This window comes from Bos taurus, chromosome 8 (assembly GCF_002263795.3).
Source record: "Bos taurus isolate L1 Dominette 01449 registration number 42190680 breed Hereford chromosome 8, ARS-UCD2.0, whole genome shotgun sequence".
Classification (NCBI taxonomy): Eukaryota; Metazoa; Chordata; class Mammalia; order Artiodactyla; family Bovidae; genus Bos; species Bos taurus.
In genome coordinates, this window is record NC_037335.1 from 8,474,138 (window position 1) to 8,586,215 (window position 112,078).

A 112,078-nucleotide genomic window follows, 5' to 3' on the forward strand; every position below is an offset into this window, starting at 1 on the left:
CTGGTGGGCTGCAGTCTATGGGGTCGCTAAGAGTCGGACACGACTGAGCGACTTCACTTTCACTTTCATGCATTGGAGAAAGAAATGGCAACCCACTCCAGTGTTCTTGCCTGGAGAATCCCAGGGACGGCGGAGCCTGGTGGGCTGCCGTCTATGGGGTCGCACAGAGTTGGACACGACTGAAGCGACTTAGCAGCAGCAGCAGCATCGCCATCATCTAAAGTGTTCTTCATAAAGTATTTTTCTTGAACAGGTAAAAAAGAAAAAAGTATACCTTAACCCTGAGTTCCTTCCTGCCTTTGGTTGTTCCATGGCCTGCTATACAAAGTAAGGCCATCATCAGCCACATCCTTGGAAGCTTGTTAGAAATACAGAATCTCTGGCCCCATTCAACCTGCTGAGCCAGAAACTGCATTTCAACAAGATTCCCAGGTGATTTACTCGCACTTTAAAGTTTGGGAAGCCCTGCTCTAAGCAAGTCTGCAATGAGACTAAAGAATAGAATGGAATGTCTCACACTGTCACCTTCTTTTTACTTATTTATTTATATTTTTTAGTATAAATTTATTTATTTTAATTGGAGGTTAATTACTTTACAATATTGTATTGGTTTTGCCATACATTGACATGAATCCGCCACGGGTGTACACGTGTTCCCCATCCTGAACCCCCCTCCCGCCTCCCTCCCCATCCCATCCCTCTGGGTCATCCCAGTGCACCAGCCCCAAGCATCCTGTGTCATGCAACAAACCTGGACTGGCGATTCGTTTCACATATGATAATATACATATTTCAATGCCATTCCTCCAAATCATCCCCCCTCTCCCTCTCCCACAGAGTCCAAAAGACTGTTCTATACATCTGTGTCTCTTTTGCTGTCTCGCATACAGGGTTATCTTTACCATCTTTCTAAATTCCATATATATGTGTTAGTATACTGTATTGGTGTTTTTCTTTCTGGCTTACTACACTCTGTATAATAGGCTCCAGTTTCATCCACCTCATTAGAACTGATTCAAATGTATTCTTTTTATTGGCTGAGTAATACTCCATTGTGTATATGTACCACAGCTTTCTTATCCATTCATCTGCTGGTGGACAGCTAGGTTGCTTCCATGTCCTGGCTATTACAAACAGTGCTGCAATGAACATTGGGGTACATGTGTCTCTTTAAATTCTGGTTTCCTCAGTGTGTATGCCCAGCAACAAGTGGTGCTGGGAAAACTGGTCAACCACTTGTAAAAGAATAAAACTAGAGCACTTTCTGACACCATACACAAAAATAAACTCAAAACGGATTAAAGATCTAAACCTAAGACCAGAAACTATAAAACTCCTAGAGGAAAACATAGGCAAAACACTCTCCGACATAAATCACAGCAGGATCCTCTATGACTCACCTCCCAGAATATTGGAAATAAAAGGAAAAATAAACAAATGGGACCTAATTAAAATTAAAAGCTTCTGCACAACAAAGGAAACTATAAGCAAGGTGAAAAGACAGCCTTCGGAATGGGAGAAAATAATAGCAAATGAAGCAACAAAGAATTAAGCTCAAAAATATACAAGCAACTCCTGCAGCTCAATTCCAGAAAAATAAACGACCCAATCAAAAAATGGGCCAAAGAACTAAACAGATATTTCTCCAAAGAAGACATACAGATGGCTAACAAACACATGAAAAGATGCTCAACATCACTCATTATCAGAGAAATGCAAATCAAAACCACAATGAGGTACCATTTCTCACCAAAATGGCTGCGATCCAAAAGTCTACAAGAAATAAATGCTGGAGAGGGTGTGGAGAAAATCGAACCCTCTTATACTGTTGGTGGAAATGCAAACTAGTACAGCCACTATGGGGAACAGTATAGAGATTTCTTAAAAAACTGGAACTAGAACTGTCACCTTCTTTTTAAAAGTGCAGTATCTACTGAAAAATAGTTAAAGTGTTACTTTCTCAGTCGAGTCCAACTCTTCGCGACTCCATGCCCTGACTATAGCCCACCTCTGTTCATGGAATTCTCTAGGCAAGAATATTGGAGTGGGTAGCCATTCCCTTCTCCAGAGGATCTTCCCCACAGAGGGATGAAGTCGAGTCTTCTGCCTTGTAGGCATTTTCTTTACCGTCTGAACCACCAGAACTTCCAGCTGACAATTTAAAAATATCAAGGTTCTGTAATTAAAAAAAAAAAACACACCCAAACTTATAACGGTTCTTTTTAGTGGATGTTCCTCATAGATATACACAGACACACGGAACGCTGAAGTTGAAACAAGCCTTGGAAACCATTAGCCTACCCAGTATCCTCCCAAAGGCAGAGTGCTATGCTGCCCGCACCCCGCCCACTCGCCGCCGCGCGGTTCAGGAGCCAGTCGCGCCTCGCTTACGTCATCAGAGTGCGCCCCCCGCCGCTGCCGTTTCCCCGGCGTGCGAGTCCGGTAGTTTCAGCTTCTCCTCTTATCTGCCCTGCGGTAATTGCTGTCGTTCAGGTCCCGAGATCCGCAGCGTCACAGGCTCGGCGACATGTCGATGCTGGCTGAGCGTGAGTGTTGGGCGCGGAGGTTTGATCGGGCCCGAGGGTGAAGGTTCCGGGTGACCCGGTGGCCGGCGGCGCGCAGTGGGCTGGAGGGGGCCGGGGGACGGCGTCCTGGAAACCCATCCTCGGCTCTTCCTGGCTGCCGCGGAGATTTCCCAGCTCAGCCTTCCTCCAAAGTTAGCTACAGGTGTGCTGATGAGACCGAGTGTCCACTTGGGACGCTTGTCTTCGCTCTCAAACCTGCACACGTGGGCGGTGGGTTCCAGTGAGGGGTCAGGACTCTGGTTTTGGGAACCTGAACTCTTACTTCCCCAGGCCTCAGCGTCCTCTGGCTAAAAAGAAGTTGTTGGGCCAGCAGTGAAACCCCGTCTTTGAAGATGTATTGAATCAAGAAAAAGAAAAGCCAAGAGCTTAGAAGCAGTAAACACTGGAAGTTCGTGTTTTTTAGGGGAGGCAGGGCTAATGAGTGATTCTAAATGTTATCGTGGTGGTTGTGACTTTGGTAGTTGGAATTAGTAACAGCCTTTTTTGAGAGGTGGGTTGGCCGCAACGCCCGCGGTGCTTGGGTTTGCCTTTGACATTCACTATTATTTTGTGAAGTTCGTCAATTTCCTTCCTTTGGACCGGCTTTTTAACTTTTGAATGGGACCTGTAGTTAAGGCTACCGGCCACCAGAGGGCAGTCATGGTTTGGTCCTGAAAAGCCGGCCGGTCCCTTTGAAAGTGTTTAGTGAACAAGAACCAGAAACAGCTTAACAGACCAACAGCAACTACACAGGGACTCCATGAAATAAATGCTGTCGGCATCCTCTCATCTAAAGAGGTGGAGGAATGGGAGCACGAAACTAAGTGGGTAAGACACCATTCAAATTTTACAGGGGCAGAAGTTGAGATTCAGAGGAAAATAATTCACCCCAAGTCATTGAGGTAGAAAGTGACAAAATCGATCTAGTTGTCGCTGTTTCTTTACATTCTTGTCACTAGGGTCAGCAGACTACTATTGTTTTTTAAATAAGGACTTACGGAACGGAGTATGTATGTGTTCGTGTGACCCTGTGGGCCCTGTTTCTTCATCTGTATAACCAGCGTGGCTAAATCTCTTCTGGTTTTAATATTCTCTGATGTACACTTAGTTCAGCATGTACGTGGAAACATTAGTACTAGTTCTGCTGTTCATTTATGTCTCTTTCCGTGATCAGTTTCTCTGTGGCTATTAAAAACATCTTTGATTACGGTCATCACTAGGTTGTCTTAAAAAAGTCAATGAGAATGCTGAATGTGAAATAGTTCAAAGTATGGATGCGTGGTGCCATCTGTGGACATCAGAAATTCAGACTGCAGGATTTCAAGAGAGTATTTTCAGTTCTCCCCCCAACCCCGTGTCTCCAGATTTTCAAATCTTTGGCATAATAATAGATAACAGGGGGTTGGCCCAAAAGTTCACTCAAGTGTTTTCCACACCCTATACTTTGGCCAACCCAATATTTTGTGTTGCCTTTTAATATGATTTAGTAAATTAGTAGCATCCCCTGTGATTAGACACTTAGGACTGGTGTTCTTGTTTTAGAAGTGAGAAAGCAGAAGCTTAGAGAAATCCCAGCCCGCCATTTCACTACCCAGCAATTATTTTCTCTGATCGTTTATACAATTGTAATAATTCTGTAGATACAGTTTTGTAACCTACTTTTTTCCGCTGATTAACCTTAATATTTTCACTTCAGTAAGTATGCTGTTTCCTTTGTTTTCCCTTGCCATATGGACTAGATTGTGTTCTCTTTTATCTTCCCAGGCATCTATTCCTGTTTTAAAAATCTAGTAGTTTTCTTTATGTTTCTCAAAAACATCCTTTATCCTGCATTTCTCTAATTGTCAAATATATTTTATTGATTTTCCCCTATTTAAGGTAAGAAATCTAGCCTACCGAAACATAAGAGAAAAATTTCATTTATCATGCTCACTTCTCAGTCTTTAATTTGGAGTCTTAGACCCACGTTTTATTAGGACCAGTTTTTGACACTTGCAATTATTACATTTTCTAATCAAATGACAGTGCTATCATTAACAGATTTTAATGGTCATCGCATTACAATTTTATACTGCTGTTTCCTTAATCTTGACTCTATGTCAAGATTAATCTATGCCTTAATCTATGTCTCAAAAAATGTTTTAATAAGAATACATGGATGGAGGATATATTTTTTGAGGTCTTGAATATCTGCAAGTGTCTTTGGGCGAAAAAAAAAAAAAAGACAAAACTTTGCCCCTGGCTCTTGGCTCTCAACACACTTCTCAGGGTAAGCTGAATCCTGGCATAAACTTTGTGGTCCTGGGCGTGGAGTGATTAGACCTGGCACCTCTTGTGTGCAGGGTTGTTTGTTGGGGTTACCCTGAAAATGTCTGGCTAGATCTCCATGTAGGAGGAGTCCCTGCCAGAGGATGGTTACCCCCTTCACCCCAAAGAGTGATTCTGCAGATTCAGGACACTCTGTCCTGAGTCCTCCCCTGCATTTAACATCCTTACTTGGGAAACACTACCCTACTCCATTGCTTTCCAGGTGGTACACTGGTAAAGAATCTGCCTGCAGTGCAGGAGACACAAGAGATGCAGGTTTGATCCTTGGGTTGGGAAGATCGCCTGGAGAGGAAAATGGCAACCTACCCCAGTATTCTTGCCTGGGAAATCCACTGGACAGAGGAGCCTGGCGGGCTACAGTCCATGGGGTTGCACAGAATTGGACACGACTGAGCGCATATGTGTGCACTCTGTTGGTTGGAGATACCTGCCATTTCCCTGGGGAAGAAAAGCTGACCTCAGCCGACTCTCCAGTCTCTTGTGCCAGCATTATAGTATATGCGTTTGTGACATAAACTGTATGCCGTCTTTATTGCAGAGGGTGGGCACAGTCATTCTCAAAAATGTCTCTTTCACACAAGCCCCAGTCAGAGACCCCTGGCCGACGCTAGTTTGGAGACATGCGCTCCAACATGCACCCAGAAGCAGCCTTGCAGAGAGAGCCCTAGTTAGCCAGGCTCATCTCATATGCTGTTCACTAGCAGAGGCGACATGAGGCTGTGTATTTACTAAGATAAGTAAAGTGGTAACTAGTCACCTTAGTAGCATTTTGGGGTCCCCCTTTCCCTGTGAAACATGATACATCTGAGCCTAGCTCATTTTCCTTTTTAAGTGCTCTTTTTCTGCCTGCGTGCCTGTAAAGGTTTACCTGTTTTTGCTACAGTGTGGATGGTTAAGGATCTCTGTATTGGTTTTACCTGCAGTGAATCAATTAGGACACTGCTGAGGCATGAGCCGCTGTTGGTACTCTGCTTCCAGTGGTGCACCAGGTACATGATGATGACATTTGACCTCCAGATTTCCCACTTGGCCACCGTTTACTTTTGGGTTTCATATGCTTGTGTAGGAAACTTCTGGAGTCCTTTTTCTCTGCTGTAATTTTCCTTAAAAGTGTAGTGGTAAGTTTGAGTTTCTAATGGTCAGTTAGCTATATACATTAAAAAACAAAAACAACTTGTAGGGACTCAAAGCAGTTTCCTCAATTCAGTTATCTTCCTTGTTTCCTTTCCCCCTTTTCTTGTTGCCTTTCTTTTTCCTTCCCTCCTTTTTTTTTTGTTTCTCAGTCATTCATATATTCATTATGTTTTTCCTGAATGCCTGCTATGGGCAAATGCAGTGAAGCATAAGAAAGAATAAGAACATGGGTGTGAGCATTAAAGAGCTTATGGCATAGCAGCATACATGAGAGAGGGATATAAACAACTGTAATACAGAGGAGTGTTAAATAAATGCCAAAGAAAAGAAACAGGGAATTTATCGTGTGAGTTCCGAGAAGGGGTCACATATGGCTGTAGGGAGTTTCAGTGAGATTAGTTATCTGTAGGTCTCGATTAGTATCTGTAGGTTGATTCTCCCCAAGGTCATGACAGTTGTGTGCTATGGATTAAGAATGTGAGCTTTGGAGTTGGTAGGACCTTGGTTTGTATAAAGACTCTGGTCCTTGCTTGGGGGTATTAGGCACATGCCTCCTGAAGGCCTCAGATTTTCTCATCTGAAAAGTAGAGATCAGACTGCCTCCCCTCATTGGGTTACTGTGGAAGCTGAGAGTACATGGATGCATTTGGCACTTAGCGTGTGTGTGATGACTGCTGATGGTGACCTTGGTGTCACGGGTGCCTTACATCGCTGCCAATTGCTGAATGGAAGGCCCAATTGATGGTACGTCATGTATTTCGATTTGTCACATTTGAAACATTTTTATTTCACTTTTCCAAGATCAATTTGTATGTTCAGATTATAGAATGTTTGGGGAAGCCAGGATAAATGATCCAAGCTGATACTGTGTTCCAGTGGATGACGAATCTGATGCTATGCTATGCTAAGTCACTTCAGTCGTGTCCGACTCTGTGTAACCCCATAGACGGCAGCTACCAGGCTCCCCCGTCCCTGGGATTCTCCAGGCAAGAACACTGGAGTGGGTTGCCATTTCCTTCTCCAATGCAGGAAAGTGAAAAGTGAAAGCGAAGTAGCTCAGTCGTGTCCGACTCTTAGCGACCCCATGGACTGCAGCCTACCAGGCTCCTCCATCCATGGGATTTTCCAGGCAAGAGTACTGGAGTGGGGTGCCATTGCCTTCTCTGGCCGAATCTGATATCTATATCTAATAAAACAGTGTATGTTGCATCTATAGAAGTATCGTGTGTATGCCATAGGTATGTGTGTGTTTGTGAGGTGTTTTCTGGGTTTGAAAGATAAGCTGCTGATGCGATACTTTGTCATTGACAGGTCGGCGGAAGCAGAAGTGGGCTGTGGATCCAAGAAACACTGCGTGGAGTAATGATGACTCCAAGTTTGGCCAGAGGATGCTAGAGAAGATGGGGTGGTCTAAAGGAAAGGTATCTTGAAGAAGAGCAAAGGAATTGGAGCCATGCAGAGAGATTATAGATCAGGAAAATATATCTTTCTTAGGAGGCTGGGAGAAATTTGTTTTGGATCAATAAGTGATTTTGGAAAAATAACTAACTTTTAAAGACATTGCGATAGTAAAATTAGAATTGAACATAAATGCCAGCTGTCTTTGTTTATTGTTTAACCTGCTCTGATTTTCGTAGATGGTGCCTTTTAGTTGGTTGCATTTGGAATCACACTTAATCATCAGAGTTTTATGTTGCTTAAAGTTTTATTCACCCTTATAACTGGACTACACATTTTCTCCTTTTCCTCACATTTCATTTATTCCTTACTCAAATAGGGCTTCTGCTGACATCTCTATACTTAAACAATTATTGCTAAGGTCTTTAAAGATCTTGTTTCCAAACCCAATGGATCCTTTTTTGGTTCTCACATCACTTTATCCCTTAGCAGCATTGAATGTCATCGACTACCCCTGCTTGGCTTCCACAATACTGCCCTCTGTCCTGGTTTTCCCCTCTGCTTTACCAACCACCCTGAGATGTGTTGCTGGCTTTTCCTCCTCTAGACTCTTGAGCTTTGGAATTCCTTGGGGTTCAGCCCCAGGCCCTTTTCTGTCCTCAGCTTGGGTGAGCTCATTCATTCCATGCCATGCTTTGAATTACCTAAATTCTGAGAGTTGTCACTTTTCTATATCTAGTCCAGATTCAGGTCTGTCCTTTGAGCTCCAAAGTTATAAATTCATCAGCCTGCTTGGCATTTTTACTTGAGTTAGCATCTTAAGTCGATTATTTTTATTGTAAAACTTTTTGATCGCTCCCAAATCTTTTTCTTCTCAAGTTTTCCTCATTTTTGCCAATATGCCCCGTCAAGGGTTTATTTAGTTAAGCCAGAAACCTGGCAGTGGTGCTTGGTTCCACCACCTCACTCACTTCCTGCCCCTCCGGTCATCGTTCCTCTCTACAGGCCCTGTCCTGGACCAGCCACCACCACTGCCTGTCCTGATCAGCACAGCAGCCTCTCAGCTGCTTCCCTGCCTCCCTTCTTTTCCTTCTCTGGGCCATTTGCCTTACAGCAGCCATTGTGAGCTTTTAGAATATAGAAATTAGATCATGTCATTCCTTTGCTTAAAAGCTCAGTGATTTCCCGTTGTTCTAAAGAAATAAAATCTGGAAATCCCATGGCAGTCCTTGATTAGGACTCGCACTTTCACTGTCAGGGGGCACGGGTTCAATCCCGGTCTGGGGAACTAAGATCCTGCAAGCCATGGGGCATGGCCAAAAAAACAACAACAGTAGAATCCAAATTCCTCCTATAATGTCCAAGATCCTTGAGATGTGGTCCCTTTATATCTCTTTTTTTTTTCTCCATCCACTGTATTAGAGCCACCTTGGGTGACTTTTAGTACACTAAGTGCTCAGGGACAAATGAGTGTTAATGATGCGGGGGACTTGGGATCCCCTTCTTCAGGGTTGTTTTGTAGAATTATTTAATGGCAAGTGCCACGGACTTGTAATGCCTCTGATGGGCTTCTGTTAGTTTGGTAGTAGCATTCTGCTTTTGCGCATCAAGAAAAGGCATGTTCTTTTTAGTTTTTCCATGGTCTTTAAAGTGAGCCTCAGGTTGAAGAATTGGCATTCCCTGGTGGCTCAGATGGTAAAGTGTCTGCTTGCAATGCAGGAGACCCGGGTTCAATCCCTGGGTTGGGAAGATCCCCTGGAGAAGGAAATGGCAACCCACTTCAGTACTCTTGCCTGGAAAATCCCATGGACAGAGGAGCCTGGTAGGCTGCAGTCCATGGGGTCGCAGAGAGTCAGACACAACTGAGCGACTTCACTTTCACTGTGAGTGCAGGGCTTCCCAGGTGGCGCTAGTGGGAAAGAACTCGCCTGCCCATGCCGGTGACATAAGAGACACAGATCTGATATCTGGGTCAAAAGATCCCCTGGAGGAGGTCATGGCAACCCACTCCAGGATTCTCGCCTGGAGAATCCCACGGACAGAGGAGCCTGGGGGGCTACAGCCTACAGGTTCTCAAAGAGTTGGATGCGACTGAAGCGACTTAGCCCAGCACAACACTGTAAGTGCCTCCTTGGTGTTACAGACATATCTTGAAAGACTCCACCAGACTATCCTCTTTGAGCACAAAGGTAAAGCCTCCTAATGTGAGTGATGAATCAGTTAATGAAGGAAGAGAGAGGTAATTTCTTTTTCTACCTGATGAAAATGCTAACTCTGTTTATGTTTAATCTCCACAGGGTTTAGGGGCTCAGGAGCAAGGAGCCACTGATCATATTAAAGTTCAAGTCAAAAATAACCACCTGGGACTAGGAGCTACTATCAATAACGAAGTGAGCAACAGTGTGTCTGCTGGGGGGTTTCCTTGCATCGTTGTTATTTTTGTCAGTGTAAAAAAAAAAAAATTAATCCAGTCAAATTGATTGATCAGTTTTAAGCTATTCAAGAATGTACAGTCCATGTTTTGGATAACAAGCCAGTGACTAAGCTTCTGTGCATCATGTAACATGCAGTCATTTTGCCTTGTTGCTTATGCATAAAAGATTCCAAGTAGCCTTATTGCTGAACTTTGCAAAAAGTGTTGTGTGTTTTTTTTGCACTTCAGGACAGAGAGGAATTTTCTTCTTGACCTCTGTTGGAATATTAGATTATGTTGCTAAAATTGGTGGCATTTTGTTTCAGAAATACTGCAAGAGAATACCGTTCTTTTCTTGTCCCATTGTCTGTTTCTGACTGTTGGTGTATAGCAGTTGAGATAAGTTACATTTCCTAGTAAACACTAACACTTTGCAAATATGACTCTGTAATTAAAAGTTCATGGCTTGCCCTGCCTTTCATTTTTAGTATCGTTGCTCACTTTAGAAAGCATCTGAACTGAAAGCCTTGTTCATACATTTTTGCAGCCAACAGAATCTGGTAGAAAATCTGAGGAATGACTTTAGGTGAACTGGATTACTTTGCTTTGTTCAGGTGCTCTGAGTGGTGGGCTGAGCAGCTAAGATTGTTTGGGCTAACAGCTGAAAGCTTAAACCAAAAGGAAGAGTTTATACATTCATCAAATCATCATGTTGTACACCTAAAACTAATACAATGTTTTTTGTCAGTTGTATCTCAATAAAACTGAAACAATTGCTGTAACCATCTGACAAAATCCAAGACCAGTACTTCAGAAGGTTCACAATGCACACACTTAGTAGTTGGAGTGCGTAGCAATATCTTCTGTATTTTCATCAATTAATAAACATACTGTGGACAATTTTTTAAAAAGAGTTTACATAATGTTGATTTTTGCAGGTAGCTTTTTAGAGGTGGATATACAGATATACTTAATTTTTTAGGAGAAGCATTGCCTATTCAATAGGCTTGAACATTTTCAAAGGTAAACATATTTAAGCATTCTTTGAAAAGTACCTATGAGGCAAATTCCTAAAGGGAAACCCTGCAAGTTGATATTATTCTGGAGATGCTCATTCTGTTTTAAAGTCAGATTCTCTTTATTATGATGAAGTTACTAACTGAGCACCTTATCAGTGGGTGCTAATTGATTTGGGGGACTTGGAGCCCTTCCCCCACCCTTCCCCAGTGGTGTTTTCTCAAATTGGGATGGGTGTAAGCAAATAGAATTGGCATATAGGCTCAAAAAAGCAAAGCAAAGAGCTCTCAAATCTATCCCTGTTTTTTTCCTTTAACCTACATAGTTTTCCCTTAGTGTGAAAAAAATCTTTGTTTTGCTTTATTTTAATATTTAACACAAAGGTTGCCTGCTGTTTATTTGACTATAAGTTGACTTGATAAGTTACCCACATTTGAAATCAGGGCTTAAGCTTCCAAGATGCTCAGGGGCTCAGTAGTAAGGGCAGGAGACTGAGATTTGATCCCTGGGCCGAGAAGATCGCCTGGAGAAGGAGATGGCAACCCACTCCAGTATGCTAGCCTGGGAAACCCCATGGACAGGGGAGCCTGGTGGTCTGCAGTCCATGGGGTCGAAAAAGAGTCGGACACAACAACAAATAGATAAATTACAGTTCAAGTTTATACTATTTCTTCTTCATTCAAATTTATAAAGTAATATTTTGGTGAAACATTTAAAAATTCACAGATTTCCTTGATTCCAATATATATCTTATCTCAGCATAGGTAGATAACAGGTTTGCCTCTAATTGATTTTTTGCTATTTTTCAGGATAACTGGATTGCTCATCAAGATGATTTTAACCAGCTTCTGGCCCAGTTGAACACTTGCCATGGGCAGGAAACAGCAGGTGGGGAAACCTTTGCTTTTTATCCATTAGACGCAACTGAGTGACTGAACTGAACTGAATCTCAATATAAAATATTTTTATCAACATTTTTTTTTTTTTACTGTTAGTGTCATATCTGAAAGTTAACTGCTTGTAGCTATCACAGATAGTCACTTCTGTTTACATTTCTGGGTACTCGCATTGAATTAACATTAGTCGTAAGCGGAGGCTTTTTCTCCCCGTTAAGAGTTACTTGGTTTGCATTTCTCTGCTGCAGTTCCCTTACCCGGCCTTACAGTGTCCGGGGTCCTGCAATTCAGGCCTTTTGCATCTTCCATCTGCACTCTCTTATTACGCCATCCGGTCTCCCAGGGCAATGTGGTGACCATTGCCACACTTCTCTCTACTGCTTCACCCTCTCTCCTGAACCCCAGACTTGTATTGAGCCCGCTGCTCAGTATCTTCATCAGTTTCCTCAACTTCCAGACTTCAATTCTGCACCTCCCCAACTCCCGCCCTGTAAACTGCTGGACCCGCATACCCCACAACCTGTTTTATCCACCATCTTCCCCAGCTCAGTTGATGTCAGCTTCATGCTTCTGGTTGTTCCAGCGAAAGAACTGCTGTCGGTTCTGCCTCTAAAATATACGCAGACCCTGACTTCCTCTTGTCACCTACACTGTACCCAGCATGGTCTGAGCAGCTGGTATTTCCTGTGGATTATTGCAAGAGCCTGTAAAGCCTTTCTCAGGCATGGCACTGCTGATGTTTTGGGCCAGATCATTCTTTGCTGTGAGGCACGTCCTCTGCATTTAGGATGATTAGCAGCATCCTTGACTGCTATCCACTGGACACCATTTGCACCCTCTCCCTAGTTGTGACAAAAATATCTCCTGATATCACCAAATGTCCCCTGGGCACAATGCCCCAACTCTAAACTCCGTCCCCCCGTGGACTTACCTCAAGACCACTAGAGGGTGCTGTCTCCCTGTGATAGTTCAGTCGCTCAGTCGTGTCCGACTCTGTGACCCCATGAACTGCAGCACGCCAGGCCTCCCTGTCCATCACCAACTCCAGGAGCTCACTCAGACTCACGTCCATCGAGTCAGTGATGCCATCCAGCCATCTCATCCTCTGTCGTCCCCTTTTCCTCCTGCCCCCAATCCCTCCCAGCATCAGAGTCTTTTCCAATGAGTCAATTCTTCGCATGAGGTGGCCAAAGTACTGGAGTTTCAGCTTTAGCATCATTCCTTCCAAAGAAATCCCAGGGCTGATCTCCTTCAGAATGGACCGGTTGGATCTCCTTGCAGTCCAAGGGACTCTCAAGAGTCTTCTCCAACACCACAGTTCAAAAGCATCAATTCTTCGGCGCTCAGACTTCTTCACAGTCCAACTCTCACATCCATACATGACCACAGGAAAAACCATAGCCTTGACTAGACGAACCTTTGTTGGCAAAGTAAAGTTTCTGCTTTTAAATATGCTATCTAGGTTGGTCATAACTTTTCTTCCAAGGAGTAAGTGTCTTTTAATTTCATGGCTGCAATCACCATCTGCACTGATTTTGGAGCCCAAAAAGATAAAGTCTGACACTGTTTCCACTGTTTCCCCATCTATTTCCCATGAAGTGATGGGACCAGATGCCATGATCTTTGTTTTCTGAATGTTGAGCTTTAAGCCAACATTTTCAGTCTCCACTTTCACCTTCATCAAGAGGCTTTTTAGTTCCTCTTCACTTTCTGCCATAAGGGTGGTGTCATCTGCATATCTGAGATTATTGATATTTCTCCCGGCAATCTTGATTCCAGCTTGTGCTTCTTCCAGCCCAGCGTTTCTCATGAGTACTCTGCATTTAAGTTAAATAAGCAGGGTGACAATACACAGCCTTGAAGTACTCCTTTTCCTATTTGGAACCAGTCTGTTGTTCCATGTCCAGTTCTAACTGTGGCTTCCTGACCTGCATATAGGTTTCTCAAGAGGCAGGTCAGGTGGTCTGGTATTCCCATCTCTTTCAGAATTTTCCACAGTTTATTGTGATCCATACAGTCAAAGGCTTTGGCATAGTCAATAAAGCAGAAATAGATGTTTTTCTGGCACTCTCTTGCTTTTTCCATGATCCAGTAGAAAATTGCCATTGGCAATTTTATCTCTCGTTCCTCTGCCTTTTCTAAAACCAGCTTGAACATCTGCAAGTTCACGGTTCACATACTGCTGAAGCCTGGCTTGGAGAATTTTCAGTGTTACTTTAGTAGCGTGTGAGATGAGTGCAATTGTGCAGTAGTTTGAGCATTCTTTGGCGTTGCCTTTCTTTGGGATTGGAATGAAAACTGACCTTTTCCAGTCCTGTGGCCACTGCTGAGTTTTCCAAATTTGCTGACATATTGAGTGCAGCACTTTCACAGCATCATCTTCCAGAATTTGAAATAGCTCAACTGGAATTCCATCACCTCCACTAGCTTTGCTCGTAGTGATGCTTTCTAAGGCCCACTTGACTTCACATTCCAGGATGTCTGGCTCTAGGTCAGTGATCACACCATCGTGATTATCTGGGTATGAAGATCTTTTTTGTACAGTTCTTCTGTGTATTATTGCCACCTCTTAATATCTTCTTCTTCTGTTAGGTCCATACCATTTCTGTCCTTTATCGAGCCCATCTTTGCATGAAATGTTCCCTTGGTATCTCTAATTTTCTTGAAGAGATCTCTAGTCTTTCCCATTCTGTTCTTTTCCTCTATTTCTTTGCATTGATCCCTGAGGAAAGCTTTCTTATCTCTCCTTGCTATTCTTTGGAACTCTGCATTCAGATGCTTATATCTTTCCTTTTCTCCTTTGCTTTTTGCTTCTCTTCTTTTCACAGGTATTTGTAAGGCCTCCCCAGACAGCCATTTTGCTTTTTTGCATTTCTTTTCCATGAGGATGGTCTTGATCCCTGTCTCCTGTACAATGTCACGAACCTCTGTCCATAGTTCATCAGGCACTCTGTCTATCAGATCTAGTCCCTTAAATCTATTTCTCACTTCCACTGTCTAATCATAAGGGATTTGATTTAGTTCATACCTGAATGGTCTAGTGGTTTTCCCTATTTTCTTCAATTTAAGTCTGAATTTGGCAATAAGGAACTCATGATCTGAGCCACAGTCAGGTCCTGGTCTTGTTTTTGCTGACTGTATAGAGCTTCTCTATCTTTGGCTGCAAAGAATATAATCAGTCTGATTTTGGTGTTGACCATCTGGTGATGTCCATGTGTAGAGTCTTCTCTTGCGTTGTTGGAAGAGGGTGTTTGCTATGACCAGTGCGTTCTCTTGGCAAAATTCTATTAGCCTTTGCCCTGCTTCATTCCATATCCTAAGGCCAAATATGCCTGTTACTCTAGGTGTTTCTTGACTTCCTACTTTTGCATTCCAGTCCCCTATAATGAAAAGGACATCTTTTTTGGGTGTTAGTTCTAAAAGGTCTTGTAGGTCTTCATAGAACCGTTCAACTTCAGCTTCTTCAGCGTTACTGGTTGGGGTATAGACTTGGATTAATGTGATATTGAATGGTTTGCCTTGGAAACGAACAGAGATCATTCTTTCATTTTTGAGATTGCATCCAAGTACTGCATTTTGGACTCTTTTGTTGACCATGATGGCTACTCCATTTCTTCTAAGGGATTCCTGCCCGCAGTAGTAGATACAATGGTCATCTGAGTTAAATTCACCTTTCCAGTCCATTTGAGTTCGCTGATACCTGTCACACCGTATCCTGTGATAGGTACAGTGCTATTAGCTCTGTCTCCACGTTAGCTCAGTACAATTCAAACCAGGCCTTGCTAACTGCTAGTCCGAGTACTGAAAAGCCTTTAGAATATTCCTTTAAGGGAAAACTTGGCCAGGGCCCTGGAGAGCTGAGATCATTTTTCTGCCAAATCATCTTTGGTAAATACAGTATCTTCATCCAGATGAATTTTTGGTCATATTACTTGAATTAAAGCTGACAGGATAACCTGGTAACCTATTTTTCTGCTATAATATTTTTAGTTCTTTAAGATTGCTTACCTAATTACAGTTTGCCTTTCAACTAAACAGATTCCAAACTATTTTCTTCACAGAATCTTGCAAAAATTTTAGAAATAACCCTTACTTCTTTGTGGGACACAAGAAAACTCCATAGTCTTTACATTTTTATTTTTAAAAATTATCCTATCTCAAGTAGTTAACATATGACTCAGCTTGGCTTTTTGGTGGACTTACCTCATGGTTTTAAGAAATGCTTTTTACTTCTATCAGATATTTTGTTCCTTGTGATTTTAAATATTTTTGGAAATACATTGGGATGCTGATAGCCTGTCATCCACAAAGGTGGTTTAGGACAAGGATCTTCAAATTTTTTTGCTTCCAGAGCCTCTGAGGCAATTTGAAAAACAGTAAAAGACACTTACTCCTCGGAAGGAAAGTTATGACCAACCTAGATAGCATATTAAAAAGCAGAGACATTACTTTGCCAACAAAGGTCCGTCTAGTCAAGGCTATGGTTTTTCCAGTGGTCATGTATGGATGTGAGAGTTGGACTGTGAAGAAAGCTGAGCACCAGAGAATTGATGCTTTTGAACTGTGGTGTTGGAGAAGACTCTTGAGAGTCCCTTGGACTGCAAGGAGATCCAACCAGTGCATCCTAAAGGAAATCAGTCCTGGGTGTTCATTGGAAGGAGTGATGTTGAAGCTGAAACTCCAATACATTGGCCACCTGATGCGAAGAACTGACTCATTTGAAAAGACCCTGATGTTGGGAAAGATTGAGGGCAGGAGGAGAAAGGGACAACAGAGGATGAGATGGTTGGATGGCACCACTGACTCAATGGATGTGAGTTTGAGTGAACTCTGGGAGTTGGTGATGGACAGGGAGGCCTGGTGTGCTGTGATTCATGGGGTTGCCAAGAGTCAGACACGACTGAGCGATTGAACTGAACTGAACTGATACTGTCTCACATTTTTAGATTGATGTCTATAATGTTTTTCATCGTAGTTTTAAATAGTTGCAAAGAATGTGTATCTGGCCTATTTGGGAAATATCGACTTTTGAAAATAAGAGCTTTTCATCAGTCCCAAATGTGTTCAGTAGGTATTTAATACTAGAGCAATTTGATATCCATGGTCTTCTGTTTAGACATAGAAAAGCAAGTTCTTTAATACTCAGCAATATTATATTTTCTAGTTTCTTTTCCTCTGAAATAATTCCATTGTATATACCCCATGATATTTTGTATTAATATATTTTTTGCTTGAATTTTTAAAAACTCATCATCTTGTCTTGTTTTTCTGCTACAAAACAAATACATGTAAATTTTTGGTTTATTTCTAGTAACCTCAAGGCCTATGTGTAAATATTTTTCCTTTGGATTCAGTTGTCATTACTAATTAGTAGGTTATAACTAGCAAACTAGTATTTTTGTCATCTGATGCAAACGGACACCTCATTGGAAAAGACCCTGATGCTAGGAAAGATTGAGGGCAGAAAGGAAAGAAGGCATCAGAGGATGAGACAGCTGGACAGTATCACCGATGCAATGAACTTGAACTTGGGTAAACTCCGGGAGATGGTGAGGGAGAAAGGCCCAGCGTGCTGTCGTCCATGGGGTCGCAAAGAGTTGGACACGACTGGGTAACTGCACAACAATTAACAAAACCAGGAAATGCAAGTTTTGATAAATAGTTGTTAGAATGGTAAAACCTTTTTGGAACTGCCTCTCTTGATGAGATAGATAGGGTGGGGAGGGGACTGGCTTTGATGAAAGGACCCCTCCCTGACACCAGCTCTGCAGCTTGTTCCTTACTGATCCTGGTGCAAGGAGACCTGTGCTCCTCTGGTGTCAAGTGGGAGGAGGACCAGAGTGATGTATCTGCACAGGACAGAGCAGCTTTAGGTAAGCGTGCGTGTGGACAGGCAGGTAGAAACTGGTGCCCTAGGACGCGTCAGGGCTCAGGTTTGCTCTGGGAAGGTGGTGAGGCTCCCAGGAGGTTCTCCCCTCCCCTGAGTGTGAGCACAGCTCTGCGGCAACACAGTGCACAGGTTAAGGATGTGCACTGTCACATGTATCTGCCTGGCTCCCAGTTCCCTCATAGCCACCTCCTCAGTGGGTCTTACTTTACCCTCCATGCTTCAGTGTCCTGTGAGGTTGGTTTAATAATCATAGCAGCTATCTTCCAGGGTGGTTGTGAGATGAAATGCAGGAATGCATAGAAAGCTTAGCCCAACAGCTAGTACTTAAGAAGCTTTCCATTGGTAAAAACTACTTCAATCTGGTATGCTGCTTGGTGATTTGTGTTTGGAACATCCAAATTGAGAATGTAATGTGCTATATGAAGTTTTTTGCCTGCAAAAAGAGCAGGAGAAATTTACAGGTAGGATGTCTTTGAAAGAAGGTGCAAGTTGTTCTTGGAAAGTGATCATGGAGAATGTTTCAGGCTGTTGATGTGATTAAGCCGTGCTTAATCTGAAAGCTTGAAGCATCTACCTTTATGTTCGGAAACTTACTGTGTAATTTCCTGGGAAGAATTACAGTTAGTTAACATGTTTAATCATGTTAAACAAGCATGTGCTTGTTTTGCTTCAGTATTAAGGTGAAAATTTCTTTTTTTCTCCTTTCTCTAATCTCATCTTTATATATTTCCTTATGACATAACCATAGGAAAATTCAGTGTCTTTTCTACCTATGACATTCTCTTTCTGCTACTTGAATTTGACAAATAGATAAAGATAAGGGCATACAGGCAGCTCGTTAGAATCCTGTCACTGACTCTTACCCCAGATCTACTTGCTTTGATATTTCAGGTGAGGGACTACATTCTCCCCCACATTTTCCTCTTTCGTCAAAGGAATATAACCACATGATTTCATTCCTCAGCGATTTGTTTTTATTGTTGTTTTTACCCTGAAAGGTGAGCCTCCAGCTAAATCTGGAGTTTGAGGTGGTGGCTCAGACTCAGAGCATAGTGCCAGCTCTGCTCCTCATCTCATCTCTGACCTGTTTTTGGATTATCAATCTGTCTTACCTTTACTCACTTTCTAAAAGAAGTTTTTATTTTGAAACAATTTTAGGCTTACAGGAAATTGCAAAAATAGTTGTAGAAAGAGTCCTGAATACCTTTCATCCAGTTTCTCCAACGATGACATCTAATAGAGCCATAGCATGATATCAAAACTAGGAAACTGACACTGGTGTTGACTGTTAACTAGACCACAGTTCTTATTCAGTTTTCACCGGTATTTTGGGGTTTTTAGCCTTCATTTACTTGTGTGTGTGTAGTTCCAGTGCAGTTTTATCATATGTATGGATTCGTGTAGCTACCACCACATTCAAGATACGGAACCGCTTTGTCACCACAAAAGAGCTGCCTCACGCTGCCTTTCTGTATTTATACCCACCTTACCCCTCCAGCTTCCAAACTCCGCTTTCATCTTTGTCCCCGTTAAACCTTTCACTGTTCTCCATCTCTGTAGTTTTTCCTTTCCAGAATGTCTGAGTGGATCATTTAGTATGTAGATTGACTTTTTTCACTTAAGCATAACGCCCGTCAGTCGCCCGCCAGTGAAGTACATCCAGGTTGTCACACAGTATCAATATCTCCTTCCTCTTTATTGTGGAGTAATGTTCCCATAAAAGGGAGTACCAGAATTTGCTTAGCCATTCACCCATTGAAGGAATTTTGGTTTATTTCCAGTAACTTATTATCACAAATAAGACTGTCATGAACATTCATGCAGAGGTTTTGTGTGAACACAAATTTTCATTTCTCTTCCTCCAGGATGTTACAGATTTCTGGAGAATAGCCCTGCCTGATGGGTAGTACACAATTTAAGAATATTTCTAATCTTTGGTTACAGTTCAATAATAAATGATAAAGCTCCTAAGGATTTTATTTAGACAAGACCGTGTCACTGTAGGGGATTGAGAATGGAATGTGGAGAGTTTAATGAAATACTTTTCATCCTTTTTTTTTTTATAAGACTCCCCAGACAACAAGGAAAAGAAGTCTTTCAGTCTTGAAGAGAAGTCCAAAATCTCCAAAAACCGTGTTCACTATATGAAATTCACAAAAGGTAAAATCACACGTTTCTTTGTTTTAAATCTCTGTGTTCACATCTGGATTTCTTAGAGTATTTTTAGCTCTTCACCAGCATCACTTGTCTTATGTACAAAATGGAAAAGGAGGGACTCACTGACCGGCTTGATCCACAGCAGTGCTGAGGTGTCCGCACTTGTGAGTCACCGGGGGTCTTGTTAGAGTGAGGCAGACACAGCCTCACTCATGCCGAGGTGGGCCCCAGCTTTGCCCTTAGACTGCGTGCAAGTCCTCTGGCAAAGCTGAGCGTGGAAGTTAACATGCTATTAATATTTAGAGGAGAAGACAGACTTTTATGTGGCTAAATTTATCACTCAGTACTTTTAGTTACATTTCTCTTAGTTGCATTAAGCTTTTTTTAGAGTTTAATTTTGGTGTTGAAAAGCTTTTAAAATGGACCCATTTAGAGAATCACATAGAATCTATATGAGATTCATAAACATTCATGAAGTGGCCTCTATATTGAGTTCTCCAGTATGAAAGATCTCACTCCCGAGTTAACTCTTCTACTGTTCCACACCGTTTCTCTGTTTCATGGAGTGCGGACTTAACTGTTCCACGGTCACTGCAAAGGTAGTGTTAGAAAACTTGTCTTCCCCCATCGTCTCCTCCCGACTCCGGTTCCAGGGCTGTACGTGGTCAGTCGTGGGTGCAGCTGTCCTCTATAACCAGGAGGTGGCAGTCTTGTATTGGAAAGAAACCATTTAACTTGACCTCATCAACTCCCCAGATATTTTCCCATTGTCATGTATTAAGCATACTTCCCAGGTATAAACCCCTGTTTATCATATTAATATACTTAAAGTATAAGTATGATGATAATTATGTTATCTAGTCACCTTGTGATGGTTCATCTATGGAAGACTGGATGTATATTTCTACCTCTATATGGCAGGAAAAGCATATCTTTGCTTTAGTCTTGTTGACGTGATTGGGAATTCCCTGATTCCTAGAACCCCCTGAACGGCAGTAGGGAGCTGGAGTTCCCACTGCTCTAAACTCTTCATGGTGGTTCTCATTTGGAGCAGGACCCCACAAGGTAGACTGGGCTCGGTGTGACGGAGGGCTCATGGCAGAGCTGATTAGTTTTGGGGACATGTGCAGAGAGAGACTGGGGCTTCCCCCTTCCGTCTCCTAGCAGGCATGGTCATCTGGCTCATCATGTTAGCCCCTCGTCTTTCTCCCAGGGTAGAACCTTCTCTGTCATTCTCCGGTATGGCCCTAAGCAGAGCTTCTCTCCACTCCTGACCTGCTGCAGGACAGAAAACAGTCCTTGGTTGCCCATCAGTCCTTTCCAGGAGGGGCTAAATGGTCACTTCACCCCCATCCCTGAAATATCCTTCCTTTTCATTAGACCCTATAGGGGAAAAAAATAGATACAGGAGCAGGGTGCTTAGCAAACTAATGAAATTAAAAGTGCCCTGTGACTTTTGGATAGCATGGCAGCCTTTTAAGCTTTCACTTTTGCAACAGAATCTTCTTCTTATGGCAGCCTGCATGTGTGATTTCACCTGAAGCATTTGCTGAAGCCAGAATAAACCTCTTCGATCTACTTTAATCTGTGGATGCCGGGAGCGTCTTCTTTCTGTTTCTAGTTAAGCCATCCCCTTGCCAGTTCACCCTGTCAGCCTGCTTGGTGTGTTATTCCTTCTTTTTCTCTGTTTTGAAATGAAGTTTGTGGGACTTCCCTGGTGGTCCAGTGGTTAAGACTTCACTTTCCAATGCAGGGAGTGCAGGTTCATTCCCTGGTCAGGGAGTTAGGATCCCACATGCCTCAGGACCAAAAAACATAAAACCGAAGCAATATTGTAATGAGTTCAATTGAAGACTTAAAAAAAAATCTTAAAAATAAAATAATATGAGGTTTGCTTATTAATTAGCTTTGTTTGGGGAGAAGGGGGGCAATGGAATGCAGGGAAGATAATTCAAGATATATTACAAAGATAGAGAATGAGTGGGAAAACAGGGGAAAAGCAGAGTGGAAATCAGTAGAGAACACAGGAGGAGGCAGGAATCCAGGTAGTGAGGAAATAATCAGTTGCCATCTATTTTAACAGTCCACAGTGTAAATTTATTTTAAAGTGCTTTAATTTATTGAAAGAAGTCTCCCTTGTAGAGCAACTGTTGTCATTGAATGTGAATGATAAACTGTGTCTCCTCCACGGCAGACTATCTTAGGCCACAGGAACCTGGCTTCTGGCTGTGACTCTCAGACAAATCACTTAACCTCTTGCCTTCTGTCAGCCTCAGTCTCCTTTTTTTGTGAAATGAAAGATCTTTTTAAGTCATTGTTGAGTTCTAAAATAGGTTCTTTTTCAGAATTTATCAGAAATGATGCCATTATATGGAAATCATGGGTGTTCAGCATAATGGATGATAAGGATTTTAGCTCAGGGATCTGCTTTTACAGTAACTCACTCATTGGATGAGGAGGGTTCATATTATAGCTCCATCAATGGTCCAGAAACCCCAAACACGAGAAGGCAGCATTTTATTTAGCTCGGTGAGAAAAATGAAGATAAAAATTTCACTGCAGAGAGATTACAGCAGCGAACAGTATTGTAAAATTTGTTACTGCTTAAATATTGGCTGTAGCATTTTAGTTCTGATACATAATTATTCCTTTCTCTCATCCTAAGTTTATCATTTAAAGTCGACGTAATTTATTACATAATTTCAAGATGTTAATTTCATCCATATTTGTTTAAGGGCCTAAACTCAGTGGTGGTTTCTTTTAATCTAAAAAATGTTTGGTGAGGCTGTACCCACAGAGAAAAGAAAATTAGGGAAGATGGCAATTTCTCCAAAGCCACTTTTGATGTTTTTAATATTTAACAGGGCGAGGTTGTCCAGAAAGCCTGGCTTTTTGCTCCCAGTCGTGCGGTGGCTAAGTGGGTGGAAGGTTGTGTAGACAGCACTTGTGCAGCTTCGTTGTGTTTAGACTTCTTTTTCCTGTAACAATCTGTGATACTTCACTCCTTAAATAAGGAAAGTACTCGTACTCGTCTCGCGTGTCCTGGTGGTCAGCTGCTCGTCTGACACCGACTTTAGTGTCCTGGCAAGGCTGGCTCCCTGCAGCCAGACTCTGCTAGAGGTGGGTGTTCTCCTTCTTCTGGCTCTTTTGACATTTAAGTGTAAAGGAGCACCATTGCAGGCTTTAAAAAAATATTCCAACTGTCTTATCATCAGGTGTGAAGATCTCATTTCACCCCGTTTCGATTCTTTCAGGTTTCCTGATTTTCTCACATTATTACCCTTTCAGAGAAGTTTCCTCATCTTCCATTCCTCGGCTTATTATCCATTCTATATGTTTTCATTAAAAAACAAAGTCAAAATATAATATCGTCTGTTTTATCCTTCTTGATTGGGGTATGCAAATAAATTTTTGAAGCAAGTGAAGCTAGCTACCTATGTAACACTTCAGTGTTTTTTATTTAACTGGTGTATTTTTCAACCTGCATTTCCTTTCCCTTGTACCTTTACTATGAGTTAAAAAACTCAGTGTTTTGAGCTCTGGTTATAACACAGTGCTCCCTTGTTGGGCTCTGTGTGACTTTTGCCCTTGAACTGAGAGAGGCTCTACATCTCCATGATTCTTAAGTTCTTGTGTTGGTTTTTTACAGTTTTACTTGCTTCCCATGTGGGCTTCTTGGTGTTGTAAGTGAGTCTGGCTGTAGGGGTCATGTTCTTCTCTCCAAATCGCTACACTGATTGAAGGGAACACCTGAAAGTCCTCATTATTAGAAAAACAGCTAAAATGATCATAAGTAAAGTGCTGTTCTCTGAAAGAATCAGGTCATCCTTTCATGACTTTGTTACATCAGCTTGGCTACTGGAATCTTTTTATCCTTGGTTCTTGGAGTATTGTGGCCAGTTGAAGACTAGTGAGTACAGAAACCAAATCCAGGCAGATGTCATATATTTCCTATTCTGTTCAATGATTTGATGTCCTTTTCTCTAAGAGAAGTTCATCAACAGTGTTTGCTTTGAGTTGACCATGATTGAGAATGGAGACCAGTAACTTTCAAACTCATTTTTAATATACATATTGTATTCAAAACTGGCCATAATTTTATAACATTTATAAACTAGTCAACCAGGACCATTAACTAATGACTATTTCAATACCACTTCCATCTTCACAGTTTCATCTCCTTTAAGTTCCTTTCCTTTGGTCTCTGACTCTTAATTCTTCTCCGTGTTTTGTTTTCCAGATCAAATCCAGAGCAAGGCCTGTAACAGTCCTGGTTTCCACATTTGCTTAAGTGAACTTTGCTAAAGGATAAGCATTTCTGATACAAGAACCCGTCACCAAAACTTTAGAAACACTTGCACTTTCATTGGTACATTCTCTTATTAGCTTGACAGCTTCCCTTTGATTTTTAGCTTCATTTTTCATCTCCGTGTGTTCATGTTTTGACATCCTGTTTTAGAATTGTGATCTTGCATGTCCGTCCCCCCGCTTTCTAATCCCTCCAGCATTCTTTTTAGTTGAGTTGTTGTAAAAGTGATTGTCATTTGCATTTCTTTTAGGGTGTCTGTTCCATTTCAGAAGCTAGCTTAGGGGTGGGTGGCCAGTACGTATTTTGATCCCAGTACAACTCCTTTTTCTGAAATAGAAGCTGCCACCCTGAATGTTCTCTGCAGTGTGGAACGGGTTACACTGAGGACTAAGCTCAGAACAGACCTCAGGCCTCCTGAGGGTTGCCCACGTCTCCCCTCAGTGGCCAGCTTTATCCTCCACTATTCCGGTTCATTGTCTGCGTTTCCATCTGGGAGGCTTCATTTTGCTCATGAGTAGGCTTCCTCTGGGATCATCTGTCTGGGCTCTATGGACTAAGCAGCTAGAACCAGGAAGCTTTCTTTATTTCCAGCTCAGGCAGAGGGGTGAGAGCAATGCAGAGCCTGCCCTCCAGGTGGGAACAGGTCACGCCGACTGGACTTAGGAGTCTGGTACGGCAGCCTCAGAGACTGGTTTGGGCACCTGGTTTTGCATTACATTGCAGGGTGTTTTTTTTTTTTTTTTAATTTCATGGAGTCACTGAGCAATATCATATTTGAATGCCCCAGCGGTAGCCAGTGAACTGGAACCCTTCTGGGTCACGACAGTGCTGTGCCAAGTCAGGTTGCTGCAGGAAGCCAAGAAGATAACTGAATCCGTGACAGTGGAACTCAGCCTTCCAACTCAAAACAGATTCCTGTGTCTAAGCCAGAGCCTCACTCCCCCGGAGCTTCCAGACTTTATATATACATCTACCATGAAGTTGACAAATGGGACTAGATTTGGTTGGCTGCTCACACAGTATTGTCGGTAGAAGTGGAAATTCCATAGAAGTGAGTTTTAAATTAGTTGGTTTGTGGGTTTGAAATTAAGTTAAAGAGTTTAGTGTTTTTAATAAGAATCAAGGGTCCTTTGGATACCAGTTTGCCAGAAGCCATTTAATTTCCTACTTATTACTTATCCTTTTATTTAAAATGATAACACTATTACAGTGAAAAAAACAAACAGAAAAAGTCTGAAATCTTTTCACCCTAATGCAGCAATTTTAATTTGTATTTATAAAAAAATTTCATACATTCAATTAATTACTGAGCTTGTATGTGTCAATACAGAATGTTCTCTTTCCTGTGCACAGGTGGGGTTTTGGAGCTATGTATCTTAGCAGCATATTTTTATTCTGCATTTTGTAACCCTCATTGAGTATAACTCCTGTCTCCTTGAAGTAACAGAATTTTACTGTTTACTAAGGGAACCCAGAGGCCCAGAAATTATACCTTGAAAGTGTACCAGTAGTAGAGCTAGCTTGAGAATTTAGTTTTCCTCTCCACCTGCATGCTCAGGCTTGTTTGTCCCATTAAGAGGAAGTCAGGGGTTCTGGTTCACTTGTTTAATTTTTAAGTTTAATTAATTGTATTTAGTGATTAAACAGTGTGACCCTGATGCTGGAAAAGATTGAAGGCAAAAGGAGAAGGGGGCAGCAGAGGATGAGATGGTTGGAGGGCATCACTGACTCAATGGACATGAGTTTGAGCAAACTCTGGGAGATGGTGAGGGACAGGGAGGCCCAGCCTGCTACAGTCCATGGAGCTGCAAGGAGACAGGCAAGACTTGGCAACTGAAAAACAGCAAAAGTCAGTGAAAGGGAAAGAGAAAGTTGGTCATTTACAAAATTGTTTATTTATTTCCCAAACCCAGTTTTATAGTTTATATTTGTGCTTCTTATTCTAGAATGTATTACTGAAGGCATCATGTATTTCTAGGGAAGGATCTCTCATCTCGGAGCCAAACAGATCTTGACTGCATTTTTGGAAAAAGACAGAAGAGGACCCCTGAGGTATGAAACCACCTACGATTGATACGTTGTGTCTCAACACTGATTTTCAACTGTGTATAGAGCTATTTATGTTTATTACTAACAGTACTTTCCAGACAAAGTTACCAAAAAAAAAACTTTTAGAGGCTTCACACAAAGGCTAAATGTGATCCTCTTAGTAATGATTGATAGATGATAATAACAGTTGATAGATTACAAGGAGCCTTAAAAACAGTGTGTATTATCTGGGTTTTTTTTCCTCCTGGTGTGTGGACTAGACTAACCTCAGGGAAGAATACCCTTTGCCAAAAGCCTGAGCCAGAGGCGTGTTGTTTAGAGAAACAGAGCAGGAATGCTGGGGCACACTCTCGATCCTCTATGTGGTTTAGGAGTATTTTCTGTAGTGATAAGGCTGAAACAGGAAACAAGCTGGATAGCGGAAGGAAACTGGGAATGTGGGGGAGGGAAAAATTGAGAGAAGGAAAAAAAAAAAAAAAGGAGTATCAGGAAGTTCAACCAGATAGGAACTAATGGAAATAGTTTTTTAGTGTCTCCCATTTCTTGCTGATTGTGAAATCTGAAAACTAACTTCCAAGCAGACTTTTCTTTTTTGGTTGGTTAAATTTTAAAAAAAAGAATTATTGATTGATTAGTTGATTGATTTCACATGAGATCTTTAGTTGCAGCATGTGGGAGCTAGTTCCCTGACCAGGGATGGAAACCCGGGCCCCTGCATTGGAAGCCCAGAGTCTTAGCCACTGGACAACCACGGAAGTCCCTGGTTGGTTGGTTGTTTCTCATTAGTTTTGAATTTTCATGTTCTTTTTTGTGAATTGGGTTGAGTTTTGTAAGTGGTTTGCTAGATGTGCACTCTTGAATTTGAATTTCGCTTCCTCCTACATGTCTCTGTCACTCTGCCTCCCTCTTCTCACCTGGACCTGGCATCACCATTCATGAATTGAGTTGCTTTCCCAGCCTAGAGTTTGCTAAGGTCATTTTACAAGGAAGCACCTTTTGGTTAGCAGTAAAATTAAACTAAGCCCACAAACAAGCTCATTATCACATTTTAGGTCTGTATTTTTTTGCCAGCAGTGATGACTTCAGTAATTTTTATCAGCGTGTTGACCATTGATTTTGAATCAAGATTCACAATACTCTCTCTGAGCTGGGACATTTGACCAAAGCCAGATAGATCAAATTTTGTGAAGATGTGTAAAATCTCATTGAATCTTTGAAAAGAACTCATCTGAATGAGAATTAACTTAGAGGCTGGGAACATGTAAACTGACCACAAGTTTGACCTAAGTCAAAATAAGAAATGCAGTATGGTAACTGTCCTGAGTTCAGGCTTGGGGTGCTTTAAGAGCAGCTGGAAGCAACAGATGTTGGGGGTGTTTTCTGCACTGGTGACTGTATTTGAACTGGGTGCTGTGTTTTATAAGAATGTGTTCAGAGCGTGGCACTTGGGCCGAAGTGATCTGGAAAGCAAGTTTTGCACGGGGAATTAGCAGATGAGCAGTTAGGAAATTCTGCCTGGACTACAGAGAGACCCTGACTTTGAAGGTGTGAATGGTTTCAGGGGTCCTCTAGGAAAGGAACAGATTGGTTTGGTAAACTTCAGAGGACAGACTGGAACTGGTGGATGAAATTCATAGAAAGATTCCTCCTCAGAGAAAGGAAACAGCGTGGGCTGGCAGAGCGGGCCAGCCGTGCAGGATGTACTGCGTGGCCAGCTTCCTGGAGGCCGTCTTGTAATAGGGGAGCGTGAACGCCGTGCATGTGAGCACTTCCGGGTCGAAGGTTCTCTGATTCTGGAGGAAAGCGAACACATGAAATACTCACATTTGAAACGGTACTTGACTTGAAGGTTTACATTTTCCTAGACTACAAAGGAGAGACCGTTACTGCGATTGCTCTTCCTTATCTTCAGGTATGTGGGCAATTTTGACTTTATCTACTTATGTCCTTTTTCCAGGAGATGAGTCTGAATTGTTTGATGTGTTTAAATAAGAAATCAAATAATGTTGAGGTGAAATAGCAGGTTTCCCTCCCAGGGGCCTGAAGTCCTGCGTGACGACACCTCCCAGCTCTCACACACTCATGGTCACTGCCATCCTCGGCTGGTTCTCCCTGCAGCTCTGCCCTTGTCGCTCTGGCCTCCAGTTCCTCCAGTACTTCAGGAGGGCTCCTGCCTTGACTCTCAGCACTTGGTGGCTCCTCTGCATGGAGTGCTTGTCCCCAACTCACATTTTTGTGCAAATGTCGCCTCAGCTGGCCTTCCTTGACACCCTAATTTATAGCAGAAAATACAAACAATAGCAACAAAAATCCCTGATACTCTTGTCCCCTCTCCTTTGCTTTATTTTTCTCCATAGCAGTTGTCACTATCTGAGGTACTAAATAGTTTGCTTGTACCGTCTGTCTTTCCTTAGTAGACTGGAACCTCCTAGAGGGCAGGAGTTTTGTACTCCATACCACCTAGAACCAGGCCTGCCATGGAGTAGGTTCTCAACGAAGGTTTTGTTGAATTGAACTCAGCTGTTGATATATACTTTAATCCTTGGGGGAACAACACAGACTAGGGCATCGTTAACACGACTACTGGAGAAGTTAGAAACAGCTGCAGAGAAAATTGATGCGCCCAAACCTAGAACCAAAGGGCAGGAGTCCCTGAATAGACAAAGCACAAAAAAGAATATGTACCGTGAGTAACAGCTCTTCCCAGGCCTCACACTCAAATGCCAGTGGATCCAGGCACGTGACTGGAAATGTGTGCGTAGTCTGACTTTAAGATGACAGGGAACCAGGGAAACTCATAGCCTGGTCTGAAAGTGTGCAAGATTCACAAAATAATAACCATGATGATGGAGTCAGTGATCTCACCGGACGCAGACTGCTAGTTTGTAATCCTTCACTTACCATCAAGTGAGAAAGCTGGGCAGTGTTATGTACGCAAGAGTGGAATTGCATAGCGGAGACTAGCTGCTTGGACTGTCTTGTTGAGTGTTTTGGCAGTATATACTGAGCGTGTCTAAGATGTGCTTCCTGTCTCCTGGATATGTGAATACTCATATCTGTCTTCTGTAGGAGCTTGTATTCCTCTGATACTCCAAGTTCTCCTTCTCCACGCTTTGCCTGTCAAGGGCACAGAGAAGGGTAAGAAGCTTAGAGCACGTGTAGCACAGTGGGTAGCTGCCTCTCTTCAGGTGTATAAATAGTGCCTTCAATCAGGTTCCTCGCTGGCCGTGTCTAATTCAGAGTGCGGGTGAAACCGTTCCAAGTGAGGAAGAAGCATTGCAGAGCGGGATTTTCTATTGAGCACAGCTTTTGATAAAAGCAAGAAGAGCTAGGTATTGACTTTTTGGTGCCTGTTCTATCAGTGGTCTGGTAATCAACAGAGGATAAATTATTGCTCTTCAGAAGCAGGAAAGGATCCCCCTGGCTTGAAGGCATTTCCACCCTTCTTTTCTTTGTTTTTTCTCTTTATTGGTAGAGGATCTTTCCCCCAGCCATTTGCTCCTTGGGGGTTTTGTTAAGGACTGAAGGGAAACTGAAGGGAGCTCTTTTGATTTATCTTCTATCCTTTCCTTTTGGTCACTCCACGGGGCTAAAATAGCCGAGTTGGCTTTAATATGTTGCCATTAGAGACCAAACATTAGCTGGAATAAACCATCATGCCTCACAATGAAAAATGTCCCCTGATTGGCTAATTAATCAGTCAAAGGGGAATGACATGGCTCTCGGCTTGAGGGACTCTGCTGGAGAGAAACAGGCTGTTGATAAATGGTTTTCCAACAAATTCATATATCAAAGAAACTTAGTCATTTTTTAACTATAGTTTGTGTGACTGCAGTTTTTTCCAACTTTTCCTTTTCTGCTGCTCTTGCTGTTTAGGCTGTGTTTTCTGTTGTTGTTGATAGAAAAATATAGGATTTTAGATACGAGAAAATAAATGCTTTCTCCTTACTCGTGTCTGTTAGTCTGATTGCTTTTGATTGCCTAGGCTTATCAGGAGGTGAAAGACAATCAGATAGCTGTCTCCAAAATAATTGATGGATTATAAATTTTCCTGCCTTCTTTCAAAGTTAAGAGCTCCAGATTTGGGTCCACACTGTCTGAATTTGAATCCTGGTTCCATAGTAATATATGCACATAGATTTAAAAAATTAAGCTGCACTGAACAGCACAAAAAACAACATTCCTCCGTCATACCCCCTCGCCTCTTTATCTCCTATGCCTGTTTCTTACAGCACCTTCATTTTTCACGTGGTATCTTATACGGTATTTATCTTTACATTTAAAGCACAGATCTTACATTGACTTTCTTCATGTGTTAGTTCCTGACGTTATCTGGATTTTTATTTTGGTAGGTTAGAATTTAGGCCTTTTACCACTCAAAATACTGATGCATTATTCTTATTATTTATTATAGTGTTATTTTAGTGTTTGGTGTTTATATTTTTATGACTAAATAGTGTTCCCTGCTAAGCCAAGTAGTGTACTCTAACACGTTTGTGATGTTTTCTGGTGGGGGATCGAGGTGTAACTGTAATTTTCCCCATACTCTCTACTAGGCACAGCGTACAACACTTTCTGCTGTGTCATTCATGTCTGATGGTCTGTCAGCTCGGTGTTTTCCCCAGGACACCGCCCTCCTCAGGCCCTCCCGGCCCGTTCACTCTGGACTGGCTGTTGGATTTGCCTTGTTCCTATCCCTGTCGATGGTCCGCTCCACCTGGCTCCTGTTACCTGCTCTGGCCTGCATCCCGTGTCTGTCTCCTCACTCATCTTCCAGCAGCTTTTTAAGAAGGCCTGCAGTTCTGAAAATCTCTATCAGAATGTCATGGCAGATTGTGTGGGTATAGAATTCTGGACTGAATTTGCTTTCAGAATTTAGATGGTGTTGCTCTACTGTCTTCTGATATCCACTGGTACTCTTCTTATTTCTCTCCATGACACATATTTATTTTCTTTATTTTGTCTTCAAGAGTTTTTAGAATCTTCTTATCCTTGGATTTCGAAAATCTTGTGGAAATGTCAATTGTTGCATATTTTTATTCATCAGACACTTGCTAGGCCTCCCAGTGTGAAGATTCATATTATTCTGTCAGTTCTGAAAAATTACTTTTTATTCTTTGTTTTTTTTTTTTTTTTCTCTTTTGTTTTATCTGGAATCATTAGGTAAGTGGTGGACATCGGGTTGTTCCTCAGATTTTTCTTATCTTTTGTCTCCTATTTTGTTCTTCTTTTGGGGAGATTTTCTTGATTTTTATCTTCCAATTTTTCTATTAAAATTTTGAGTTTTGCTCTCATATTTTTAATTTCCCTGAGCTATTTTTCATCACCTGATTGTCCTTTTTTATTTATTTATCTTTATCTTTAAATAGCATCTTGTTCTTATTTCATGGATTCCGTACATACTCCCTTGTCTCTGAATGCATGATGTTATGAGATGTACAGGTTGTTTTTCTGTCTTTGTCCCCCGGGCTCCTTTTTTCTCTTAGTTTTGCCTTGTTTCTTTCGTGTTGGAGGAGTTCCCGACTGTCTGATGTTCCTTTGCTCAGTGGTCTAAGAGTTAGTCAGTGAGCAGCAGATTGAGAGCTGTTTGCCTAGGCAGCACTTCTCAGCGGCTGAGTTGTGCTGTGGAGTGGTCATGGCGAGTTGGCATTTTCCTTAGGGAACCCCCAGAGGTCAGAATTCTTGCAGGTCTTTTCTTCGGTGGGTTCAGCTTCTCCAGAAAGGCGCTCTTGCCCCAGGGGAACGTGGGGCAGGAGGTCACTGCGCCATGCTCTGTCTTCTCCGTGGCTGTCTCACCCTGCCCTCCAGCTGCGGCCTGGCGGAGCTTTTGTGTAGCTGAGCCACTCAAGCTCAGTCTCCCTGAAAGAGTAAGCCTGGTGTCTCCTCACACATTTTTATTTTAAGGGGAAAAAATGTCTGTTCCTCATTCTGTAAGTGGATAGGGACATTCAGCTAATAGTTACTAAAGGAAAGAAGGTTAGAAACTGAGAGAAAGCCCTTTTGCATCAAAAGAAAACCTTTGTTCAAAATTTAACAACCCTTTTCTTCATTTATCAGTTCCAAATTGTAAGCTGTTCTATCTCAAAAGATTTGGGTAGAGGTGTTGTTTTCATATCCTGGCCCCAGCATTTTTCCAATTCTAAAACAAAAAACCAAAAGCTTGCTTTATTTGCTACTCAGATTTTCTTCCTCATATGAAGTGTCTTTAAACAGGGTTGGTCTAGAAATAATCTGAACTACAGGTTGTCCCTGGCCTCTCCTGTGGACTTCCTCTTCCTGCTCCCCATCCTCTTGAGTATCTCCCACTCCTACCTTCAGAACATGAATCTGGTAAGACTGAAAAGCCCCCACTTCGAAGTGAAGGAGTTTGTGTATTTTTTGTTACTCTTCTCTCCCTCGGCTCTAATGAAAAGTGAAAATGAAAGTTGCTCAGTGTGTCCGACTCTTTGCAACCCCATGGACTGTAATTCTCTAGTCCAGAATACTGGAGTGGGTAGCCTTTCCCTTCTCCAGGGGATCTTCCAAACCCAGGGATCGAACCCAGGTCTCCCGCATTACTCAGTTGGTAAAGAACCCGCCTGCAATGCGGGAGACCCCGGTTGGATTCCTGGGTTGGGAAGATCCCCTGGAGAAGGGATAGGCTACCCACTCCAGTATTCTTGTGCTTCCCTCGTGGCTCTGCTGGTAAATAATCGGCTCTAATATTCACCTTTGTTATGAATTTTAGCACAACTCATTCGCCGAGCTCCTCGGTTGTCTACAGTGTGTCGTGGAAATGTGCAGTTCCCAACTCAGCCCGTAGCGGTGTGTGAGTAGATGGCAGAAAGCACTCTGAGCGGTCAGAAGTACACTGTTGTTGCTGTGAGCCCGGCGCGGAAGACTCTTAGGCTGAGTCCTGGGGCTGGCCAGCCGCCTCTTGTGTGTTCTCCTTGCACATGTGGGAGGTCGTGGGTCATGTGTCTGCCCCTGGCTCCGGTTTCCTCTCCGGCAGAAAGAATGCACGGCGTTCTGCTGGAAGACAGGGGCCTCGCCTGCTGCAGGCGTGCCTTTCTCAGAATTATAATCGCTCTGTTGGGAAAGATGCGTGGACACTAGTCATGCTGAAGTGGAAAGGGTCATGAACTCAGTGACAAGAGTGTCTCCTCTTTAGTCTCAGGTCACTCTTATGACCCCAAGCCAAGCTTTTAACTTCTCTGGTCCTGAGTTTTAGATGGAGGCATTGGCGGGGTCACTCCGGGTGAGAACGACTATGAGTAGATGAAACAGGTACCCCAAGTTATAGGGGGCAAACCTAAGAGCACGAAGCATCTCTTTCATCATTGTGGATCTTATTTACCCTGCATAGTTGGATCATGAACTTGAGGATAATATTTGATTTGTTTCTTTCCTTTAACCTTCATATCCTGTCAGACATCACCAACTCTGTTGATTTTGTATGTTTAACATAGCTATTGCATTATTCCTGGTTTTCCATGTTTACTGATGTCCTGATCATTATTGTCCCTGAATTTCTCTCGGAACTGGAGAAATTCTCCCTGACCCCAGTTTTTCTTTTCAGAGTGTCCTGTTATCATCTGTTCTTTCAAAATCTCTCTCTTGTAGTATTAGTGTCTTCTCAGTCATCGCCTACATCCCCCCCACACACACACTCACTCACTGACTCCCTTTGACCAGCGCACCAGACCCTCCACCAGCTCGCCCTGCTCTCTGTTCCTGGTGCAAATGCCTGCTTCTCCGAGCTGCAGAGCACCACGCCCCCCACCAAGGACGGTCCCCTACAGCCCCGGGCGGCTTCTGTCCTCACGTCTCCGTGTCCCCACCTCACTGCCTCCACCTTCATTGCCCTGGCCTGGTCTGCTCTGCCTGTCCGAGTCCTTCCCGTGCAGCTCTAGTCCTGCTTCCTGCCATCGAGGAAGGAAGAGGGGACACACAGTTGCTCAGTTGAGCAAGCACTGGACTTAGAGTCCTGGCTCGTTCATGTGTTCTGCAGATTTTGACTAAATGCCTCTTTGCTGGGCACTAGTGATGCAGCCGTGGCAGAGCAGACAGGGAGTCCTGCCCTCGGGGGCCTGCGTCACAGCTGCACCTTCAGGAAGGGATTCCTCGCCGCGGCCTCTCTCTTCACCAACCTCTGCAGTTGTTTGAATTTGCTCTCCCCATGTGCTGCCTTAGCAAGTTAGCTCTTCATTTTCCTTTGCATCATGTCTGTCTCACTTCTCCCTTTAATTTTTTTTTTTAACTTTAAGATTTTTTTTTCATGCAGCCACATGGACCATTTTTGAAGTCTGTATTAAATTTGTTACAATATTGTTTCTGGGTTTGTTTTTTTTTTTACGTTTTGGTTTCTTGGCCATGAGTCCCGTGGAGTCTCAGCTCCCCAGCCAGGGATAGAACCTGCACCTTTGCCCTGGAAGGCGATCTCACCCACTGGACCACTGGGAGAGTCCCTGTCTTCTCATTCACCCATCAGACTGTGGCCACGGCTTCTGTTCATTCATAGGCCCTAGCCCACTGTCTCTAATAGTTGCTTACTAAGAAACTAGATAACTGTGAGTTAGTTGGTATAATTAAATGCTTAGATAGATTGAACTTTTTTTTTTTAATACTCATGGGAATCCAAATGTATTGTTTTAGTTACAGGTTAATTTTCCTGTTTCTTAATCGATAACTGTACCTAAGAATTGTTAAGCTTCTGGTTACTGCTTTAAAAATTACATTAGCAAAAAAAAATTAATAAAATTACATTAGCAAAGAACAAAAGAATGAAGTAATGATGTGGCAAAACCTTGCTAGTCATTGACAGAAATATTGGGAGTTCATCAATTTTGTATATATCTGAAAGTTTTCATAATATAAAATCTGTCAAAGAACCCGTTAGTTGTAATATTCTTTAATGTTTATTTCACTCTGCTCAAGGAATGGTTGAATTATTTCCTCGGTAGGTCACAATGTCATGGTCATTCTTCAAGTGCAAAGTCGTTAGTGCCTGGTTTATTTTTGTCATAATGTGTCCTAGTTTGCTCCTCCCTTAAATCCTTTCAATAAGTCTTCTTGTCATCTGTGTTAATATTAATAGAAATCAAGGATGGAAGCCAGAGGAGAGAGGGAATAATGGTGGATGAAGGATGCATGCCACCAGAGAATAGATATTTTGATTCTTTCACAGAACGTTATTTGCCTGTTCTCTGAGCACTTCCTTCCCCAGTACCTAGAGTTCGGCCATGGTCCTTACTTACAGTTCATCATCCTGATGGCGTGGCACAGAGATGAGGTGTAGAGACAGCAGAGTCCTTGGTTTCTCCTGGGTCCACTCTCCTCTGTCTGTTCGTGCCTGCTTGGGATATCTAGATCTGGGAATGACAAGCAGGAAGAAAGATATAGGAGTACAGGGTAACTCATAGGTTTTTGTCATCATTTGGCTTCTGGCAAAGAGACTTTAGTCCCAGAATGGGAACAAGTTCGAAAAATGGTGGTTTTATCATCAGACTTAGGAGTGGAATGCAAAGCTTTTCCAGGCCTACAGTATCCAGATTTGATTAGTGATCCACAAGTGCGGGAGACCCTGGCTCAATTCCTGGGTCGGGAAAATCCACTGGAGAAGGGATAGGCTACCCACTCCAAGATTCTTGGGCTTCACTTGTGGCTCAGCTGGTAAAGATTCCACCTGGAATGCAGGAGACCTGGATTCAATCCCTGGGTTGGGAAGATCCCCTGGAGAAGGGAAAGGCTACCCACTCCAGTATTCTGGCCTGGAAAATTCCATGCTCTGTATAGTCCATAGGGTTGCAAAGAGTTGGACACAACTGAGCAACTTTCACTTTCATTTTCCACGAGTGAAAGTTGTTTTCATAGTGAAGTTTACCCTTGTATGTGCAGTGAAAAATTCAGAGGGACTTGTCTTTGACTCGTGAGTTACTCACTGCGTGAAGTCTCAGAGGTTTGTCTCACCGGCCAGGGGACTCAGGTGTCATTGGCTCCCTGAGCTTATTCCTGAAGCTGTTCCGTGTGCTCCTGGGGAGGGAGTTCCTCTGATTTATGACTTGTCCCTCTGCTCCCCCATCCCCCAAGCTCTTTATTTGCTCATTTCTCTGACATCTTTGGGTTCCTTTCCTTATCTTCACTGTGCATTTTCAGCTTATTCATAGGACAGAGTCATGACTTGTCAGGCATTTAATACGTCTCTTACTTCCTTTTCATGTTGGAGGGACAGTGTTGTAAGTTGGCTGCATTTCAGTGGCTCCCTTGCAGGATGCAATGTTTTCTTTACCACTCTTACTCTATGACCAGCAGGGTCTCTTGTGGGGCTGTGATGAAATCCACGGTCTGTGATAGAAGTGCTTTTATCTTTTAGGCAAACTTGTTTGGCTGGTATTAGGATTCTTGAGTTACTGATCACAGGTTTATAACATCCAGGATCAGATTAGAAGGACAATGGATGCTGTATTTATTAGAAGGGACTTGGCATAGTTCAGTGAATATTGATTGTTTCAAAAGCCAGAAAACTTAGGTGCAAATCCCCGTTCTTTCACTCAACCCTCTGTGTGACTTTGAGCAGGTTGTAGGGTTTTAGAACAGAAAGGGACCATCTAGTTCTCCCCTTGACTTTCAGAAAAGGAAACTGAAGTCTGTAGAGGTTGGGCTCAACCACAGTCTAGGTAAGAGGATTCCATTCTTCACTTGTGGTTGAGGAACTACACTGTTATCTGGCTACTTAATTGTCCTATGGTTCTGCTTCCTCATCTGGACAGTATGGATAAGATTGTGTGTGTGTGTGTGAGAGAGAGAGAGAGAGCATTTTTGAGACTCATTCAGACAAAAAGCAAATGTAAAGAGTGTCGTTATCTTTCAAATGATTGGCAAGAAGTACAAACAAATAACCTGGATCATATTCATTTTCTTCTACTTTAGCACATGAGAAATTGACTTTGAGGTGCAGTTGTGTGAGTCTTCAGTCTTTATTCCCACCTTACTTCTCTCTCTGTAGGATGAGGCCAGATTAATCCGTGATATTAGAAAGAATTCACTTAAGTTTTTGCGTGTTCTAGCATTCTATTTTTAGTAGCAGTATGTACATGAAATGTATTTGTCTCTATTTTGCTGAGCTTGTGATACTAAAATGTAGCAGACCTCTGCCACGGATCCAGCAGGGCCACTACGTCAGCATAGGCAGAGGGCAGAGAGGAGAGTTGGGCAGATTCATTGCCCACATGCTTGGTTACGTGGGTTCTGCTGAGCGCTCGCCTTGGTAGGTGTGTGACTGGAGGCTCTGGGGGCCAAGGACAAGAGGGTGGTGGCCTTTCTTTTTGAGGCTCGTGTCATCTTAAGAATTTGTACTTTATTCTCAACCATCACGTGTAGATGAACTCCATCCTATTGTTTTAGTTAACCATGACCCAGAGAAATCCAGTTTACTCACAACAGTGCTTACAGTAAAAGAGCCAGAAAGTAATTCCCGTTGACATTGTATAATTGTCGGCACTGTATAGAACTCTGCAGTGACATCCGATCGCGTCAGTGTAGTTTAGTGACAGTGATGTGTGCCAGTCGCTCAAGCGTGTCTGGCTCTTTGCAGTCCATGCACTGCAGCCCGCCAGGCTCCTCTGCCCGGGATTCTCCAGGCAAGAACACTGGAGTGGGCTGCCACGCCCTTCTCCAGGGTGTCTTCCCAACCCAGGGATTGAACCCAGATCTCCTGCATTCCAGGCGGATTCTTTACTGTCTAAGCCACCAGGGAAGCCCAGTTTAGTGACAGGGTCACCCTCACATTGCCACTGTTTACATACATTTCCAGTGTCGAAGCAGCCCTGAAGCTCTAAGGCCCGTGCCAAATAACAGAGTCTTACTAGGTAATGTACCTGCGCCCAGGTACTTTGTGGCAGTGACATTGTCAGTAGAAAATGTAATTTAAATTAAAACTGAGATGAACAGAAATCTTAAAGAACAGAGGTAACAAATGGAAGAACGGTGTGGGGTAGTAGATGAGGTACAGGCTTACTGCAGACCTGGGTCTCAGTCTTAACTCAGCCCTGTGAGTTCTCTGACCTTCAGCAGGAATTTTGCCAGCTTTCCAGGAGGCAGGTGGTGACAGATAGCCCAGCCAAGACTACCCAGACTCCAGTTTGGAACAGGTTCCCTCTTCAGCTTTGTTGGAAGTTACCCTAACTTGGAGGAAAAAAAACCCTACTTTTCCCAGTAACATTTCTAAGATCCATGTTCAAATCCATACTCCTTGAACATTGTCCTCTGACCGCTGTCCGCTGACTTCTCATCTCCCGGCCCCTGTGCGTGCTCAGGTGCGTGCGGACATCTTGTTCTGTTCCCTGTGCCCAAGCTGGGAGTGGCAGAGGGGGACTCCAGACCTCTGTGGGCCGCTTGCCCATTTGGCTTTGGCTCAAGTATTTGTGCTTCTTCCTGCATACTTCGTCTGGGCTAGCCACTCACCTGTGCATTTCAGATCCCATCACAGGTGGACTTCCACAAGCCAGGCAGATGTGGTGGGAATGACCTGGAACGCAGAGTAAGGTGAGTAGCAGAGCCAGACTGGAGAAAAGGAAAGCAAGAGCAGACAGGTCCATTCGTCTCCCCAGCAGCTGCCAGGCTTCTGGGGCCTGAAGGGAACTGTTTATCCTGTGACGTAAAAACAACACTGAAATGCTTCAGGCGTTTCGAAGTCCTGTCAGTTTTACTGAGACTATCTTACATAGATAACGTATTCAAATATAGTTAATAGTATAAAACATAAATACAGGTCTGTCATACATTTATCTAGGCCTACCATTTTCTGAAATTTTTTCTTCTGTCCAAATAGAATAGATTCCAAATGCACTGAAACTTAAAATATGGACAAATAGAAAACCTTTCTCAAATCCTGTAGTTTATTCAAATAAATCTGAAACATCATGCTGCACTTATTTTTCTAAGAAAATAGGAATAGTCCCCATCTCTAATTTCTTTTCTGTAAGTGTTTTTAGGTATAAGCTCTCACTTTCTTACAATACATGTGGATGGAAGGGGCAACTTTTCTTAGAGTAGAAAGTGAGGTGCAGGCAACATATGTAGCTCAGCACAGATAGTCCCTAACCAAACTAACAACTGAGGCGAGGGGAGGGTTTTCTCACTGAGGCAAGCCTTTGTGTGGGGGGGCGGGGGGGGAGGTGATGGTTGTTTTCCTAATATCAAATAATTGTTTCTTGTGCATAATTTGGGAAAACCATTCAGTTCAGTTCAGTTCAGTCGCTCAGTCGTGTCTGTCTCTTCGCGACCCCATGAATCGCAGCACGCCAGGCCTCCCTGTCCATCACCAATTCCCGGAGTTCACTCAAGCTGACACTAGAGGGAGCTACTGAGCAGTGACTTATTTGCAGCCCCCAGACCCGCATCATATTAGTTGCAAAAGCAATTGATGATGATGTGGAAGGGTTTCAGTTTCCAGCAGCTTACTGCCAAAGGACTTCTCCTAAATACCCACCCAGCACAGCTTTTGAATTTCCTGGTTGACTTTTCATAATCAGGAGTCCAGCTGCAAGCTTGAGCTATAATAAGAAATTTTATTTTTTCTCTTTAATAATTTCCATTTTATGGTTTTATTTTATAAATATATATCAACTCAAAGTATACCTTCATATTGACTTTTCCTTTTTGAAGCACCTGCTATTTAAAAGCTGGTAAAAAAATATATATATATATATATACATATATATATGTAGCCACACCAGCTCATTCATCAGTTATGTTTGGGGCAAATGGATGTGGGAAGGCCTGAAAGCCATCTTTAAATAAGGTCTTGGTGCTGACCATTATGCTTCTCTCAGTATTCTAGTCCTACACACATGCACACACTTTAGTGGGCTTTGAAAGCTTTACCCAGATCACACACACTCTAGGAGAAGCTAATCAATATACAGAAACCTACATTTCTCTACACTAGTAATGAGCAATGAGAAAGAGAAATTAAGAAACAGTCCCACTTATAATTGCCTGAATAAGAATAAAATACCTAGGAACTTTATAACAAGAACAAATTTAACCAAGGAAGTGGAAGACATATAGTCTAAAAACGAAAACACTGTTGAAAGAAGCTGAAGACAATGCAAATAAATGGGAAGATATCCTGTGCTCATGAATTGGAAGAATTAATATTGTTAGTCTTCATACCACCCAAAGCAATCTATAGATTGAATGCAACTGCTCTCAAAATACAGAACTGTAACTAGTAATCCTAAAATTTCTGTGTATCTACAAAAGACCTCAAATGGCTAAAACAATCTTAAAAAAAAAAGAATGAAGCTGAAGGTATCATTCTCCCTGATTTCAGCCATACTGCAAAACTGTAGTCCTGTAGTCATCAAAACCAGTATGGTGTTGGCACAAACACAGACACACAGATCAGAGGAACAGAATAGAGCCCAGAAGCAGACCCGGGCTTATATGGTCAATTTATCACAAAGGAGCCAAGATTATATTATACACCGAGGAAACGACAGTCTCATCAATAGTGCTGGGAAGATTGCTCAGCTGTATGCAAAGAATCAAACTGGACTACTTTCTTACACCAGATACAAAAATAAACTCAAAATTGATTAAAGACTTAAATGTAAGACCTAAAGATTAAGTAGAGTAGCAGTTGTTGTCTTAGCTTAATTCATCACTTGTAGTTTTAACACATTTTAGGGTGACAGATTCTTCTGACATTGATGTGTTAATGCAGATTTCTTCTCTCCATCAGAAACTGAAAGGACATTAGTTACTATTGTACCATTTCGTAATTACCAAATAATTATGAATTTCTCTGTGACTGAAAGTATGCTACAAGTTCACTGTTTCTTTAGATTGTTAGAAATTACCAAAAGATGTCTTTGGAGCTTTTTATCATGCTGATGAAGTGCTAGGAATAAAAGTGGATTTCAGATATCTTTGATCCCAGGCGTCTATGATTTAGATTTCTTTTCTGTATCTCTGACTCAGAGCTTCTCTTTTTATTTTTGATAAAATATTTGTGTGCTGATACTCTCAGACTGCAATAATCTACATGACTCAAACTTGTTTTTGTCTTTAGAAAGTTTCTGTTGTTGTTGTGAGTTTTACTGTTGTTGTCATTTGGATAGCAATTATATTGCCTACTATAACCAACCATGGGTTCAAAACTTTCATTGAGATCAGTAGAACTACTATTGACTGGTTCAGACTCTCCCTGGCAGGTCTGAGCTAAATACAGAAGGTCCAGGCTGTTAAACTGACAAGGAGTCGTTCTTGTCAACAGTAATAATAATGCCTTATTTTTTATGGCATTTTTGGGTTAGCGAGTACAGTCTCAATATTGTTTCATTTTACATCATGAGATACTAACTCTGAGAGGTGGGCAGGGCAGGTGTGGAATATGAGGAAGATTCAGAGATTTTATTACTTTGTTGAGGATTCAAACTAGTGTGAGGCCCTGTGCTGTAAAACCGGGATTTTGATTTGAACTCAGGAGCATTCATGCTGTAGTTCAGCCTCCCGGTGCTGCAGACTGACCTAGGGGAGCTGTGCAGAGGGTCAGAGAGACCGGATCAGCCTCAGTTCACACCATGGTGCTGTTTCTCGTGGTTGGTTCTTACTGTCAACATTGGTGTAATGGAGGGATCCCCCCAAAGATGTTCCTCAAACACGAGACGGTGTTAATAGATATTTGAGGGTGGAAGTTGATGATTGTCATGTCACATGTTTGAATACATTTGGGAAACACCTGATGAAAAATATGATTACATAACAAGTTTTTTTTTTTTTTTTTTAACTGCATTCTTAAAATTCTCTATGTGGTAATGAACATGGTATATCTTCAAAGCTTCTGTTACTTATTTGACTGTGGACACCTCTTTTTGAAAAACCACCTGTTTATGCCTCTTCCAGAAAGTTGAGGAACACTGCTCTAGGTCACTAAAAGGAGAAATTACCCATAAAGAAATGTAGCAGAGCAACAGACTTTTATAATCTATCTGAAGTTAATAAGTTAATTTTCTAGGGCTTTCCTATGTCCTATACATTGTATGCTTAGAGGAAAATTTATTACCAGGATAAAACTAAACAAATAGGACAGCAGTGGACGAGGCATGCCTCACTCACTGGCTCTTCTGTATAACAGAGAACTACTGGCCTTTCTTTTCCTGTTCTCTTCTCTGGAGTATGATTTGATGGCCAAGTGGATATCAGAATGGAGGCTGTAATGTAAGTTTGAAAGGTTCTGACTCATCGGATTTCTTACAGATTGTCTTCACTCTGGTGGAAATTAACCAAATCAAAATTCCCGGCAGCTCCGTCTGGCCTGGGGGACCTGCGCCCTCAACCTGCCTGGGGTCCTCTGTCTTCAGATGCGAGCCCTCCTACACAGGCTGCCCAGTCCCTAGATTTTGCATACAGTTCCGTAGAAGTCTTTCTTATCAGTGCAAACAAGCTGCTTTGTGCATTCAGTGGTTATTAGATATGCTTTGCAGCATTAGAAACCTTCCATCTCATTCTTTTCTGAACCCATTTCTCCATCTCTGAGCTCTTTTACCACTTGGCATCCCAAGTCATCAGCTAATTCTCTTCATGCAGTATCTTTACCTTTCTTCTGTGGGGATAATAGTTTTGCTTAAACTGCAACTGGCAATTAAAGGAGTCTTTATTTTATTCACCCATACAAATTCTATGTTCAGTTGAAAGGAAGGGATGGTAGGCAGTATGAAAAGGATTCAAGTAATATTTGTGGATAGGGGCCTTTTTGGTTGTTTTTTATGACTGTCATAATATTTGAAACTCCCTATCATAAACTTGAATTTTAAAAACTGTGGGATCACCTTAAATTTAACTTTACCAATTTAGGTATGCTATGGGAGTCTTGATTTTTTTTTTTTTTTTTTCTTTTTTAAATAAGTAGTGACTATAAAGTGTGTCACGAAGTTACAAGGTAAAGACTTTCTTTCACTTAAGGTGACATTGATTGTTGAAAATTTTTGTTGGCACCTTTAGAAAGAACCCTTTCTACCTCATTGATTATAGCAGCTAAGAAAGACAGCATATGGGAGTGAACCAAGTTCTTTGTAACCAAGTCAGAGGAATTCTGCGAGCTTACTTGGCTGAGGAGGAAGCTTGATAACCCTTAGCGCTGTGGGTCTGGTGATATTTTTTTCCTCTGATATTAGCACTTTACTCCCGTCCAAGTGGTTGTTGTTGCTATTGAGTGCATTAATCTTAGACTTTTTCACTTTTAAAATCAAGAAACTTGAATTTTCTGATTCTCTAAATGAATGCCCACTTTCTTTCTTTTTTTTTTTTTTTAATTTTTTATTCCTTTATTTCTCATGTGTTCCCCATCCTGAACCCTCCTCCCTCCTCCCTCCCCATACCATCCCTCTGGGTCGTCCCAGTGCACCAGCCCCAAGCATCCAGCATCGTGCATTGAACCTGGACTGGCATCTCGTTTCATACATGACATTTCACATGTCTCAATGCCATTCTCCCAAATCTTCCCACCCTCTCCCTCTCCCACAGAGTCCATAAGCCTGTTCTATACATCAGTGTCTCTTTTGCTGTCTCGTATACAGGGTTATCGTTACCATCTTTCTAAATTCCATATATATGCGTTAGTATACTGTACTGGTGTTTTTCCTTCTGGCTTACTTCACTCTGTATAATAGGTTCCAGTTTCATCCACCTCATTAGAACTGATTCAAATGTATTCTTTTTAATGGCTGAGTAATACTCCATTGTGTATATGTACCACAGCTTTCTTATCCATTCATCTGCTGATGGACATCTAGGTTGCTTCCATGTCCTGGCTATTATAAACAGTGCTGCGATGAACATTGGGGTACATGTGTCTCTTTCCCTTCTGGTTTCCTCAGTGTGTAGGCCCAGCAGTGGGATTGCTGGATCATAAGGCAATTCTATTTCCAGTTTTTTAAGGAATCTCCACACTGTTCTCCATAGTGGCTGTACTAGTTTGCATTCCCACCAACAGTGTAAGAGGGTTCCCTTTTCTCCACACCCTCTCCAGCATTTATTATTTGTAGACTTTTGGATCGCAGCCATTCTGACTGGTGTGAAATGGTATCTCATAGTGGTTTTGATTTGCATTTGATCTGCATTTCTCTTTCTAAGTGGGCAGAACATGGACCCTCTGTAAATATTTGGAAATGCGTGGTGTGCTTTTTCTGACTTCCACCTCCTTTATCACTGTTTCTCTTCTACAGTGATGTTAAAGTGCCTGTTCTGACACACGCAAGGAAGCTTGCCCTGAATAAATACAATAAATAAATGGTCTTTCTCTTCCTGGGAAGAATTCAGAGCACTTTTTGTTTTTGATATCACAACACAAAAAATGCCATCTTAAAAATACTGGTGCAGTTGGATTTTAGTTTTAAATTCTAAAAGTCTAATTTGAAGGCATACATTATTTTCCCACTCATTTTAAAACTAATAATAGGGACTTCCCTGATGGTCCAGTTGTTACGACTCTGTACTTCCACTGCAGGGGGCACAAATTCAATCCCTGGTCAGGAGCTAAGATCCCACATGTAGCACAGCTGAACCAAAGCAAAAGTAATAACAGGCAAAAGGCTTGGTGCTTTTTACTTCGCCATATTGCTTCAGCCTTCAGCAGATACATAACAAAGCTACTTCTTGTGGGAAAACAAAAGTTCCTTTTCTTCTTGGTTAAAAGAGGTGTATGTGTGAATGTTTACAGAAGCTATATATTGGTAATTACACATTTTAATTGGTGACAAATTACCAGTCAGTGAGCATTGGTAACTTGGGTTCTTGTGAGACCGTTCCTAGAAATACCCCCTCACGGTTCCGTTGCATTCTTGTTTCTGAACGGAAAAGTCAGTGAAGAGAGTTATTATATTAATTGACAAACAACTGCTAGGCCACTAGCAAATCCCTTTTTTAACAGTTTACATTTGTTCAAATTCCTAAATCTTTGGATGTAGTTTCCTTGTACAAAAGCTATGCTGGTCAGCATAGCTTTCACACACCCTGTTTGAGTTATCTTGCTTCTTGTTTGAATATGTTAATGGATACTCATTGCGATAATATTTGTTTTAAGTTTGTCTTAAGTCAGATCCCCACGGGTAATAAGGAAGACACTGAAATGACTCCTGTTACCATGATTTGTTATAACAACATTCATTACCTGTATTCATGTTGCTGCTTTTTGACAGAGGTCCCTGAGGCTAAATGACGCGTAAACTTACTCTACTTTTATTTTGAAGATAGACTCCTTTATGTTTGGTTATTAAAACTAATGACCTTTCACCATAAAAGTTAAAGCAAGTGCCTACGTTCCGGTGGATCTCTGAGTTCCTCCCTTAGGGTTAGCCCATTAGAGGGTTAGCCCATTAGAGGCTCTTGAGTGGGAAAATAATCACCTAGCACAAGACATTTGAACAGACCAGGCTCAGGAACATAAGTCTTGGCTCAGAAAACTCTTGTGTCATAAATAATCATTTGGCTTGACAATTTTTACAGACTGGCTAATGGAGGATTATATAGACACTTGCTCGTTGAAATAGTTTAGGGAATGCAAGCAAGAGTGGATACACATTTGAGAGCAGGAACTACACAAGCTTATACTTCTAGAAACTCCTCAAGGCAGATCTCCACCTCTAGCAAAGTCTTCGCCTGCAGTAGGCACGCCGCAGATGGTGCGAGGGTTGGAGGTGTGCGTGCATGCGTGCACTGAGAGCCACAGCCAGGGCAGTGTGACTGGGGAAGAAGACAGTGTGGAATGGGACTAGGAGTGCATGGGGAGGGCCAGCGTCCACCTGGGCATGGAAGGTGCCTGCCTGGGGAGGAGGTGGGCAGTGACCTGGGATAGCCTGTCAGATGGGAGTCTCAGTGAAAAGGGGTTTATTTTGTTCAGTTGTACATACGATATATTATAACTATATGTAATTGAGAGTCCCTTGGACTGCAAGGAGATCCAACCAGTCCATCCTAAAGGAGATCAGTCTTGGGTATTCATTGGAAGGACTGATGTTGAAACTGAAACCCCAATACTTTGGCCACCTGATGTGAAGAACTGACTCATTGGAAAATACCCTGATGCTGGGAGGGATTGGGGGCAGGAGGAGAAGGGGACGACAGAGGATGAAATGGCTGGATGGCATCACTGACTCGATGGATGTGAGTCTGAGTGAACTCCGGGAGTTGGTGATGGACAGAGAGGCCAGGTGTGCTGCGGTTCATGGAGTCGCAGAGTCGGACACGACTGAGCGACTGAACTGAACTGAATATACCTTACGACGTAAGTAATATCACAGATTGTAACCACATCGTATATACGTGTGATATCTGTATACACACGTGCATACAATGTAGAATGCCGTTTGTTGCTAATCTGAGTCATGCACACTGTGGGCCGTGCATCACACATTAGAGTGATCCTGTCCTGTCCTTTGTTCGTGCTCAGTTGCTCCAGTTGTGTCTGACTCTTTGTGACCATAGCCCGCCAGGCTCACCTGTCCATCGGATGCTCCAGGCAAGAATACTGGGATGGGTTGCCATGTCCTCCTCCAGGGGATCTTCCTGACACAGGAATCGAACCCACATCTCCTGCATCTCCTGCATTTCAGGCAGGTTCTTTACCCATTGAGCCACCCTGGAAGCCCACCTGAAAGCACTTAATTAGTGCTTTTTCCCTATTATGTTCACCTGTTGATAAACTGTTAGTCTGAAAGACCTAAAAATATCACGAAACTGCATGAGTCCCTTGTTTGCATATGGCATGCCTTTTGCAAATCCCTCCTAAATCCATTCTAAGACTGTCTTACTGTGAATCTGCTTTACTTCCTTCATTAATCATGAGCAACTCCTGAGTCTGCCATGTGCCGGGCGCTCTTCAGTGCAGGCATACTGGAGACAGGCATCCAGGGAACCTTGTGCAGACACGCGCCGGGAACTCTGCATGCACTTGGAGCAACTGAGGGATCTGAAGCACAGAAAGAGCATGATCATTTCTGCAATTTAGAAAGATCCCTTGGCTGCAGGAGATAGGAAAGAAGAGTGAAGGCCGGAGGGGGCAAGACTAAACAGACCCCTCGGTGGAGAGGCTGTTGTTCCAGAAGGGCCTGGAAAGCCTGGGCCAAGCTAGAGAAAGGAGCAGGTTTGAGTGATACCAGAGGGCAGGGTAGATGCCCCAGGACTTGGGGTCTGACTCGGCTAGGCAGCTGCACGAGTGGACGGTAGTGTGGTTCCCGGGGATGAGGAGTACCGAGCTGGGAGCCGATCTGGGCTACTGATCAGCGCAGCAGTGAAGTACTAGCTCAGCACGTGTGCCTGTCGCTCGGGCCTTCCCTGCTGTCACACTTTTTTCTTTGTTCCCACTCACTACGCATTCACTTGCCTCTCATTTCCTTGCTGTTACTATTGTTTTTTCTCACCCTTCACCTGATGGCATGATGTCCTTTTTCTGTGGACCCATCTGCCAAAGCCTCTCTTCCCTTGAGCCATGTCTTCCTGCTAACCCTCCTTCCTTGTCACTGGGCTCCTTTCTCCTGTCACTTCATGTGATTGAAGGCATTCTCCCTTGGGTCTCACCAGAGTCCCTTGTGTCCACCAGACACAAGCTGGTGGGTTTGAGGGGGAGAGGCCTTGGAGACGCATAGGGACTTCCCCTGGAGGTGCAGGGATGCGGGAAGGAGCTGGGCGAGTGGCAGAGGGAACTCAGAAAATGCCTCCTGGGGTTATTAGTTCAGAGTCAAGGTTACACCTGCCACTTGGGATGACAGCAGTCTGCCCTAAGTGTGATTATCCTGGAGGAAAGAGCACTCTGCCCTAAGCTTGTGGGTTTTTTTTTTTCCCCTGTTTGTGTGTGTGTAAATTTCAAATGATCTCTTTATTATAAAAGCAGTAAATATTCACTGTAGAAAAACTACTGCCTATAGGTATGGATTTAGAAGAAGAAAAAAGGCATGATCCAGGGACTTCCCTGGTGGTCTGGTAGTTAAGACTCTGCACCTTCACTGCAGAGGGTGTAGGTTCGATCCCTGGTCAGGGAACTAAGATCCGCCATGTTCCGTGGCCAAAAAAAAGACTTTCTCATTAAATTGAGGGTAAGGGAAAAAGGAAGAAAGCCATCATCCAAACACCCAGAGATAACCCTAATTAAACGTCAGAGTGTGGAGGAGTGTAGGCATGCTGGAGATGGTGTCTGCCACCTCCTGGCATCTCAAAAGCAGGATCACAGTGTACATACCCTGGTGCAGCTTTTTAAAAATGTGCACATGTCTCTTTGGGAGCTTGCGATTTTAGCTCTGCCACTGAGCCTGAGAAGCGTGCTGCTTACGGGCCCCATACTTCCTGGCCAGTTCCTGAAGGCACCCCACTGGACTACTGTTCTTTCTACAGTGAAAGTGGCCTGGCTCCCCATCATTAGCCCACTGTTCTCTTTCCCTGGGGTCCCCTCAGTTCTGCTTGTTAGCTGTGGAGAAGAAAGGCTTTTTCACTCCCCCATCATGTCCCCCGCCAAATGATCCCCCCACCCCCATCATGTTTTAATGGCCTGAAAGTTGTGTGGTAATCCAGGGAGCGAAGGAGCTGGCTGGAAGGGGTGAGGCAGGCAGGAAGCTGTCCTGGGCTGGGCCCCTTTCAGGAGTCCATGGGCAGTTTCCATTCCCCGCCTCCACCTTCATCCTGTGCTCTTCTCTCCCCCTCATCCTGCTTTTCCCAGTCTCCTCAGTTCCCTGGAATTACATAATATTCCTGTTAGAATCAGTTCCTGTTTTGCTAGCGAAGAGGAATTGTGACTCTTTCAGGGAAAAACCCTGTTCTAACATTAGTAGTGACTGTCGGTGGCCAATCCATGATCTCACATGGGAAACACACCGCCGTGCTGGCCTCTGTGTTCCTGTCTGAGTCAGCATGCATGTGGGATGACCGCTCGGCCACGGTCGGGTTCCCCTCTGCCTTATCCCTTCTTGGAGCCCTAAGTGATGTCTCTTGGGATAATGGAACCGCCAGCTTCAGTTAGGCCACTTAGTGATCACTTTAACTCACCAGTAGATGCCTTGGGTTACCCACTCTACTCCAGGGACAATTCTCCTTATATACCAGCATTCACTTTTTAAAACATTTTATTATAGAAAACTTAACATGTAAAAATGCAGACTAATCAGAGTCCCTACCTTATCCATTCCCAGCTCAATTCTCAGTGATCAGTTCAGTGGCCAGTATTGTGTCAGCTGTACTCCACCCACTTTTCTCTCCAGTTATTGAAGCAATTCCTAGACATAATATCACTTTATCTTATTATCAGATTTTAGCATTTCATTATACTTCTCTAACAGATAGGACTCTTAAACACACCACCCCAGCACTGTTATCACACCTAAATATTGAACCACAATTTCTGAATGGCATCTGATCCAGTCAGTATTCAAAAATGTTCCCAGTTGCCTTGTAATCTTTTAGTTAGTGTGTGTGTTTGAATCAGGATCCTAACAAGATTTGTATATTGCAGTTAAATGATAATGTCTTTAGACTCTTCTAACCTGTAGGTTCTAATTCCTCCTCTCTTTTTTCCTTGTACTTACTTTATTGTTGAAGAAACCTTGAGTTCTTTGACCTACAAGCTTTTTCCATCTGCTGGATCTTGTTGACTTCATCTCCTACATCCTTTAATATATTGACTACATTCAGTTTTTAAGTCCTACAATGAATCCTTTTACAGCATAAATCACCATGCCTGCTGACACCCCTCTTGTATCTAACGGAGCAACTTGCCTGGCTCTTTACCAGGTGTATGGTTCTTGCCTTCATGTGACTCAGTGTATTCTGAAAGACAGTAGTTAATATCATAAGCTCTTCCAAAGTACCAGTGTCCAGAAATAAATATTATAAAGTATAATGTCAAATATAGGCTTCTCTGTTAAAACGCAGTGTGTGTGTTCTTGAAAAATGTTATATTTTGCAGAATTCCATGTTAAAAATAATAGAGTTTGTGGGGAACCTCAGGTAAGAGGTAAACTGCTAAAATCTATGCAGTTTTGTAACCAAGACCACACATGTGGGCCTCCCCATAGCACCTTTCCCCACCCCCCCACACACTGTTGCCTCATGAAATAATTCACTCAGACCAAGGAGACTACTCAGGGGGATCTTTAAAACTCAAAAACAGTAGCATGAATATATTGGCTTGTAGCTGCTAAGTTACTAAGGACAGAAGTGGAGCTCTGAACTACGCGGACACCATTAAGCCTGGTTCCCCGGGAAGCAGACTCTCAAATGGACATTAATTAGCATGAAGGAAATGTATTGCGAGCTGCTGTGTGGAGACTTAGCTTTGAGGGGTGCTCAGGGGGAGGAAACAGGATCGGGCAGGGAGAGCAGCTGGGCCTCCATGATGTAGTCAAGTCCTCAGCTGGCTCCCCAGGACCTCCTCAGAATCCCTCCAGATCTTTGCAGGAGCTGGGCCTTCATGGCCCTTCGGTGAGCAGTCACTGGGGCCAGGCCCCTGTCCCCCAGGAATGGGAGTGTGACCTTAGGTCAGGTGGCTGCTCCCAGGAGGACTGACCCAGGAACAAACCCTTCAGTCCTAAAGGGCAGGTCTGGGGATGCAGCACAGCCATTGCTGCCAGAGCTCATTTTAATTTTCTGAAAATAGAGCCAAAAGGGTTCTGCCTGAGCAACAGCCAAACTGAGAGGTTTGGAGGTGTTTTCCTTTCCTTCAGGGAGCATATTTCTGCTCACACTGTCCTGGCTCTGCTAGCCTAGGGAAAGTCACACAGCTTCCATGTTTTACTGTGACTGTTTACCTGTGCCAGACAAACTGCTTGTTGTTACAGATACAGCTGTTGTCACACTACAAGCCAGGCAAGAGAAGTGAAAAGGAATAATATCAAGGCCTCTTCACTTTTTCATTGACTTGAGAAGGTGTCACCATCCACAGACTTGGTCCTGGCCATATTATCAGGCTTAATGGCCTTGAAAAACTCATCTGAAATGTCAGGCTCCTGCCAGGGTGGCACGTGATCAGTTGTAGCTGACTCAGGCATCCTCTCCCACCAGATGGCACATCACAGACTTACCTGGTTGTTACTACAGAACAGCAGAGGAACTGGGAAAGGAGTCGTTTCTCTGGTCATCAAAACTCTCAGCTGGCTAATTCCTCTCAATGACTCTTCACGTATGTTGACAAAGAAGCAAATGATAAAGGGCTAATTCTATAGTATTGCAAGGTGTTTTGGATTAATGAAAATGTGAAAAAAAAATGACCAGGGTCATGAACTCCAAATAGCTTTCCAACAAGTGCTTAGACATGTTTTGTGTGTCTGACTTCAGTAACCTCGATTTGGTGAGGTTTCTGTTTCTATGAATAGGGGAGCTACTTTGCCTAAGAACAGTCTGAACATTGCGTGTCCCGTGGGATCTCTGCATCTTCGTGGTGAATGGACAGTCTCATCCTTCCGCACAGCGTGTCCTAGTTCTGCCAGGTCAGCCACACGGAAGCCCCTCATCTCGTAGCCATAGCACCAGCCCAGGAGCTTGTAGGTAACCAGTCTTCCATGTTTAATTCGATTTCCCTGGCAACAAATCGCTCCTTGTTTCGCTAAGGAGGAAAGAACTATTCACGGTACATTGCCATATTCCTGATAGGATGCATGACTCCATCCTCACGTGGAGAATGTATACCCACATATTGATATATAGAGAGATGTAGAGAGTCGTATACCACAACATGCATTCATAAACTTGGTTATTTAAAAATTGCTGTTTCAACACTGGCATGTTCAGTGTTGTTTAAATAAGTATTTCTCTTAGGCACTCTTTGTACTTTGGACTGTTTTGTCATTAAGTCATTTGGAGAATTGATCACTGAAACACTATTGGATGAAGCATAAGAATCTTGTCTTCTGTAGACTTTGGTTGGAAAGTATTAAGGAGGATTCTGATTTGTTAATTTGCCAGGCCATAGAGATAATGTGGGAAGCTTAAACTCAGCCCTAAATTAGTAGGATTTCACCAGGAGCTCTTAGTGTAGTTTAATAGAATTCTCAGTGCTTATCAGTCATTACATCGTAATGGTAGGTAATTCCACTGGATCTACTTTTTAACAGCCAAAAAATTCTGTTTAAAACAGAAAACATTTAACCTAAAGCTTTACAGGAATTTTCTGGATAATTGTTTTCTTCCATAAGGTTTAAATGATAAGTTCTCTGTGTTTACTGGGAGTCAGAGTTCTGGTAGGTCTTTCTTTTTTGGTATTATAATGGTATTCTATTATTTTAATTGGAGTGTAATTGCTTTACAATTTTGTGATAGTTTCTGCTGAACAACAAAGTGAATTAGCTATACATATACATCACTGCAGATGGTGACTGCAGCCATGAAATTAAAAGACGCTTACACCTTGGAAGAAAAGTTATGACCAACCTAGATAGCATATTCAGAAGCAGAAACTTTACTTTGCCAACAAAGGTCCATCTAGTCAAGGCTATGGTTTTTCCTGTGGTCATGTATGGATGTGAGAGTTGGACCGTGAAGAAAGCTGAGCGCCGAAGAATTGATGCTTTTGAACTGTGGTGTTGGAGAAGACTCTTGAGAGTCCCTTGGACTGCAAGGAGATCCAACCAGTCCATTCTGAAGGAGATCAGCCCTGGGATTTCTTTGGAGGGAATGATGCTGAAGCTGAAACTCCAGTACTTTGGCCACCTCGTGCCAAGAGTTGACTCATTGGAAAAGACTCTGATGCTGGGACGGATTGGGGGCAGGAGGAGAAGGGGACGACAGAGGATGAGATGGCTGGATGGCATCACTGACTCAATGGACGTGAGTCTGAGTGATCTCCGGGAGTTGGTGATGGACGGGGAGGCCTGGCGTGTTGCGATTCATGGGGTCACAAAGAGTTGGACACGACTGAGCGACTGAACTGAACTGAACTGAACTGATACATATATCTCCTACCTCTTGGACCTCCCACCCCTCCCCCGCATCCCACCCCTCTAGGTCATCACAGAGCGCTGAGCTAAGCTCCCTGTGCATTACACGGGTTCCCACTAGCTATCTGTTTTACACATAGTAGTGGCTATATCTCAGTCCTAATCTCCCTTGTCATCCCACCATAAAATGGTAGGTCAGGGTTCTGTTACTTTTTAACTGAAACCCAGTGAGGTGCTAGGAAATTCACTCAGCTTTTTTTTTTTCTTCAAACAGCACTCAGTCTCTGCAAATAGCACAAGGCCAGAGTGGCTGGGTTTTGTTTTGTCATCTGTTGCCTTTCTGATGTTTTCTGCATTAGAAAGAGTCATTTTAAGCAATGTAGTAGCTATAGTGACAGCCAGCCTACTCACTTGCATCCCCTGACATTTGTCCAGGGCTCCTTTTGTAATTCTCATTCCAACTCTTAAAATCATATGGAGGGTCTCAGTTTTACTTGACCAGTTTTGAAACATTTTGTGGGCCTGAACTTTAAATAGCCTTAAATGCATTTAAGTGCTTAAATGCATTTTATGTCTGGATTTCTGTAACCTAGATTAGATGGGGTTTCAAACAGAGAAGCTGACCTGAGGAAGCTGCTTTCCCTAAGTACATTCTGAACATTCTTGTCGGTGCTATTCCTAAAAGGAAGCCTGTAGGCTTCCCTGGAAGCTCAGTGGTAAAAATCCACCTGTCAGTGCAGGAGACACAGGTTCGATCCCTGGTCCAGGAAGATCTCACATGCCTGGGAGCAACTAAGCCCGTGCGCCACAACTACTGAGCCTGTGCTCTAGAGCCCGGGAGCTGTAACTAGGAGCCCGGGTGCCGCAGCTACCGAGGCTTGTGCGTCTAGGGCCCGTGCCCCACAGCAACAGAAGCCGCTGCAGTGAGGGGCCTGCACACCACAACTAGAGAAAGCCGTGCTCAGCGGTGAAGACCCAGCACAGCCGAAAATCAATATGTAAAAGTATTAAAGTAAATAAAAGGACGCCTATAATAGGGTATCAGTTTTAGATAGTCGTCTAATTCTTATTCCAAAAGTATTATAGTTTCAGATTGGACCTTGTTTACCTGCCTATCTTGTGATCCTAAGAAATTCTTTTTAAAAAATGTGTAACGTACTTTTAAAACAGTGACATTATTCATTTAGTTAAATCAGTCATCTAATTTTAGATTATCACCCCCCATGTTCATCCCAGCCCTTCCTCCTTGTTACCATGATAAGTACATTTTTATGGAGGCAAAAACTTGGCATTCATACTATTCTGTTTTTTAATGGGCCCCAGTTACTTGGGATTGGATCAGTCATGATGTATGACACATTATCATTGGTTACCATGTATCTTAGACTCCTTTTTAGAGATCCCAAGAAAAATCTAGGACTCTTAGGCTGATATCTTGGAGGCACCTTCCTAAAATTATTGGATAAAAGCAGCTGTCTTTGAGTTGAAGTTACAAGTGAACTTCAGAGCCCACTTTCTAATCATTGAGGCTCAGCCTGGATCTTATAGTTTAGCCAATACTGTGTAACAGGCCATGTATAAAGAGGCTCCAAGTATGGTCACAACTCCCTGCAGTATAGTCTCTCATTATTTTATCATTCTTCTTCTGAGTAACATTATTTTAATTGCTTTCTTCCTTACTAGTTCCCTTGATCCAGACCCTTCCAATTCCTTTTTTTTCTTAACTCAGATGTTTCTCCTTGCCATCCAAGAGCATTGTTGAATGACAGGTGATTAAACAAATAAGACACAACTCTTTTCGAATGATAAAGTATATCATGAGTTTATATTCACGTTGCTCATTCAAATTCAGGACCACAAGACTTAATGTTATTAATCTTTTGTTTTTATTTAGCCACAGTAAGAAATCTAGGAATTTCTCAATTCTAGAAATAAAAAGCATTTAAATGCCACATTATTCATTTGCTTATTTCCCATTGAATATATAGTAGTTACAGAATAACATCAATAACTTGATTATCAAAAAAAAAAAGTAGGTTGAGGTGTTTTAAAAAAATTTTTTTTGGCCAATTCTTTTTGTCCCTTATGGTACATCTATTAGGTTATGTACAGTCAAATGACAGTGTTTCAAAGTCATTTGGAATTTTGTTCTGCAAAAGGATTCAACTGACTGGTTGCAAAATCCAGTTCATTTCATTTAATTTTTTGAGAATTTTATGTATTTATTTGTGGCCGTCTTGGTCTTCGTTGCTGGGTACAGACTTTCTCTAGTTGTGGAGAATGGAGGCTGCCCTCTAGTTGGGGCGCATAGACTTACTGCAGTGGCTTTGCTTACTGTGGCTCCCGGAGTCAAGGTCAGGCTCAGTAATGCGTGGGCTTAATCACTCCACGATATATGGGATCCTCCCGGACCAGGGATAGAAGCTGTGTCTTCTGCATTGGCAGGCAGGTTCTTTACCACTGAGCCACCAGGGAAGCCTTCATTTTATTTTTAGAAATTGCATTCTTAAATTTTACTTTTGTTATATGTCCACTGATTCCTGATTATATTCTCCATTTTTATTCTCTTATGTTGTAGATTATTCACTTGTGTAATTTAAATTCTGCACAGACTTTTTGCATGGAGCCTGATTCCAAGATCTTTCTTCTTTACCTCGTTACCCCATTGGTCAGGCTGTGCAGCTGTTACTGCTCGCACATAATCCCCAAGAGAAAACCCTGGTTGTCTAAATGAAGACACATCTACTGTACAGTTGAAACTTAAACAACATTGTAAAGCAACTGTACTCCAAGAAAAATTAACTTAAAAGTCAAATAAGTGGAGGCACGGGTGCCTATAGAAACCATTCTGTCCGCAGCCTCTAGTTTACGGGCCTCCCGCTGCGTGCCCCCCATCGCGCCCCCCCACCGCCAGGCAGACAGGCAGGTCAGACTCCTGCTACGTGCCCGTGCCCGGAAGCCAGTAGCACAAAGCAGTTAGGGGCAGGGCTCCGAGCAAGGAAAAATGGTAGTGCATTCCAACCAGAGAGGAAGTTCTTATAAAAACGTCTACCCCCGTTGCTGCAGTTTTAGCAGAGTGAGATGTAAAATATGGGTGTTTTAAACTTTTTTTTTTAAGACAGTTTTATTTGGACCGAACCATTTAGAGATATATTAAAAACCTCATTCTGCACCCCTTCCTACCTCCCTCCTTCCAGTCCCCAAGCTGCCCGCCACCCAGCCCCTGTGTAGGCTGGTTTATTGCCAGTCATGGTGCTCTCCGCTCTGGAAAGTAGCAGGAAGAGCTGATAAGGTGCTGAGGACAGAAATCTCTGGTCTTATCTCTCTCCAGCACACGGTGCCGAGAGTGCGTCCTTTTCCTGTCCTCGGACAAGAGACATAAACTGACCATCTCCTGGCAGCAAGGACTTCAAACAGGGCTCGGGGGCCTGCCTCTACTCTGTAAGGCCAGAAAGGAGAAAGTGGGTCATCACTTATTTGAAGGTTGTTTTAGTACCACTAAATGTGTGTGTCATCTTCCAGATCAACAAAGATAACTTCATAATAAGACACAAATGAAAAAAACAGGAGGAAAGAAAAAGCAGCGAGGGCTGAGGGAAAGAAAGGGCTACTGAACCAGCCAGAGCTGCAAGTCCCTGGGCGGTTTTGTTTGGTTAGACTTTTGCCAGGACATAGGTTTGGCCTGAAAGGATTAGATTTGGCTTTTTGTTTGTTGACAGATCAAGCAAAAGGTTTAAGAGCTTTTGTGATAGTAAGAAATCGACACATTGATGGCTCAGTGTTGGAGGAGAGGAGTGAAATATTGATACATTTTTCCTTTGCTCCCTCTGGCTGGAAAGCAGAAATAACATTCTCTCCCTGATCGCCATCCTGTGCTGTAATGAAAATAGGATGAAGGGGTGCCTTCCTTTGGGTTAGAGCACAGCCAGTGGCTAGTGAGGTGGCGCTTTGCTTCTCTCGCTGTAGTCTGCAGGGACTGCTGGGGCCACTGGTGACGCAGGTCTCCAAGTTAACCATTTCTCCTCTGGGTCCTCTTTGGAGCCACACTAGGTAGGAGTCAGTCAACCTTGACTTCATCCTCAGTCACTTAGACCCTCAGAGTCTGGTTTGCAGCTTAAGACTTTACACTGTGGAAGAGACCAGGTTTGGTACTCTGCTACCACTTTTGGAAGACGTTGGTCACAGGCCCGTACTCACAAACAGCAGGTTGTTGGAATTCCAAAGGTTAATAACACCTTAAGAATTGTACTTGTTAGGTAATGGTAAATGTCCAATTTTATTCTTGAAAGCTTCTTAGTCTCCTGTTCCTGAGTGCTGTGAAATTATCTAGGCTACAATGAACATTAAAATTGTAATGGACCTTAGCAATGGCTGTTGCTTTTCAAACGGTATTCCATAGAGCCCTGGGTTTGTCCGGGGCCTGGCAAGGGGAGAGGAGGTATTTGAGCTCTGGTTCCCCGAGTGCCACCTCAACCACCGTTCCCCTCAGGTGTTACACACTAACCTTCTGTTTAACAATAACCCGGTGTACGAGACAGCAAAAGAGACACTGATGTTTAGAACAGTCTTATGACTCTGTGGGAGAGGGAGAGGGTGGGAAGATTTGGGAGAATGACATTGAAACATGTAAAATATCATGTAGGAAACGAGTTGCCAGTCCAGGTTCGATGCACGATACTGGATGCTTGGGGCTAGTGCACTGGGACGACCCAGAGGGATGGTGTGGGGAGGGAGGAGGGAGGAGGGTTCAGGATGGGGAACACATGTATACCTGTGGGGGATTCATTTTGATATTTGGCAAAACTAATACAATTATGTAAAGTTTAAAAAAAAAAAAAAAAGATTGTGCTTCGAAAAAGGCACACACTGCTGAAGCCGTGTTTGGAAAAGTCACTGAGTAGCCCTCCTGCCTTGTTTTGCAAACGATTTGCTTTGAGGTCCCAAAGGACAGATTTCTTGACACATTGCCATTTCCATTGTACCAAACTCAGCCCCTTTCTTTCTTTCCTTTGAATACCAGTGCCGCTCAAAGTATGGCCAGCCTGTGACAGGGCAAGAAATTGAGAGTAAGCATTTAGAAACATTTATAATAGTGTGATATTAATTTTTAGAAATTTGAACTTGTGTTTTATATGTGTTTTTGAAATTTTGTCTTCCTAGTAATTTAAAATTTTCTTTTAAACCAAAATCTTGGTCTGCAACAGATAGGAGATTTTAAAAAAGAAAAACAAGTAAAAAATTGTCCTTCTCCTTAGGGAAGCGCTGTGCTGTAGGCATTGAGTTGAGCCAGTCAGGGGGCTACAAACAAGCGGCAGCTCTTGCTTTAGGAACTTTTTGGGTTCTTAGCAGATAGGGAGGCAGTATATTACTTGTTCTTTCTCTCTAATAATTTTTTGCTTATAAAACTATAGCTTATGTGAAACTAAGAGATTATATATTTACATTATATGTATGATAATGTATAAGAGAAGGATTATATATTTAATAGCAGTAATAATTTTATTTATTTTTTATGAACTCTCTGGAATGGTAATTTCAGTTTAATTGGTTAGAGGTTTTGTTGAATGGAGTTGTGTTGTAGTTAGTTTTCTTGTTTAGTTTCTGTCTATTCTAAAAAATAAATTCTCCTGATGTGTTATTTAAAAAAAAAAAATATTGTGGTAAGAACACTTCCATGAGATCTCAGACCATCCCGCCCCCCTTTTTTTTCAACTGTGTGTCTCCCGCAGGTGGGAGCTCCTTTCTGGGCCCCAGGCCTGGTCAAGTCAACAGCAGCCACTCTAGCTGCTCCATGCAGGGCTGGATGGCCGCATTTTGGGTCCTCAGTCTCTCTCTTTTTTTTTTTTTGTATAATTTACTTTTATTGCATGACTCAGTAACTTCAGAATTTTATCTAATTTACTCTTACTAATTTGTGCATGCGTGTTCAGTCGTGCCTGACTCTTAGCAGCCTTGTGGACTGTAGCCTTCCAGGCTCCTCTGTCCATGGGATTTCCCAGGCAAAAATATTGGAGTGGGTTGCCATTTCCTCCTCCAAGGGATCTTCCCGACCCAAGGATCAAACCCACATCTCCTGTGTCTCTTGCATTGGCAGAAAGATTCTTTACCACTGAGGCACCTTAAATATCCTTTAAACACAGAATTATTTTGCACTTCCAAATTTACTCCTCGAAGTATTTTAGAAATATTTTTATTTGCTATTTTAATTCCTGGTCAATTAAAAAGAGGTCTATAGTAGAGATTGTCATACTGAGTGAAGTAAATCAGAGAAAGACAAGTATGACATCACTTATATGTGGAATCTAAAGAAATGGTACACGTGAACTCATTTACAAAACAGAAGTTGAATCACAGATGTAGAAAACAAATTTGTGGTCATGGGGTGGAAGGGATAAATTGGGAGATTGGGAATGACATATACGTACTACTATATTTAAAATAGATAATAATAACCTACGGTATAGCACAGGAAACTTTATTCAGTACTCTGTAATAACCTATATGGGAAGAAAATCTAAAAAACAGTGGATACACACACACAGATAAAACTGACTCCACTGTACATCAGAAACTAACATAACATTGCAAATCAACTCCAATAAAAAATTTAAAAAGACGTCTATATAATAATTAACTTTATATAGTACACAAGAACATAGGGAGAGGACTTAATAATAACTTTGTTCACCTAAATTAATTTATCTTTCTCTTCTTAATAATGGTGACTCTTCCAAATAACTGTTCATATTCTATTCCTTGTTTCAAAATACTAGATTCTCTAACATCTTCAAAAGATGCTATGCTTTCTATAATAAGAGGCCTAAATTTGAGTTATTATGATTCTTAAGCAATTTTCAAGTCAGTGGAGTAAAGAAGGAAGAGACAGACCCTTTGTTAGCCGCTGCGTCTGCTTTTGGAGGTCCCGGCACTAGCCTGCAACCACTTATCAAAGCTATTTGTCCTGCCTCCAGAGAGCAGGGAACGGAACCAGTTGACCTAGAATTATTAAATACAGTCAACTTGGATTATTTTTAGGCTTCATTCAAAGCAGTTGGTACCTATGTCACATTGATCATTTCTGGCTTTGGAGGAGCCTCGTTTATCTTGTAACGGCCCGTGTGTTGTGAGCTGTTGCCACACGGATCGCTGCAACTTTCCAAGCCTTGAGACCTTTCAGGGAGGCTGGAAACCTACTCCTTTCTTCTTTCCCCAGAGGCTGCATGACTCTTATCAGGAGCTCTGATGTCAGTTACTTGAGAGGAGTTGTTGTCATAGAGAACCATCCTTTTAAAATATGTTTATATTGGCTTTTCTTAATAAGTGGTCATTTGAGCAGCTGATGAGGCAAGTGGAAAAACAAAATGAACAGCTTTGTTAGCACTGACCTTCCTATGAAGAATTTGGCATTATTTGTATTTCTCTGCTGTTGTCCAGAGAAAAGCAAGGTATTTTGTCCCTTCCAGTTCCCATTATCTTCTCTGAGATGTCCAGTTCATTTCTGAGTCTGTAGGTTCCAGGCAGTGTTCCAGCGTTTTAACATTAGAGAGGTTACAGGGGGTTGTGAGTTCTCTTTAACATAGATCACTTCATAACCAAACTTCCTTGTCTGCCAGAAATCAAATGGCAAATAGCAGCCCTCTCCAACACTCACCAGTATAATTCAGTAAAGTAGCAAGAGACTGAGATTAGAACTTCATCAAAACCCAAAGCCCTCCAACTCGGTGTGTGGGTGTGGGTGTGTGTGTGGGTGTGTGTGTACTTCACATGCATCTAACATTTCCAAATAGCAGATTATATTTCACAATCAGTGTATTCATTCATTCAGCAGGTATTTACTTAGCTTAGTTACTTAGTTTACTTATATACTGGAGAAAAAACACATTTCCACATTTTTTTTTCTGATGAAATTCAAAACTTTATTTAAGTTTGAAATTCACATAATTTTCACATGTCATGAAATAGTCGTCCTTTGATAATTTTCTCCCCGAACTATTTATGATGTAAAAAGCATTCTTAGCTTATGAGGTGTGCAGAGATCTGCAGCGGTCGGATTTGGCCCTTGGGCTGTTCTCTGCTCGCCCTGTTCTAGACAGAGCCCTCCCGGAGACTTCCCTGGTGGTCCAGTGTTTAAGACTCTGCACTCCCAATGTGGGGGCGAGGGGCACTGGTTTGATCTCTGGTTGGGGAACTGAGGTCTGTATGTTGCATGCTGTGTGCTGTGGCAAAAAAAAAGAGAGAGAACTTGGGCCCTCCTGGAACCCCTGCACAGGCCCTGGATTCCTAGAACCTGTATGCATGAGCAGATACACATTACACACACACATAAAGTTAAGAGGTACTGCATAATTCTAGTCCCGTTGTGCTTTTTTGTTTTTAACCCCTCTTCAAATCAAACTTTCCCTCTGTTCAGTAGAGTCTGGTATTTGTTTTTAACTCTTAGGATACTTGCCCACCTGAAAGTGATTATGTCTTCCAGGCAGATTCCACAAGGCTGGTTATTTCCTGAGACTTTGTATGTTTAGCCTAACTCCAGATGTGAGTAAATGATAATCTTGAAAAAAAAAAAAAAACACGCAAGAGTTCACACTTGAGTAAACTTCTTGTGAGTGCAGAAATAGCTCTTTGTCAGTGAAACACTGTTTTCAATCATGTGGAAACCAAAAAGACACCATAGAAGACAAGAGAAGAGGGGTCGACAGAGTCGCACCATCCGTGTTTTCTAACCAGCGTGTTGATCACTTCTGAGCTTAAAACCTTTGGAGACAAACCATCTTGATGACTGCCTGCCGTCAGCAGCTTCGCCAGTTGTGTGATAGCTCAAGACAGCCTGCAGGTTGCACCTTAACACCCTGCTGTCAAGGTGGGGCTTCTAGTGGAGCTTGACCCGACTGTCTTCTCAGAACATCTCCTATCTCTGCCTCTGATGTACCCTAGAACTCTCTTGCTTTCCAGCCTCTTCTTTTGATGGCAAGAACAGTTAACCCATACAGGTTATTTTATTGCTTGTGTTCAGCTCACCACACATCATGCCTGTGACAGTTCCCCTACAGCACACCACCTCATTTTGCTGATTTATTCATGCCTAATCTTCTGGAAGGTGGTGTGATAACAAGTGGAATAACAGACCAGAGGAGACACAAATGGATCATTTGGCAGAGCTGTGCATGGCTCAGGACCACAGGGAGTAATCGGCTGATCACATTAAAAAGGCTCTGGGATGTGCCTGTAGTAGTGCCCCAAGAGGCAAGGTGGCATCTGATTAGAGGAGCATGGTTTCATCCTGTAGGAAGAACAGCCACCTCAAAATGCCACCTCTGTCTTTCCTTCCCACTCTTCCATGCACCTTCTAGTCATTAGCCCTGCCTGGCTTGCCAGGGAATCTGAGCCCACAAACACAGAGCTGGTGCAGTGGGGGTGGTGGGAGTGCTTCCCAGCCTTGATCTGCCCGGGGTTGGTGTCTGTTGTGCTTTCCTGGAACCCAACCACGTGTTTGCTCTTGAGAGGCTGTGCTACAAATGAAAGAGGAATGGTTCCTGCCTTCAGGGAACTTAAAGTTTCCATGGGAAGATGCTTAGAAAACAGACTTTTTAAGACCAGAAGGTAAAAGTAACGAATTGCTAGTCACAGGTAGTAAAGAAGAGAGGTTGTTCCCCAAAGGACCAGCTTCTGGGGGGAGGTGCTTTTGTACTTGATCTTTAAGGAAGTGATGGCCACGGCTGCATATCGAGGGTCTGAAGACCATTGCAGCGAACATAGTGGATGACCCCAGCAGCGTCCTCTGCTCCCTCTGTCAGCAAAGCGTTTCATGCCCCCACAGTCAGGCACCGCCCTCACCTCAGCTCTGCCCTCCTCTTGATGGGACGTGAAATCGCTTCTGACTTGAATTCATCACTGTCCTAAGTGGATGGGTACAATTTCTACCTCCCATGATGACATCAAGACATAATTGTGTTTGTTAGAACTGTCCCGCTGGAAAGCTTAGAAAATATGCCAAGTGTTCTTTCGAACTCCTCACTTGCCAAGCTCTCTTAACTCTTCCCAGACTGATCCAGCGCAAGCTGACGACAGGCCAGGGCGGAAGTGAGCTTCTGTTTATCACAAGCCACAGCACTCAGAGCTAATGCCCCCACTGCCGAGTCTATCACCCTGGAGCTCTGGTGTCTGCTTTTCCTTTCAGTGAGAAAAGCTCACTGAAGGATTACTATCACACCCTGATCTCTGTGTCTTGGCATGGAAATCAAAAGGCTTCAGTCATCTTGTAACTTAAGATCAGCAGTGACACATGAGAAAGGCTAGGTTGCTAAGTTTTGCCTTTAAACTTCATCCTGCACTGTAAGCTTATCACAAGTGGTAAGATTTTAGGTTTAAGGTGCATCTGCCATAACATCTTTCTAAATTCTCCATCCAGACTGCTATGTTTCCCTGCCTCAAACGTTACTAACAGCAGTCTTCTGAGAATAATAAAGAGAAGCCTCTTTATTTGGTCCTTTTACTATTATTCCATCTGATTAGATATGTTTGAGTGACACAGAGGACAAGGAACCCAGGAGAGCTTTGAGTACGTGGCTCATTGAGCTGCCCAGCCTCTAGAGAGAGTACCTAACAAAAGCAAAGAACAACCTCTTTTGAGAAAAGGTGACGAGCATCTTTCAGGCACCTGAGATGATTGTGGTATGTGTGTGTGCTCAGTCACCCAGTTGTGTCTGACTCTTGGTGACCCCATGGACTGTAGCCCGCCAGTCTCCTCTGTCCATGGGATTTCACACTCCCAGTGCAGGGGGCCCAGGTTTGATCCCCGGTCAGGGAACTAGATCCCACATGCTGTAACTAACACTTTGCATGCCTCTATTAAGACTGTGCATGCTAAGTTGCTTCAGTCGTGTCCAACTCTGTGCAATTCTATGAACTGCAGCCTGCCAGGCTCCTCAGTCCATGGGATTCTCCAGGCAAGAATCCTGGAGTGGGTTGCCATGCCCTCTTCCAGGGGATCTTCCTGACCCAGGGATTAAACCCACATGTCTTATGTCTACCTACGTTGGCAGGTGGGTTCTTTACCACTAGCGCCACCTGGGAAGCCTACAACTAAGACAAGATGCAGCCAAATAAATAATAATAATTTAAAAAAAAACAACCTTAAGTACAAAATAGGATTGTTATTTTTAAAGTTACAGCTTCTTGCCACCTTTTTTAGAAACATTGGAATGATTTCCAGGAAGTAAACTTAAAATAGATTCATATTCCAGTTAATAGTCAACCCCAGTTTCTTGCTTTTATTGATTTTAGCTTCTAATATATAGTGTCAATTCTTTTAAATGTATTCTTACAAATTATTCAGTGCAAATAGTATTTGGCCCCTTCTGCTCTCCTAAGTGGTATTACTAGGTCTGCTCTCTGGCAGATGCTTGGTATAAAATATTTTTATACAGGTGGTTAGTATAAAGTATTTTTCTGTGCATAGACTTATAAGTGCATTGCTAGCACTTCTACATCTTGATTTGGCAGTCGGGGTGCTAGTCCTCCCTGAGCCGAGCTCGTCCTGCTACTTGCTTGTCCTGCCTCACTCTCCTCCTCTGCTCTTGGTGTCACAGAGGAATGGCTGCCCCAAATATCATTTCAGAGTTCAGTAACTTTTAGACTTTCAAGTTGAATCTAATCTACTTATTTGACTTGCTTAGTAACTGAGACCCAGAAAAGTTATGGGATTTATCTAAGGTTCTCCATTAGTTAATAGCAGGAATTGGAATTTTAAAAGAAGAGGTTTCCTAAATCCCTGAGGTTAAGTCAAATATTTGGTAAAATCATTAGTTAGCCAGACCTTCCTTGCTAGTATTTTGTATGGAACAGGAAGTTTTCCAGTTATTTGTAAACTTACTTTCCTCGTTTTTAGAACACTGCTAGCAAATTGGGATTCTCAAGGTTTATGAAGTAGTGTAAGTCACATGTGGTATTACAGAATTTACTTTTTGAGGTTGTATTATGTGTTTAGTGGAAACCTGGGAAGAAGCGAGTGGATTCTATTTCAGTACTAAAAAGTATCTAGTGCGTTTCTCAGTACTTACTTACTTTGAAGAAGCGACCAGATATGAAAAGTATGTTTTCTTGAAGAAGTATACATTTTTTACATTTGTGGCTGAGACTCTAGAAACAAGAATTGTAATCACTGCAGTAAAATTGGGTGTCGGATTTGTAAAAGCATAAAATATGAGACCAGGGCCTTCCTTGCTTCTACAGCATTCAGATTTGCAACCTGTCCCTCCTTTGTTTCCATGGTTTCTAATCACATACACTCTTGGAGTGTGGGAGGCTGCCCCTGGCATTCCCCCCAGCTCTCCCCGAAAGTCATTGTCTTGCCCATACTCTCCTTGGGATCAATAGCATTTGGGTGCTGGCACCTCTCTGGCTTGTCTCTATGCCCTGCTGAGCTTGTTGTGCAGTGGCCCGTGATTATCAAAATTCTTATCACCATAGGAGTTGATTATGAGCAGAGTTATTTTCTGGGACTAGAAAGGCCCGCTGAATTCAACAAGTGACTCAAAAACGATCTTGTATTTTCTAGTAACTAAAAGTGTGATTAATACCAGTAATTAGTTCCTGTGATTTAACTGTTAAAAGCAGGAATTCAGAAGCTAATAAATGGGTGAACAAGGTAAGGAGCCATAGGATATGACTTGCATTTGAGAGTCTAAGACACAGAGATGCTCCAGAGGAGTTGGCCCACATAAGATAAACTCCTTTAATACTGTGAAGCTAAATGAGCCCTGTTTTATATAAACAGGCCGCCTTCATACAGACTTGCTGTGTGTGGCTGTGTGCCCTTACTTCATGGAAGGCATGACTTTTCTTGTCCATGAGACTGGGATTGGCTGGGATCAAGAGAGTCTTAAGATTTTTCATCCTGTTCTGCAAAACTTCAGATCTTTTTCAATATTTGAGGAACCAAAAGACAAAGTGACCTTGTTTTTGGCTTCTGTGCAGCTATTTTTAAATTTTCCTCAAAATTACTTCATGGGCTTCCAGGCAAAATCGAATACTGATAGATAACATTTAAAAAGGTCAGTTGGTTTATTCCACCTTGGTTAAACGGTGTTCTACATTTTCCCTTTTGAAGTTTAAAAAACTGACTACATGATTTTGTGGTTTTAGCCCTTCATAAAATTAGGTTTGTGTTGATCGGAGAAGTTTGATGTTGTTGGTAAGGTATCTTTGGTGACAGCTATCCGGGCCAATGGCCATTCAAAGCCCCATTGCCCACTGAAATAATACTGAGTCAGTCAAAGCTTCAGGCTGGAGGCCTCTGGGCTGGGTCTGGAGTGCTGCTGTAACAAGAAAATATGTAGTTCAGTTATATGTGTTGGTTGTAATAAAGTTAGCTGCGTGAGCAGAGTTTTGCCCACCAAGTTCAGAATAATTTGTGGACTCCAATTGGAAATGGATTTATTTAGAAAACTGTTTTCCAGCCTGGAAAGGGTCGGACAACCAATCTCTTCCTGTGCGAATAAGTGAATATGAAGGAAGAACCTAAGTTTAGCTTAGTTGCTTAATGGCTTGATTACTTTAAAAGACTGTGGGCAAAAGTATTCCAGACACTGAGTTTACTTAAAACACAGTCCTTATATTCTTCCACTCGAAGGTGCTTCCTTTTCTACACACACTTTTTCACCTCCTTACTGCCAGCCAGCCACAACCTATATGGTGTGATAGCAGCATTTCATTTTTTCTCCCAACCTATTAAGTTAAGGTTGTTTTTTTTTTTTTCCTCTTCTCAAGCTTTACAACCGGGAGTATATTTATTTAAAATTAAAATGTAAACCGCAGTTAATCCCCGTGGTTACAAGTGAGTAATTCCTCCATTTAGAAGCAGGACGAACACAGCCAGGAGTGTCTAGGTCATGGCAGAGTTGAGGGGTGGGAGGGGACGTCTCCCGTCTCCCAGCCCTGGCACCTCCTCCCCCAAGCGGCTGCCAGAGGGCCATGCTTTGCCTTTGGAGGGAAAAGAAGGTGCCCTGGACACACCAAGGTCCAGGTTGGCACGTCTGGGGTTTACATATACACGGTTTCTAAGCTTGTGGGTCAGGGCACAAAAGCCTGTGAATCCACAGCAAGCCGAAGGAGGTGTCTTGATGACACCACAAAGCTCCAGGCTTTCAGGGTCTTTGTTTCTGAGCCTCTAGGACTTTTGTTGCCAGTTTTCATGTTGTTGTGCAGGAGCTGTTCATTCAGAATTCTGTCCGGGTAACTTGCCGTCTACCTTGTGAAGTTAGCATCTTCCGGTCCAGCCTCCCACCCTGTAGAGTCCTCAGCCGGTGCATCTGGCCACCTTGTTCCGTGTTGTGCAGCTCAGCTCTGGCCAGCAAGGAGGAGGAAACAAGAGGAGACCTGGTCCCCTAGCTAGGTCTCCGGGCTGACAAGCATGTGGGTCTCCAGGCAGAGGCTTCCTAGATGTGGTGAAGCATAATTAGCTGATAAATAACCGTTTTTCACTCTTCCCCACCCCAGGACCACCCCAGCCTGTCTGCCACAGAGGAGACTGACACCTCCACCACGACCACCAGTGCCTTCACCATCCACGAGTACTTTGCCAGGCGCATGGCGGAGCGGAAGAGCAAAGCTCAAGGCATGGCTGCAGGGCCGGAGGCTTCAGAGACCCCAGTGGAAAGGAAAAGGGGGAAGAAAAGAAAGAAAGAGGCAAAAGATAAAAATGTGGAAAACCACATCCAACCTAAGGCCAAGAAGAAGAGAAACCAAGTGGAATGTGAGCTGGGGGACCCTCGCTGGGATGAGAATCCGGGGGCTCCTGCTGAGGCTGGAGAGGGTCACGTGGGTCCACTCGACAACCAGGACTCCCCGCCAAAGCCCAAAAAAAGGAAAGAAAAGGAAAAGGGAGCAAAGCAAGTTGAGGCAGCAGTGGATAGTACTCTAGATGAAACACCAGTGAAAAAGAAGAAAGGTTCCAAATAAGTTCTCTGGAGCAGCGCCTCCCAGCTCCTCTGCTGCCAGGGCGCTGCCAGGACAGACTCCCCTGGCTGGGCGTCAGGCGGGTTCACCCAGGGAGCCGTGTGCGCACCGCCTCCAACATGCCTGGCCCCTGTCGCGTCTCGCCCACACCACGTTTTCCCAAATCCTATTCCCAGAACTTTTCAATGTTCCAAATCATGGCTGTCACACACAAATAAATTCCTTACTGGACTCTGAGTCCTTTGGCACATTTATTCACCTTCATGTGAGCACAGCGTTATATGTACACACACGTGTGTGTGTCTCTCACTGTCTGTATTTGCTCTTGGTTTCCTTCAGTAACAATGAACTGTGCTCACTTCTGAAGGACTTAGTCTAATTAAAGGATTAAAAGGCATTCAGAGAGTTCTTTTTGTTCTATAGCCAGCCCGCGCATTTTTGCCAAGTCGGTTTTATATGATTACATTCTCAAATCAGAGAGTTGTTTTGGTCTGGTTTGGTGGTGATGGGGAAATTGCTTTAATGCTCTCTCTTCCACTGAGCAGTGACAGCCGTGTATTTTGAGGTCTTCTTCCCCAAGACTACAGATTGGAAGCAGTGAGGTGACAGTGGACACAGTTTAACTTCCCAGCTCTCACAGGAGGCCTCTCGCGGTTCCTCAGCGGGAGTCGGTGGTCAGATACGCATCCCTGAGGACAGATCCCCTGGAGAGGGCTCTTCTTCACCGCTGACCATCAAGAGATCCTCAGTACGCTAAACAAAACAAAACAAAAGAATGAGACTCTTAAGTTTATGAAGTTAATTTCATCACGACTGAGACTGCCATAATATTAATAAAATAAATGAATATTACATAAAGTGTAAAAGATACCTTCAGCCTTGCTCACACCAACTGGTGTCACCTCCTGTGTTTATATGCGCCCCGACACACCCTGGCGTGTCTGCCTGTGTGATGGTTCAACTCTCTACACGCGGGTTTCCCCAGAAAACTGCAGACACCGTCACACCCTCTTTGGGACACAGAATGAAAAAGGAAAGTGCAGCTGGTTTTGCGGTCCAGCGGTGGTTGCCTCTCTCCCGCTCTCTTTGTTCTCTTGACCTCTGCTTTCTTCTCTTCTGCGACCTTTCACCCTTGCACTCCCTCACCCCTGCTCCCCTCTTATTTTCAGTTCCCGGTTTTCCTCTCAGCCCTTGCTGGCTGCCTGCTCCCCATCCCGCAGACCTGTCTGGAGCCGCGGGGCTGTGGCACGCGGGCTGGCAGTGTGCTGCCTTCCACCTGGCTTGTAGCTATTCTCCTGGATAAGAGGAATGAAAACTCAACCACCACCTGATGAGCTCGTGCCCTTGACCTGAACCCCTGGGGTCACACATTATATATGAAGAAGCATGGCCTTGAGATTCTTAAAACAGAGAAAGTGCATGAAGTACGTTTGATTTTAGTCTCCTAAGACTCTGAATGATGCTAACTGCTTAAAAGTATACAGGCACATACCACAGGGAAAATTCTTATGAAGTCGAGCTTCTGAGTTTATTGTGGCCCTCAGCGTTCAGAATTCCAAGCAAGGTCCAGTATAATAAAGCACCAAAGATTTTTAAAGTCACTTTTCTTCCCAGAAGGCACATGCCCAAGGTATCTCTGCTTGTCCTGTCTTGTAATGAAACGAGTTTCAGAAGGGAGTGGCCATGTAGAAAACCTAAAGATAATTATCTTTATATGTATATAGACTGGGGTGGGTTTGTTTCTTTTTTTGCCTTTTATTTACTTTGACTTCCTTTACCAATAAAAGTGAAGAGTCAGAAGAATATGCTGAATTGTGTGCAGGGGGAGGAAGTGAATGGGCATTTAGGGAGCAGGGAGCTGCACACCAGTCATCTGGGGTTCAGGGGCTGGTGGGAAGAACAGAGGAGGGAGGGGCTGCAGGGAGCTCTCGGAGTTGGAAACCCAAGGCAGTGACATCGCAAGACTAGTTAAGTGTGACTCTCACAGAGAGCACCTGTAGACTGTGATGATTATTTTAATGGGCCACAGAAAGAACCAAATGATTTTAATAATCAAGAGGGCAGCCTGAGAAAAAGGCACACACGCAGCAAAGAGCAGACAGTGTGACCATTTGCTTTGACACAGCATCTTTTATTTTCTCTAGAAATGCTCGGCTTTCATTTTTCTGAAGTAGCTCTTTCTCAGGTCACTTAGTTTTCTGGATCTAAGGTGGAATTTAGAACAATGAAGTGCATGCTCTCTGGACACTTGAATTTCATAGGTATGATACTTTAAAAACAGTTAATATATGAGCCATGTTTTTTGCCTTAGGTTATCTCACTAGGTGAAAATATATTAATACTGTAGCTGTCAATGCTTTCTTTGGCATCCTACAATTTTAAGAGGGGGAATGTAGGTGCCCAGGAAAATCTTTCTGCCATTAAGGGGTTCTTAAATGTTGTCGGTGATGCCCTTCTTTCCTTTACTGTTAATTGTAATAGAAAATAATTATCACTACATGTGGTCTTATGTGCCCGGCCTTGTTCCAAGCACTTTAAATAAATCAACTCGTTTAGTCTTCAAACAACCCAGTAAGATAACTATTATTGTTATCCCCTTTTATGGGTAAACTGTGTTTTATAAAAGGACCTCTTTCAATTTTTATCACTAGGTTGGTGATGCTCCAGTCCCTTCTCTTCCCTGGCCAACACACCCACAATTTTTTATTTAGTCCTCACCCTTGTGATGTCACCTGTCCTAGCAAAAAAATTTTGTGTGTGTGTGGCCATGGCCATGCAACATGTGGGATCTTAGCAAGAGTTTCTATGGCTGATGCTCTTCACATGCCTTGGTTACTTTTAAATGAGAATGTATGTGAAAGCAGCTGGCAAACTGCAAAGAGTTTTACAGTTAACTTGAGTTAGTATTGTTTATACAAACTGTGGAAAATACTTTTGGGTTCATGGCACGTCAGAGATTCTCAATAGGTTTTCTTTTCTAATGTGGTCAAGAGGTTGGTGGGATAGTGTGTGAGTAACTCAGCTTCCTTAAACCGTTCGCCAGTCTATGAAACAAAGATGAAATTCCTTCCAATTTGTAGAAAATACTCATGCTACTGAAAGATGAAACCAAAACGAGCATTTCTTCATACCACAGCGTGTATCTCTTCTCTACTCACCTGCTGGCTGACCCTGGCAGGACAAGCCAGGACCTGCCTTTTTTAGGAACAACATCAGAGAAACGTGTCAGCACCGTCTGCCCCAGCCAGCGCAGCCTCTGGTCTGGCCAGCAGCGCCTTCCTTAGATTTGAGTAAGAAATTCCCTGCCGTCACCCTGTTTGTCTCGCAGGTTCTGCAGCCACTGCAGTTTGGAGCCTGTTGCACTGGCTTGTGGAGCTGGCCAGGTCAGATTGGATGCTCCGATATCAGGTTTTATAGCGCTCAGTTATTACTGAGCAAATTAGTATCGTGTCCTAATAAAGAGGATGACTAGACTGCTTGAGGAAAATATGCTCTTCAGTTAGGAAATCCTGAATACACTCAAAAGTCATGCTCAAAGCCGTGATGGGGTCCGCGCAGGAATGCAGATAGAGGCGGTGCGTAGGAAAGGGTAGGTAGGAATGGGCGCATCTAGGTTGCCAGTGAGGAGTGGCTGCAGGGTGCTTTCCTCCCACCTGAGCTGAACTTTTGCGTAAGCGCTGCTGTTTAATCACTAAATTGTGTCCGACTCTGTGACCTCATGGACTGGAGCCCGCCAGGCTCCTCTGTCCATGGAATTCTCCAGGCCAGTATACTGGAGTGGGTTGCCATTTCCTTCTGCAGGAGATCTTCCAGACCCAGGGATCAAACCCACGTGTCCTACATTGCAGGGGGGATTCTTTACCGCTGCATAAGTAGTCAACTTTTAAGGAAAACTACAGTACAGTGAGTTATTTGACCAAAGGAAGAATTTCGTAATCAGTTTCATCTTAAATTTTCTGTTAGTATGTCCCATGTCGCATTTCCTCAGAGAAAAGTACACGGTTGCTGAAAGACATTTATTAGTTCTGAAAACGTCTACTGAGCCCCAACCTCAGGCTGAGCCCAGGCCAGTTCAAGACAAAGAAACAAATTCACTGCAGGGTCCACCCACCCTCAAGACCTACCAACTTGTGTCATTGAGAATGCGCTGCCATGCCCTGGGACGTACTCTGGGCCATACCTGACACCTGGCTATGTTTACACAGGCTTGATGGTGCTGCACCTTCCTCAGCTTTCATGCGGGTGTTATCAAGTTGGGTGGTGAGCTTTGGGAAATTCTTTGCTGACTCATTTGACCTGAACCTGAAGAGTGACTTTCTCCTACAATCTCCCTTATTAACAACATTTTTAACTCTGTGATAAATAAGCAGAATTATATGCACATCCTCCATATGTGTGTGTGCTCAGTGGTATCTCTCTGTGACCCCAGAGACTGTAGCCCACCAGGCTCCTATGTCTGTGGGATTTCCCGGGCATGAATACTGGAGTGGGTTGCCATTTCCTCCTCCAGGGGATCTTCCCAACCCAGGGATTGAACCTGCATTTCCTGCATTGGCAGGTGGATTCTTTACCACTATCCCACCTGAGAAGCCACATTCCTCCATATGGAGTAACCCAAAAATGTGTTTTGTGTAAGTGGGGAGTGTGAGAAAGACCCCAGCTTCTATCTCAGCCTCCCTTCCCCTTGTCCCTCCTGTCACCTGCACATCAGGTGAGGGAGCCAGGTGTGGAAGAACTAGAGGGGGTGGCCTACAGGTAGCCTCACTTCACCTAACAGCCGGGACACCCTTTGAACCCAGATGGAACAAAAGCCTATTAACAGGACTTCCCTGGTGGTGCAGTGGATAAGAATCCACCTGCTAACACAGGGAACATGGATTCGATCCCTGATTTGGGAAGATTGCATGAGCCACGTGCCACAGGGCAACTAAACCCGTGTGCCACAACTATTGAGCCCACACTCTGTAGCCAGTCCTCTGCAGCAAGAGAAACCCCCGCAGTGAGAAGTCGGCATCACAACTAGAGCACAGCCCTGCTCAAGGAGTCTAGAGAAAGCCTACACGAAGCCACGAAGACCCAGAACAGTCAAAAGCAAAATGAATAGATAATTAAAAACAAACAAGCAAAAAACCCTATTAACAAACATTTGTTAAGAAAATGGAAAAGAGCTGAAGGCAGATCCCAATTCCATCCAGCCTTCAGAACCGGGGGAAATGAAGGTGTGAGAACTCAGGGGCAATGCCCAGCACCTCGGCTGGCAGAAGAGTCCCCTTCTCCCTCATCCTTGGGGCTTTCCCTGGTGAGGGGCTGCATGGGACCCCATGGGCTGTAGCCCGCCAGGCTCCTCTGTCCATGGGATTTCCTAGGCAAGAATACTGGAGTGGGTTGGCAGGCAGATTCTTCACACGAGTGGCACCTGGGAAGCCCAGTGTTACAACTTTGGGATGTATCATTTTCCCCATTCAGGTCGAGGGCCTCTGGAGGCAGAGTTAATCTTTGTATTCCTGGAGCGCCCAGGACAGTGCCTGGCGCACAGCAGGTTCAGGAGGACCCTTAAATGAAGAAGCAAATGAAGAGACCACAGCAGGGACCATGCTCTGAAGGCCTGAAGTGTATCCCAAGATGAAGATGCTTAATCAGGGCTGCACTGCCGTAGCCACAGCCCCAACTTGGTAGTTCCTTCCAAGTCTCAATACGAGAACCCCTATGTCTGAGACCTCCACACCCAGCCTGAGGGCTTGATCACGAACTTCTCCCCACTTTACCCCTACGCCTTCCTTGTCACCTTGCCACTGGGAGCTCAAATGGCCCCTCTCAGGGCCCCATTCTCGAGGCTCCCTTCCTCCAGTGGTGGTTGTAGAATTAAACGAGAAAAGGACTTAGTGAAACACCTGGAGAAGAGCCTCAATGCAGTTCCTCTCTTCCTCCAAGCCCAAGCGGAGAAATGAACATAAGAGCTGCCTACAGGAAATCCCATGGACAGAAGAGCCTGGCGGGTTACAGTCCACGGGGTCACAAGAGTTGGACACAACTTAGCAACTAAATCAGGCTTCCCTCGTGGCTCAGCTGGTAAAAAATCTGCCTGCAATGTGAGAGACCTGAGTTCATTCCCTGGGTTGGGAAGATCTGGAGAAGGGAAAGGCTACCCACTCCAGTATCCTGTCCTGGAGAATCCCATGGACTGTATAGTCAGTCCGTGGGGTCGCAAAGATTCGGACACGATTGAGTGACTTATCACTTTCACTTCACTTTAGCAACTAGATCACCGCACGAACTGGGGACCCCAGTCATGGGAAGGCACTGGTGGCCCCTCAGAAGAGGAAGTACTGGCAGCAAAGCCAGCTCCCTGGCACTGGGGGTTCCCGAACCCCTTTGTGGGTGACCAGCTCTGGGTGCAGCAGAGGAAGGTGTGGCCAGATCATCCTGAAGACATAAGAGTCCCAAGAGGGCTCAGCACTCCCACTGGGAGGTGAGCTGTGGGCTGGGCCCTGAGGCAGGCTGGGTGTGGTCACATTGACTCAGATTTCTCAGGTGACAGACTCCGGATCCTGCCCTCCCTGGGTCTCCTTGGTGGGCTGAGTCAAGCAAGTTGTTGCAATTCAGCCTGGAGGGATTACAACATCCTGCCATGATGGGGTGAGGTGCTGCCAACCTGAGATGAGCGCACAGTATGAGCCGGTGCCAGGAGCGCGGCGACAAGTGTACTCAGGCTTCCAAACCAGAGGACCCTTCCAAATATCCGTCCCTGAGAAAAGCAGTTCTGCTCTCCTCAACACCATAAGAGCCACTGTATTACATTCCCTGTCTTGAAGAAAGAGGCTCAGAGTTTCTAAGTACCTTGACCAAAGTCATTCGTTCATAAAGTAGCCATTGGAATGGTGTCTCCCCAGGCCCAAACCTTTCTTGATCCTGGAAAGGTGATGGGTACTACATTTGATTTTTGTTTTGAATAGTTGAATTAGTTTTGCTCAAGGTGTAACTTAGTCCATTTGAGCATGGAAGCCTGGGTCGGGAAGATCTCTTGAAAAAGGAAATGGAAACCCACTGTTGTATTCTTGCCTGGGAAATCCCATGGACAGAGGAGCCTGGCAGGCTACAGTCCATGGGGTTGCAAAGAGTCAGACATGTCTGAGTGACTAACACGTCACATCTTTTGTAGTTGAATCATCGTGCTTGAATATACTGTTTCTTTTTTCTTTTTTCTCTTTGCTTTTCAGTTTGGGGCCTTTTTATTGACATGTCCTCAAGCTCACTGACTCTTTGCTCAGCTGTGTGCAGTCTACAAATGAACCCAAAAGGCATTCTTCACTTCTGTGACAGTGTTTTTGATTTTGAGCGTCTCTTTTTTACTCTTTCCTGGAATTCCCATCTACCGGCTTATATTACCCATCTGTTCTTGAATGTTGTCTAGTTTTTCCACTAGACCTTTAGCACATTTAATCATAGAGATTTTTCTCTGTTTTTTGGCCACACCGCAAGGCTTGTGGGGCCTTAGTTCCCAGATCAGGGGACTGAACCTATGCCCTTTCAGTGGAAGTGAGGAATCCTAACTACTGGACCACCAAGGAGTTACTGATCACAGTTGAAATCCCCAGTCTGATAACCACAACATCCCTGTCATATCTGAATTTACTCTGGTACTTGCTCCTTCTTTTCAAACTGTGTGTTTTGCCGTTTAGTATAATTTGTAAACTTTTTGTTGAAAGCCAGACATGATGTACTGGGTAAAAAGGAATCTGGTGCTGCTTCCTGAGGAGGTCTATCCTCAGGGTTTGTCCTCTGCTAAGTTACCACTCTTCCATATCCATCTATATGTCTCTCCAGTCTCAGGAGCATCAGTTTGTCCTGTGTTTGGACAAAACCTCAGTGTTTGTCTCCTGAATGTGGCGGGGGGTGGGGAACGCAAACAGACCAGTTCTTCCCTACTGTATGTTTCTTCCCGATGACTCTCCTTTACTAACTCACACAAAACACTTCATTTCTGGTCACCAAATGTGTGGTTTTTCACCAAGCAATTCTCTGCAATACCACCTGGGTGTTCTACAATTTTAACTCCTGACACCATCTACCCAGAGATAGCATCAAACCCCACAGGTTAAGGATTCAGTCTCAAAAGACTGCCCCCCCCCAGGGGCCCCCTGCCACACTTCAGACCCCAGCTGCAAACCCAGGTTATTGCCTGCTTCTGACCAACAAACTACAGATCAGAGGTTCCAATACCCTGCTCCTTGGGTATGATCAAATTGCAAGAACTCAGTGAAACTCTTCCTTATGCTTACCAGTTTATTAAAGGATGAGATAAAGGATACACATGAACAGCCAGATGAAGAGATACATAGGTCAGAGGTCTGGGAGGGTCCCCAGCACAGGAACTTCTGTCCCCTGAAGCTGGGGGTGCATCACCCTCCTGATGTGGATGTGTTCATCATCTTGAAGGCTCTCTGAATACTGTACTTCAGGATTTTTATGGAGGTTTTTTCATGTAGGCATGATCAATTGTCAACTCTATTTTCAGCCCCTTTCCCTTCTCAGGAGGATGGAGGGTGGGGCTGAAAATTCCAAGCTTCTAATTATGCTTTGGTCTTTCTGGTGACCAGCCCCTGTCCAGATGCCCACCCAGAGTTACCTCAATAGAACAAAAGATGCCCCCAGTGCTCTTATCACTTAGGAATTTACAAGGGCTTTGGGAACTCTGTGCCAGGAACCAGAGGCAGAGACCAGTATATATTTTCTATTATCTCACATCCTGTGACCGAATTCTCTGATGGATCTAAAAAGATTGTTGATTTTTGGTTTGTTCATCTTTTTTTTCGTATTGTTAGAATGTGACTTGGCTGGTTTAAAACTCAACATTCAAAAAACTAAGATCACGGCATCTGGTCCCATCACTTCACGGCAAATAGAAGGGGAAAAAGTGGAAACAGTGACTGATTTTACACTCCTGGGCTCCAAAATCACTGCAGACGGTGACTGTAGCTATGAAGTTAAAAGATGCTTGTTCCTTGGAAGAAAAGCTATAACAAATCTAGACAGTGTATTAAAAAAGCAGTGATATTACTTTGCCAATAAAAATCTGTATAGTCAAAGCTTTGGTTTTACCAGTAGTCACGTATGGATGTAAGATGTGGACCATAAAGAAAGCTGAGTGCCGAAGAATTGATGCTTTTGAACTATGGTGTTGGAGAAGACTCTTGAGAGTCCCTTGGACTGCAAGGAGATCAAACCAGTCAATCCTAGAGGAAATCAGCCCTGAATATTCATTGGAAGGACTTTGGCCACCTGATATAGAGAACTGACTCAATGAAAAAGACCCTGATGCTGGGAAAGACTGAAGGCAAAAGGAGAAGGGGGCAGCAGAGGATCAGATGGTTGGATGGCATTACTGACTCAGTGGACATGAATTTGCACAAACTCTGGGAGATAGTGAAGGACAGGTAAGCTGGCACACTGCAGTCCACGGGGTCGCAAAGAGTTGGACATAACTTAGTGAGTGAACAACACGAATGTGACTGATAACGTCTAAGCCCCTTGCATGGCAAACTAGAAACCAAAATTCCCGTTCTTTTACTTTTAATTCATCTGTATCTTTGTGTTTAAAGTGGATTTCTTTACAGTCACCATGCAGTTTGAGTCTTGCTTCTTTTTATCCAATCTGACAATTGCTGCCTTTTAAATGGAGTAGCTTGGTCATAAATGCTTATTGTGATCATTGATATGGTTGGGTTGTAATCTAACATCTTATAGTGTTTTCTATTTGTCCCATATGTTTTTTTGTTTGTTGTTTCTTTTCTCCTGTTTTCCTGTCTTGGATAAATTGGATTAACTGATTTTTTTTTACCCAGTCCCTGCCCTAAAGGAGTTTCAAAGTTAGTGGCAGTGGGAGCAGCATTCTGTTACATGATGTGAGCACTGCTTACGCAGGTGTGGTCCCTGGGAAATCTCTGCCAGCACGCACGTCTGTGCACTTCTCTGTGGGTACACTGAACCTCGGTGCTGCTGCTGCTGCTAAGTCACTTCAGTTGTGTCCGACTCTGTGCGACCCCATAGACGGAGCCCACCAGGCTCCACCGTCCCTGGGACTCTCCAGGCAAGAACACTGGAGTGGGTTGCCATCTCCTTCTCCAATGCATGAAAGTGGAAAGTGAAAGTGAAGTCGCTCAGTCGTGTTCGACTCCTCGCGACCCCATGGACCGCAGCCCACCAGGCTCCTCCGTCCATGGGATTTTCCAGGCAAGAGCACTGGAGTGGGGTGCCAAAACCTCAATGAGCACCTGATTAAAAAACAAAACATAAAATAATGGTAGCTTGAAACCCACCCAGTAAATCGATCACCTAGAGCCAAACAAATTAAGAAGTATCCTTGCTTTATCACACCAGAATTGCTGGCTGATGACAGAGTGCCCCGTGATGAGATCGCTATCAGTTCTGCCTCACCATGTCACTCATTATCCTGACATGTGTGCACAGAGGCTCAGAAAAGACATATTTCCCATTTTGTATTAATTATAGGCGACCCCTAGCCAGTTTCTCTTCTTCCTCTGAGACATTTGAAAAGAAGACACAGTAGAATTGAAGAGATAGAAACATACCTCCTTGAACCAGTTGTTAGTTTTTCTTGTCATTTGCTGGTTTTTCATTTAAATTCATCTGAGAGTTAGCTTCTGACCAAGTAGAGATCATTTCAGGGACTTTCCCTGGTGGTCCAGTGGCTAAGACTCCCAATGCAGGGCGCCTGGAGTCTATCCCTGGTCAGGGAACTAGATCCCATGTGACCCAACTAAGAGTTCGCCTGCTGCAACTAAAGGTCCCTGCTTGCTGCAGTGTAGACCCTGTGCAGCCATCACACACACACACACACACACACACACACACACACACAAATAAACATTAAAAAAATAAAGATCATTTCAGCGCAGTCATTCTACATGCATGCTCCCTTACAGAAGGAAATCTGATCATTGTTCAGAGTGGAGCAGGAGAAAATTAACGTAGAAAATGTCTGTTCTTGACATGGAACTCTCCTGGCCCTCGGTGCTAGGGAGGGGGCAAACACAGATCCCAGGATGAGCACCGCTTACCTGGGCGCTGTCTTGGGTACGTACGCAACACAGGCCAGCCCCTCAGCGGTTCCCTGGGCCTCCGAGGCTTTCCACCCTGTGTGCTGGCTGAGAGACTTGCTCAGATGTGCCCAGATGGGACTGGACTTCTGGCTCTAAGTCAGGATCTGTCCCCTATTCACTGAGAGATGTGACTGATCAGAGATAAACACACAGGTAGAGGGGCATTCTGTAGTAACCAGAGAGTCTGATCTGGGAAACCCCAAGTTTCTCTACCCCTGGGGTTTCTCTACTCTTGAATCCGAACATCAAGGGTTTTGATGTTACCAGGGGTCTCTGCTACCCACACTCAGGAGCAATGTCATCTGAAAATCCTATTCCCACCTCCCACAAGTGTCCTGTAGAGTAGCTGTCACATCTAGGATGCTGTGGAAGTCTGTCCAGGTGTCCTGTGTCCACTCAGGTAACCCTCCAGGTATATCACACATCTCTGCTGTCTGGTTTAATCCCCCCAAATTATTCTAAATCCAAGAACATGATGAATTTCTCCTAAACTTCTGACTGTGAAGAGATATCTGTTGGCTGAAAGAGAAACTCTGTTTCTTAGAGGGAAGTCAGGCCTGGAGGTGGCGGGGCAGGAGGAAGGAGAAGGCAGCCAGCAGGCCTAGACCAGGTCTCCCGCCTCTTCAGCATGCACCTTCCCTGTAGCCAACAGGGTTAACCCATTTGCTTTTCACCTTACCTTGAACTTCAAGTGCCCTTTGAGGAGGAAAGGTCCAGTGGAACTTGAGTGATGCATCTGGAGAGGGTAGACAAGCAGGGGTTAGAAGCACTTATGTTCTGATCAGAAGCACCAGAACTGGCACTAACCATCAGTGCTGGTGAAAAGCACTTCTGTCTGGAGTGGGGCTCTGATCTGAGTCGGAAGCCGACACAGGGGAGCCCCAGAACTGAGGAGTAGAGACCTGAGGATAAGAGATGTGGATTCAGGTCTCTGCTCTGCCACCTGCCTTATCTGGGAATTAATACTACCATCTGGGATGCCTAATTCACAGAGGGTTGTATGGAGGCAAGGATGAGCTGGGAATGACCTTTACAAGGACTGTCAGTGGAGCAAAGATAAATCTGTGTGAGCAAAGCTGATCATCCTGGTGATGATGATTTTGACCTCCAGCCTGGTGTGAGGGACAGAAAGCCCTGATAAGACACGTGCACAAAACCACAGAGGGTAGGGTTGAGAGCTGTGGCAGCCCCAGCTCAGTGTGGCCAACCAGATGTGGTCCTGAGCAGAGTCCAGGGTCCGGAGCCAGGGCTGCTGCCTCGAGGCAAGAATGTGTGCCCCCTGCCTTCTCTCTCCTTCTAGAATCACCAAAACTCTTCAGTTGGGAATAGAATCAGGAAAGATCCTCGAGGGGAAAGTTTTGTGGGCTGAACCCTATTAATTCTATATTTAAGGTCCCATCCGTTCATTATTGTATAACATTTCACAGTTATTAAAGGTGCACATTGAACTCAGTTCAGTCGCTCAGTCGTGTCTGACTCTTTGGGACCCCATGAACTGCAGCACGCCAGGCCTCCCTGTCCATCACCAACTCCCGGAGTCCACCTAAACCCATGTCCATCGAGTCGGTGATGCCATCCAACCATCTCATCCTCTGTTTGTCCCCTTCTCTTCCTGCCCTCATCAGGGTCTTTTCCAGTGAGTCAGCTCTTTGCATCAGGTGGCCAAAGTATTGGAGTTTCAGCTTCAACATCAGTCCTTCCAATGAACACCCAGGACTGATCTCCTTTAGGATGGACTGGTTGGATCTCCCTGCAGTCCAAGGGACTCTCAAGAGTCTTCTCCAACATCACAGTTCAAAAGCATCAATTCTTTGGTGCTCAGTTTTCTTTATAGTCCAACTCTCACATCCAATACATGACCACTGGGAAAACCATAGCCTTGACTAGATGGACCTTTGTTGGCAAAGTGATGTCTCTGTTTTTGAATATGCTATCTAGGTTGGTCATGACTTTCCTTCCAAGGAGTAAGCGTCTTTTAATTTCATGGCTGCAATCACCATCTGCAGTGATTTTGGAGCCTAGAAAAACAAAGCCAGCCACTGTTTCCACTGTTTCCCCATCTATCCGTCACGAAGTGATGGGACCGGATGCCTGAGGTTCTTTCAAAAACACCATGTCAGGAATCCTGTATTATTCCCATTTTACTGGCGAAGAAATTGAGGCTGAGATCAGGTGAATGGACTATCATCACACCACTAGTAACTTGAAGTAACCGTTTCTGACTTCACGTCCTGTGCTCCTGTAAATGCTGTTCAGTGAACTACAGACCTAAAGGAAGATGGCGGGGAGGGGAGAGGGGAGAGAGAGGAGAGGAGAGGAAGGAGAGAGGGGAAGCAGGAGAAAGGGGAAGGAGGGGGGCAGGGACTGGAAAGAGAAGGAGGTGAGCAGCGAAGCAGGGAAGGAGGAAAGGAAACAGAAAAGGGAAGATGGAAAAAACTCATGTGAGAGAGAGGGGAGAGTTCGCACAATACACACCGCAAGAGTAAGGCTCAGTCCGTGAGCAGACAGGTCCACTGTCCCCCTGAATCTTCACATGGGAAACCCTTGGCTCTACTGTCCACGGATGCGGGAACCCGCATCCCATCCTGCGGTGGGTCCAAGCACCCGCAGGACCCGGCACTGCAGACTTATACATCTCAGTCCTTCTTGGCATAGTTGCCCTGAATCCACCTCGCTATCTCCACAGATGAACCTCTGCCAACAACTGGCCAGACAGGTCCTGGGCCCAGCGCTGGCCAGACAGGTATGGGGATGCCTCGGAGGACTTCCAGTCCTGGCCCCTCTCGCTCAGCCTTCTGAGCCCCGGGCTTTGGGGACCCTTGGAGCTCAGGTACCGAAGGTCGGAGAGGCAGCCGGGGTCACAGCTACCCAGCACCCCTGAGCGCCGCCCGCACCAGGGCGCGTTTGCATAAAGTTGCCCAGGTGAATCAATGAGCGGATTCAAATCAATGAAGAAACAAAGAAAGGGAGAGAGCGAAAGAGCCCGAGTTCCTGCGTGCTCACAGCTCACGCGGTCTGGGCGGAGCCCCTGCTGGCAACACGGCGTTTAACGCCAAGGTCCTGCACAATCCAGGCTCTCGCGCTCTGTCCGACGAAATGCCAGAAATTATTACTGTAGACAACAACCTCAATACCTATTCTCTCTGCCCTCGCCGTTTTCTCCATCTTGCTGTCGGACTTTGGAATCCTTCTGGACAACTCTACGCTCCCCGGCGCCGGAGCATCTTCCTCACCTGGTGCCTGACTGCGTGCACTCTGCTCCGGAACCGCGCACCGAGAGCGCCTGAGGCTGCAGGCGGGGAAGGGGACGCCCGCGGCCGGGAAGGGGGCGCTGTCCCCTAGAGGCTTCTGATCCTGCGGACCATCGTCCTGTCCGGGAGAGGCAGTGCAGTTAGAAAGGGTAGAGTCCTTCCAGGGGTCCATGGGTTGCCGCGCAAATACCCCTGCGGGGATCCTTTCTCTATCTCTACGACTAGGGTCACCCCTGGCCAGGTGCGGCCCTAGCCCCCCGAGGTTCACGGAGCATTCCGGTCTGGAGATTTTAATTGAGAGATTTCTGGCAGAGGAGTTCAACAGAGGAAACGGCCTAGGCGTCCCTAAATACGAAAGTCCACCTAGACCGCGGACACACTCACTATGCAAATCACCCCCACCCCTCCCGGTCCCCGGTGCTAGCCAGCTCCGCCCGCTCCACTCGGGGTGGAGAGCTGGAGCCTAGGGTGCTGCCTCTGGGTCTTGGCTGAAGGAGGTAGGAAAACTAGGCAATCTATTCTACGTGTAAAACCCGGGGCGCTGTAGGTTGCAAGTGGGACTTGAAAACGAGAAGTTGCATTTTTCCTTCCACTTACCAAGTCTTAGCCCTGGTGCTGCTTCCGGAGAGTACCTTGCCCACAGAGGCGCCTGTGAACTCAGTCACTGCACGCAGGGACCCTGAAGTCCAGGCTTAGAATTTATAGCTGCATGTGAACAGTTATGTTAACATCAACCGTCATTTATGTATGGAGTTTCAGCTTTCATACACAGCCCTGTGAGGTCAGTCTTATCCTCCTCCACATTTTGGACTGGGAGAGGAGCCCTGAGTCATGCATTAAGTAACCCAGCATTGAAAACAGGTCCTGCCTCCAGACCCAAACCCATGGTCCTCTCTCCCAGTGCCAGTGCTTTCAGGGTCACCTCTGCGGAGCCCTGCACTGGGATGGCTGCTCAGTAAATACACGGTGGATCCGATTCCAGGATCGGATTCCTCAGGACTTCCCTGTTTTATATAGTAGCGTGTGTCTAAGCCATATCTGCTCACTCGTTTATTCATCCACTTATTCGGCCCTATTCACACGATAAAGCAGGATGAGGAGCTGTCCTCTGAGCAGGGCTTCCCATGCCCGATGGAGGGCCCTGAGCTTCCAGCCCGCGGGCCTTCCAGTGGAGGGCAGGCCCAGTCTGGTCTAGGGGGTAAGGTGGGGGGAGGTGTCAGGAGGAGGAGAACTCAGCAGCCCAGGTTGTGCCAAAGTCTAGGATGGTCAGACGGCAGGGGTGGAGGGACAGAAGGACTCTGCTCTGAGAAGCAGGACTGATGGTTAGCAGAGAACAGAGAACACAGGAAAAGGGAATTTCGCCAGAGAAAGGCCGGAGGGAGGGAGCTGGAGGCTGGGACGCCAGAGAACAGGGTGGGGTGGGGGTAAAGGTACAAAAAGAGAGACGACAGAGGCCAGGGTGAAGGAGAGAACTGAGGCTGCAGGCATGCTCTCTGAAGAGCCAGGGAGCTGCTGAGCATCGAGGGGATCCTCCAGTGGGTGCCACGGGGAACCCGAAACGGGATCCAGCCCCCCACCCCCACCCCAGTCTCTCTGGCTGCCCAAGTCGGCTGGGGTTGGGGGGCGAGATTGTCGCCGCCCAGGTCATTTACAAAAGCACGAAGTGTGTTCTGTCAAGAAGAGTTCAAAGGCCGGGTGTCACGGCCAAAAGTCACTCGTGCCCGGCCATTCCCAGCAAAACCTGTTTGGCTTCTATTCTTCGTAGGATTCCACGCACGGGAGGAGCCGGCGGAACCTGGCCCCGGGAGGCCGCGGCCAGTCGGGATGAAGGGCTGGAGTCCGGCTCCCGCTCCCCGGCCCCGCGATCACCGGCGGCTCCCTCCTCCCGGCCGGAGGCACCTGCGCTGCGAGCTAGCGGGCCGAGGGGCGGCCCCGGGGCTTCGGGGCACTGATCCCCGGGAACCACCTGGGAGGCGGAGGGGCGGGCCGGGGGCGGGCGCACGCTGGGGAAGCGGCCCGCCTCCCGCCTCTCCTCCCGGCAGGTCGGAGCGGGGACGCTGCGGCCCGGGACGCAGGGAGGGGGCCCGCGCCGTGAAGGAGGGAGGGGCCGCGCCGCCTTCGAGAGTCATTGGAGGACGCGGCCTCTCGAAGCTGATAAATAAGGGGCCGGGCCGCGGCTGCCGGCCAAGTTGGACGCCCCAACCGGTGCGAGGGCCAGGTCAGCGCCGGCCCGACGACGCGAAGCGAGGCGACCCCCGTGCGGCCATGGCCTCGCTGCTAGGAACTTACCCGTGGCCTGAGGGTCTCGAGTGCCCTGCCCTGGAAGCCGAGCTGTCGGACGGGCTGTCGCCGCCGGCCGCCCCCCGCCCGCCGGGGGACAAGGGCTCGGAGAGCCGTATCCGGCGGCCCATGAACGCCTTCATGGTGTGGGCCAAGGACGAGAGGAAACGTCTGGCGGTGCAGAACCCGGACCTGCACAACGCGGAGCTCAGCAAGATGCTGGGTGAGTGAGCGGGCGGGGCGCGGCCCGAAGTCGGCGGGCGGGGGTCTGGCGGCTGGAGGCCGGGCGGGTGTAGTGAAGGCGCGCGGGGCGAGGGTGGGACAGACTCGGCGTGCGGACCCACGGGGGCGCGCACCGTGCCCGCTGGGCATCTGGGCGAGCGTGGGTGTGCGCGCGGGGACTGGGATTCCGAGCAGGGACGCGTTGACCAGGCCCAGAGTGAACTGGCACGGCCCGCCGGGGTGGCCGGGGAGGCCCACTGTAAGAGACGGGAGCAGAGTTAGGGGCCCTGGGGCACGGGCGGGTCTGAGCTGCGGCCTGGTGCGGGTACTTGGCTAGGGAGATCCTCGCGCGCACGGACAGGTCGGGTGTAAGGGAGCAGGAAAACCCATCATCCGCTGAACTTCACCACGGGCACAGTCACAGGAAGTCGTACCTCTCATTAACGAATATTGGTGAAGAGAGACCTTGCGGTGGCGCATTCCTGCTTTAACTTAATTATCAAACCAACAGCAAAATGGACTTGATTCGAGCCTCTTTCCCAGTCGCAGGAGTGTAGAAAATTTGATTCGGATGCTTAGGACGGCCTGTGCGGGTATGTCCGAGAACCCGGCCAATTCCCCAGGGCTGCCCTGCGGTCCCAGCCCCGGACGCTGGACTGGGGACAAGTCAGGCCAATAGAGAAAGGATGTTCTGGAGGCGGGGGGCTTCTCTCTCCACTGTCAGAAGCTGGGCACTATATCAGCTCCAGCCAACACCTAATCTCTTTGCCCTTTGTGGTAGTTTTTATTCATTTTGACGGATGGGAACCTTTCAAAGCACTTTGTGTGCCCAGCAGGCGCCAGGCCCTGTAAAAAAGGACAGTGTGTGGTCACCCGAGGCTGGCCCTGCCCCCAGCAACCCCACCCGGCCCATCTTGGAGCCTTTTCTTTTTCCTTTTTCCGCTGGAGCTTGGGGCTCCTTCCCCAGATCGGTGGAATGAGGCCTGACACCCCTCTTTGTGCTGTCTGAAGCCACAGGCCCTCTGGCAGAAAGGGTCCTCTTGCAGTTTGATTGCCCTTTCAAAGCAGCTGATAAGAGTGCCGGTTTCAAAGAGTCTCCCACCCTCTGCCCAGCCCCCTTGGCTAGCTGTTCCCAGGACGAGTTAGTGGGCCAGTGTGTCTTAGCCAGCCCTGTCCCAGAAAAAAAATACTTAAAATCATACTTTATAATGTGTTGGCATAAAGACAAATATATTAAGATATACAATAATAAAACAGTTTCTTAAAGCAGAAAGTTTATATTTTTCTTGAGATTTCTAAAGCAATGAAAACATTTTTTTTTCGGTGAGCCCCTAAATGTAATTTTTGGTGTGACCCAGGTGCTGTGCCTGTTGCCCAAGCACAGCTCTTGTGACGAGGATAGAGCAGGCCCAGCCAAGGGTGGGAGAACTCAGTTTGGAGAGCCTTGTAGGACTGGGGCTGCCTGCTCCCAGGGAAAGGACAGGCAAAGGGACTTGGGTGACAAATGCCTCCTGTGAGCTGATTCCTCTTGGCAGTTGGCACTTAGGCTTCTAGAGGTTACAGTGCATTTTGCAGGAAAGATATGGATTCCTTCCTGCTTAACCACACAGCCCCTGGCACTAGGGAAAGGAAACTGACCTAGTGTTGCTTTGAAAAATGTGGATTTTCTACACCTGCTGAAGCGGAGGGGGCAGCAGGATGATCTATTTCCATCCCAAGCCCATGATCTTGCCCAGCCCTTTCCTTTCTGACTTAGGAAAGGGAAAGGGCTGAATGCGAGAGCCCAGACTTTTTTGACTATTAGCTCTCCAGTCTTTGACTCTAAAAACTTCACACAGTAGCACTCATGTATGTTATGGATGAGAAAGCAGGTAAAGACAGTTATACATTTAGTGGTTTTAAAAATGAACCTATATTTTATGAATACTACAATATCTCGGTACACTCAGAAACTTTGAGTCACATTTTATATTCAGTCCACAGTCAGGGTGTGGGTGTGTCTGGGTCTTGGACCTCTTGCCACAACTTGTGGCCTTAACCACAGGCTGGAAACTAATGGCCAACTCCAAATCTGGAGTTCCTGACAGTGCTCGCTTCGGCAGCACATATACTAAAATTGGAGTTCCTGACACTTTTAAAGTTGTCTTTTCAAATGAGAGCTAACTGTATTAATTGACAACTTCACTGGAATAGTGTTATATACTTTCATCCAAACGGTACTGGATAATCACCTTCCTTCAGCCCCCTCTGTGTACCTGACACCCAGGGCCAGCCCCCATGAAGGGCACCCCCATGAAGGGCAACCACATACATAGCTCTGGACTTGGCCCTGTGCCGAGGGCTCTGGGTGGGAGATGCAGCCCCTTGCCTTCCAAGATTTGGGGCAGGGGGCTGCCCTCTGGGCAATTTGTCTCAAACTTCAGGATACAGTAGAGTCATAGGGGAACTTAAGTTCCCAAGCCTACCCTAGGAGGTAACCATCTAAGGTGTCCAGAAGTGACCTTTAGAAAACCTGCAGCAGGATGGGCAATGTGCTTTAAGAAAGAAAGAGACACTAATCTACGCAATAACATACAAGTGAAAAGGATGAATGGAAAATACACATGAGAGCAGCATTTGTGCACCAGTGGGACACAAGTGTGGGATGCTTCTTCAGAAGAGCATTTTGGGGAGCATCACAGTATATTTTTTACTGCAGGGAAAACAAAGATCCAGGGAAGGTAAGGGGTTTACTTCTATATGGAGAGTCAGTGACTGATAAGGTGCCCTCTCCCATGGTCACAGTAAACAGTTAGAAGCCATAGCTTGTGTGTGTGTGTGTGGCATGAAGGTTCTGTTTGACCTTCAGATATAAGAGCTAATCCTCTGTTGCCATAAATGAGATCCTGTAATTTACATCTTGTAATTTTACCTCCATCTGTGAAGCTGTTGACTGATCCTGAGTACCCTCACAAGAAAGCTGTGATAGATGTATGCCACAAATAATATAGTGTCACTTCCCGAAGGGCAGCGATAACCTAGGAAGGCAGAAGTTTCATTAGGATGCACAAATGATAAGAACTGACCCTCAGAAGGTAAAAGGGAGCCCAAATCAATGTTGTAGTCTACATATTTTTGTCCTGTGGGTGATATTGGGTTAGGTGGACCCTTCACTGAGAATCTCACACTGTTTATACCTTCCTGTTGTCCGGTGGCTTTGATAGGAGAGGTGCCATGATCGTGCGTGTGTGTGTGTGTGTGTGTGTGTGTGTTTTGCTCGCGTGCCTTGGAGCAGGCAAGTGGGAGAGGTTGGTTTGGCCTTACTGCACGTGCAGGATGTGGGCTGAGAAGAGGGTGCGGAGTGTGGGGTGCCTTGTGTGAAGAGGGGGCACTGGGTTGGGGGGGAGGGACAGGGGACTCGAGGCAGCAGGCGTGTGCGATGCTCGGCGGCCCCAGTCGAGACAGGTGCACCGGGCGCCCCGAGCCGAGCTGCGCAGAGGCTGACGGCGGCCTTGTCTGACTTGTGTGAGCAGGAAAGTCGTGGAAGGCGCTGACGCTGTCCCAGAAGAGGCCCTACGTGGACGAGGCGGAGCGGCTGCGACTGCAGCACATGCAGGACTACCCCAACTACAAGTACCGGCCACGCAGGAAGAAGCAAGCCAAGCGCCTGTGCAAGCGCGTGGACCCAGGCTTCCTGCTCAGCTCGCTCTCCCGCGACCAGAACTCCCTGCCCGAGAAGCGGGGCGGCGGCCGGGGGGCGCCGGGGGAGAAGGAGGACCGGGGTGAGTACTCTCCGCGCTCCGCGCTGCCCGGCCTGCGGGGCTGCTTCCACGACGGCCCGGCCGGCGGCAGCGGCGGCGGCGGCACCCCGGGCAGCGTGGACGCGTACCCCTACGGGCTGCCCACCCCGCCGGAGATGTCACCCTTGGACGTGCTGGAGCCGGAGCAGACCTTCTTCTCCTCCCCTTGCCAGGAGGACCATGCGCACTCCCGCCGCATCGCCCACCTGCCGGGGCCCCCCTACTCCCCGGAGTACGCCCCCAACCCCCTCCACTGCGGCCACCCCCTGGGCTCCCTGGCCCTCAGTCAGTCCTCGGGCGTCTCTATGATGTCCACCGTGCCTGGCTGTCCCCCGTCTCCAGCCTATTACTCCCAGGCCGCCTACCCGCCTCTCCACTCCAACCTGCACGCCCACCTGGGCCAGCTCTCCCCGCCTCCCGAGCATCCCGGCTTCGAAGCCCTGGATCAGCTGAGCCAGGTGGAACTCCTGGGGGACATGGATCGCAATGAATTCGACCAGTACTTGAACACTCCTGGCCACCCAGACTCTGCGGCTGGGGCCCTCAGCGCGCAGGGCGCGGTCTCTCAGGTGACACCGACGGGCCCCACAGAGACCAGCCTCATTTCCGTGCTGGCTGATGCCACGGCCACGTACTACAACAGCTACAGTGTGTCATAGAGCCCGGGCGGCCCATCCGGCCCGGCCTCGCCGCCGCCGGTCCTTCCCGCGCCGAGCGCAGCGCCCTGGGGTGGGCACACACTTCACGAGCCGCGCGCCGACAGGCTCTGCGGGTCCGGGGCCCCTCCCCCGCCCCTTCCCCTCCGCCCCGCCCCGCTGCGGCCAGTGTTCTGAGTATATTCCTTCAAAAGAGTTTCCATTGGCTCCACCCTGGGAATCAGGCGCGGTCGTTGCTGAGGACGCTATTTCCCGGTAGAGTTTTCACTGACCTCTCCTCCCAGTTTTCAATCCGGAAACAAATTCGGGAAAAGCCCAGCAACATTCGCATCCCTGCCGCTTCTGACACAGCTGCAGGGGTCCTGCCGTCCTGACCTTTGGTCTTGCAGGTGAGGAGAGCTCTGGGCTAAGATTCGGGGACTGGCGGCCCAATCCCAGTTCTGCCTCCGGGGGCTGGGGAGCCCTGACTCCCCTCGCCTCTCCTTCCAGCCCATCCCCCCATCTGCGGAGTGAGGGACAGACTCCGTATCTTAGGTACCCTCCGCTCCAGGGTTTTCCGATTTAGGATTCTCTCCAAAGGAAGCTGAAGCTGGCCTCAGTGAACTCATTCACGTGCAACCTGGTGAGGATTCCGTGCACTGCCCAAGGACCTCAGGCTGCTGCACTTGGTCACCATCTTCCAACATGAATGATCCTAGTCTTCCAAAAGGACCCTTTAAGAGTTTGAGAAAAAACACTCATCGTGATTTGGGGAATTAACGCCGGGGGTTAACTGCATCACTGACAACGAAATTGAATTCAAGCTGCTTTTTAAAAAACATATATATATATATATATATATATATATATTTAAAGATAAGTTCTTTGATAGCTCAGTTGGTAAAGAATCTGCCTGCAATGCAGGAGACCTTGGTTTGATTTCTGGGTCAGGAAGATCTGCTGGAGAAGGGATAGGCTACCCACTCCAGTGTTTTTGGGCTTCCCTTATGGCTCAACTGGTAAAGAATCCACCCGCAATGCGGGAGACCTGGGTTCGATCCCCGGGTTGGGAAGATCCCCTGGAGAAGGGAAAGGCTACCCATTCCAGTTTCTGGCCTGGAGAACTCCATGGACTGTATAGTCCATGGGATTGCAGAGTCAGACATGACTGAGTGACTTTCTTTTCACTTTCATACATTTCAAAAGAAAATACATGTCTGAATATTTACAGTGTGTATGAGACACACACAACACACACGCCTTCATGCTCAGCCGGAATCAGATACAGTTTGCTGACCTTGGCAATGCCTTGTCAGCCTTCCGTTCCTAATGACCCAAAGAGCAGGGAGCTGGAAAGAGTTTCAGCACTGGAGCATCAGTGTCTTTGAATCTGAATGTGCTGATTTCTTGAGCAAAATTTTACCGTGCTCTCCCTTCTGCAGATGCAAAAAGATTTTCCTTTCCTCTGTCTCCATCTTCCTTTCCTGGACTTTCTTTTTTCTCTTCTTTTCTATTCTTTCTCCACCCCTGAATTGGCTACTGATTCAAAGATCCCTTGACTTAAAAATCCCAGGCATGGTTCCTATGGCAGAAATGGGAATTCGTTCTCCTCACCAGCCCTCTGGTTCTTCAGGTAAGATCTTCGGCCAACACATCAAAGCAACTTCCCTTTATTATACTTACTTCCCAAAGAATAGAAATGCACTGTGATTCAGAAAATATTTCTGAGCCCTGACCCCATCCCAAAAACATTTCCATCCTTCCTCCAAGTCTCTGTTGAAGGAACATACCTATCAGACATAAAAGACAGTTGTCTTATGATTTCAGCATTTTATGCCTGTATGAAATATGTAAGTGTTTTTATATATTCTCCTATTATTTTCACCTTATATTTTGTATTGTTGAAAGATCCTTTTTTTTTCCTTCCAAGGAATTCTCTTGTAAAATCACTTATAAAATATGATTAATCTTTATGCTATTACTGTATGTGACTTTTGGTAATAAATAGTAAACCATGGACAATATGATTGGTGCAGTCCAGAATGTGTATTAATAATCTTATAAAACAGTATCACAGACATTAAGCTAAACTGTTCCACTTTCTGTAGGAACTATATATGCTTTGGAATGGTTGTAGATATTGGTTTGCCTAAAATATTTAATTTAAATAAACATTTTTGTACCACGACCATTCTGTCATTTGAAATACAGTTTGGTGAAGGAAGAAGTTTTCAAGTGAGGCGTAGATATTATGCCAGTTCTCCTTCCGGTGTTGGTCAAAATGTTCTCTCCATCATTTTTTTATTTTAAAAAACTTACCTTGTTGGAGTGGTTGATTGGTTGATTTTATGAATTATGGTAAAGAGATAAAGCCTAATTTTACACCTTAGAAACAGTGTCATTCTTCTTGATATTGAAAGAAAAGACAAATTCACAGCCTAGTTGCAAAACAATTTTCTCCTTGGATAGGATGACTTCACACTTGTAAGGTGGAATGCAGTGGTTGTCAGACTGTCTCAAGATGGGAAGTAGGGCCCAAGTATTTGCTTCCTTAAGGGGAAACTCCATTTTCCCCTTCTTTTTGAAATCATCTTTTGAAGACTATTTAGATTGTCCTCTTTCCTATGCATCTAGGGATGTGGTCTTACAAGAATCATGTGCTCTCAAAGCTCCCTGGAATGTTGCAGAGAAAACAGGGCAACACAAGGGTGGGTAATTAAAGGATGTAATATCTTGTTAAGGTTCAAGATGAAAATCCCAGCCAAACAGTGTCCGGAAAAAAGCGATGATTCCTCAGTCCCCAGGCCATTCACTACATCTGGCTCCTCTCTGTGGGAAAGCCGTTGTAACTTGTTCATGTCAATAGAAGCCCTGTGTTCTTCCAGGGCCTCTGGGCCAAGGAGTGGGTCTTGGGAGGGTCCGATCAGGCAGACGTTCTTTCTGCAAATTTGGATCGTAATCTCTCGTCATTACTTTAATAGCACTTTATAGATGTAGGGAGTTTTACAGCAAGTTTTATGGTCTGTTTCTCATTCCCAGCCCCAGATGGGGCCCATCATCACTCCACCCCATTGCACAGTCAGGAACACTGAGGCCCAGGGAGGGAGGGGGCACCCTGGAGTCACCCTACTCAACTGGTGGAGGCTGGGGTTTCGCTGGCATTGACAGTCTCCCAGTTAGAAGGCTCATGCCTTTTATAGAGACTCACCAGACGTAGGATTACATCTGGCCGGTTTTTACCTCTCACATCCCAGGGAAAAAGGATGGACAAAGGGGAAATGACAAGGCTAACATTAGATGACACCCGAATTCCTTGCTGCCGAGGCCCACCACCGTGGCCAGCCGACAGTGGCCGCCTGCAGCGTCATCGCCTGGCGGGAGAGCTTGTCCTGCAACGTCCACTGGCCCTATCTATGTGTCAGCGTCAGTGTCCGGCCCTGGACGGGGCCAGAGGGGCGTGTGTCATTCCGGGTCATACTGTGGGGGCGAGGGTGGTGTCCCCCGCCTTCGGGAGGGCAGGGCACTGACCTGCGACAGGGAGCTTTCTCACTTTTGCCCAGCTGTGAGTAAGACGGTCATGCCTGGAAGCCAGGGGCATTATAGAGTTCTGGCCGCCCCTCCCAGGTACCCAGCTCTCCTGCCTGCCCCTCCTGGGACAAGCGTACTTTTGGCTTTGGCTGATGAGAATTGATGTGCGTGCACCGTTTTATGGGTTGTTTTCCTAAAACACGAATGTTACCACGTCACACTTCCTTAAGACCCTTCGGTGCCTGTGCGTCGCCCATGGCACACAGGGTCCCCAGGGACCCCGCGAGGTTCATGGATCTGAGGAGGGGCCCTGGTACTGTGTCCACACGGCCAGCCCCCACCCCCTGCCCCTTCCCCACAGTGTAGCCACGGCCTGGAAAGCCTATTGTTCTCTGAAAATGCTTTCTGCCCCAGGCTTCTGTGCTTTTCCCAGCACTGTTCCCCTACCAGGGAGACCCTCACTCTCATGGCCTGTCTGATGACATCGACCCACTGTCCAAATCCAGCTCAGACACTCCCACTCGTGCTGGCTGGGGGCAGGTCACTCTCGTCTCTGAGCTCCAGCGGGAACTTGATGGGATCTAGCACTTACAGCTGGTGTTGGTGTGATCCATTTGTGTGAGTCTTCCCCAGCAGGGCAGATACATAGTAGCTGCTCAACAAGTAAGTGGATGAATAAATGAATAAGGTAAACATCTGAGAAGTCCTGTAGGTATTCCAGTGAGTCCTGGTGCTAAAGACCTGAAATCTTCTGGGTCCCTAATCTCCTCACTCATCTCTCTGGAAACCCAGACCCTGGAGCCCATGTGTGTGCAGTTCTCAGGGCTCTGAGACAGAATGTGATATAGCCATGGCCATATAGCCTCCCCTGTTACAGAAGTAAATGAGTCAGGAGGTGGACACAGAGGACCCAAGCATCTCCTCTCCTGTCTTATCCTAGAGTACCAAAATAGAGCTGAGGGCAGGTGATTTGTAGCATTTTTAACTTCCTACCTTTCCTTTTGAAAAGCCTTTGCTGTTGATTTCATCCCCGTGAAAGGGATTTGGACAGAAGGAAGGAAGGAAGGGAACAAAATATTTATCTGTATTATCTATCCATCCATTGAGCTCATCCACCTACTTCACTTACTTCATCTTTCTACCCATCCATCCACCCACTTAACCATTTATCACCTATCTAGCTATCAATTCAGTTCAGCCGCTCAGTCGTGTCCAACTCTTTGCAACCCCATGAATTGCAGCACGCCAGGCCTCCCTGTCCATCACCAACTCCTGGAATTCACTCAAACTCATGTCCATCGAGTCGGTGATGCCATCCAGCCATCTCATCCTCTGTCGTCCCCTTCTCCTCCTGCCCCCAATCCCTCCCAGCATCAGAGTCTTTTCCAATGAGTCAACTCTTTGCATAATCTACTGATATTTTAATTTTCAAAAGAAACATAGTCTTTGTAGAAAGTTTAGTAAAAAGTAACATCATAGGTAAAAAAATAAGTCATCTATTGTCAACAACTTAGCAACATTACTGGTAATTTTTTTTTATACACATCAGTGTATTTTGTTTGTTTACTCAGACCAGTCCTTTTTTGTTCGTCTAGCTTTACAGAGACACGGGTATTTTATGATAGGCATTTTTAGTCATTAATATTACATAGACATTTTCTTGTCCTTAAACTTTACCTTTCTGCTAAGAGTGTTGAAAAGGGCAGTTGAAAAATCAACATGAAAAAAAATATTAGAAAAAAAGAAAAATTACACACTCCATGACCTTGATATAACTGGTTCATTTTTGTATACTCAACTCCCCAGTCCTGTATTCAAGCATTCAAGATATAGATACCATTGGTATTTGGTTTTATCCTTTCAACATCCTATTATAGAAATTTTGCCACATTGATAGCTGTCTTCATGTTTATCACTTTTGATGACAACACAGTACTTCAGTGTATGAATGTGGCTTGATTTACTTAGTACTAGATAACTAAGTTGTTCCGTTTTCGTGTTTCGCCATTATAGAACAGCACGGCAGTGCACATTTACTTGTTTCTGTCCTTGGCTAGATTCACAGTCAGGTATCGCAGGTCTGAGCTATGAGTGAGTTTACAGCTTTTCATCGAGGCACAGAATGGCTCCATGCAAGCAGTCCCCAGAATGAACTCTCTCCTACCAGGAAGAAGGCAGGCTCCTGAGGACAGTTTTTACCTGATTCCAGCCTGCCCATGCTCAGTGGTCTTCCCCTGTCACGGCAGCTCATCTTCCTGAGGACAGTGATGAGCTTACCCTCGCTTCACCGACACATTGGAGGTATTCCTTTCCTCGGTCACCACAGTAGACGGCACACCCTTCCTGAAGCGCCAGTTTACTCTATGGAAGAAAGGCTTCCTCCGTCAGTCAATGTGGGAACCGAATTGGTCCTCAGAGTCCCCCAGGGCACAGGGCAGCTGGCTGCATTCACAGGGCGCTCAGAGCTCCAGGGAGCAGGAGAGGGTCTGGAAAGAGCTGGGAACCAGGGCAGGAGTGACCTCCCCCCATCCCTGGATTTTGATTGGAACTTGGGCTAATCTCTGGACCTGTTCTCTCATCCAGGACAGATAGTGAATTTCTGGGCTTGTGAGAAGTTGTAAGGCTTTATACACATGTACAGAATAGCTGTTGTCTACTTCAGATCTCTTTAAGCAATTTTTATGACTTTTAGAGCTGGAGGCTGGTACTAGATTAAAAAGCCTGGATCCACGTGTTTCTCAGTTTATCACACTGAGACCGATTGTGCAGGAGACCTCACGATGTGGGAGAGGGGCTTGTAGAGAGGAACCCTCCTTGTCTGGCACGGAGCTGGGATTGACAGAGACAGTCTGGGTCGTTGAGTCCATTTCCCTGTCTCTACTGAGGACTGAGTCTTAGCCATTCTTCTTCAGACGGGTTTCTAATTGATTTGAGTCTTCTACAGAAAGAGGTTTTTCTCTTAAGAGAGTCGAATGAGTTCCATCATCAAAAAGTTCTTTCTCAGGACTTCCCTTGGCAATCCAGGAAGATCCTTGACTTGTTAAGACTCTGAGCTTCTACTCCAGGAGGCGTGGATTTGATCGCTGGACAGGGAACAAGATCCCGTATGCTGCACAGTGCGGCCAGAAAGTTTTTAGAAAGTTCTACTTTGTACCTTTTTGTACCTCGCCTAAATCCCTCCTGGCTCAGTTTAAATCCATGTACGCTTGATGTCATCTGCAGAAATTAACGGGACTTGTCCCCAAGTGATCCTCCCCCTGGAGGCTGTTGGTCATGCTCTTCCCTTCTTCATCATGGGACCATGTAAAGGCCCCGATGCAGCCTGGATTTCCTCCAGATCCTCTCAGGCCTGCCTTCCCTTGAACCAGAGGGACATGGGATTAGGGTGGGGGTGACAAGGAAGGTCCCCCTGTTATACAAACCATGAGCGAGGAAGGCGGGGGATCACCCAAGACTGGGAGAGGACTCTATTATGGGCACTTTTGGGATGTTCTACGTGTAGGCACGGAGTGTAGCCATCTCTCAGAGGGTCACACCTGGGCCAAAATGTGAGTCCCCTAGCTCTGCTCACTGTCCTTTCACTGGTCACTCACCTTCCATCCATCCAAGAGGCCTTGGGGAGGCACAGTTCTAGGACAAATTCAGTTCAGTTCAGTTCAGTTCAGTCGCTCAGTCATGTCCGACTCTTTGTGACCCCATGAACCGCAGCATGTCAGGCCTCCCTGTCCATCACCAACTCCTGGAGTTCACTCAGACTCACGTCCATCGAGTCAGTGATGCCATCCAGCCATCTCATCCTCTGTCATCCGCTTCTCCTCCTGCCCCCAATCCCTCCCAGCATCAGAGTCTTTTCCAATGAGTCAACTCTTTGCATGAGGTGGCCAAAGTACTGGAGTTTCAGCTTTAGCATCATTCCTTCCAAAGAAATCCCAGGGCTGATCTCCTTCAGAATGGACTGGTTGGATCTTCTTGCAGTCCAAGGGACTCTCAAGAGTCTTCTCCAACACCACAGTTCAAAAGCATCAATTCTTCAGTGCTCAGCTTTCTTCACAGTCCAACTCTCACATCCATACATGACCACAGGAAAAACCATAGCCTTGACTAGACGAACTTTTGTTGCCAAACTAGTGTCTCTGCTTTTGAATATGCTATCTAGATTGGTCATAACTTTTCTTCCAAGGAGTAAGTGTCTTTTAATTTCATGGCTGCAGTCACCATCTGCAGTGATTTTGGAGCCCCCCAAAATAAAGTCTGACACTGTTTCCACTGTTTCCCCATCTATTTCCCATGAAGTGATGGGACCAGATGCCATGATCTTCGTTTTCTGAATGTTGAGTTTTAAGCCAACTTTTTCACTCTCCTCTTTCACCTTCATCAAGAGGCTTTTTAGTTCCTCTTCACTTTCTGCCATAAGGATGGTGTCATCTGCATATCTGAGGTTATTGATATTTCTCCCATCAGTCTTGATTCCAGCTTGTACTTCTTCCAGCCCAGCATTTCTCATGATGTACTCTGCATAGAAGTTAAATAAGTAGGGTGACAATATACAGCCTTGATATACTCCTTTTCCTATTTGGAACCAGTCTGTTGTTCCATGTCCAGTTCTAACTATTGCTTCCTGACCTGCATACAAATTTCTCAAGAGGCAGGTCAGGTGGTCTGGTATTCCCATCTCTTTCAGAATTTTCCACAGTTTATTAGGACAAATTGGGGAACCTTAAAACAAGGAACATAAGCCCCTGGATGCTGAAAAAAATCAGTGGATTCTGATGAGTGAAATATCTTTGCAGCAGGGACCTCAGGGCCATTGTGTCTTAGAGGTTCTGTTGATGGGATCTGAGAGATGTGGTTGACTTCCACAGGTGGGGGTCCCGCCACGAGGACGGGTGCCCCAAGGTGTCCATGTGTTCCATACGTGTCTCAGCATGCTGGCTTGCCCTTATGACATCAGAGAACCCAAGAGAGCTGTGTAGCTCCTCTGCTCCAATTTTGACAAGCCTTATGACTTCCTTTTTCTTTATCCCCTTTCCTGAAAAATAGAAGCACCAGCTGCCACATCTCAGGGTGCTGTGAAGGTCCAGGAAAGCATGTGTAACATCCTTAAGATCTGCAAGACAGGGTATAATAAGATAGATTGATTTGTTCCGATGTGGGCCATCAATCGAATTAGGTATCCTCATGTAAACAAAGCAGTTACAATTTTACTGGAAAGAATTCTCATCCTAGCTCTGTGATCTTGAAAAAAATCAGAGGTCAGAGCTGGAAGGAATTTATTTTTTTGGCTTTATTTATTACTTATTTACTTTTGGCTGCACTGGGTCTATGTTGCTGCACACAGGCTTTCTCTAGTTGCAGACTGTGGGGACTATTCTCTTACGGTGCAGAGGCTTCTCATTGTCGTGGCTTCTCCTGTTGTAGAGCACAGGCTCAGTGGCCATGGTGTACAGGCTCCTTGGCATGTGGGATCTTCCTAGACCAGGACTTGAACCTGTGTTCCCTGCATTGGCAGGCAGATTCTTATCCACTGGACCACCAGGGAACCCCAGGAACTGTTATCGTGTTGTCAATCCCCAGACTTGATGAAAAAGGAACTGGAGGCCAGGAGAGGTCAAGGGATTCACTTGAGAGGGAGCAGCTTGGAGCAGAAACTGGTGAAGGGCCTTGAGTGCGGAGCTGTGAAGGGGAGGGGCCAGGAGGGCCCCGCCCTCAGGACCCAGCCTGGTCAGTCCTCCTCAGCAGTGCTGGCCCAGGAGGCTGGCTGGGACAGGGCTAGGGGAGACCTCCACCTCCATGGCCTCTCTGCTGGATTGGGGGGTCTCAGCCTTGAGTGGGGGTTGGGGGGGTGGCTAGTGGCACAACAAGGACACGGGTGATGGGACAAAGTGTTCCTCGGAATGCAGCCGGTAGGGGATGCAGGAGCCGATGAGTGGGCATGCCCAGGAGACTTCCCAAGAAGATTCTTCCTGGATTCCTGCATCCTCCGGGTGCTGACCCAGGAGAGGGGGGCTGGGGATGAGTGTCCTGGGAAGGGAGAGCTCCAGTCTGCTCTGGTGGGAGGTGGGCACATGGCCCTAGGCTCCCAGGCCCTTCTGGGAATGGGGGAGGGGGCACAGAAGGAGCCGGACGTCTCTGGGAGCCTGGGCCCCTTTGTTGTGTTTCTGCCACCCCTACCTGCCCCCTGTGACCTGGCTGCAGGCGCCCAAAAAGGTAGTAGGTGGTTCAGGGTTGGCAGAGGGGCTGGGAAGCCGGGGCAGAACCCCGAAGTGGCCATCATAGCCCAGCACTGTCTGCCGCCCTGGTGGTTGGGGGACTGAAAGGAGGACGAAGGGCTGCAGGAGGGGCCCGGAGAGGGCGGAGGAGCAGCCTGGTGCCGAGTGTTTTCCTGCCCCTGGGAGCTGCTGTGACCAGGAGGAGGAGGATGTGGCCTGAGCCCAGTGTTTCCTGCCTGATAAGCCGGCCCCTCCCTGGGAGCCACGGCCAGGCTACCTTCGCGCCCAGAGCCCTGCCCAGGGAGGGGCCAGCCGAGGAGGAAAATCACTTCTCCAGATTAGCTAGCCCAGGCCGAGCCTTCCTCCCCCACCCCGTCCCGAAGCAGCCACAGGAAACAGGGCTGGGGCCAGCACGCCCAGAGGTCCCCACCTTCAGAGCACTCAGGCTCCAGGCCCAGGGACTCTGGCCTGTCTTGGGGCCTCAGAGGCCACGTCCCCCGAGAGCGGACGCCTTCCTGCTCCAAAGTCAATCATCTCCAAGGAGGGCAGGGAGTGTAAATCTTTTTATGTGTTTGTCAGATCTCGTGCCTGGGGTTCAGGCTGCAAAGCTGGTCCGTTTCTTCAGTGTCAGTCCACGCACCAGCCCCCTCCCACCTGGCCACCATCCGAGGGCAGAGGGTGGACAGTGGTGGGCTGGGCAGGCCCGACGCCAGGCTGGCGCAGAGGGAGGGGCCAGGGCTGCCCTGGGCCCCAGCTGCTGCCCTGCTCTGCCCTAATGGGCTGTGTGGCTGGAGTGAGATTCCGACCCTCTCTGAGCCTTGCTCCCTTCTAACTGGAAGGGTGAGGAGCAGCAGCCACACAGGAGCAAAGGGTCTCCCTCCCAGGGACTTGGGGAGCTGCATGGGCAGTGACCACCCCTCTGAGAAGGGCTGGCTCTCAGAGAGCAGCCCATCCCCACTGAGGGAGGGAAGGAGGGCCTGGAGGGGCAGCGCCTGCTCATTAATGTCACCTCGAGCTGACTTGCCCCTGCTCTGCTTTCCTCTCCCGTAGATAATGTCCTCTCTGGTCTCGTTCCCACCATCCTGTCCCTGGGCCCAGTCTCCTCCCTGGGAGCCAGGATACCTGGGACTCCAGGTTGGGGGCAAGGATTATGCCTAGGACCCCAAGGCAGGCAAGAGGGGGCTTCTCAGAGACACCAGTCCTGGAAAGGGTTAGGGGGCTGCTCAGACACACAGCCATCAATGGGGACCCCACCAGGACTGCAGGCTGCCGACATCCAGGCATGCCCCCCCGCCCCCACCAACCCAGCAGCTGGCTTTCTCACAGGCCCCCCGCTCTGGGTACTCTGCCCCCAAACTGGGGTGCATCTCCTCACTCAAGCCCAGACCTGCTCCCTAGGCCCCTGATAAAGGCATCCCCTCCACCCTCATCAGGAAGCCAGTTCTTGGTCATTAAAGTGCACAAAGGGAGAATTTAATGTCCAGCACAGGTGAACATGTGCTTGCCTTGCAGAAAACATGTGCATAGGTATTGGCAGACACCCTAGTGGGCACGTGCACGAGAAGACATAGGCAGCACTCTGCTCTTCACACTTGCGGGCACTGTCTACAAAGCGCTCCTGGGTTTGGTGTCTCCCGCGACCATGGCAGCCATCCCAATGCAGGTATGATTATACCCTTTCACAGGTGGAGCTGATGCTCAGGTGAGGTAAAGCAGGGCTGAGTCAGGTCCCGTCGCTGATAAGCAGAGATGGGGATCCCGCCGATGAAGCAGGAGACAAACGTGCCCTCCCTGGCTCCTGCTTCGGAGGACGGACTGTCTCTCGGCTGTGCCTGGGGTGAGTGTCCACCCACCACAGCTGACCCTGAACAGCTGGTGGGCGGCGGAGAGGAAGGTGGGGAATTCCCTGGGCTGCTAGTCGGCTCGCAGCCTGGGTGATGGTGCAGGGCCACACGAGCTGCCTGGGCTGTGCTGTCCCCGGATCTGGGGTCCCCTGGTCATGGGAGGCCTATAGATAGGAGAGGTGGGTGAAGGAAGGAAAATTGTATTCTAACCCTTTCCATTTTATGCTCTGCAGAGCTGGCTCAGCCATTTGTCTGCTGTGTGACCTTGGGCAAGTTACTTTCCCTCTCTGGGCCTCTGTAAATTAGGAATCTGGACTTGAAGTTTCTAGAGGCTAGAATACCTTGGTTCTCTGAACCTGTGAAAAGGAGCAAGAAGAAGAGGTGTTCCCCTCCTCTCTACTCCTGGCCTCAGCCTGGAAGTGGTCTCTAGGGAGGTGGCAGTTATGGGGGGCCCTGGATGGGGTCCCCCTGAGCTGCACACATCTGTGCTGGGGGTGTGGCTCCCACATTCAGGCCCTGAACACATCCCTCCTCATCATCCCTTCTTGCCTCAGCTGCCTTGGGCTCTCGCCCAGCCTTGTCACCAGGCCACGGCCTAAGGCCCCCAGACACCTGGCTGGGCCCCAGTTCTATGTGTCACCAGGCCTTGGCACCACCTCCTTGGAACTCTGCCTCACCTTGCCCAAGTCATCTGATCCATCTACCTATCCACAGAGGGTGTTTGGCCTGACAAAATGAGGCAAGAGGCCCCTGCTGTCAGAGCCCAGCCTGGTAGGTCCCCACGTAACCCTGATACCCAGGAGCGTCCCTCCCGTCAGGTGGGACCAAGTGAAGTCTGCAACTGGGTCCTCCGTGGCCAAGGGGGACTCCAGGACGCCATCCTCCCAAGCCCACAAGTGCTGTCCACTCCCAGGCCTCCCCACAGTCACTTGACTATGGTCCTGAGGCCAGCCAGAGGGGCCCATAACGTCTGCAAATGTCCCTTTGGGACAAGCTTCTGCCTGCCTGCTACCACCAGTAAGGTGAGGCCCAGACCTTTCTGAGGGATGCTCAGGCCCCAACCCAGCTAGCAGCCTCCTCTCCCCTGACTTACTGCCCATAGAGCACACTGTGTTCTGGGCACAGCAGATTTCCAAATGGGGCTTGTTTCCTCATTCCCCTATGCCTTTGCTTAGGCTGTTCCCTCAGGCTGAAATGCCCTTCCCCACATTTTCACTTGGTGGACTCCCACTCAAGTCTTAGGACGCAGCTTGGATGTTTCTCCTCTCAGAAAGCCTCTTCCACACACACTCCACCCATCCAACCCACCTCCCCCAGCCCGTGTCCCCAGAGAGTGTGTGCATGTTCCCATCAGCCTCTCATGCAGTACCGAGCATGTGATAATGCAATCTGTTTTCCAGCCTGTGTCCTCCCACTAGTCTAGGAATGGATTTATCTGGGAAAGGCATCTTCTTTATCTCTGATTCCACGGGGCCTGCTCCATGCCAGGCACACAGTGGATGCCCCGTCAGCGTCTGCTGGATCATAGAAGCTGCTCAGGGCTCGAACACTTCTGGTCCGCCCTCTGCTCAGTGTTTGATCTTAGACGAGTTGCTTCATTTTTCTCTGGGACTCGGCTTTTCTACTTGTAAATCGGTTAGTACTCGCTTATGTCGAGAGATTTCAGATTACGGTAATTAAAACTAGAAACTCAGGAGATGGTCGATGGTGAGATTTACATTCATAATGCAATCTCTCTCTCTCTTCTTTTTAAGTTTGGCTGCACTGGGTCTTCGTTGCTGTTGGGGCTTCGTGTAGTTGGGGTGCAGTGGGCGGCTCACTGGGGCGGTGCCTCTTGCTGCGGAGCGCGGGCTTCGCTGGTTGCAGCGTGCAGGCTCACGACTGCTTCACTAGGTGCAGTAATCGTGGTGCATGGGCTTCGTTACTCCTCAGCACGTGGACTCACCCTGATCCAGGGAGCGAACCTGTGTCCCCTGCGTTTGGCAGGCAGATTCTTATCCACTGTACCACCAGGGAAGTCCCACAATCACCTTTTGATGATCACTGGAAAATTTTAATTCTACACTGGCCGTCTGCCACCTTTTAGTCTGTCTGTACCCCACCCTTGGCCATCTGTCAGGAATGAAAGCTATTTGTAATGTCCCCAGAGGAGCAGGTCAGGAAGAAAATCGGTGCTACGTGTGGGGAGATGATACATACAGATATATATTACACAAACTCATCTATATACGTATATTACACACACATATGTATTATATACACATATATTATACACCTGTACACACATATATTGCACACAATCAGTTATACATAAATACATATTGCACACATACGCATACATATCATGACTTTCCAAGGCCTGATACAAAAGATTTTGGGACAGCTTATTCTCCCAACCCAATGGGCCAATCCAAGCAGCTGACTCTAATGATTCCTGTTGCTGCTGTTGTTCAGTTGCTCAGTCGTGTCCAACTGTTTGTGACCCCATGGACTGCAGCACGCTAGGCTTCCCTATCCCTCACTATTTCCAGATTTTGTTCAAACTCATGTCCATTGAGTCGATGATGCCATCCAACCATCTCATCCTCTGTCACTCTCTTGTCCTGCCCTCAATCTTTTCTAGCATCAGGATCTTTTCCAATGAATCAGCTCTTCACATCAGGTGGCCAAAGCATTAGAGCTTCAGCTTCAATGTCAGTCCTTCCAATAAATATTCAGGACTGATTTCCTTTAGGATTGACTGGTTTGATCTCCTTGCAGTCCAAGAGACTCTCAAGAGTCTTCTCCAGCACCACAGTTCAAAAGCATCAATTCTGTGGTGCTCAGCCTTCAAAGTAAGGAGTTGGCTGCTAATTCTATAGTAATAAGGTTGTAAGTTCTCTTTGCAAGTAAATTTAGCCCCTTGGTAAGTTATCTTTTCCAGGCCTAATTTTAAAACCCTTTATTATTTTTTGTTGTAGTCCTTCTAGACTTTTCTCCCCCTAGGTCTATGTATGTGTTTACCCACGTATTTTTAAACTTTATTTTAGGATATTGGCATTACATTGTTTTGTAAATTTGCTTTTGTAAAAAGTGAAAATGTAGCCTGAATACATTTCTGCAGCACTGCAGGCCTCTGAACAGGTGATGAACTCTGTTGTAGGCTCTTCTAGAAGTCACGTTTCCGATCCCCATGTTACGGAACCCCACAAATGCCCCACAGTTTGCTGAGGAAGCCTGAATTGCCGTAAATGAGGATCCACTTCCTCAACCAGAGAGTTGACCTGCCGGTCACACTGAGGAGGAAAGGTGTACAACCCCAATCTTTGGGGTACCTCAGCCTTCAGCAGGGCCCCCTCTGCAGAAGCCATCCTACCTCAGGACTCTCTCCTGAGCATGTGTGCCCAAAGAGTGTGTGGGGCTTTCTTGCCACAAAGATAAGGAGGCACATGTTCACTTTCTGAATGTGGGTTCTGGGACTTCCCTGGTGGTCCAGTGGTTAAGACTCTATGCTTCCAATGCAGGGGGTGCAGTTTCGATTCCTGCTTCAGGAACTAAGATCCCATATGCTGGGGAGCTAAATAAATGAATGTGGGTTTTGTTTGCAACCGAACGTCTATTCTCAAATGACATGTTTCCTGCTCCCCGGAGTCATCTGCCAGCCGGATCTCAGGGGAAGGCCCCTAGGGCCCAGGTGCAGGCTGCAAGGATGCCCACTTGCAAGGCCAGGCCGGGCACCCAGAGGGAAGTGACTTGTCCGTGGCTGCGCAGTGAGTCAGCAGCTTGGCCCGGCTGCCCTGAGTGCTGGGAACCGGCCCGGGGCCCAGCACCGCTGCCCAAGCCTCTGACGTGCACCGTCTTGCCCAGGGCGGAAACCTCTCTTCCTGGGAAGGAGGGTAAAGGCCCAGGGGTGCCCGGGCTTGGAGGTGCCTCCTCTGCTAGAAACGGCCCAGTGACTTTGGGGTGACCTTTTCCTGTGCACTTCCCCTCGGTTCAGCTTGGCTGTGACTGTGCAGGACATGGTCTTCCTGTCTCCTCGATGTCGGGGAAGAGTATGCCCAGAGGGCAGGGCTCCCCCTCTTGCTGCCTGTGGGGCCTGGGGTGAGTCACTCACTTCCTCCAGCCTCAGTTTCCTTAGCTGGAAGAACAGGGATCCTGAAGACCCCCTCACGGGGTGAGAGGGTGGATCGAGATTCCAGGTTCTCATCAAATGACTCAAAGGTGGTGCTTAATAAATTCGCGCTTTTCTTTTGGCTTCATCCTGTTACTGCCCATCCGCGGACACGACTCACACTGGGGGCCCTTTTCCACAGTCCCTCCCAACCCTGGTCTGCACCAATCTGGCCTGGTGGACGGCGCCTGGGTGCACAACAATCAAAATACAATAGGGTCGCTGTGCAAATGCAACTTCAAGACAGGCTCCCTTATTTCCCTTTAAACTTGGACTCCAGGAGGCCCCCAGCACCCCCTACACACAGACATTCTGAGCTCCAGATTCCACCAGCCAGCCTTTTCTCTGACACTGCCACCCACCCTAACCATCACCCTCCTCCCAGCAGAAGCCCTTACTCAAGAGCCACCTGTCGCTGAGGCCTCCCTTCTGGTGCCCTCCTGACCTGTGTGCCTGTAGGCTGTCACCCACGGTCACACAGTGCCCTATGGACAGGGTTCCTACTCCTTGGGGCTCACCTCTAGCTCCAGCCTCCGAGAGGGGAGGGGTTGCATTGCTGTGATGGCTGGTTTAGGGAGAAGAGTGGACGCTTAGGGTTAGGTGTGAGGGGCCTAGGCTCGAAACCCAGCAGGTCACTTATTAGCTTGGGGACAGTAGGTGAGTTCTCTGACTCCTCTGAACTTCAGATGAGGGTATTGAAATAAGGTCTTAAGTTAGAGATGATCTTCACTGTGCTATTTTTTGAAGTCTTCTCTGTGTCTCATTCATTCCAGGGGTTCTACAAATACTCCTTGAATGGAGTAGCAGCCAGCATGCTTGACTGGGTTGTGTGCCAGTGATGGTCATGAACATGGTGCAAGCAAAGCTGTTCCTGGAGGCCTTTTTGGTTCCAGTCTGAGCTCCTTCCCCGAGTTGAAACCCTCAGCCCTTTCACAGACTCCCTCCTGTGCTACACGTTTGAAAAGTTTTCAGTAGCTGTTTACAATAGATCTGAGTGTGGGATTTCCGGGGACAAAGACCTGATGGCAGGGAGAAGGCAGCCCTTCTGGCACCCTTCCACCCAGCATTCCAGGTGTTTGAGCCCTGAGTTGATGTCATCACCAAAGACCACGATGGTGACCTTGGGCAATTTCCTTTCTCTCCCTGTTACTCATTCTCCTCAGCTGTACTGCAAGGTGGCTAAAGTGGGTACCCCTAGGATCCCTTCATCTCTGCTGTTCTACATCTCTGAGGAAAAAAAATCCTCCTTATCTCAAATAAAAGGAGTATTTTATTCTCAAATTTCAGATAGAATGACAGTAGCCATATGGGTTTCAAGGGATAGTAATTGCTGAGTATTGGTGGGTAGCATTAATTAACAAATTTGCTTCTGTAATTAACAGTTTACTTAACTCTTCATTTATCCTGTGTTCTGGGTCAGTGTGGCAGATCAAAGTTGGTTAAGAATGCTTTGTCACTCCTTGCCCTGAAAGGCATGTCTATTTTCCCACTCCCCTGATTCTGAGCTGGATCTAGCACTGCTTTGACCAATAGGACAATAGAATACAGTTCTGCTTTAAGAGGACTGTCACCTTCTATTTCCTACTGCTTGGAACCTGGTTGCCATGTTGTGAGGAAGCCCAAGCAACCATAGAGAGAACCCACATGGAAGGTCAGGGCTCCGAGTCAACAGTCTCAGCTGAGCTCCCAGCCAGCCACCAGCACCAGCGTACCAGCTAGCCATGCAAGTCAAGCATCTTTGAAGTGATTCCTTCAGCTCAAGTTGAGCTATTTTAGCTGATTCCATGTGGAGCAGAGACAAGCAGTCCATATGAACCCTGCCCAAATAGAACGATCCTGATTATTGTTATTTTAAGCCATTAATTTTGGAGATAGTTTGTTACCCAGCAATAGTCACTGAAACTTCAGAGTTAGTGCTAGTGTGGTGGTGGTGGTGGCGGTTCAGTTTTTCAGTTGTGTCCAACTCTTGTGACCCCATGGACTATAGCCTGCCAGGCTCCTCTGTCCATGGAATTCTCCAGGCAAGAATAATGGAGTGGGTAGCCGTTTCATTCTCCAGGAGTGCTGGTATATGGAAACCCAAAGATAAATTCATGTCTTAGCCTATGTTCCTTTTAAAACCAGAACCTAAGACAAAGGCTTGCTTGCAGCATATAGCTTCTTTGAGAAGTGTCCTCAAAAAGAAGAAATGAAGCCCAAAGAGGGAAGACAGAGGAGGAAAAGCCAATATTTAGGTGTGTCTCTGAGTTGTCCGCTACTGGGAGCAACTAGTGCTTCATCCCATGGGACCTTCTGAGAAGCCCCCATAGATGGTGTCTCAGAATGGTCTGCCTGAGAGATGAAAGGAAGAAGCATTTAGCCACAGGCCCCCTCCCCCCACTGGCTAGAGTGTTCTATGGGATCTTAGGGATCCCACACTTCCAGGACGTGCATGGTTCCTGACAGTGCCTCAGGCTGTGACAGGAGCAAAGTCCCGGGCAGAAAGCAGGGGACATTTGACAAACACTGGAGTAAGGACAGGCACTATGGAATGGACAAAATTGGCATGGAGCAGTTACTGTAGGCTTGGCTGGAATCTGAGGTGAGGCCCTGAGAATGAGAGGTGGCCCCACAAGAAACATATGGGATGACACGTTTGAAGAAGCCGAACAGCTGGGGACCTTCTTAGCGCATGCGCCGTGGCTACTCCATGAAGTTGTCAGTCTCTCTCAGTTGCACCTGCAGGGTGGGGATAACTCTGGGCTTTGAGTCCCCATTACCAGCAACCTCCTGGTTCAGAGTTTGAAAGTGAGTCTCCTCAGGACACTAAGACGTCCAACTGGCTTTGTTCTGGAGGCAGTAGCTGCTGGCCCACGTTAGTGCTTCTTGCAAAGAATCTTGAGTAGCGCTGCCCACCTTTCAGCAACAGCCCTATCCTTTTGCTAGGGGAGTTCCAAAGCTTTTTTTTCACTCATCTGGCCTATTCACAAAAACGATAGAGGCATTTGGAGTCTTCCAGAAGAAAACACCTAAGGCCGGTTTACAGAAGAGACTCTTTCTAGCTGTACCACTTCCTTTGCACGGGGATCATGGAGGTGGCATTTCCAGATTGTGCTGGAAATCTGAACTCCACAGGAAGGACAGCCTCCCCAGAAACTCTTCTGAGATGATGGTGTCTGGAGAATACCATCTTTTTTTTTTTTCCAATTGGAATGTAGTTGCTTTACAATGTTGTGTTAGTCTCTGCTGTACAACAGTGTGAATTAGCCATAAGTGTACATAGGTCCCCTCCCTCTTGGCTCTCCCTCCCACCCCACATCCCATCCCTCTAGGTCATCACAGAGCACCCAGCTGAGCTTCCTGCACTATACAGCCGCTTCCCACTAGCTATCTATTTTACACATGGTAGTGTCTACATGTCAATATTGTAGCAAGTTCAGAAAACTATGTCTCTGCTCTCATTCTGCCTTGGAACCTAGGCTGGGAACTACATGGCCAAGTTCTCAGAAGACTGGAGTAGGCGGGATCCTCAGATGGTAAAGAACCCACCGGCCAATGCAGGACATATAAGAGACGCAGGTTTGATCCCTGGGTTGGGAAGATCCCCTGGAGGAGGGCATGGCAACCCACTCCAGTATTCTGGCCTGGAGAATCCCATGAACAGAGGAGCCTGGTGGGCTACAGTCCATGGAGTCACAAAGAGTCAGACATGACTGAGTGACTAACACTTTCACTTTCAGAAACGTTACCAGGGTTATCTTGCTCCTCATTTCAAAAATGTGGGCACTGGGGATGGTCTCTGTTTCCTCAACCTTTGGAGCTGGTATGAAAGAACTTTACAGAAAATGTCAGAAAGTCCTTTGGAGGACATTTTAAAAGTACCATCACAGGGAGTTATAATAATAAAGCATGAATGGTTGACAGAAGTTTGGACTTAATGAATTTTATAGCAGAGATTACTGAATGAATAGGGTATGATGACATTGCTGTTGGGGTGAATGTTTTCTGAAGAGGGAATGATAATGATGGATAAACCCAGGTCAGGTCAGTTCAGTTCAGTCACTCAGTTGTGTCCGACTCTTTGCGACCCATGAATCGCAGCACGCCAGGCCTCCCTGTCCATCACCAACTCCCGGAGTTTGCCCAAACTTACGTCAGTTATGCCATCCAGCCATCTCATCCTCTGTCATCCGCTTCTCCTCCTGCCCCCCATCCCTCCCAGCATCAGAGTCTTTTCCAATGAGTCAACTCTTCGCATGAGGTGGCCAAAGTATTGGAGTTTTGGCTTCAGCATCAGTCCTTCCAATGAACACCCAGGACTGATCTCCTTTAGGATGGACTGGTTGGATCTCCTTGCAGTCCAAGGGACTCTCAGGAGTCTTCTCCAACACCATAGTTTAAAAGCATCAATTCTTCAGTGCTCAGCCTTCTTCACAGTCCAACTCTCACATCCATACATGACCACAGGAAAAACCATAGCCTTGACTAGACGGACCTTTGTTGCCAGAGTAATATCTCTGCTTTTCAATATACTATCTAGGTTAGTCATAACTTTCCTTCCAAGGAGTAAGCGTCTTTTAATTTCATGGCTGCAGTCACCATCTGCAGTGATTTTGGAGCCCCCCAAAATAAAGTCTGACACTGTTTCCACTATTTCCCCATCTTTTTCCCATGAAGTGATGGGACCAGATGCCATGATCTTAGTTTTCTGAATGTTGAGCTTTAAGCCAACTTTTTCACTCTCCTCTTTCACTTTCATCAAGAGGCTTTTTAGTTCCTCTTCACTTTCTGCTATAAGGGTGGTGTCATCTGCATATCTAAAGTTATTGATATTTCTCCCGGCAATCTTGATTCCAGCTTGTGCTTCTTCCAGCCCAGCGTTTCTCATGATGTACTCTGCATATAAGTTAAATAAGCAGAGTGACTTTAAAGGTCCAGGTTCCCACAGAAGAGACTATTCAGATTCTGTCCCCTGGCCCCTGAACAGTCTTCCATCTAAGAGTGGATACTGTAGTCTGGCTGAGAGTCCAGAGTAAAAAGTGTGGCTTAAACCCAGGAGCCATCACACATGCAGGCAGAGGGGTGGTCTTGGCTACAGGGACCCTGCCTTTTGAGATAGTAGAGAAGACAAAAGCTCTCTTCTAGAGGTTGGAGCTCTGGATGCGTCTGTCATGACTTCAATCTCCACCCCCCTCCCCCCACCTCATTAGTCAAGTGACCTTGAGTAATCATTTCACCTGTGTGAGCCTCAGTTTCTTCATCTGTCATGGGAGAAGCATTCCCTGCCTTGCCAGCTTCCTAACGTCAATCAAATAATGGGTGTGTGCTCCTTGGCTCAAACCACTGACAGGGTGGAGCTGCCTCCCAGGCGATTGGATTAAGGAGCAACCTCTCTTCTGTGTCTTCTGCTTCCCTTTGCATGGTGTCTTCCTTCTCTCAGCCTGGAATCTTAGCTGCTAGAATATCAGTCTCCTAGAATCCTTATAGCCTCCCACCAAAAGGGAGGGAACCCTGACAGCTCTAAGTGGAAAAACACCTGAATCAATCACCAGGGCTGGAGGTGTGGTAGGTGGGGTGATTAAAGAGCATTTTGATTGGTCTAGCTTGGGTCATGTGCCCATGCCTGGCCCAATCACTGTGGCCCAGCACAATGGTGTTCTAGTACTGGTCCACGTGTGAAATGTGCTCTTCCTTTGGCCAGGGAGGGAGGCATTAAGGCTAAGAGCCTCCATCAGAACCCTGTGGTTGGTGCAGGCAGCAGAGACCAGTTTTTCAAAGAAGTTGTTGATCTGGGCAGTCAAAACTGTATGTGTGCGCTGAGGCATAGGGCTATTTTGTAAGCCAATAGGTGCCAGGTCCCTGTAAAGTCATGTCAATATTTCTGTTGTTAGCCCTGTACCCGAGTTTCTGTGAGGATGACCAGGGACTGAGACCCTGCTCCAGTCTGAGTATCCTGGCCAAGAAGGTTGAGGACTTGATTTATCGCCTATTAATGAAAATTCCATGTCTTATTGATACAACAGTTCTCTCATTTAAAAACAGAGAACACTGTGCAAGTGCCTTTAAAGGACTTCTCCCATCGTGGTTTTCTTTTTCTACTCTATCCACACAGCCGTGTTTGGCTGAACTGGTGGTTTTTGGCAATGCTCTCAGGTCTACAGACATACAATGTGCCTGACACCGTGTGACGGTCTAAGAAGACATCACAGACGTACAACGGCTCCTGGCTCTCAAAGGAGTTGTAAGCTGGCAGGACTTGCAAACGAGGACCAGGAGTGCAAAATGGTGGAAAACAATGAGTGCTCAGGAGCTGCTGGAGTGGAGAAGAGCAGGGAGGCTGTGGGACTCAGGATGTCTGGGCTGGGGAGAGGAAGGCCCCTGCTTGTGGACTTCTCCCTACCCCCTGCCACTGCCAGGCCACCGATACTTGAAAGGCAGTAAAATGGGGAGGTGAAGAATATGACCTATGTCTAGACTCCCTGGTGTTTCTTAGCCCCTGCCCATCAGCTTCCTCATCTGTAAAATGGTGATGGTAATAACAGTACCCACTTCATAGGACTGTCATGAAAATAAAATGTTACTACACATCAAGTGCTTACAGGAGTACCTAGCACACAGCATGTGTTCAACTCACGTAACTTGTCATCATGTTACATCAAATATTTGCTTGTCGATTCACTGACTTTCTCTCGTCCCACCAGATTATAAACTTCATGAGCAGGGGCTCTTTTTTTACTGTTTGGTGCAGTATTCTCAAGGCTCAGAATAGTTGCTAGCACACAGTAGGTACTTACTAAATATCTGTGTACTACATACCTGATAGTTAATATTATACTTGGCTTGAATTATTTTAATAGCTTCCTTCCTGGTCTCCTCTCTTCCAGATTCTATATCCCTCCAATCAGTTTGCTCTTACTCGAAAGGTCAGGGGTTTTGGTTTATTAAGCCTTCAACTAACTGGACAAGGCCCACCCACATTAGGGAAGGCAATTTGCTTTACTCCATCTGCAGATTCAAATCTTAGTCTCATCCAAAAAAAAAAAAACACCCTGTCAGAAACATGCAGAATAATGT

At 45.8% G+C, this 112,078-nt stretch overlaps 2 protein-coding genes and 1 long non-coding RNA gene across 6 annotated transcripts; 2 read left to right on the plus strand and 1 right to left on the minus strand.

The window, feature by feature from the left end:
- Positions 1-2,414: 2,414 nt before the first annotated feature.
- Positions 2,415-68,235, plus strand: PINX1 (PIN2 (TERF1) interacting telomerase inhibitor 1). The gene is given in 7 exon segments (NM_001034553.2): positions 2,415-2,546; positions 7,338-7,447; positions 9,722-9,814; positions 11,664-11,742; positions 19,708-19,800; positions 26,085-26,158; positions 67,549-68,235. Coding segments are annotated over 7 exon segments (930 nt in total). The 5' UTR covers positions 2,415-2,527; the 3' UTR covers positions 68,011-68,235.
- Positions 68,236-68,279: 44 nt separating this feature from the next.
- LOC104969259 (uncharacterized) lies at positions 68,280-84,340 on the minus strand. Of its 3 annotated transcripts, none has more exons than XR_009495503.1 (4): positions 84,156-84,340; positions 82,976-83,083; positions 79,086-82,496; positions 68,280-68,760 (listed from the first exon to the last, which is right to left on the minus strand). It is a non-coding gene; the product is annotated as an uncharacterized lncRNA (long non-coding RNA). The 3 variants fall into 3 exon arrangements; XR_001500771.3 differs by having other exon boundaries at positions 79,086-79,863; positions 82,361-82,496; positions 82,976-84,338; XR_009495502.1 differs by having other exon boundaries at positions 82,976-84,340.
- A 220-nt stretch (positions 84,341-84,560) lies between these two features.
- On the plus strand, positions 84,561-91,482 carry SOX7 (SRY-box transcription factor 7). Of its 2 annotated transcripts, XR_003035954.2 has the most exons (3): positions 84,561-84,881; positions 88,393-89,704; positions 89,866-91,482. XR_003035954.2 is itself a non-coding variant. In XM_024996047.2 (2 exons), exons 1-2 carry the CDS (start codon positions 84,644-84,646, stop codon positions 89,316-89,318), a joined length of 1,164 nt encoding a protein of 387 aa, XP_024851815.1. In that variant the 5' UTR covers positions 84,561-84,643; the 3' UTR covers positions 89,319-91,482. The 2 variants fall into 2 exon arrangements, 1 of the variants encoding a protein (XP_024851815.1); XM_024996047.2 differs by having other exon boundaries at positions 88,393-91,482.
- The last annotated feature ends 20,596 nt before the right edge of the window (positions 91,483-112,078 follow it).

What these genes read in the sequence shown, in the direction of transcription:
- SOX7 (XM_024996047.2), top strand. Translation starts at nt 84,644, where the DNA reads ATGGCCTCGCTGCTAGGAACTTACCCGTGGCCTGAGGGTCTCGAGTGC. An exon ending in GGAGCTCAGCAAGATGCTGG is followed by an intron (nt 84,882 to 88,392) that starts GTGAGTGAGCGG and finishes TTGTGTGAGCAG; the next exon opens with GAAAGTCGTGGAAGGCGCTG.